At 44.9% G+C, this 144179-nt stretch overlaps 3 protein-coding genes and 1 long non-coding RNA gene across 4 annotated transcripts; 2 read left to right on the top strand and 2 right to left on the bottom strand.

Annotated features, from left to right (window-relative positions):
* Positions 1 to 46385: 46385 nt before the first annotated feature.
* Positions 46386 to 82335, bottom strand: SDHAF3 (succinate dehydrogenase complex assembly factor 3). The gene is made up of 2 exons (XM_075082889.1): positions 82105 to 82335; positions 46386 to 46864 (listed from the first exon to the last, which is right to left on the bottom strand). The coding sequence occupies exons 1-2, from the start codon at positions 82264 to 82266 to the stop codon at positions 46661 to 46663; spliced, it is 366 nt and encodes a 121-aa protein (XP_074938990.1). The 5' UTR covers positions 82267 to 82335; the 3' UTR covers positions 46386 to 46660.
* LOC142052584 (uncharacterized) lies at positions 81564 to 91333 on the top strand. The gene is made up of 3 exons (XR_012658900.1): positions 81564 to 81695; positions 86480 to 86721; positions 91094 to 91333. It is a non-coding gene; the product is annotated as an uncharacterized LOC142052584 (long non-coding RNA).
* A 20600-nt stretch (positions 91334 to 111933) lies between these two features.
* Positions 111934 to 114681, top strand: DLX5 (distal-less homeobox 5). Its single transcript, XM_075086114.1, has 3 exons — positions 111934 to 112406; positions 113580 to 113764; positions 113994 to 114681. The coding sequence occupies exons 1-3, from the start codon at positions 112052 to 112054 to the stop codon at positions 114324 to 114326; spliced, it is 873 nt and encodes a 290-aa protein (XP_074942215.1). The 5' UTR covers positions 111934 to 112051; the 3' UTR covers positions 114327 to 114681.
* Positions 114682 to 122552: 7871 nt separating this feature from the next.
* On the bottom strand, positions 122553 to 127346 carry DLX6 (distal-less homeobox 6). Its single transcript, XM_075086113.1, has 3 exons — positions 126480 to 127346; positions 125327 to 125520; positions 122553 to 123549 (listed from the first exon to the last, which is right to left on the bottom strand). Exons 1-3 carry the CDS (start codon positions 126838 to 126840, stop codon positions 123298 to 123300), a joined length of 807 nt encoding a protein of 268 aa, XP_074942214.1. The 5' UTR covers positions 126841 to 127346; the 3' UTR covers positions 122553 to 123297.
* Positions 127347 to 144179: the final 16833 nt, after the last annotated feature.

Genomic DNA, 144179 nt, shown 5'->3' with positions numbered 1-144179 from the left:
ATTTTTTACTGTCTTGTGAAGAAGATATTTTTCCAAAACACTGCTCTCACTTGTGACATTACTGTATGTCCCCTTGTGAGTACCAGCATACCTGATATAAATGACCTGGCAAAACCAATATTTTATCATATGGTACAACTGAAATTTGTTCCAAAGTTGTGGAAGACTTTGTGCCCCACCACAGAAAGCTCCCTGCAAAAGTCTTCCACGGCCCACATGAAAACATTACCCAGTACAATAAAAGGAAATGCATTTTTGACCTGATATATGTAATTTGGATCCATTTTTATTATTAACTATAGGGGAACATTATACAGTACATGGCAAAATATTTACCAGCATAGAGATGGTGTCTTCCTTAATGAAAGATGTATTTCTGTGTTCATCAAAGAGATAGGTCTACAACAACAGCAGGGCTGCAGAGAGAGAACACCACTTGCAAGAATCCCAGCTGGGACACCAGCCAGAAAAGCTTTTTCTTTCCCAGTGACTGCTTCTTTAAGCAAAAAGTAAACAACTTCATTTTTATAAAATGTAATATAAAACGTTTTGTCTTTTTCTTCCTTTTCCTACTTTTCTTTTGGTTCTTTCTTTCTGGATGAAACAGCTTGAGAAATACCAGCTGAATTTGCAATTCAACCTACCTGAATTTCCATCTTTGGTCAATAGGTTGTTCAAGCAAAAGAAACCAAAAAAGCATGCTGCACCATAGGAAAGGATTGTCTGTGATCTCTTTCCTATATACATTTTCTTTTTTTAAAAAAACCCAAACATGCATGGCTATTTAGCCATATCTTCTTCCTAAGTCTCATGTAGGAGGAGCTGATATGGCTGCCTCTTCAAGGTACTTTGGGCCAGGCTTTCTGCTCTGCTTTCTGAAACATCCCTAGGAGGGGCTTTGGATCAAGTATTAAAGTCAATTCCATAAAATCTACCCCAACAGATCTATACCACTCCAGTTGTAAGCAAAGCACACTGAAATTAGAGAATGCCAGCTAAGGATGCCAGTTGCCAATGTTACTTAAAGCCAGACTCATTTGGACACATCATGATAGAACTTTTAGTTACCTGAGCACAATACTTTTTCTGCAAACTCTGCTGCCTTCAGCTCTGCTGCGTACTGCTCATGGAGGCGTAGACTGCGCTTCGTGGAAAAGCCAGCCGTGCTTCCCAGCTTGCAGCCCACATCCTTCCTGACGCAGTGCTCCGCTGGTCATGGGACCTGCCTTGCTGCTGCTCTGCCCTGGAGAGGACGTTTGGGCAAGCACTCGAGCCACTGATGCACAATGGAGCAAAACTGTCAATGTGTCCGTCTGCCCAGGTCTTTTCGCAGCACTGTCTCCATAATGTCTGAGTGTCTCGTGGGCAAAATTCTGGAAATTGTTATAGTGAGGATCCTAGAGGGGGAAAGATGTTAATTTTCAAAGCTCTATTAATATATATATGTATATGTGTTGAAAGCATTTATGCAGAGCGTGGGTTTCCAAGAGTACTAAGTGCTTCCAAAAACTGACACTTCTCTGTCAGTTTTTGCTTCACAAAAGCCCTTTAAAGCTCTTTCAAAAGTAATTAAAATATATTTTAATAATTATTAAATGTTTTAGAGGAGGAGTTTGCTTTTGATCAAGCTGACACAAAATGCAGCTCTCCCCCATGGCAGGCATTTCCCCCTCTCACTTTATTAGTATCTTGCCCCGCCTCTACTGTAGGTTTGAGCAGATGGAGTTCAAGATTTCAGTTCACAAAATCAACAGAGCTGCCTGCATAAGAGAGAGACAAAGAAGGAGGAATCAGGACTGTGGGACTGAAACACACCTGCTGTGGCTGAAATAATATTAAGGAAAGCAGAACGTATTCTTTACATCTTTCCTGTTGTGAATATTGCAGCCATCCTTTTGCATTGGCTTATCTTTCTTTTGTTTCTCATGGCAGAAACCCAGCGATGCCAAGAGATGCCAGCAGGATCTGGCACTTTGCTGCAAAGAAAAGACAAAATGGTGGGAGATGAAAAATACCTGTGCAAATGCACTCGTCCCCTGACAGGTGCAGTTTTATTTATGGGGGAAATAATTTCTATTCATCTAGGTCCCTGAGCTTTGCTCAATTATGCAACTTTGATATGCAAGGGCTGCAATTGCCTTAACAGAGCAAAGGAAGGAGGTATTTTAATGTCTTATATCTACATGCTTCTTATTCTGTACAGATGTGGCTTTGCCAACCCACCAAATGGAGTCCTTCAAAGTGCCTGTCTTCTAGACAGAAGGAACTGCTAGAATACCATGACTGTTAAAATTGCTTGACATTAGATTCAGATAACGTTGCCAGTGCTTAGAGATCATATTCAAACAGAGGAAAACAGCAGACAGGTGTTAATGCCCTTCCTTTCTCAAGAACATCAAACTTTTACTGTAAGGATGTCATCTCATTTGTTTGTTTACCTGTGAAGGTCTAATCAATTTTAGATTTTAAAAGCAGCATGAATGTGAAGAGCAGGCAGGGAGCAGAATACCATCCACTCAACACTCTCTGCTGTGGGAAGGCCTCATTTAGCCTTCCTAAACCTGTCAGAGGTGCCCCTGCTTACAGCCAGGCTCATCAGCTGAAGCCAAAGCGATGTGACATGGGCTATAGCTGGGGTGCCCCACAGCATCCCAGCCCCTCTTCTAGTCTGCCCTGGCTTGCATTGCCACCACCCAAGTAGCTGTGCGGGCTCATGCAGCATCAGAGAGCTGTCTAATGCCTGAAGAAAGTCCTAAGAAGACCCCTAAAAGAAGAACCCCAAGAGCAAGCCAAGTTCCAGCCCCTCATATCCTGGCCAAGCACACTGGAAAGGAGATGCACCACTGAGCAGCAGGAGAAACAAATGCCCTTCAAACTCATGGACTGGGGACATCTTCCCTGCCTCTCACAAGGAGGGAAAAGAGCTGTTATTTCTCCTGATTTTGCCCTCAAAATAAACTGGGGGAGTACTTCAGCTATCTCTCCTGACACACCTTTTGACCAAAATTGACTGCTGTTGAAATGGTACCATTTCATTTTAATGTACATAAGCTAGGAACATAGCTAAAGCTAGTAATGGAAACTAGCTGAGCCTTCATCTCCCTTTCTGAGGTCTTCAGTGGATAACAAAGGCAATGCCTGCCCATCTAGGTCTTTCAGAAATGGTTGGCTTCACCCACCAGCACCATCTTTTACTTTGTTGAATTTAGATACATAAAGGGTATCTAGATTCAGAGCTTCTAACGTTTCAGAAGCACAATCTCAATTCCAGCAAAAGAATGGCAGCCTGTAGCTAGCGGTTGGAAGAGTTTTAGAAATCCAACACTTTCTTCTGAATTCATCATTTTTGTAAATGTGTGTTGGAATGGGGAGGAGATGGAAAAAAGAGAAAATTTTTTTAAATAACTATTCAGTTTGGTGCTCCCCAGTAAAAGGCATTGACATACTGAAGAGTCCTACAGATGGTCACCAAAAAATTAGGGGCCTAGGGCACATGATGGATAAGGAGACACCGAGACATTTGGGTTTGCTCTGCCTTAAAAGGGAAGGCTATATAGATTTTACTGCTCTCTTCGGCCGCCTAATGGGAAATCATAGAGAAGATGAAGTCACACTGCTCCAGAGCTGCACAGTGAAAGCAAAAGTGTAAGAGTCAGAAGCTGAAGAAAGGGAAAGGCCAACTGCATACAAGAAAAAAGATTTCACCATGAGGGTGGTCAAGAACAGGAACAGGTGTACAGAAGTTATGGAGTCTCCATCCTTGGAGACATCCAAAGACAGAGTGGACATAGCCTGCACAACCCTGACCTTGCTTAAAGCAGGGGCTTGGCGAGGATGGCCTCCCTTCCAGCCTACATACTTCCATGATTCTAAAAAACAATAAACAAAGGGTTTGATTTTTGCCTAATGCATTCTGATACCCAGCAAAGCGCCTTTAAAGAAAAAAAAATACATTAGGTAAATCAACCTTCCCCAGCTTCTCTGCTGCTTATTCAACAACAATAAATCTGTTAAATGCTATTTTTCATTAATGTCCTTGAAAATAACCTGTCCATTTTGTCAACAAACCTTAGTCTATCTGGTTTTTGCTAGGTACACTGATTTTATTAAATGAAACCTTGGATATGCTACTTATCCAGCAACAAAGAAAAGCGTTAAGACAGTTGGTCTAGCCTGATCTCTCTGTGCTGTGTAAGTGAAGAGGAACTTCACTGAAGTCAAATTAATTTATGCTGGCATAATAGTGGTTCCTGGGGGAGCAGAATGAATCTTGGCTGCCCAAGGCTGTTTGACAATAGAGGAGAGCAGCTCAGCAGAAGCTAATGCTTTTATAGTGTTTACTTCTAAAATACCCGGGAAGGCAGAATACCCCTGTAATTCAAGATTTCATGCATAGCTACATTGGGTCAACAGCATAAAATCACTTCTGGCAGAAGAAAGACCTGTTCACCAGGTGGTGATGAGAATTGCTATCATAAATGGGCAAAGCATTCAGGGTGTTTGGTGTAGGGCTACAGTAATAAACAAAGGCTCAGGAAACAACCTCACATTTATCAATTTTTATTTTATTTTCATTTTTATGTCTGTTCTATAGTGAATTAGCTCTGCTACCACCTGAGCCAATAGAAATATCTAAATGCAACACACACCTGCGACCACCACAGCAATCTTTGAGGAGGACAGAAAGGAAGATGACTTTGGGTGCTTGTTCCATTTTGTGGCTGAAGTTTAATAAAGAATCTGCTTGCAGCCTGTTGATGCCTTGTTTTGCTTAATACGAAGGGAAGGATTACTTGTGTTTTATTTTTAGGAGGCCAGCAACAGAAGAGAAGTAGGAAACGAACAGGTGATATATTTATGGATTTGTTTGAGTTTTCTGCAAATGTTAAGTCTGGTCTTAGTCTATGCACTCGTTACAGTAATTATAAATCTAATCAACACACTAGAATCAATGGGAGGAAAGACTTTTAAGGAGATAAAAACATTTCCTGTTAAATGAGAGCTGATGCAGAATGAAAGTTCTTCTCCAAGTTGATATAGACAAAAAATTTTACTAGAGCATTGGTAGTATGTATACAGCCTCAAGAAAGCAGCAGAAAATGCTTTTATTGTAGAAATTAAAAGAACTTTATCATTTCTTAAGATTTCACCTGAAATGTAAAGCCTTCTATCAATCTAATTTCAAGAAATGCACTGCTTTGAAACTTCTGTAAGTCTTCATAAGGAAAAGAAGGTGTGTAATGACTTCAGAAAACATGGCTGAATATAGCCATTTTGAAGATTTGTAAAAGCTTATTTTGAGGAGGGAAGAGGGCTGTAGAAGGTTGTCTCCATGAAAATTAGCCTTAGAAAAAAATCTGCATTTCTTAAACTAAATCAGCTGAAGTTTTGTATGGTTCTAAGAAAAGAAGCCAAGACCAGCCTTTTTAAAATATATGCTTTTTCAAGCATATTCAGACTAATTTAAATTACAAAAGGTCCTTTCTGGTTGAACAACAGCATTCAGCCTTGAATATCACCTTTGGTACAATAGACTTTTATATAATTCAAGGTGAGTTTTTTGGGGTCCAGACTAGCTTAAGTTATTACTGGATCTTGCAGAATGAATGATGACAGTATATAGAAAATATACATAAATACATACATATATATTCTTTCTGCTTCTGGTGGAAGTTCTGGAACTTTCGTTTTTTGTTTAAATTATGTTTTCTGTTACTACCTCACATCATGTTTGATATTTTTCTGCATCTGTCCTCCTTCAACATTCAGTGTCTAAGAAGAGATGAATCACCACCGTAAGTGAGAGGGTGGCAGATGGAGGGGGTCGGGCCTGTGTGATGCTGCCTGGGTTTTGCCCCATATCCCATGAGGGGCTGGTTTCAGGGCAAGAGCAGAGGAAGGAAGGGCTCCAAAGCCATTTTCCCATGCCAGCTGTTAACAGGCTGAGTGGGTACAGAGAGAGGGACATCACTTGTATTCGTCTGCTGATGGCATATTCCTTCATCACAACACAGTTACAATCCAGCTGGAGCTGGCAGGGGTGCATGGCAGGGACACCACCCTTGCAGCTGGGGGTCTGTTTGTTGCAATGATCTATAGCTGACAGCAACCCCTGCCCCCTTAAACTTTGGATTTATCTACACGGGAACAGTAGTTCAGTTAGCAAAGTACTGGTTAACCTTGTTCAAAACAATCCAGTTAAAAGCAAAAGCTGAACCTCAGCATTTGCATAGAACACCTCAGCTCTCTTTTTAACAATAAGATATGTTTTAGAAAAACATTAGCACCATTGAAGTAATTCTTGAGTGCTAGAACAATGCACAAGAAAGTGCAAGAGCAATTAAGGTAGGGATCCGTTTGAGATTGAGTAACGAAACAGTGTGCTGCTGACGGTGTCAGGGGGCCTTGGTGAGGCCAGAAATCATCATGGTTTCTGCCTCCATAAAGGAGAGCCAAGATTTCAAAAAATAAAAAGCAGCTTATTGACATCCAGAGCTAATATGGGATTACATATGCACAATTACTGACTAATGTACCCTTCCATCCCTATTGATGTAGCATGTGGAAAATCACCTTTGAGGTCCTCCAATGCCCTCCATTATAACAGTCTAGTTTCAGCCATCAACATCTTAGCTTAACCCAGACTATTTAATCTAAAACATTGCAAGGCTTTTACAAGCAGGAGGAGGTGAAAAATTGTAGTGAAAACGATACAGCTATTCCTGAGAGCTGATTTGTCCTTTCTGAGAACTCAGGCAACTTTTCCCATGGGATATGGCTGGATATAGTAGCAGGCAATTGTACCAGGGCAGGGTCTCCTCCCATCCCCTAAAAGATCTGCTCAGGTTCACCCAGAGTTGAGAAGCTTCAGTTGACAGAAGTTATCCCATATGAAGCGTGTCCTTGTAATTTAAAATCAGACATAATGTGTAGCCAAAAGGGAGCCGATTGCAGCTGCACAGGCATTTCCTAACTCAGTGGCTGATGCTCTGCACCTCGCTGAGGGAACGTGTTAGGAGGCTGAGCAGCAGTAGCAGCTAATGCAGTAGTTTTGCTTTGCAGCATCTTATCCTGTTGTCCCCGACTCCCAGCACCTGCTTGGTTAGAGAGTTCGGGGGAAGCTGATCTCCATCCTGGAGCAGGGAAAGGCACAGCCAGCAACAGTGTGAACGGCCTGCAGCTGGGTCAGTAGGGTGCTGTGGTGTCTCAAGCACCCCCTGACTCCCAGCACAGCCCAGGCACTTGAGCACACAGTCACTGGTTTCTGGGTTGGAGCTCAGGCTTAGGGGTCAAAAATTTCCTTGATCAACTATCTTCTAGCTATCTAAAAAGCAAAGATGGTCTCTGAGCTTACATCAGTTGGGAAAAAGTTTCCATCTCAAAGTAGGTTTTATTATTCCCAGGTTACGCAGTCCTGGGATTTGAGAGGAGCTGATGTTTTGTATGCAATCTTAGCCTGCTCTGCGAATGCCATTACAGCTAGAAACAATCCTACACAACCGATAAAATAAGAGACTAATTGTTGTATTTATTCCCCTGTGAAGGTACACTCTGGCACTATTAATTGTACTTAGTCACAATCTGTTCATCATCTAATCGTTCTCCACAGAGCTGAAGAGAACCAAATATTTACCCACATGAATTTATTAATATCTAGTCATGAATCATAACCACTCTACAATGTTGGTTTGGTTTTTTTTTTAAAAAGGCAAGAAAAACTGTAGAAAAGGAGACGTGCAAGGTTGAGCAGGGTTTGGGTGCTGGAGTGCCATAGAGCCTGGGGGGGTCCCTGGGGACCAGGAGCCATGGGGCCTCTCTGGAGGTCCAGGGGTCATCCCACCCCTGGTCAGGAGCAGGGCAGCCAGGGCAGCCCCATCCCTGGGCATCACTGTGGGTGCTGTAGCCAGGGAGGGTGAGTGGAGGGGGCATGGGTACCATGGGGGCTGCAGGGGCCTCTCCAACCTGTCGGAGTGGTGGGTCCACGACCTTCTGTGAGAATGTAAGCCTGGCCTTGGCTGGCATATCTTCCAGACCTTGTTTCGGCCTGTCTGTGCTCTCAGGATGATATTTCTACTGCATTTAACTTTAATGCAGATTAAGCCTTTCAGTGGCACTGCTGGAGAGACACCTTCTTTAAGACCATCCTGAATTAAACACATGAGCTGGCATTCCACTAATCAACCAGTGGGACTAATTGACTTTCCCAGCATGTCCTACAACAAAAGTACCAAAAATACTTTCCTGATAACATACTGATATTTTCAAACTCTAAAGGCAGAGTCCTCAAGTCCCCCAGAGAATTACTTTTGCTGCAAAGGTCAAGGGTGTGAGGTGGGCTAGAGGCTCACATTAATCCTTGTTTCTTCCAGATAGACATGCCTCTTTACAGCACAAATTATTGTGAGCATAGATATGACAGGTTATTTGATCATCTTGTAGGGAGAAAAATGTCTGACTTTTCTTGGTAAGTGGAAAGGGACATTTACCTTTTAATACACTGTAAGATATGTAAAAACAATGTGCTTTTGGTCACTCTGTATTTTTCAAAGGATTATAAGTTGATTTCATGTTAAGAATTACAGGGGGATTGTAACTTTTTGGTTGAAAATAATGCAAACTTTCTCTCCCTACCTGAACAGAAGTCAAATTCAAAGTCAGAAAATTGGTGCAGTGGACATCTGTCTGTACTACAGATTGAGTCTTATCAAGGCACACGTATACCACTGTCATGAGATGGGATCCTCACCGTAGTTCTACCACCCGTTTCATAAGAGACCTGAGCATACAAAATGATGCTTGTAATTTGGAGTGTGACTTGGGGAACCAGGATCTGTGGTGATGTCCCTGAGATCCCTGTGGACCTAGACTCCCTCACTCCAAATCAGCAGTACAGGTATCCAGGGAGGGCTGCAGTGCTCAACCTGTCTGTATGAAAGATACACTTTTTTCCACCTTTGAACTGGAATGACTGAGGCTCTGAACATTTTTAACATCTTTTTTTTATTGTTGCTACAATTTCTAAATGCAAAATGTGTTTGTCAATTGAGTATTTAACCACTAGCGAACTTCAAAAAGATGGTAGAAGTAAAATATTTGGTATGAAACCAAAGAATTCTGCTCTTCAGTAGCATCTAATGACTAGTCTAAGATTCGTGCTCCAGTCAGATGGGTTTGACACTGAATGTCTCCTTTTGAAAGTAAACCATATTTAATGAATATTCAACTAATACAATTTACCATTATTTCTGCGACTTAGTAAAAATTTTCACTATGTTTCAAGAGAATATTTTCACTGTAGAAGGTGACTTTTAAAGCAAAGCTCTTACAGCCTTTTATTAAAGGATTATTCTTCATTTACTAAACCTATGGCATGTTTCGCAAAATAAAAACTCATTCCTATACACAGTATGGAATATAATTCCCCTGTGTGAGTTTAAATTTGGTATTTCAAGCTCTCTCTTATACCCTTGGAAGCTGTTCAGCTGTGAGGGCTCTAGAATACATAGTATGGAAAGAAATGTCAAAATTCTTCTGTGGAAAATATCTTCCCCTTTCTCCTGGTGTTTGATAACCCAAAATTACAGATCTATACATGTCTAGGAATATTTTTTCTATAAAGCAAAGTTAAATTTATCTTGTTAAATTACTTAAAACACAAAAGACTAGAAAGTTGAATGTGGACATGTGAGAAGTCCAGCAGATCAAGTACCTTGCTTGGGAAGCTTGCAAATATGAAGAATGGTAGTTTTATATTCTGATGATACTCCAGGGACACTGCCTCCCCAGAAGCAGACGAACTCCAGAAAACACATTTATATTTGTACAGGCTGTGGGATCACCTCATTAACAATGTACTTCCCAAAAGACTATCTCAAAACATCACTAAATGTATTGAAATACAGTTTTCTTTCACCACTGGCTGTGGCCAGTTGTGTAGTATCTCTGGATAGAACTGCTACCACACTACACGTGATGACAAGAATGTATCACCAAAATAAAATCTCCTGGCAGTAACAACTCACCGCAGCAATAAAAATCATCATTTCAATGAGTGATTTCCTCATAAAAAGGGAGAAATAGTACTCTGACAGCTTTGAGGATACTCTAGAATATACTATAAAAGCAGAGTGTGGCATATCCAAGTGATTATACACCTAGTTCGTGTATTTTTGTTGCCTATTCCTTACTACATTACTAGAACACTGGTTGACTGAATTGTCCAGCAAAAAGAACCAGCATGAGTATTATTTACAGAGCCAATGGACATCACCCCCTCTGAGGAGTCCGTGCTCTCAGCTGTTGCTTGGTCTGGATCCTGCTGAATGCTGTGGTATAATTATCACTCATTTCAGTGGATACAGAATTGCAATTATATTTTCACATCCACATCCAAAGAGACCAGCCATGAACCACAGCCTCATTCTGTGACAAGTACAAAAGAATAGAATTTGGCTGTGAAAGTGTAAAGCTTGCAAGGATTTATACTGCATGATACAAACAAGCACACCACAAAAACAATTTAAGAATTTATTTGAAATAAAGACAAAGGTTTTACACTCCTGGGCAAAATGAAATAACAGGAAAAGCAGTTGTTCAAGATCACACTCCATTTCTCAGTTGAGGGCTGCCTAGCTTTTCTGACACACAGATAAAGGGCTCGCAAATCCTTCCACACGCCCTCAGCTCCCGTCGCTCGACGTGGTAACAGCGGAAGTCATTTGTGAAGCAGACCTTCTGCTGTGAGAGTGACCTTTCTGACATGATGTACCGTCCCTCTCACTTGACCTAAAAAGCACTTTGTCACAGTGCTTGCTAGACCAAGTTCTGGTGAACAAAGACCAATTCTCTCTCTAAACCTCTGTGGGAGTTTTTGTCGTGAACAATATTGAGCTAGACTGAGAGCAAAAACACAAAATGTGCCCCCCTGGAAGATTCAGGTTAGATTTGAGACGAGCTCTCCAGATCAGACCAGTGCAACCTGATTATGCCATCTTGTTTCTCCTTTTTTTTTCTTTTTTTTTTTTTTTTTTGATAACACCAAATGGTTTATTCAAGGATTTATTTAAAGATATTATTGTCTCTGGATAAATCCTGTTACTGCCACGAGGAACTCAGCCAACTGCTGTTCTCTAATTCAACACTGACATCCATTTACTGAGCTCTGTATGAGATGAGGAAGTTGGGAGGTAGCGAGATTTTTTGCTAACTTATGTTACTAAGTAGGTTCCATTAGGCCTTGCATCTTTTCCTTCAGGGACATCGATTAGATTCTTCTGAAATGCAAATAATCGTACTTCAAGACAGGAGCCATCTCAATGTGAAAAATGTTTGCTGTTGAGAGAAACCAGAGGCAATGAAGAAGACAAATCATCACAGCACATGACACAGACAAATTCTTTGGAAAATTCCTCCATGTTGCCTTTACCTGGATCAAAACCACATACTGGGTATATAAGTTATTGAGACATCTCTGCTTTTTAATAAAATAATACATCATCTGGTAAAGAAAATTATATACCTTAAAGGCTCCCAATAATGAGTAGGCAGCTGAAATGCACAGGTAAGGCATGCTGGCAAAGTGAACAAAACCACATACATATTCAGGTGCTAGGGAGGTAACAGTGAAAGAGGGCACAATGTGGAATAATGCCTTTTAAGATTAATATGTACACTCCAGTGTTGTTCTTCAGGAAAAGAACTCAGCATCTGGTCCAGACTTGTTGGACCTGCTCTCTGGGGTAGTTTTGCTTCCTAGTGCTGTTCAGGAACCACCGTGACAAGCTGTGCAATCAGAGTATCTGTGCAACAAAAGCATACTCAGGGTGGCATTCTGAATGGTGACCAGGAGTGGAAACCCAGACTGTCCAGCCCAAACCTGAGAGGTTAATGAAACTAATCTAGTCCTTTTCCTCCTAGTATGCATTTACATGGATACAATTTGAATTTAATTTTTAAAAAGAATAAAAAAAAAAACCCAAGGGCTAGAATTTTTCCATTATCTGCTTTTTTCACTATATTATATATTACAATACTTTCTGTGGTTCACAGTTTATTCAGGGTACGCCTGGTATCCTCGAACTGAGGCAGGCTGCTTCATTAGTAAGCAGCATTGCTAATGAGATTAGCTTTTTTCTCAACTCTTGTCATTGTTCCTATTGTAAAAGCCAAATTTTAGTTTCTAGAGCCAAAAATAATTAAGTTGTATTTAACAATGTTCTTTTCTTTCCTGTCCCATTTGCAAAATGCTTTGTCCCCTGGACTTTGTTGGGTACTTCCCTTTCACTGGGGACTGGGGATGACAAATGAACTGCAGTGTCCAGTAGGTCCCATGGTTTCAGTATCTTGCAATCCTGTGTAGAGAACTCAGCAAAGTTTCAAAGATGGAAGAAGAGAACAAAGAACTTTTCCAGATGTCAGGTAAAGCTGATTTTTTCCTGAATACCCTTTAAAAAGAAATATTCCAGAAAATCATTTCCTTTCTATATTTATTTGAAAAACTGACATATATTAGTAACGGCTGGGTTCATGATTCTATACCCAAGCTTGGCAGGAGGCCACAGAGCAGAAGTTGCATGCGTAACCACACCTTCTTCTCTGAGAAGGAGACCAAGAGGGGACTTGTAGGGAACCACTTTGCTAATATTATTGTCCTGCATCAGACACTTCAGTGTTCTGACCCGTTTGGGTAATTCTTACACCTGATCAGTGGAACAAAAGATAATTAAAACCTCCATGCAGTGCCCAGCTAACACCTAAACATTCTGATCCTGTCTGCCTTGTCTGTAGCATTGCTTCTTCCCAAGCACCTGACAGCCACAAAACTTCTTAAAATCAATGTGCTAATGTGGAAGATAAAGTCCATCAACTCCCAAAAGGCATCTGACTAATCACACTGATGCATGTAATAAGTCACAGTAACTTTGACACAGGCACAGCCTGCTGCCTAAGCATCCTCACGGATCAGGCCAGTCATGATCCACTGCCCCCTTCCAGAGCACTAGGAATAAGGCTGTGCTGTTCCCATTGCTCTGGGAGCGAATAGCAGCAAACCAGCATTCAGGGCAGGTTTCATTGTGCCTGGCATTTTCCAGGCTGAGCTTTGTTACCGGCTATTAGAAGATGGCACTGAACTGCAAAGATGAGATTTCACTATGCTGTGAAACTCCCACAAAAGGGTGGTAATTGAAATTACAGGTTTGCATGGAGGCCTGTTTGTTAAGACGCTTGGCTCCATTTAGAGGTGTGCCTTTCAAGAGAGGACTGTTGACAAAAAAATGACCCTCCCTCCTTTCAGCTGTACCAATTTAGGGTACCAATTTAGCTGGAAAGTTCTGAAGATTTGGGCTTCTTCAGGCATGTGGCAGATGGTGGATCCTTGAGTGGGTGCTGCTCAGGTGGAAAGTTTGATGGATCTTTGCAAGGAAGAAAGGCAGGAGCTAGAAATCAAGCAATTGTAACTCTAAGGAAGCTCATTGTTTGCGGCTGACTGGGGAAACATTTGTGGAAAGTGAAAAACCAGGGTGGTCCCACAGGCAGGCTGTGGGCATCACCCAGCTCATAGAAATTGTCCATCCATGATGACCCCTTTGCTCTGAGATGAGAACCATTTGTCAGGGCAGCAGCTAAAACCCAAAAAGGTCTTCACAAATGTCTGTAGCCCAGTGTTTAAGCCTATAAATCACAGTCTCCACAACTGGCACCCCTCCTCTAGCCCTGGGTGAGGTTAGACCACCCTGAGTCAGGAATGAAATAAATACATCATGGCCAGAATCCAGCTTCCTTTCTCTGGGCCCCACTCACCCAGCCACAGGAGATGAGTACAGAAACCAAGGTTACAGCAAAACTCCTTCTCCTCTTGTTTCTCCGACCTGGGATTTTTACACCTCCTGTTACAACTTGCTTACATGGAGGTACTATAACCTGGTGACCCCACTTTGGCACTTAAGTAACAATCCTAGTCAGAAAATAAAGGAACAAAAATAAATTATCTAAATGTTTCTATGTTTTTATTCCTTAAAAAAAGGAAGCACTCTACCACAATGACAACATTCCTTCTTAAAATCCTTGCGCAACTGGATTATAAAGGGAGACACAAATTTGCCCTGAAGCTCAGCGGGTTGTTCCCATTAGGCAAGCCCCATATATTTCCATATATCCGTATTTCAGTAATTGTGCTAAGCCACAGGCAATGGTAGAAAAGCCATGAGCATCTCCACTGTCTTCAGCAGCTTTCCTGTTCTCTGCAGCTTCAGTTCCCTTGGACCTTCATTAACCAATTCATTTACTTCCCCAGATAAATAAAGTTCCTGGAACCCACGTAATGGGGGAATTTCCACTTCTGAAGGAATTTTGTCGAAGTTCAGTGTAGTCTTATGCTTTTTTGTTAAAGAGAAACCTCAGAGCTTTCTCAATGGAAATGAGGTGCTTCAGTAGAATGCTTATAAACAGTTTTATAAAAGAAGAGAAAACGTTAAGAGTGTAAAATTAAGGAAAAAAAAAACTGGAGAAAACTGAACTAAACCCTGACCCACTAAAGTCCAACTGACCCATTTCAGCCAAGTCATGCTCGTCAGAACATCACATGAGAAATGTCAAACCTGACTGATTATGAATACCTTAAACAGTTTTGTTTTATCATATAAAACAGCATGTGAATCTGTTAATGACTCCTTTAGTTCTTTTCCTTTCCTTTCTCCCTCATTGTCAAGCCCTACTTAATAAACTTTGATGCTGGGAATATATGAACTTATGTCCAAAAGGCTACAAATGTCTCCAGTTCGTAACCTGCACAATTCTCTGCTGCAAAAGAGCAGCCTATAGCCTGTCTTTTGCTTCTGCCCTTGTGCTTTTCAGATCATTTCCATCTCAGTGTGGGTGTCTCATCACCTTATAAATGGAAAAGATGTTCTAGCATTTCAAAATTTAAAGTCTCATACCTCTACCTACTGTCATGAGATGGGGTTTGGGTGCACAGGGAGTCCTGCAACCATTTGAAAAATAAAATTATAAAAGACTTTGAAAAGCAGCATTTTCAGTAGGACATTTGAAGAGATAGGGGTGCAGGGCTGTCTTGGGCCAACAGCTGAACAAATACAGGAGTAAACAAGCATTGTTGCTGGAATGAAAACTTGTTTGCTCAGGGAGTGCTAGCAGCCTGCTGGAGGATTTAAAGACTACTGTGCAGTATGGTTTGCAAAAGTAGCATGTTTACTACTTTCCATGCTAACACAGAATTGACACGTTGACTAAAACCTTGAGTGGCAGCATACTAGGGTGACTTAGACATCTTCATTAGCTCATGCTGAAGATTAGCTGCTCGCTTTGTTCCTGCACTGCATGGCTAAGCGTAGTAGGCTCGTTTGTGCCACATGGGAACAGTGGGCTCAGCTGCCCTGCATCCCCTCCAAGAGACATCCCTTCAGCATAGAGTCTCCCAGGGCTCACAGTGGGACCATGCAAAGGGCATGGACAGTCTCAGGTCTCCCATTCCCTTTGGGAGAGCCACGTCATGGCAGTGAAGCATGCCTCTAATTGAGGGCTATAGGCAATTTATTATGCACTTTGACTCTAACTGCTTGTACTTTTCCCTCTGTTCCCAGATGCTGTTCAGTCTTCAGCAGAGGACAATCCAGCAAAGGTGTGAGCATGATGACTGTCTCCAGCTGGAACACAGCAATGTGTTTATTAGTTACAGGAACCTAGCTAATGTGTCCCAAATATTTCCTGCTTTCAAAATATTATCCAGAAAGAAAAATTTTACAGATCAGTGACAATTGTTGGGTTTCTCTCTGGTTTTTTCCCCTGCTTTCCTTCCCTTTTCCTCCCAGGAAAATAGATTATGATATATGATTACAGTTTTAGTGTTCATCAAGGCAAGTAAGAAAATGAGACATGAGTTGACAAGCATTGTACAGAGGGTAAGCGACTAGTATTTTGCAGCTAAATATATTTTATGGAAGACATTAATTTATATTGTAGGAGATGCAAAACTCTCTAGCTTTTAAAGGAAATTAAATGAAAAACATTCCCAAGTCACTACAGTGCGTTTTATTCTTTGTTTAAATTGTGAAGAGAGACCATCAAAAAAGATTTATGTTAAATATAGAGAACAATCTACATTACTTGATTAAACCTGACCTTTGACTAAAAGGGGGAGAAAAACAGTAGATTGGAAACACATTTCAAAGGAGACATCTCCACTCAGGTTTTCTTTTTCTTTTAACAGCTTCTTCTCAAACCTTTGAGGGCACAGAAGTCTTAATTTATCGCCATTAAGGAGCACAAGAAACTTCAGAAGGACCTGGACATAAATAATGAGTCATTGTGCGACTGCGGAGTGACTTTTTAACTTAATACAGGATGTAAGTGTTTATATGTGTTATCTTCAATGAAAACATGGCATAGCACCAATCAATTTGTATTATATTCCCAAATGGTGGCATTTTTTTCTCCTGACATAGAATTTATTGTAGTTCTCCCAAACTTCCATTGGGGAAAAAAGAGTTTCATGAAGTTTTTTGGTTTGTTCTTTTAATCTTGAGTGACTTCTGTGAGGTTTAAAAGACATGACTTTGTCATGTTGTATATCAGTTGTGCTATTGCACAGAGCCCATTTCAGGACACAGGGGAACAAAAACCCAGCCTGCCCTGAGAAAATTATTGTGACTTCTAGCTCTGGTGCACACAGCTGGGAAGAGGGCTTAATTCTGCCTTGCCACAGAGTGCTCATGATTTGGCACTTCCAGGTCTACTCGTTCTTTACACATACTGCTATAGTCTCTTACAGCACATAACTTACTATCTTTTTCATGGTCATCTTGTAGGCGTTGTTCAGCAGAAAGGGGATAGTTAAGACCCTGTCTCTTCATTATTCCTTTGGAGCCCCATCACCTGAGGTAGTTGCCTTCCCTTTCTCTTGGGCTTCCAACTGCACACGCAGTTGCTACAACTCTGCGTGGGTTGGGAGCTACCCTGTAAAAGCTGGAGAGTTACAATCCTACTTTTCAGCAGTTCAGATATGGAAAGAGCTTTACAAAAACCTAACTTCAAACTCATCCTGAGCTGGGTCTGAGGTGTGAAAGGGCTGGGATCTTTTTACTCTTACAAAATATTTCCATCTCTGAATTTCTGAGTTTGAATTAAGCCAGAAATAATGCAAGCTTCAAGGCAAGCTACTTTTTCCAGATTTCTAGGGTATTGTGAAGGACTAAAAATCTTGAGACAGTCTGGACAAGGATTTGCTGCAGAAAATCATGATTTTGTGAGTGTCTTCGCTTATAGTCACTCTAAATGATTCTTGCCAGGAGCAGGAATCATCTCATAGAGCTGAAATGTGAAATATTTCCTCAGTGAGAAAAGCTCTTGTCCTATTGAGTGGAGACATCTCTGTCATGTGAAAAATATTATCAGAGGCTGCCTTAACCCACCAGGACTCTGTGTGTTTGACAAGGATAGTTACACTCTTAGGTTCAAGTCAATAAGCTGTAACAAAGAAACGTCATGGAAACCAGTGGCAGCACTGGAGAAAATAAGCAGTATTCTCCAGGTGGAAGAGTATCTTTCTCAGACTGTTAGGTAGGCAGAAATGCTCAAGTAAACCTCATTACTTCACCTGGTGATGTAATAACATCACCTGGTAATGTAATCCATGTCCCTCACAATTAAAATGCTTCAGTGGTGATTTAGAGGTAATCGAACTAATTAATTGGGAGTTTACTTGTTATGTGATATCTTTACATAATTTTAGTGTACAGCAGTAAGAAGACAGAAATTAATTTGCCCGCACACAATGTAATGATGCTTATCAGCTGTAATCACAACTACTTAGGAATACAAACTATAGCACATTAATAAATACTAAGGGAAAATACCAAAAGCCAAAAAAATTTGCCATTACGGAAACATCCTGTTTTACGGTGAGGCCATAAAAGTTCATACAGCACTTCTCCATGCTGCATAGTAGAAGGCAGCAGTGTTATTCAATTGACATGTAATCACAAATGACCTATGGGGTTTTTTGTCTGTCTGTGTTAGGTGCCTTCCTGTTGTCTACTGCCCCAGCACCAATATATTTCCCAACTTTTTATGAGCCCATCTCCCAGAGAAAACTTATTTCTGGAGAGACTGACATCTGCAGATCTTGGCCTCTCATCTTTAGGGAGGAGCCCTCTGAAGGTGCCTGTCTTTCCTCAAAGACCACAGTGAGAGTGGAGTTAACTGATGTATGCTAGATGCCCTACTTACATGATGAGGTCAGGCAACAGGAATTCCACTCTGCATTCCCTCAGCCACCTCATACCTACATCTTCCCTTCTCCACTCTCTAGATAATCATAACAAGGAATGCAGTGAATGAGGTACAGCTGTTTAACCTGCAAAAGATGTTGTGGTACTTCCTGGAAACAACTTTTTTCCCCTGTTTCTTTGAAATGCAATCAAAAGCTAAGGCAAAAACTCCTGTCTTTCTCTAGGAATGAAAATTACAACCTTTTGAAAAGTCTCATAAAAGATGTGTTAAACAATTTCACTTATAGTTTATACTCTAGGGATCCCACGTTGTATGCATCTACATATAGGGAAAGCCATTTACCCCATGGCTGCACCAGAAAAAAACACAAAGTGTTTGGAAAAGAGAGAGATTGTAATTTGCAAAGGATACCGTGATCAGGGTGTGGATTGTATTGGACCTTCTTTTCTATTGCTGTTTTCTCACTCCTTGTCACTTTGTTGGGGCTGTTGTCTGAAAAAAGAAACTTGGCTGTGAATTTTGCTGAAAGCTGATCTGCTTAAGCAAATAATTTATCCCACATCATATTCTTAAACTTTTGTGAAAAAACCAATGTGAGTGAATTGCAAAATCTGTGCACTCTTAAGGTTTCCTAGCACTAGTTTATAGGGAGCACAGGACAGGCTGTACTGAGATGTCATCTGTTTGTAAAGCATAATAAATTCCTCCTCCACCTTCTTGTCGTTTTGGTTTTCACCAAACAGTTCATTAAAGATCAAGCTCCTGAATAGTTCCAGCTCTGCATTTTGCTATGTGAGCTAGATTCCTAATGTTGCTGAAGAAAATCCATCTCTCGCATTTGGCAGAGTACTCCTATTCAGTACCTTCCTCTGCCTACAGAGATGTAGATGTGCATCTTCCCTCAGGGTGCTCCTGGGTGGTCACAAGAGAAATGAGGAGCACTGAGGTCCCCCTCCTAATATTTCACTTTGGATAAATATCTGAATAGTGAATGAGACAATACATGGAATAACATTTCCAAACATGATGCCCAGCCTGGAGAACTTTTCCCTCGTCCTGACTCAGAATGACACTGTCTCAGGCCATCCTTTGGCCTTTCAGTGAGGGCACTCACTTCAGCATTGGGAGATCAGGTGTACTCTGCTTAACCCAGGCAAGGATCCAGGAGCAAACTGCTTTTCCGCCACTGTTTTATGTGGAGGAGGGCTTCCCCAACAAGCCTTTCTCTTGAGCATGGGCTACCTTACATAAAGTAAGGTTGAACTTCTCATCTGCTGTTATGTGTTATTGTTTGACTTTTTCTCTCTGCTGTTTTATTACATTGCAGGGTAATAATTACAGATATTTCTCCTTCTGTGAGTCCCCATCTACAATGGGTTTCTTACTGAAGACAGTCCTCTTTTCATGGAGCTTCTTGTGCATCACCATAATAAAAGCTTCCTGCCCCAGTAAGTGCATGAAAGTAAAGTGCATGAAGATCTGCTTCAGAGTTTGTTCAGATCTCTAAGTTTGCAATGCAAGTCCCACAGACTGTGAATTAGGCTTTTCAATACAAGTAGTTTTTTTATTAAAGGCAGTTGAATTTGCTGCTTTGAAAAATCTTTAAAAATAAATCTTCTGAAAGATTCAAACTGATGCTTGGTCAGCGTCTAATGATCTGGAAAATTGGTGGTTCAGAATCATTTGCTGGTTCAGAACTGGTGAAACAGATGCTTGCTGGTGAAAGAGAGGCAATACGCTAGTTCGTAGCCGTGAGAAAGGCTCTCCAAGTGCACCTTTGACTTCTTAAGTGTGAAATACATTTTGTTGTCACACTTCCCATGACATGTACAAATGGGGTTGCAGATCTCCCAAGTTAGTCCATTGTTCAATCTATATAATACATTGAATTGAAGGGATCGCTTTTCACTCCTGATTCTTAAAAACTGCACAAAGGTGGGGCTTTTTTCCCTCACTTAAGTGTTTTTCCCTAGTTTTACTTTCACTGGATTTGCTCACATAGAGCTGATATCTCAGGAAAGGGTGGGTGGGTGGGGAAGACGATCTGAATCTGTGGCAATGATATTAGCAAAATCTGCACCTGATTTGAAGTAAGTAAGGGGGAAACGGGCAAGGCAAAAGGAGGTTCATACAGATGACTGAGATTCAGGTTATGCTGGTTTTATTCTCAGCTTAACCACAAAATTTGTATCTGACTTGATATACTTTTCCTCATCATCTCTTTCCCCACGTATGCAAGCGGGTAGTTCTGTTAATTGTTCCATACAAGAAGAAACAACAAAAAGATTGTTTCAGAAACTGGACTAATGAATACCAAGGAATCACACACTATGGAAATAAATGTAAATAAGGACATCAGCTTTGGGAGAACTGCCACCAGCAAGAATTGAAATTACACATCAGTACCACAGTCATACTCAAGGGACCTACCTAAGGATGGGCTGCAAGCCATCCCTAAATGCATGTTTTATGCTAAACAGAGATTTTAATCCCACTTAATTCAGTGGGTCTTTATCTGAGTGAGAACTCACAGTTAGAAATTGGTAGTTTCCAGTGATTAATATTTAGTCCTTATTGGTATCATCTCAAGCACGTGCAATTAAGGATCCTGACATATAGCAGCCTCCTGTCCATGTCTATAAATCTTGCCTGGAGCCTTCTAAGATAGCTGTCTATTAAACACTAAGATAATGTCTCTCATGATGGCATAAACCACCATTTTCCATGGAAAACTTGAGTGGAAGTGGCTGGTTACAGGAACAACAACAACAAAATACCAGAAAGATTTTGTAACTAAGATCCACAATATTTCAAAGAATTTTTTTAAAAAGCCTTTTTTCACGCTGTTTTTAAGTCCATTATATAGCACTGTCCGGTAGTAGAAAACATAACACTCTTCTGTTTGTAAAGTATCAAAATGCATTATGTTAAAAGGATGTGTTCCATTTTCAGTATCTACCATTTGTTTAGAGATTGGATAAAGAAATCATTTTAATATCTGTTCTTTACTCAAGATTAACTTCTCATAAAAGGCCTATTATTTATTCTTTCAGACTTTATTAAATATACAGCATTGCTTGCATCCTGCAGGTTACTTACTTCAGCTCATGATTAGCAAGAAATGCAATTATCTTTTAAAAAATTGATATATATATACATTTTTGGAGGACATAACCATTGTCATTGTGCTGGAAAACGCAATTAATCTCAGATTCTTCAAAACAGAACTGCCCAGAGATAATCACCTTAAAAACTGATGGCAGTTTGACTTTGTTTACTAACTTTAAGCAAGTAAAAAAGAAGTACAACTTCAGGCAGTGGGCATGAATGGTCACATTGCAAGGGCTTTGGTATTTTTGGCCTCTTCTTCTTGTCTTCTTAAGAAAATAAAAAACAAGACTGAAAAATCTGGGTCAAACTGTGAATCAGTGGGTGTCTTTCTTCAGCAAAAACTGAGCAAGGATTTGTAGATATTGCTTAAATGATCGATATTTTAGACTGTAGGTAACTGACTCACCTCTCTAGATCAGCGCAAGGCTGTTCCTGAGCAGCTGCATTCTGGTATCGGATGCCTGGCTCTGCACACCAATTTTCCAAGGATCATTTCCTGCCTGCAACTGTTACAAGCAGTTTCCTCACTGGGGTAAGTTTTTCACTCTTATGCCAGTGATAAATTTCCTGAAATACCTTTTCCTGTAAAAGTCTAATTTAGTGAAGTCATTTATCAATGGCAGGCAAGGTCCCTCTATACCAGACTTGCTACAAGCAAGGTCCACTGTGTACATTTATCTTGCAGCTTTATTTCATGTTATTGATTTTAGAGTAACCATAACCATTTCATCCAGACCAAGGTATGCCACAGTGCCTCGCACCTCATTGTCTCCGTATCAGTCTGAACGCTCAGTAGACTTCTCCCTTTCTCTCATTTATATACTCAGCTATAAAAACCAGTGAGGCAAGCCCAGAGCCTTGGCATGTTAGGTCTAGGAGAGGAAAGGAGGCACACCAGAGGTGACACGAGGACTCTGCAGGCAACATGTGTGAGTCAGTCTGATCCTGGTTTCCTCCTGACCACCAGAAGGGAGAGCTGCACTTGGAGCCTGGATTGCACATTCCTCTCAGGACATCTCTGGTCACTAGGGATGACAATGCCACCTTCGCTCAAGTTGCTTGAATCTGTCCATAGCATGCAACAACCCCAAACTGGAGAGGTGAAATCAACCCCTTCCCCACCCACCAGCATCCCAACAGCTGGAATTTTGCCTGGAATATGTTTTTATCCCAGGTTTCTGTACAGCCCTGCACTATCATACCTTCACCAGCAGCAGATCCAATGGTACATTGTACTCCTCCATTCTGGTCAGCCAAAGCTGGCCTGGGCTGTGAGTATTTTAAGCTCCTCAGGACAGAACTCATCTTCACACAGTTGCCTCACAGGACAGAAGGTGGATCTTGTATCTGGGCACAAAGTATTCTGCAAAACAGACAGCAAATAGTCTTTACAGGGTGGTGCAGTCCCTCACAGGCATGAAGGATCAGTGTGCACGGAGGAGAAGTCCTGCCCTTGAACACTACAGCTGCAACCAGGTCTACATTCCTTGGCCTTTTCATCTCTTGGCCTTCATGCCTCCAGAGCCACAAGAAATATTATTTTTCTTGAGATTACTTTTCAACTTCTCAATCTTTTTTTCTCTCTTTCAAACAAATCTCTAGCCCGAGGGCCCTGCAAGCACTACAGGTCCCGTTTCTCACTGCTGCCCACACTCCCCCTTACCTTCCACTTATTTTCTCACCTTCTGGCTCTCAGAGAGGCTGGGATTTGATTGAGAAATGCAGTGAGACAAACACAATGGGTGTTTACTGCTCCCAGTCATCTGGGATCAGAATTCCCCTGTATTCAAGCTTTTACCTGCTCCCTATTTTGTGTACACAGTCTTGCCCCTTCTCCTCCTTGCTTGTGCCAAGCAAGGTAGCTTTCATTGCCTCTGCTGTCACATGCTTCTCATGCTTCTGCCGCCCCCTGAGAATGCTTTCATCCATGAAGCTTCACAGCATGTCACACCCAAAAAGCACCCATTCCTTCCAATTTTAGGCTTCAGATCTCTCAGCCACCTAACTCTTCTGCAACATGGCCAAATGAAACACAACTGAAAGCACTGGAAAGGGATAATAATGCTGTTTACATGATGTACTTATATATAACACATGTAGCACAAATGTTTGCTATCCTAAGGTAACCTCATAGCAACCCGAGCATCAGAGAGTAGCAGCTATAGTAAAGCTATCCAGAAGGTGTGTGCATTAAGAAAATCTTGATAATACTTCTTCTGTCCCCCCTAGTTTGGTGGCATCTCACTGTTCTCCAGGTGGAGTCCCTCTCTCACCCACATAGTTAGAATAAGGAAGAACCGGCCCTACCTCTCTCCTTTTATCTTTCTTCGTGTCTTCCTTCTCTAGGTTACAGGTTTGCAACAAGTGGTTTTGCCTGTCCTCTGTTAATCTCTCCCATCCTTGAAAGTGCATCAAGTGAAGCTGACACCAAGACATTTTTGATTTGGAGAAAAAAATGTCCACATGAGAAGGTATCCAGCAATAGCCAGGTGTCACTATACATTCAGAAGACTTCATCATAACCCCCAGGTGAAAAACTGGGAAGAAGCTATCAGGCAGACTTTATTTTAATTCTGTCTGGCATGAAACACCATCTAAGGCATAAAAAGTGCAAAATTCCCACATATTGGGAAGAAGCCAGAAAAGAGAAACAGCTTTGCAGACTTTTTAAAGTCTTGTTCGTAAATGGTTTCTAGACTTCCACACCAAGATGAAACTAATCAATAAGTATTTATTTTATATATGAGAGAAAGACTAAGCATTTGAATGCCATATTTTCTGTTGTTTGATGGGTTGATCTGCGTGCAGATAAGGGTTGCCTATAATTAAGGCATCTGGCCAAAAGTGATTAGTTTAGTTTAATTAATCATCTCATGTAATCTATTAGTTAGCATGTGTAGATTTCTTTCTAATTGTACTTAAGTCAACATTTATTTATATCTGCCATGCTAATGTCCCTGTGTGGTGTTAAATCACCCATGAAATATTATTTTACAGATTCTGATAAAAAAGGTATGATTGGTTAATTTGAAATGAAGTAAGTTGCATGTTTTTATGCACCGATAGCACAACCCACTAAAAATCCTGCCTCATTTGAAATGCTGTTCTAAGCACTGAGGACACACTACTTGCTGCATGAGCACAGCTACTAGAGTTAGTCAGACAAATTTGTATAAGGTTCCCCACTGCTATTGCCTTGTGTCCCTTGGATAAGTTAGAACAGACTTGCCATAAAATATGATACTTAGACTTTAGAGATGTAGCTTGCAAGCATTTACGCCTTCTGTCATTAGCAGAAAGAGAGAGGCTTGGTAAAGGTTGTTAAACATCTCCATTATGGTGTGTATGGGTTTTTAGTTCACTGGCTGAAATGCAAAAAGAACAAAACCAAACAATTTTGGGTAATCTGATATGCAGATATTTTGTTTGACCAAAAAATGAAATGGCCTGTTTAATTTTCAGGAAGGATTACCTTAAAAAATATAAGTTAAGTAAATTATGAACATTTTATTTACCTGAGAAGCCACCAAAACTGATTAGATAAACCAAACTTCAAACAGTTGTTCCTTCAAAGGAGCTGCTGTGCAAGCAAACCATCAGAAAAGTAGATGGAGTCCTTTTCCTATGAGAAAGTCAAATAGCACTGGGCATTATTTTGCCTCTTCCACACTCCTTTGTTTTCTCATGTCTATGTTCAAAACATAGATATCAGTTCAAAATGAAAATCAGTTTGCAGACCAAAGCTAACTGTAGGACATGAATAGCTGTGGTGCACCAAGGAAAGCCTACGCACCAGTGAGAAAATAAATCACTTTGAGTAGTGAAAGCTCCAGTGGCCAAGGGCTCCCCCATTCCCCTCCCCAGCACTACGCAGAGGAGCAGGCTGAGCCACAGCAGTGGTGATGGGGTGAGGTTGGAGATGGGGCTTCTTCCTTCTTCCCCCAAAGGCTCACCCCAGCTCTGGCGCCTATGCCGGCGCTCCCGGCAGCTTATCTGGCACGCCTTCGGTCCAGGGATGTGGCTGCCGCTCACCACTTCTCCCTGCTAGCTAAATTTCAGAGCTGACTTTACAAGGGGCAAGCAAATGCTGAAAGGCTAGAGGACAGGGGGACAGGATGGGTATTTTGGAATTTTTTTCTAAATCCTTTCTGGAGTTTACAGCAGGTTAAGCTGTAAAAGGCCGTGCAGGGAGCCAGGATGTTTCCTAGCTCTTGTTTACAGAGCTTCTCTTCCGCGGTCTCAAAAGATTAGTAAAATTATGGATAAAAAGCACCGCAAGGCCTATAGGGGCATATGCTGATGGATTTCGAAAGGCTATAGAAAGCACAAATATGACACCCACTTAACTAGCAGATTTCCACAATTTCTGAGGCATAGGTTGCAAATGGAAGTGTTATGAGAGCTGGCATCAGCAAAACACAGTGCTTTCAGCCATGAAAAACTAACACACTTGTAAGAAAGTGATTTACAAGACAGGCCATATGCATTCATCTGTCTGGACAAACTCATCTGAATTTTGGGGAAGAAAGTAATGGGTAATTCCACGTTTTTATACATCTCAGTATCCTACCAATGCCAGGTTCCCTGTGGAGCAAGCCAGCCCACTCCACTTGACAAATACTGGTACATAGAGGTCTAGAGCAGCAGTGAGAGTACTTCCCAAAAGAAATGAAGTTGCGATGAATCACTATGATGAATAGCCTGGGGCAACAGCTCATCCTGCGAAGGACAGTTTTTAAAATGTTTTTCTTTTCTGTCAATGAAATATTGTCCCATCAGAAAGCACTGATGAATGAGCTACCTGGGATATGACCCATCTCCGCAGCAAGATGAGTCTGCCTTTTCCCAGGGAACACAACGTGAGGCTTCAGGGCATTTCTGAAGCACTTTGATTCAGACAAGTACGCAGAGCAGCCTCCGGTTGGCACAGCTTCAGAAGAGCCGAGCCACTGGCTCCCTGTGCAGGGTGCTGCAAGAGTCATCAGAATCATCAGGTGCAACAAAAAAAACTCATCAGGAGTTGGGGCTGCAAAACAAAGCAAAGGGCTGTAAACCTGTTTCTAAATGAGCTAATCAAGACAAAATCAGGATCATGTTTTCCAAGGGCACGACAAGGTTTCACAACGGAAATCAGGTCAGATCTGTGTTCCTCATCTTAAGCAGAGCTGATATCTGGTTACCAGGGACCTATTCAGAACATATATGCCATTGTCATACATTTCATGAGTAAAGTAGATTTTGAAAAGTAGATCAAAATGGGGGGAAAAAAATGAAGCTTCTGAAGAATGGAGCATGTTTCATACTGGTCAGGTGCCATCAAACTCACAGCAAGAAAAACAGGATGAAACATAGTCTGCTCAGGTTGCAAAGACAGCTGCACTTCTGGAGAACTTTCTCCATCTAATTTGAGCCAGACTGGCCCCTGTAAAAACTACAGTAGGGTCGAGCAATTATTCTCATGTCTCTGAGAAGGTGAAGTTCAGAAAGACATCACTAGAGATTGCTAGGAAATGGCAAAGGGTGGGCCTGTATTTGTCTCAGACCAGCAATATTGGAGAAGTCCTTGACTACAATGCCTGCACCCTCTGGGACTGTGATTAACAGTCAGTCACCACTGACTTTAGGTGCAATTTCACAGCACAAGTTCCTTTTCTATTTCTTTCATAACTTAACAAAATGTTAATGTTTCATTAATGTTAATGTTGAATTTTACGACATTTTTAGTATTCATGCACTTCTTATCGCAGTCCGTGCTCTCATGTTTCTGGGTGTCCTGGCCGGGACCCTTGAGCTAAAAGGTAATTAGTGTTTCCCATGTCTGGAAAGATGGAGGTTTGGGGAACCTGGCAAGGATTCACCCCACAGTTTTGGCAGAGGAGAATGAGCTAAGACCACCTGCCCACCATCCTTGCACCTACCCCATCCCCATCCACATGGCTTCCATCCAGCACATCTTAACAGCATGGTGGCATCCACAGTCACACCCCTAAAATTTACTGGATGAGGCAGAAAATATACAGCCTGATGTTTCTAGTGAAACAACAGATTTTTTTAGATGCATTTCAAAATCAGCATTTTCTCCTTTTTCAGAGACTTATTCCAGAAAGAATCAGGTTTACGGTGGTAGCTGATTGCATCTCATAATAACCATGTAAAAAAATCATTTTAAGGTTTGGTTACTAGCAAAGATGTAAGAGATTTGCATGTGAATTTGGATTCTCAAACGGTTAGGATTACTAGGGATATTTAAAAGGTACTATGTGGGTATGCTGCTTTTGTAGCAATACCGACAAGAAGCTAATATCAACAAATATCTTCAAATTTTGCTGCTAAAAAGAGCTTTCCTCAGATGTTTTTACCAGCAGATGATTACATTTATCCCCTATGAAGACAGGTTTGGGACCCCAAGCACCCTGCACTGAAGGACCTCACCTGGCCGTGTGAGCAAGGCTGAGCGCTCCAGCCCGGCTGCCTCACTGCTGCCGGGGAAGCCGTGCTGACTCCGAGGGGAGCTGGGAATACGGGCAATGGCAAGGGCAGAGATGCTCGTGACTTCCGTGCGATTAATGCAAGCCATGCTTGCAAAAGCACATGGCAAACCCTGACCTGCATTAATCACATCAGGAAAGGGGATTATTTTGCCTGTCACCGTGATTAGGCTGTGTCAGACAGAAACTTTTTCCATGTTTGCAATTATTAGTATTTGCTGAAACGCTTTAAAGCATTATTTAATTAAACTTCTTTTGACTACAAATAAGGCCCTGTCTCTTGCTCTTTTCACCCAATTGTCTGTGTCATGCTGATAAGGGTACTTTTGTCACACCAGTCTTTGTGGGGCTTGGGGTTTTTTTTGCTAGTTATGGAATTTTTAGTGGTTTTTCATGAAACTGAATTCTGAGCCCTTCTAGTCTCTGAATTGTTTCACCCTGCTGTATGAAGAGTAGGTAACAATGGCATGCAAGGGATCTTTCACAGCACCTGTGTTCCCTCTGCCTTCTCAGGGGGTAGCTCACAGCTGGCCAGAAAACATGAATTCTCTTTCACACACAAAAAAAATCACACGTGATCTGGTTCCATGCAGAAATGACAAAGAGATCTTTTCTAGAAAGGCCAGACAAGACAGTGAAGGCTGAGATATGCAGCATCAGCAGGAGCAGGAGTTTGAATCTGGGTCTGCTGCATTTCAGTTCTCAGCTCCTTCCCTCCTCCCTCTGACCCCACCAAAATTAAAGCAAAAGACTTTATCTAAAGAGATGTCCTTCTGTAGGGATCTTCATCTTCAGCAAATCTATATTTTGCAATGGAAAAAAGTTTCATACCCTAAGCCACCAGTTAATTGTAATATTGCTAGGAAACAGAAGTTTTTAAATGCAAAACTATTCTGAATCAAGCTGGAGACCTTGCTTCCGAAGATTTTCTTTAGTTAATTTTTTTAATTTCAGCACTGATCCATTAACTTATCAGAGATAATAGAGAGCATGTTGCTTCTTGTGTTACAGTGCTAATGTATAGCATTTGTCAGATTTGGTAATTCTCTGTTTACAGGAAGCCAACATTTACCAGTCATTAGTCTTTATCCTTTTCATCTTTTTGCAGCAAGGAGTGATCTGTATTTTCTCCACTGGAGTCATTGAGATTTGTAAGCCATATAGCCTTCGATCTGATATTATTCATGATGGGAACACTCTCTCAAATTAACTTATTGGAGAAAAATGTAAATCAATTATGTTTACAGCTCTCAACAAACAGAATTAAAATCTTCCACCAGTCTGCTTCCAGTTCCTAATCATTTGTGTGATTAACCCAGTGTCTGGGATTTGCAAGGCAGCATGAGATGAATTGCTTTCTCTTCATTATCTGACATTGTTCAGTTGTTCCTGAGGTGTCCTGAAAAACCAGGCAAGAAAACAAATCCCTGTTAAAATCATTATCCACTGAGAAATGGGTAACACCCACCGCCATTCCTCAGGACCATTGTGCAGCATATATGCAAGTCAGAAGGTCATGCTCTTGAGACGGCAACTGAAGCAAAATCAATCACAGACCAAGAATAAATGGACGACCAGCCTGGCTCTGGTCAACCTGCTCATGAAGGAATGTGAGTGAAGGAAAGAGCATTTGGTATTTGATATATCAAAATGCAATTCTTGAAAATAATGACCAACAGCTGAAGAGGTGAAGCTCTAAGTGCCACTTACCTGTCCACTACAACATTTTAATACCATCCTCTGTAATACCCATTTCCCACCGATTCCAATTCATTTGGACTGGTACAATAAGGAGGCTTTGACGATCCCCAGGGTCTGCCTGCTTCTGCAATCATGTTAATAGACAATCCCTAACCCATATGTGTGATTTGGTTCCTCGCTCTGAAGAGCCCTTTGGGGCAGGAGGGGTCTGCCCTGTGCCACCCCACAGGACCTGGTCCCAGGCTGACAGCCCTGGGACATGCATCCAGGCTCCCCACCCCTCTCCTGTGGAGAGGAGGGATGTCTTTGGGCACATCTGAAAGAGTGCCTGGGGATTTGCAAGGATACCAGGCCTGGAGCTCGTTACCTTTCTGTACAGTAATGTATCACCATTTTTAACACTATTACCACTCATGTGGCAACACTATCAGCACTCATGTGAAGCAGAAGACTCTAGCTGCTTGTCTTATTTTAGCCCCAGTCAGCAACTAAGCCCAACACAGCCACTCACTCGCTCCCCCACAGTGGGATGGGGGAGAGAATCAGAAGAGTAAAGGTGAGAAAACTCATGGGTTGAGATAAAGACAGTTTAATAAGTAAAGCAAAAGCCGCACACGCAAGCAAAGCAAAACAAGGAATTCATTCATTCACTGCTTCCCATTGGCAGGCAGCTGTTCAGCCACCTCCAGGAAAGCAGGGCTCCTTCACGCGTAGCGGTTACTTGGGAAGACAAATGCCATCACTCCGAACATCTCTCCCCTTCCTTCTTCTCCACCCAGCTTTATATGCTAAGCATGGTGTCATATGGTGTGGGATATCCCTGGGGTCAGTTTGGGTCAGCTGTCCCCCCTCCCAGCTTCTTGTGCACCCGGCAGAGCACAGGGAGCTGAAAAGGTCCTTGAACAGCGTAAGCACTCGTCAGCCACAACTAAAACATCTCCACATTATCAACACTGTTTTTAGCACAAATCCAAAACGTAACCCCATACTAGCTACTATGAAGAAAATAAACTCTATCCCAGCTGAAACCAGGACACTGCCCCATCATACAGATGGGAGATTGAGGCAGAGCCCAAAGCCAAAGCATGAAGACTCCCTATATAACTAGTTTCCACAGAAGTGCATTACTTTCAGAGAATCCAGTGTGCTGGTAGTGTCCAAGAGGCCAGACAGCTTTTCTGAGATGCAATAGATGGACTAACCCTGCATGAGAAGTCATCCCGAGCTGTCAGGCAGGCTGTGCTCGCTCCACTGCAGGGAAAATTCAACCAGCCAGGAGCCAAGGGAGCAGCCCTTCACCCAGAGAAGAGACGAGCCTCCACCCAGCAGGGAACGAAGGGATGAGCCTCCACCTCTGCAAGAGCCTTGGTGCATCCTGCTCTCCGTATGCACAGTGCCACGGGGCACATGCTGCAAGCCTCTGCACCAAAATGCAGGTGCGTGGAGCAGGAGCACACTGTTCTTAGAAAGAGCCTGCTGTTCTCATCAGCCTTCATCCACCCCTGAATTTCAATAGCCCAGATCCTTCACATCCTTATGTAAATCTCTGCTCATTTTAGAGTTTGACAAAATACATACCTTACACATAGCCTGTACCAATATCTATAAATCCAGCATTTACTGGCTTGACACACTGATAAAATATCACATTATTTATTCCAACCTTATAATCAGAAAATCAGAATTACAGCAAATGGAATCTTCTCTATCCTCTGTTTTAAAAGGTCTAATTATTTTATTACTCAATGTATGTACATGTGGATAAGTAATAATTATTCTGAGTATTATCCTGCATAATAAAGCCAGTTAATGCTCAGAGATAATAGTGCAGAGACAGCTTATTATCCTGATTTGTACAAAAATAACAGAATTTTTTTTTTCTTCTGAGCAAACTTGGTCTGGTTTGATAATAGCAAGTTTCAATCACTTCTTTATTTGCTGAAAGATTAAACTATGTGCAGCCAGTATAGTGATTATTATTTCAACGATGAATCACCATGTGCTTTTGTACTGGATTCAAAGAGGAATTAGCCATCCAAAGGATCTGAAGACAAATTTGTCTAAGGGGACACCAAGAGAAGGATGATCCTGAAATTACTGCAAATCTGTTTATAAACAGCCTTCTTACAGGAAATGTCACTTATGAATTTGTGCTGCTAACAGCTGAGACAACTCAGATGAGCATGGAGAGGAGGAAAGAGTGATGTTTTCCAGTATCTCAGAACCACGCAAGTTCAAAGTGTAGAAAACCCAGTTCGGCCATGGAGCATGTTTGGTTTCGTCAAGGCTGAACTTGAAACAGGACAACTGCAACACAGGAGGTGGCTTTTCTGCAAAACGAAGACAGCATTATTCCTTGATAACCCAGCTGCCCAGCATATGCCCTGCTCTCTGGTGGATCTAGCAGTGTGCTGCTCTCGATGCATGTAAGGAAGGGAAGTCCTGTGAAAAAGCACGTTTTGTTTTTCCACCCCTTTTTTCTTTCATTTCCCCAGATACAAGCTCTTCTCATTCAGCTCCTCCTTACCTAATCCCTTACTCCACTGTTGCCCTGAAATAAAAAACTCCGGGGGAAAAAAAAGGCAGAAAATATAAAACAATCCCTTGTTGCTCTTGGCTCCTTTCTGTCATACTCCTATTTGGGTTTTCCTGCTTGGAGGCCATAGGCATGACATGGCCCAAGGCCACAGGCAGGGCCACTGTGAGACCAGACGACCAAGCCCAGGGGGACCTGAAGCATCAGCCAGCTCCATGATATGCAAGCCACAGCGCTGCTGGTAAGGCACAATGAGGATTTGGTTTTTCCCAGCACCAGAAAATCCTCTTACCCCAAAAAAAAGGATGGGGCAGGGTGACTTAGGGTGGGGGTAAGGGGTGAGGCTGCCCACCAGTGCCTGGGTGGGGCCAGGACGGAGGGGGACAGCTCATCCGTCTCCACTAAGGAGAGGGGTTGTGTTTCCCAGCAGTAACCTCCGGGTCGCCAGCAGACAAGTGCGATGGAATTGCTGAGGGCAGGTTTTGGAGGAAAGGATCAGTCACCTTCACTGGCACCGTCAGGGAAACCAAACCAGAGGAGTGGCTACAGATCCTGACCAGAGACTCTGCGCCAGCAGCAGACGTGTTTCTGATGAATACCCGCGTCTGCCCCATTACTCAAAGGCATGATGCCTCTGTCTCACGTTTAGCCACCACCTTCTCCGCATTAACTGTGTTCAGGAGGGGCTCTGAATCTTTGTCATACCCATTGCTGCCTTCCTCGAGCGAGTCATTTACGGCTGTAAAAGTTTATAATCATTGTTAATTTTGACTAATTACTAAGGCAGTTGTTTCTTCTTTAATACCAGCTTGATTCAGAGAGGGAGTTTGGAATGGGATTCCAGTTGGAAGAAAAGCTGCTATTAATGCTAAGACAGCCAATGCCGGCTGCTGCGAGTTACCACCAAACTGGAAGGCATACAGGAGGCTCCCGACCGGGGGAAGTGCTCATTCGGCCCCTGCTGTGTTACCAGTGACGCCCCCCCCGGGCCGCGCAGGCAGGCGTGGGAGCAGGCAGGGCACCACACCAGAGCTCCTGGGCAGAGACACGCCACTGCCTGCCCTTGCTGCAGCTGTCACCTCCCTGGGTTGGCAGGGGCCTCGCGACACCAAAGCCATGCTCCGTTGAGGAGCAGGGTCCTGGGAGGCCTCAGGAGCTGTAGCCACTTCAGTGACACCCACAGGTCACAGTTCATGGCCTACAACAGAAGAAGATCCCAGTCAACATTACCAACAGACAATCACCTCCATCCCACACCATGTGCTGCATTACCAGTACACAGAGCTTCCTACTGAACTCCCAAAACCCAATCTCACCTGCCAGCCCCTTGCTTAAAATCCCTACTGAGAGATGCTCACAGACAGAGCTGGGCTCACCCATGCCCTCCAGATGATGGTTGGTTACTAACCTGGATGATTAGATCAGAGACCAGCTAAACTTGGTTATTTCAGACCTTGTACAAGTACCCAATTTATTTTCAGTTTGCATAAAAATATTTTGAAAAACCTCCAAACACAGCAAATCTACCTGTGGGAAGAACTTGGTTTGCTTCTGAATGAGCACTGAGGAGCACAAACATTCTTGGCCCTCAGCAGTTTTGACCAGAGGATCACTAACCGCAGCACCCCCACAAGGTCCCCCGGGATGCCTCGTTGAAAGGGAGGCAGCTCACCCCACACCTCACAGACAGACATGGGGAGGGGCTGGGGTTGCAGCCAGCGTCTCCCCCAAAGCCAGCTCTGCCCCAGAGTTGTGCTCTGGGAGCAGGGCACGGCCGGGCTGAGCAGCAAGGAGGAGACTGACCCACTGCCACCTCCTTTTCTTGTGGGAGGGAGGCCACCAGGGCAGTGCCAGAGACTTCTGGCACAACCACATACTTTCCAGGAAGGAAAATAATGCAGAGAGGAAGAACTAAAAAAAAAAATCTCCATGGAAAAGGAAGACTTTCATTTCAAGCCTTTCTGTCTTGCACCCCTTGGAGTCCTGCAGTGAAAAGAGAAAATCATCCTTATACTGAACACAGTTTTATAGCTCACTTCTGCTTTTAATGAAAACTGATTCATGGCAGGGGTTTCTGCACCAACATTTATGCATGTGCCCAAGGAACAGGAAGGTTCCCTTTAAAAAAATGAAATACTGTTCCTGCCTCTAGACACACATTATGGATCCTTGCAATTTCTCTCTTCCAGCAGAGGAGGCCAAGACTGTGAATATATTTGTCTGTGGCTTTTGGGGTTTTTGTACACCAGCCACGTGGGGGTGAGCAATGCTACTCCTTGGCTGCGATCTGCTGCTGCTTTGACTGGAAGTTCAAGTGCATTCTTGGGCCAAGGCAGTGACCCATCTCCATCACTGGCACAACCAGTAGGAGCCTGGCTCTGCGGGTGCAGGTGAAGTTTGCCACCTTCTCCCCTGTATCTGGGCTTTATTGGAGGAACAGTTCTTGCCCATGTCCAGGATTCTGGCTAATCGATGACGCTGCCAGTTGCAAATCTTTCTACAGCACCAATCAGTTCCTTTTCCGTAGATTACAAAGGGCATTTTTATCACTCAAATTGCATGAGCCAGCAGTGCAATTCACTGGAATTTAGTACCTCTATAAATATTCCACAGGAAGATGCCAAGGACTATAAATTGTTTCATACAGCCATTCCCAAACGCCAATGAAGCGATGGTGTGCACCAGAGGCATTGCAAGGCCTGTGGTCCGCAGCCCAGAAGGAGGAGCTGTCTGTCCCACCTGTTGGCAAGGGGAAGAAAATACACTTAAAACCTTGCTCGGACAAGGTATTCACCATCACACCGCCCCAAGGCTCTGTGACAGCTCTGCATTTTCAGGGCGTGCAATCTGGGCGGAATGGCACTGAGAGTAGAAAAAAACCCTTCATATTTACAGCAGAGACTATGAGTCTAGCAAGGAGCCCCATTCCTGGGGCTCAGGAAACCTTCTCCTCTGTGCCGAAGGAAGCCAGCCAGGGATGGCACAGGGCGTGGGAGTGGTGCGTGCTGCAGGATGCCCAGAAGGCAGCTGTACCAAGTGCCTCTTAACACCCTCCGCAGCCCCTTACATCTGTTTATCTCCACCCCTTACCATGTTCTCCAGGGGTGACCTTGGTGCCTGCTCCCCCCCTCGCTGAGCAGATGTGCTTTTTACACAGCAGAAGTTGGTACTTGCTCTAAGTAATAGATCTTTCAGTTGGCACAAGAAGTGAGAATCATTTTTAAAAAGAAAACAATAATCAGCCTGTTTTGGGGCTTATTGCCAATGCTCATTAAAAAGTTCATTTTTTATTTAAAGATGTGGCATTTTAAGGTCATTTTCTTTTAAAAGTTGTTGTTACAGGCCGTATGCAGTGCCCTGAGGCTGAAAAAAGCAACCTGGAAATTATTTGATGCCCGATCTGTAAATTCCATAGAGGCAGCAATAGCACATTGGGTCCTGAGTTGATGGACAAACAGTTCACAGGAAACCAACACCTGAGCAGCCTGTCCACAGTGAAGAGTTTGAGCAATTTCCAGAAAGGCTCACTTGCAGACAGATGGACAAAGTTTCCTTTCTAATCCCCTCTGTAGCATGTTAAAAAATAAGTCAGAAAAGCCACAGAGATCCCTTGGAGCAACATCAGAGGCCCCTGCTCGTTTGGACAGAGAAGACCTTTCATGTGGAGCCCAGCGCAGTGAGTCCCAAGTTTCCCAAAGTTTCAGACATTGCAGTAAAATACCATCAATTTTAATAATCTTAACCAGGTTTGCAAACCTTAAGCAGGTTTGCTTACCTGCAAAGGTAAGTCAAGAGTAGGAGTTAAAGCCCATCTTTTTTCCCAAGCCAGTCTTTCCATTTTTTCAGCTAAAAGCAAACAGTGCTGGTAAAGAAGTGCCACCTTGGGACTGAAAAACCCATAGTCAGAACAAACACAGTTGGGACTGGATTTGGTTTGATGCAATTTGTAGTTTATTCCAGTTTTTTGCCCCCAAGGAAAAGGTAAAGGTTAGCTGCTGGCACACCACCGCAGTCAGGAGATATTTTGCTGGTGTTACACGGGGAAGAAGTGAACTCATTGCAGTCCAAACCTCAGCCCCCTGCGGGCAATGGGTAAATTCCTGCAAGATAACATTAGGATTTCCCTCAGTGGCTTTGCGTGCCATGCCAGAAGTGCCCTTCCTTGCCATGCAGAGGGCAGAAGGGTCTGCCCTGAAGCTGGTCACACTGCCTGGGGAGGTGCTGGGAGCGGGGACCACAGGGAATGGCCCTGGGGATGGGTCTCCCTTTCCCGTATGGGGACACTCCCTGGCTCCCACCAGCACTCCTTTGCGCCCCAGAGAATGCTGCAAGGGTGCAACATTGTGCTGGGTTTGGCTGGGACAGAGTTCATTTTCTTCATAGTAGCTAGTATGGGGTTACGTTTTGGATTTGTGCTGAAAAGTGCTGACAACACAGGGGTGTTCTAGTTACTGCTGAGCAGTGGTTACACTGGTCAAGGCCTTTTCTGCTCCTCATACTGCCTGACCAGCGAGCAGGCTGGGGGGGCACAACAACCTGGGAGGGGACACAGCCGGGACAGCTGAGCCCAACTGACCCCAGGGATATCCCACACCATATGGCGTCATGCTCAGCATAGAAAGCTGGGGGAAGAAGAAGGAAGGAGGGATGTTTGGAGTGATGGCCTTTGTCTTCCCAAGTAACCGTTACACGTGAAGGAGCCCTGCTGTCCTGGCAGTGGCTGAACACCTGCCTGCCGATGGGAAGCAGTGAATGAATGAATTCCTTGTTTTGCTTTGCTTGTGTTCGTGGCTTTTGCTTTACTTATTAAACTGTCTTTATCTCAACCCATGAGTTTTCTCACCTTTACTCTTCTGATTCTCTCCCCCATCCCATGCGGGGGAGTGAGCGAGCGGCTGTGTGGGGCTTAGTTGCCAGGTGGGTTAAATCACAAGAGACATCCAGCGATACCTGATTTAGAAAGAACCCAAACAAAAGCCAGAGTGTGATCTAGCTTTCAATCACAGCTACACATCATGCCTCATGTTCCCAAAACATCCGTGCTACAGCAATACGTTGTTAAGCATTACAGCTATTGGAAAATAGCAGTTGAATCCCACAGGTAGCACTGATATTTTATGTTTATAGCTCTCCCTAGCTCCCTTCAGGCAGAGAACAAAGTTTTGCTCTTACAAATGACTACACCATAACTTATTATTTAGTGATCAGTTTGTTTTAACAGAAGGGGTTATGTGGCAATGATAAGACCCAGAAGTGATTATAAATGTGATTATAAATGACATACAAGGTTCATGTGATGCATGCAAAGAGCTGCACAGGTATCTCTCTACATATATTATGTTCAGGAGTAAGCAATAACATTCATTTTCTCCGCCTTCTTCTTTTCTTCTGGAGCATAGCCCACACTTTTTCAGGTTATAGTTCCTTATAAGAACTTTTTTATAGTGGTCTTAAGAACCCTTGTCTTCAGTTTTTGTAATTATTCCTGAACTTAAAAAGAAATAGCTACAATTTTTAATTCATCAAGTAGTTCTTACAGTAATAAAGAGCTGAATTAAGCAGAGTGAAACACAAAGAACAGCAAGGCTGATCATCCGGGATTCCCATTCCAGAGGGTAACTTCAGCTTCACAGAATTAAACAAAACCACCACCACCACCCCAGCTTGGTAGGAATAACCAAGAAAACAAGCTGGGTCAGGATGAAGTTACTTAGCTGGAAAGTCATGACACAGCTTAATTATCACAGTTCACGGAAAGCTAGCAAAGCAGGTGTCGTACTGCAAAGTTTGGGATTTGCTCCCGGAAGCCCTTGGACTCCCTGGTTACCTGTGAGCTACAAAGACTTGTCGCAGGTAAGAGCAGAAGAGACAGCCGCTCCAGCCCACGTGCGACCTGCTCTGCCTGTATCGCACCACAGAGAAAAAGCACAGTACTTCACAGCAAGAGGCAAGAACTACTGACTTCATGGTAGTATCAATTTCTTAACTGGCACTTGGCATTTGAACACACTCTGGGGTTTGAAGGACCTCCTGCACATCTCCCAGAACCCCGTTCCAGTTCTCTAGATGCTTTCTCAGGAGCTGCTTTAGTCTCCCTTCCTTTGAGATTGATTTTTACATGGACTTCTAGAGTTCATCCAGTTTTTGAGATGGGGGAGTTATATTTTGGCCTATTAAACTTGCTGAATATTGGTTTCAGAATAACTATCCACATTGTAGGATGTCAATAACATCTAAATAGCTTTTACAGGACTCTAACTAGTGCTTCTAACTCCAAGTACCCCCTTGGCATTCCCGGTTGATATTCCTTGCTTGCTTTGTCTCACTGTATAGCTTTTAGTGAGCTTTGTGATATCTAGTAAAATCCCTACCACAGTTCAGGATTAGGGATCAGACCAGTAAATTCCTATAACATGTCCCCTGGCATCTCACTTCTGTTTGGTTTTTTTTTTATTATTATTATGAAAGCCGTTAGCCAGTCTTTAAATCACTGCCAGTCAGCCCAGAAGTCCATACACCTCAGCCTGGCTGCTCTTAATGTATAGAAGCTACAGAAGATGTTTACAACAAGCCAAGAGGGCACTTCTTGCTTTGGGAGGCAGCTGCAGCTTTGCAGAGCCAGTGTGACCAGAGAAGAGAAAATGGAGAGATGCAAATTCCCTCTGGTTTACTTGTTCCGGAGCATCTCCACTTGGTGGGCTGCTGTTTCTGGACTAACACACACATCACTGTGGGAAAGCAAAGAGATTCAGGCATGTCCTGAGTCAAGACAACCAGAAGAGGCTGCTGATGGATCTGAACAGTTAGGGACGGTGCTGTGCAGCTGCCTTCTTTGCTCCTTCAGACCAGGACTTCAATGCTGATAAACACTTTTTTCTCCATGATGCTGTGAAACCTGTTTGACCACTGTGTCAGGGATGCCTTGTGCCTCCTCTCCAGGCCTTAAATCCTGTGACATCAAAAGAGCTTTAGTCTGGCAGCCTCACTTTTTGCTGTGGATAAGGGGTTCTTTTGAAAGGGCCATCTATTATGCTTAAGATGTGTCATTTTTTGAAGTTTTAGAGTTGCTTTCAAAACTATGTCTAAGCAAATACTGCAATAACCTACTTATTGTAGCAACGTGACCACACTTCATGGTTTGATCTGCAATAGAGCTGGGTACAGACTTCATGCAGTGGCATCATACCCATACTGATCTTGTGCCCACAAGGACAGGTACATGTTTGTGCCTCACTATGCTGCCATGCAGTTCCTGCAGCAGATTTTGCTTCAGATAGCTGACTAGCAAGGGAAGACCTCCCCCACAGCCATTTAGGAGAAGGTAAAAGTGCCAGAATTCGTATCCCTCTTGTCCAAAGGCATGGATTATAGAGAAAATCTGGGTAGGTTTCTAACAATAAAAGTGTCACGGTGTTCTCTGAGCATCTGATCGTGACCAGAACGCATGAGCTGAGGGGCTGGAGCAGTGGCTCTTGTTGAAGAACATTGGATCCTCCAAAGGACCTGCAACAGGTGGTTGCCCTTGTGTCTACTATGCTCCTAGTTCTTTCTCTAGCCTCCTCCTAGTTCCTGTTGTGCAAAGAGAGACTGTCTTACCACAAAGACTTTTTTTTCTCCTTTTCTTGTCATCTTTGTTTTCCTTTGCAATACTGCTGAGGGGTCACTCAAATTGTAAGCTCATGTACCAGAGGTTTTGTCAGTGATTTTTTGTGGGTTTGGTGTTTTTTTTTTTTTGGCATAAGATCAAGGAGATAAGAACCAGAACAAGATCAACAACAGAACAACTACATAAACTCCAGTCCCCATAGCAACAATGAAAAGTGTTTTCCTTCCTCAGTTTTACAATTCCAAGCCGAGGCCTGGTGAGAGGTTAAAATGTTTCCTAACTTACTTGCTCATTGCAGAGTTTTAAAAGCAGGCTACTGGGGTGAGTAGCACAGGCCAAGCAAGACCTGAGCAGCTTTCCTGAGCTCCGGGACGCAAGACAGTGGTGTGGGGAGGGCAGGTGGGAAACAGCATTTTCATGGCTGTAGGACTTGTATGTAGTAAAGCACACTCCTGTGGCACAAATCGCTTTGGGAGAAAGTGATGGAGAAAACATAACATTGCACAGTGCCACTCACTCAGACTGACCATCCCACCATGGTGGGATCAGGAAAGCAAAACTGTACTAAATCCCCCGAGAATACGGGGCCGCATCGCTGTATTTGCGCCAAAATCAAAGCAATCGCCTTGTCCCAAGTTACTGCTGTGAACCTGCCGCAGCTACGCAGAATGCATGCTGCTCGCAGGCAGTGCTGCACTCCCAAGCTCAGGGAAGCTGAGAGCCATCGCTGACCACCATCTCCTGCAGCTACGTGGTTTTCAAACTTCGTGTGTATGTTCAGGAAATGTTAAAATTGCTGAATGCTCAGGAGAAAAAATCAAGGAGCCTGTGACCGATAAATTGAATTCCCCAGGACAGACTGGGGAATTTTGAGCCTGACGATGACTGGACCCCACAGTCCCAGTCAACCTCTGGCACCAAGACCTCTGTCACAGCTTTGGTGTTCTGCATGATGGATTAGTGCTTGGCAGAGGCCTCTCTGGAGGAAAACACCTTAAAAGTACCAAGAGATGCTTGGAAGACTTCTATTTGTAAAGCCAGTTCTTCCTAAATCATCTCTCCTTCCCTGCCTGCCAGCCTCCTTGGGTGGGGGCTGCCAGCGAGCAGCATGCAGGGGCTGCAGGTGTGCAGTTGTATTGCCGTGCTCCTGCCCACACACCTGCCGCAACACATGTCAATCACGCATCATTAAGACATCCAGGTAATTTGTATAAAAGGTGTTGATTCCTTCTTTCTCACAATCTGAGCAAAGTCCCACCATACGAGATCAGCAATTAAGAGCGTGACAAGAACAACAAAATCAGGCTGAAATACAGACCCATACGAACAAACCTTATTGTATCTCAGTGCACATAAAAAATACACTTAAATTTCTTTTCCAAGCTGATCTTCCAATTGACAATATTAATTGGACAGGAATGGCATACTCACTCAAAAGAAAAGAAAAAAAAAACAAAAACCAGAAGAGTTGAGTTTCACTGTTTGTAAAGAAACTCCCCAAATGAGTTGTCCTCTTCACTGTACCTGAGGGACAGATCCAGCAGCATTCTGGGAGCACTGTACAATACCATCTGAAGTTGAGGAAGTTTTCCGGGATTGCAAGATTTTGCCCCAAGAGGGTAAGAAAGTGTCATTTTAAGATATTTAGGTCAGGTCCATTTTCCTGCCACCCAGTAGCATGTGCTCACATTATAAAATTAAATAGAAAGAAAATAGAAATTCTTAAATCAGTTATAACTAGGTCTTTGATTAACAGGATACTTTCTACATCTCTGAAAAGTTTTTAGCTTATTAGATCATAATCAAAGGTGACTTCACTGATGACAGCATGATATTGTTAACCTGTACTCGAGTAGCAGAGGGGATGTACAAGGAGGGAATCCCTCTGTGAGTAAGAAACGTGGACTGTGATCAGCTGAATTGGTCCACAGCTCCTTACTACCACTACAGTGCCCAGAAACGGGACAATTCAGACTCTCTTGGCAGCCCGCTTCAACGCCAGCTGGGCCACATGCCCAGGACTGGGTGCTGGCAGACAGCGTGCCTTGGGTTTGGCCACACACAGTTTAAGCCCCAGTCTGGCTGGCAGAGCCTGTGGGAAGGATCTACCATGGCCCGTCACCCACTTGGGTTACTCACTGATTCCTGACCACACCATCCTGGTTTTGATGTGGGTCTCCTGCGCAAGGGAAGAGCACAGCCAGTTTCTGCTGCTCTGGTGGACCTTCTATAGATTCTGTATATTATTCCACCAGAGTAAAGCTAAGTGATATCCTGGCTTTGGTATAACCCCACAGAGTACTGCCGGCTTACTTTCTGCTACATATTTTACGGGGTTTGCTGTTACTCTCTCAGGATAAACATATACCACTATTTTAGATTCTGTACTACTTGTTTTTCCAGTCAAAACCAGAAATAGTAACCTTTTAGGAAAAAATGGTAAATATGTTAGCTCACTTAAGAGATTTAGACTTCATCCCTCTAGGAGTGCAATTGGCATAAAACAGAAGGCTCATCTGTGCTGCAAATAGTGTTGCAAATGGTGATATTTCAGCAAACTACTTATTGAGGGCTTTACAGTAGTAATACGCACTTGTCTCGATGTTCCTCAGCATTTGTAACAAGTTGACAAATATTCAGTAACTAAAGGTCATTTAATTAAATAAGGATTCTTGTTTTACAGTCTCAAGTAGATGCTTTGAAATTGTTAGAGAGCAGATTAAACGCTGAATCCCCTCGACACATGTATCCATTGTGTAGGATCATGTATCACGTAAATGAGCTTGCTGGACCACCTGACATTGACTCGTAACACACACTGCTCCAAATGGCAAAACCATTCAGTTCTTAAGTCTTTTAACTGAATTTATACATTGACTTCTAGATCTCAATTTTGATGAACAAAGAATACTTTGTGTTATATAACGGTTACATCCAAGTAAGATTAAATTCTGTGATCTTCATGTGTCTTAATCGGTAGACACAAACCATTGGAAAACCTGGAAGGCCTCAGCACTATCAAGTCTGTTCCCAGGGCAGACCTGCAGCCACTGAAACTGCTGAAAATGTTCCTACCAAAGCCAGTGGTTTTGCAGCAGGTATGTAACCTCCAGAAACAAACGCAGTTCATTTACAAATGCAATTATTGTCACTTCTAACACCAGCCATTTGATTTGCGTCAGCCTTTACAGTGAACCTCCCGATGCCATTCAAAGGGGAAGACTTCCCAGTACCACCATTCCTCACTGTGAGGCTCTTGGGTACCAAACGGTGGCAGGCACGCCAAGCCCGGTCCAGCACCAGCACACGGATGGGTAGGAGGTAGGTCAGGCAGTTCTGTTATCAAACAAGTCCTACAAAACCTGTGTTGCTGCATCTATACCCTCCAACAGGAAGGATTTACCTTGAAACCCTTTCCAAGAGGTCTGAAAATCAACAGTTAAGCAGGATGGCATGTAGAGACATCTTTTGCCCTTGAATGGGAGACACCTTTTACAGTAATTCAGCTTTCACCCTTCCTCAAAGGTACATGGACCCTCTGTGTTCACGCTTCGAGTAAATCAGTCTGCTGAGGGATTCAGCCCTCCCTCTGCTACTGGTCTGGCAATACAGAGTAAAAATTAAAACAGATGATAACAGGCAAGGAAAGGCATGGTATTGCACCTTCACTAATTATTCAATAAATTAACCTAGAAGCCAATGAAAACTTGGCCACTGACTCATCGGTGAATAACCAGCCTCTCATAAATATACATCCAAGATGAAGAGATTAAGTCCACTAATAATTCAAACAGATGGAAGTGAGTCCAAATAGCTGAGAAATGAAACTCCTTCATAAATCCTACCTTTGACTTGTTAAATTATTAATTCATTTTTGAGCAAGAAACATCCCTTTCTAATAGCTCTTGCTGGACATCCAGTTAAAAAAGCATAAGCCCACATCATAGAAATAATAAAACACTGAAAGAATGACATTCTTAGATTTTCTTTTTAAGACATATAACTTGTATTTTGCATATCAAAACTGGTAATTTTTAATGAGACAGATTTCTGAAAATTGTTTGCTGGTAAGACTTCAGCTTGTGCCTTTTCCAGATATCTAAAACTTCAGCTTCCTCCAAGCCCTGCCAGCTGCCAGGCACACACAGAAAGTGTTACCACAGAAAAGGTTTAGCCAAATTAACCAGTGAATTTTTTCACCCCCTTTTAGTTCTAAAGAGCCAAATGGATTTAGGATCAACAAAACACAAAGGACCTTTCTTAATGGATAAGCTGAATGGAGAGAGGTCTTCTAAGGGTGATAGGAGCTTTTCAGTGTTTAGTTGTGTAACAGCAATCCATGCCAACACACACAGAGCACAGCTTAAAACTTTGTGCTCATTTCTAATGCCATCATAGCTATTTTTCATTATACGGTGATTAGTATCTTTTTTCTAAGCAACTCTTTTGCCATTTGAAATAGCACGCTGCTTGTAGTTTTGAAGTAATTTTGATGGATGCTTTCCTCTGTTCACTATCCATCAAACCCTGTGTAAAATTCCCCACAAAAAGTATCCTATACCTCAAAAAAAAAAAATTAAAGAAAAAGCATCTTTTGTCACTCTACCTTTCTGTGGACAGGATGAAAAGCTCATTGTCTTCCTCAACTTAACTGTCGTTAACCGCACTTGTAAATCAAAGAATTTCACTAATGCATGGTGGTATCGGCATTGCAAAGCTTCTGTGGGGCCACCCGCGACTGCCGCTTGCATAAGCGCTGCACAGATCAGAGCATGCCTTACTATCAGCACTGGCTGTCTTAAAGCCAGCAGTCTTTAAAGATGTTTCATTCCTATCGTGAATTTTGGCTTTTGTAAGAGCTGTTTTAAACAAAAATGCAAATATTGTACAAAATACGAGCTACCATTGGGAATCAAAGAAAAAAGTTGTCAGATTTACTAGAAAAGGGACTGTGGATATAAAGGTGTTTACCCTCACCTCCAGCTCACTTCAGGTCTCATTATAAGCTTAAGTTTTACATACCAAATAGCAATTTTTCATTATAAATTCATTTAGGCTCTAGAAATGTTCATTATCTAGGTACCTACATGAGTAGACAGATGCAAAGCAAGTATTCTAACTAGTTTCATTGAACTAAGTTTCATTAAATGTGTTGATAAAAATACAGCAATTCAGAGCAGTTATTTGAAATAAATGTGAAGCAACTTGGATATTGACTGGAAAGTAGGCACACATGTACTAGCAATCAAGGAGCGGAAACAAACTCTGCTGTCAAACACTGGTTTTGATATTAAAACTGAGTAGATCTACTGACGAAAGTTAGTGGTTACCGTACATCTGATAGAAGCGCAACAGAATACATCCTTATGCCCTAACACTTAGGAGTTGGATTATATTTTTATAGCTTTTGAAGTTTAAACAGAAGAAACCTTTGTGTATGTGTAAATGGCAGTATCTGACACATTTTTCACGCACATCCCCTCTGCTTCCCACTTTGATGCCAGAGCAAGACCTGGGTGAGTCGCAGGCCAGAAGGGAGCCGCCGTTCTCTCCAACCGTGCCCTTGAAGCACCAAGAACCAGGACTTGTAAACCTCAGCCCTGCAGTCTGGATGTCATCTCCACCCTTCTATCCCTGTTTGGATTAGGCCCTTGAGGGTAAAGGACGTTTCTACTGCGGAAGCGGCAGAGGAAGATGTAGCAAAGCAACCACAAGTTGCACAGGAGTCTTGCAATTGACGTTTTAATAGAAACAAACAACCGGCAGCCTAAAATCCTAGCAAAGAATTGGGAAGAGAGGTAAGTGAGAGAGAAGCAGGCTGCTCCCCAAATTGCCCCCAGTTACAAGCCAGGAGCAGAGGTTTCGCAAACAGCATGTTGTTATAAATTGAGACAGATGGAAATGTGCTTCCTTGTCAAAGCTGTTATCCCCTGACAGGAAAGAAATCATGTTGTCTTGAACACGGTGTGGGTAACAGACCAGGGAAAGGTCCAGAAATCGAACACAACTAATAATATAAAACTAGGTTCGGAATATGAAATGAAAGCTGTCTTTTACACAGAAAGGGAGTGTTTTTTCTCAGCAGATAAAAGAGTAGGACTTTTTTAGTCACAATAGTAGGAGTATTACAATAGGCACACATTGTCCTGATGAAGACTTAACCTATCACCTGTAAGTTACAGGTGTTTGTTATACAGTATTATCAACAGGATAATTTCTGTGATTGAGAAGTTTACATATTCTGGTCTATATAAAATATTTAATAATATGAGATACTAAGCTTTTAAAGAGCCTTTGAATTCTAAATACAGCACATCCAATTCATTAATGTTTTTTTAAAATTGTAGATACTAACAATAATCTGAGTCTGGCTTTGAAAAAAGTGCAGAATTTTCTTCATAAGCCAGTGGTTCCTTCAACGTCAATTTAATAATGAATTACATCTTTTATTTTAAAGCACATTTCACACCAAAGCTCAAGAAGAAAACCAACTTTCAATTTCAACAGCAGTATATTTCTAATACTGCTCATTTCTTCCCATAGGAAAAAGCCCACTCTAGTTCCATACTTCTTTCTCTACTGAATCCACATCAGAAAACAAATGCTAATTATGTCTTTTCCATTAAGGCATAAGATGATACACAAACAGAAAGATGTTTTGCCCTATGGGTGCTAAGATTAAAAAAAACAACCACACTTTCTATTATAAAAGTGTGAATTTACTTTTACCGAGTTCTTTAAGTCTCCACCTTCCATTAGGAGAAAAAAATATTGCAATGAACATAAAATTTTCGTGATTATTCCATTATAACATTTATTCTTGCATAGAAAGCCAAATAGCCAGAGACATCCATTTCAGACAAGTTACAGCAGCAGCAGCGCCCATTATTCCACAGAAACCACATTTAAGTCCAGCTGGAAAAGGAAGTTTCAAAATACTTCTGTATGCATTAAAACAAATTTTAAACCCTTTTAGTTTTTGTGTTCCGAGTCTTTAAAAATGGTGATTTTTTTATTAGGTTTGGTAGCCTCATCCATCAGTTCCTTCAGCTGCCCAATTTGTTCATCACGGAAGTCATTAAGTTTTTCTTCTGTGAGCTGGATTCCATATAAAGCCTTTTCTCTCAAATTTTGTTTGTCCTCATTTATTTGTTGCTGTATCACTGCTGCATAGTTCTAATGAAGAAGGAATATAAAGGTCACAAAAATGACAAATGCAGGATTCAGGTCAACTTTTTTTAATACCATTTTACCATAAAACACACTGTTTCTTAACCTTGTACAACAGCCTATTAATCAACACCAAATTACAAAAAAATACACTTTTTATAAGAAAAAAAGTTATTAAGACTTTTCTAGCATCTATGGTTAATTTTAAGTAGCTAATTTAAAATGCATACTGTATATGTACAGATTAATTTAATTCTGTCATATCACGTACTACTACTGAAAATAAAACAAAATTTAATTAAAGATCAAATATATTTATGCAGTTATAAGTATTAAAATACATGCTTTCTATCTAGCAGGATATCAATAGGATTCAATTTGTAAACTTGTACATCTGGAAAAGTATTATTCTTGAAGATATGTACTAGAAAAAGCAATCTACAATTTGGCAATATCCTAAAGCCTTTCCACCTAACCACTTTCTGCATTTCTGGGAACTAATAAGGTCATTTGCACCCAGCCCTGGACTGCTCCAAATGTGGTAGGAATTCAGTGACTTCTGTCTGCTCCTTCAGCAAACTTCTGTTGCTCTGTTACCTTTGGAAGAAATTAGTTACCAAAATTAAAAGTTAGGGGAGAAGAAGAAGGACCTTCAAGGACAGATACCTCTACACTGGCACTCATTCCCTAAAGGGAAAAAAGGATAACCACTTTTCTGTACTGTTTTGAACATAAGTAAGTTTGTTCACACTTACTTTCAATCCCATTATAAAAGAAAGCATTTGGACCATATTTACTTAAATAACAGCATTTATGTCAGTGGATAGGCAAAGCACTCTGTATGTATTACATCTGTACCAGGCTGAGGGCCATTATAAAAGCAAAACTTCCTCAAGGGCAGAAATGGAAGTGGCCAACAGGTCAACCAGTAATGTGGGCATAGTTGGGAAATCGCTTTATTATCGCTTTGGAGCAATCTTTGACCATTACGACTTTTCTAAGTCAATGAAAATCTGGCTCAATGTCCAGATGGGGACCAGTGACAAGCAGTGTCCCTCAGGGGTTCGTACTGGGACCAGTAATATTTAATATCTTCATCACTGACATAGACAGTGGGATTGAGTGCACCCTCAGCAGGTTTGCAGATGACACCAAGCTGAGCAGTGCAGTTGACACACCAGAAGGACGCTATGTCATCCAGAGAGACCTGGACAAGCTGGAGAAGTGGGCCTGTGAGGACCTCATGAGGTTCAACAAGGCCAACGGCAAGGTCCTGCACCTGGGTCAGGGCAACCCCTGGCATCAATACAGGCTGGGGGATGAAGAGATTGAGAGTGACCCTGCGGAGAAGGACTCGGGGGTACTGGTGAACAAAAAGCTGGGCGTGACCCAGCAATTTGTGCTCGCAGCCCAGAAGGCCAACCGTATGCTGGGCTACATCAAAAGAAGCGTAGCCAGCAGGTCAAGGGAGGTGATTCTGCCCCTCTACTCAGCTCTGGTGAGACCCCACCTAGAGTGCTACATCCAGCTCTGGAGCCCTCAGCACAGGAGGATATGGAACTGTTGGAGAGGGTCCAGAGGAGGGCCACAAAAACGATCCGAGGGCTGGAGCACCTCTCCTATGACGACAGGCTGAGAGAGTTGGGGTTGTTCAGCCTGGAGAAGAGAAGGCCCTGGGGAGACCTTATTGCGGCCTTGCAGTACTTAAAGGGGGACGATAGGAAAGATGGGGGCAATCTCTCTAGCAAGGCCCCTTGTGACAAGACAAGGGGTAATGGTTTTAAACTAAAGGAGGGGAGATATAGACTGGCTATAAGGAAAAAAGTTTTTACTATGAGGGTGATGAAACACTGCAACAGGTTGCCCAGAGAGGTGGTAGATGCCTCATCCCTAGAAACATTCAAGGTCAGATTGGACAGGGCTCTGAATAACCCGATCTAGTTGAAGACATCCCTGCTCACTGCTGCGGGGTTGGAGCAAACGACCACTAAAGGTCCCTTCCAACCCAAACCATTCTGTGATTCTAAATTATAACACTCGAGGTTTTGTAAGGACAGTGGTTCTGCAAATTTAATTCAGCTAGCGGTGCTACCACTGACACCACTGTGTTCAAAGCCCGACAGCAGGGATGCTGTACGCTCCCTGGCTCCCTCTACCCAGCACCAGCCTCACTGCAGCAGTTCTCAAAGAAGCTGTAGAGAGTGAATTAATCAAAAGCCTCATGGCATGTGTACTTACTGAAGTCAGTGAAGTTATTTGGATGTTTAAAAATTAAGCACGCATTTAAACACTGGGTTGGAAGGGAGGCCAAAGTTCCATTTTTCTTAAGAGGAACTTAAAAACAAACTCCACAATTAAGAAATTAATTTCAAAAGTTAATTTTTATTGGAAAAAATATAGGCTCTCTCCTCCTTTAGTAAGGTATCCTCTAAAGCACCCTTAGTTTCCAGCACAACTCTGAATATAAGACACTGAAAAACCCTATCTTCTGAATAAATAAGAATGATGACTGCATTTCACTGTAATGCTTCTTTTTTAAAGGTATAAATATTGGGAGTATTCAAAAGCACAGTATTATTGCAATGAGATATAAGCATTATTTTAATTTCCAATTTTCAGCTAAAAGAAGCCCAAATTTGCACAATGAATTGTTAATCCAATTACTAGCAAAGTTACTAAAGCCACTACTTCAGCTGTATGTCTAATAATTCCAGAGAAGTGGGTGAGAAGGAAAAATGTTATTCGTAAGCATGTGATAAATTTCAAAATGACATTTACTAACATAAATACACTACATTGTTCATGGACCATGTCAAGCCTCACTAAAGTCAGCAGGATCTTACCAGTCCTGCTGCAAAGCTTAATTCATGGCTATTTAAAGAAAAGAGATAGATATAACAAACCGGGGCAGACAAAAGTAAGTATTTATTAATGCAGGCTCTGAACTAAACGGATTCCTCATTTCTAATAGAGAGATCTGTACTGGTAGAATATTGTGTTAAAGTTACCTAATAAGAAACACAACAAGTTTCATAATAGTGAGATTTTTCCCCACATCACCTCTCCTCTTTTTACATTAAACATGCATCCAGGAACAGTGACACTACAGTTAACCCCTGCAGTAACCCTACCCCTCAGTGGTATTACCTTATGGTAGAGTTGGTCCAGGGCTTAGAAGGAACTACAGTATTTTCCTGATGACTGAACAATCTAACAGTAACAACAAGGTAAAAAAATATAATGGCTTAAAAAGTCTTCAGCTTCGTGATTTACGGAACTTCTTATCAAGGTAGATGGACAAAGGTGATCTCTGAAGCTGTCACCAGACCAGTAACACACAGATATGTTACACATCAACTATTCCACCTCATCTATCTTCAAATTTCTGCACAGAACAATCCAGTCAGTATTGATTCTGGACTCCAAACACCAACATTCATAGCATGTAATTCAGAAACAATACTGGAAGCAAGCAATGTGAAACTCTCCACGTCTTATCAACAGACCTGAATAAATGTACAGACCCTGAGAACCTCTCCATGCAGGTCTCCAGTGCAGGTTCCACATTGGGAGAAAGGTCCTCCTCACCGCTAATGATTAACCACCTGGAGCAGCCTAGGGTTACTGGTGCAGGCATGGGCTACGGTACCTAGAAATAACTGAAGCCCATTTAAAGACTGGTTACAATTTTACAAACTTTTTGGACTACAAAATCATCTTTCCAAAAATATCACATTAATTACTGGTAAAGATTCTGAAACAAACCCTTGCTTAGCTTTCCCAAACAAGGAAAATCACTTTGCTTCTGCCTTTCGTTTTATTTTACGCGTAACTACATCTTCCAAATATAACAAAACTCCTTTGTCAATCACAACACAAATCCCTGGCAGATTTTTCAAGGGCATCTTATTCCAATTACGGTTCGCGGTCTGCTCACAGAACCAGAGACAGGAGACACAAAACAGAAGACAAGGAAACCTGCACATTCGCAGAGCCAGGCTCAGTGTACACAAGGATGGCAGAGGCACACAGGTGCTCTCCTCCCTGGCATGGATGGTCAAGGGTGGCAGGTCAGTCAGGGACAACCTCTGCACCTTAGCTTTTTTTGCGTTGGTTGGTTGTTTCTTTGTCAGTAGCTTTTACTGGATGATCCTCTGCCTGCACCGGCTGTACACTTTCTGGACACTTACATGAAAAAAACAAACAAAAATCAAACCACCAGCTGAATGGTAAAAGCCTTTTCCCCTTATATATGACTTCCACCAAAAACAAGAGAATCAACTCTAAGTCAGGACAAGCTCTCCTGATCATTTACCATCCAAAGACAGCTGATCTATCCAGTATTCAATCCCAGCATGCTGGCCCTCCATATCACAGGCATCCTTAGGGTCCTGCTCCTCCCAGTATCCATCCCAGTCTTAAAGGAGGGTAACAGCCTGAGGTGCAGACTGGCCAGGTCTCTGCATTGCCAACAGTACGCGCAACCACAGAGACACCACGAAACTCTCCGTATTGCCAATGCAGAGAGGCAGATGACCTGAATGCTCTGATGCACTCCTTAGGGATGCTGGTTCTGCCCATGGATCACACTGGCATCTACAGCATGCAAGCTGAATCCAGCCATTAGGCTCTCACAAAATCCTATGACATGATTAAATACTTGAACCTCCAAGTGATTTCTACAAAAAACACAGAAGGTAAGTATTTGCTGTAATCAATAAGCACAGAGTTTTTTATTTAAATTAACTAACTGAAGCGAATACACAGTTTGCTGCTGCTCTCTGATTCATAAGCATTCACAGAATGCACAAATTCATCAAAAGGGCAAGGGGATGGGTGACTTTGCGCTTTTAAAATACCACATATTACAGAGAGGATGTCAGCCTTGTTTTCAAATTTGAGAAAGGCTTAAATACAAAAATAAAAGCAAAAACCACACAACCAAAAACCCTACTCCCTGACTGCCAGAGGTGTAGACTCCTACCTGGTCCAGTGCATGCTGATAGCCATTTATCTCATATGCAAATATGAAATGCTGATAGACATTCATGATTTAATAAGATTAAATGGGTTAAGAAACCATTTGCCCATTTTCACTGGGAAAAGCAGTAATTATTTTCTTTGGTGTCCTCCTCAACAGGTAAAATGCTACATTTTAGACAACCGCTCCAAAAATCTCTGTACGATTCATTTAGATAGAGTCAGATAGATATGTCTGTTCACAGTAACTACCTGTACGATTCACTTTCTCACCAGATTTTCTCTTTAAAGAGGTCTAAAATGGTGATCTCCCCTAGCAGTTAAAAGTATAAAGCCGATGTATTCATCCATTCCATAAGACTATCTCCACTTGCAGTCAAATTAATGATAACACTGATAAACACATTTTTGGGGCCAGATCAGAAACCTGGCTACTCTGAGACATGTTAAACGAACAGGGCACAGTCAGGCACTGAAAAACACTACCAAATTATTTTAAATTTATTTTTCTCAGGGTGACATCAAAAACACAAGCATGGCCTGACAGGCCATCCTCATTGCTCCCTGGAAGTTAACTTAGAATTGTAGCATTTCAAATATTTCTGCTGCTACTAGAAGCAAAATCCAACAGATGATGCTACAACCATAGTATGAAAAGACAAAATCTTTATAGAAGTGATTTTTAAATGGGCGATACACCTCATGAAATTCTATATTTTACCTGAAGCTGGAAGTATCGTTAGAATGTAATAACAAACCCGGGAAAATTCCACCACACTTAGGCTCTGCCTAATACACAATTTCAGTGGATGTTTTCATACACTCACATACACGTTGAGCCATAACAACCTACATTTCACCCTCTAAGACCACTTAATATAGTCCATAAACATTTTAAAATCTGAATAAACAGCTATGTGAAGTCACACATCCTCTAAGAGGAATTACGTATTATCAGACCATTTCAAACCACCTTTGTGTTTGTAAAGGACACACCATGATCACTTAAAAAAAAGTCAATATGCTCTAAAGGGTGGTGAGTAAGCCTTCCTCCTGCTTTTGAAAATACTCATCAAATCGTATTTGAATGACACCAGGTAATGACATATGGCTGGCACTATCAGAATTTCTTACATGGAAAATTAAAATAGTAATTGCTGGGAAAAGGGCAACAGAATGAAGATGGGAATTTTGCTTTGAGATACCCAGAACAGCAGAGGACCTCTGGAGAATAGAGACATCCAACTCCTACTGCAAGTCTTGACAGAAGGTGAAAAAACAACTTTCTCTTCTGGCATTTAAACCACCTGAGCATCCATCACATGTGTAACAGCAAACCAGAGGCAACTTTAGTAAGAGAAACTCTCACGAACATTCAGCACTGGCTTAACACTGTTCCTGCCAAAAGCCTGAAGGATGTAGGTGAGTGGTTACTGCTGAGTGGTTTTGCAAAAGAAATTTTTATTGACTGTAGTGTGAGCACAAGCAGGAAATCTCAAAGATTATTCTCTTTCTGAAAATGCTATAGGACTTTACATGTAACCTTGGAAAACACCAACATCCGAAAGGTATGAGGCCAAATGTTTCATACACAGACGCTCCAGCACAACAGACGACACTCACATTCTGAGGCAACACTAAGGCCTCTAAAACAGCATTGTGCTCCAGGTAAATAAAGCATTACAAACAAGTTGATAATCATAAAAATACAGTTACACTATAAATTTAACAGGCATATACAAGAAAAAACCAACATTTTTCCTCACGTGTTTTGGTTCTAGCATCTCCTTCATTACCAATGTCACACCACAGAATCTGTCAACAATACATTTAACATCTACTACAAGAGGCAGAGTTGTGCAAAGTAACACTAAGTCTTGTGGTTTCAAAACCAGAAGATCTTCCCAGCACGGATACATTAAAGAAAGCCATACCACAGCCCATCAACAGGGTGCTCTGGGCTAAGGTAGCCAAAGCTGCAAAGTCAGACCTGAGACAGTGCTGCAGCCAGCAAAGGCTGCAACGACGAGAGTAAGCAAGCAAATGCTCTTCAAGTCTTGTGTTCACCACTGCTTGTCTTGAGGTACAGATTAACTAATATTCTAATCCTCTCTGCATTCACACACAAACTTCTGTCACTCAAACTAAACATACTGTAACCTCAAGCTCTTTGGCTTGAGTGAAGCACCAGGGTTGCTAATGGAGGGGATACCAGCGGCTATGCTATAGGCTATTGATTTAATTAGCTCTTCTGTTGAATGATTTATCTATATTTCATGAGAACAATTTGGTTATTAATGCTGCTGTTCTGAGATCTGTTTGCCACCTTCTGACAGCTCTTAGACATAAAGAATAAGATGCTTTAAACAAGCTAAAAGATCTGCCATTTCTGTTACATTTCAAATTTCAGTCGTCCTTGATCTTTTCCATTAATAATCAAAGTATTCAGTTACGCAGAAGTTAGGATGTAACATTATTAAATAGGTACGTTTTATTCAGAGGTTTGCTATGTATAGAAACACGAAAAATTAAAAAAAGAAAAAGGACTGAGTGGCTTATATGACCAGTCATAAGAACACTAAGTTGAAACTTTAAGCATATAAAGTAAGAATCAAAAAGGGAATCAGAGAGAGTGCTGTGTTTTTATTAAAGCTGAAACATTATTAAAAAAAAAAAGGTCTCTTCTCAGAAATTAAAGGAATGCCATTTTCACACAGATTTTTGAAAACTTCTTACGTGAAAGAACAAAAACTAATTTTAAAAACTTTTAACTTCTAATCCAGCAACAATGCAAACTGCATTCCTCCCAGGACAAGATCTCTGTTCTTCCCCTGTGCATCACCACCTCTTGAGAAGGGCAGTTGCAGAATCCCCAAAGGGAAAAAAATTTCAGAGCAGGGCTGAACCAGAGTTGGTAACTCACAGCCACTGTCCCTGCCCCTCTGCTGAGGCAGCCACTACAGTGGCACTCCAGAAAGAGAAGGAAAACCAGGGGCAGAACTGCAGCTCACAAACAGAGTTCATTTAATCACAAATTCTTCACTCTGAGGTTGGGGAGGCACTGGAACAGTTCACCCAGAGAAGCTGTGGATGCCCCATCCCTGGAAATGTTCAAGGCCAGGTTGGATGGGGCTTTGAGTAACCCGGTCTAGTGGAAGGTGTCCCTGACCATGGCGGGGGGGTTGGAATGAGATGATCTTTAAGGTCCCTTCAAATCCAAATCATTCCATGACTCTGTGATTCTATGAAATGCAAAACACAAAAGGTACAGAAGCAACAGGGTCTGCCAAAGGCCAAAGTGTTCCTTAAGTACCCTTCAAGACCACAAGTGTGGAGAATCCATCTCACTACAGGATACATCTCCTACCACCAAAGAAGAGCAATGCAGGTGAAATAATATCCTCCCTTCTCTAACAAATATACCCAATTGTAATTAATGAGGAGCTCTAAAGGAAAGCTGTGTGAAGAGCAGTTTGGATAAGCTATTTTGTATTTCAGTCCATTATTAGATGGAAAGATTTGTAGAGCGCATTTCAAACCAAGGGGATAGCCTAGCACTTGCAATGGGATTGTCTACATCTAAATGTTACGTGTCTAAGTGAAGCTAGAGATGTAGGTTGTCTTTGTGCTGAGCGTTTGAGAGAGAAACCTCTGTCTTAAACATGATGCGATGACCGGATACACTGTCCTCCAGAGGTGTGGATCTCATCACCACAAAAGCAACTACATGTCTCTCCCTCACTGGCTGTAGATGACTGGCTTCAATCAACTTCCTTCCTCTCCTTTCTTTGGGTAAAAGGAAAGTGTTCATTAGTTGTTTTGTTTTGTGGGGTTTTAATTACAAAAGGCATCAAAAATACCATATCTCCTTGAATGAATCTATAATCTCTCCTCTGGAGTTTGTTTTATCTTTGAGTAATGCTGCTGAAGTCAGACTCAGCAACATCCTGAAGTGAAACACATGATGGAAAAAAAAAGGTAGTTCCTTTTTATCCTTAGAAAACTTTCAATTATGTATATTTTAATTTCTGAGGATGAAAGGCCATGACATCATTTCTGGTTACAACGCACAGTGGTAAAACAGATCTCTCCAGGACAAAGTCACTGGATCGTAAAGAATGGGAACAACCAGAAAACTTGGAAGTTTTCTAAAAGTTCATCTGAAAGAAAAAGCCATGAGAACTTTAACAATATCATGTTTTCCCAGGAGATTCAGGAAGGATGCTAGAATATGTAATTATCAATTTCAGGCGTAGTGATCACAGAAACACAATGATGCACATACTGTAACTATACAGAACTGTTACTGTATAAGGGTAGGGTTTGTTGGGTTTTTTTTTTTTGGTTGCTTGCTTATTTGTAGTTTGGGAGGGGAGAATGAAAAATTGTTCAGCTAAAATGGAGCCAGGGAATATAATTATGTAATACTCAGTAATCAGCATGGAGAATTATTATTTGATCAGGAAGGTATAAAATGGACTACTTTTTTTGAGCACAGTTTACTAATATTGTTAAACTGGAAGAAATGACATTAATTTAGAGGAATGTGAAAAAAGCTGAAGGACTAACTCAGCTTTGTTTATAGCTTAAATAACATGTCTTTTTTTAATGTCTTTTTTTCATGTAAGACTTATGAGATCATAATTTGAGGTGAAAGTGGGAAGTTTGTGGCCTGACCATCAAGGTAAACATATATAAATGCTATTAAGTCCAAAATAGAGCACAACAACATTACAGCACATCAGAGTGACTTTACTGTCATTTGTGGAAAAACAAGCTCTGATTAATTATTTCTTTCTGGATGCACAATACTTACATCAGTATTGTACATCAGGGACAAAATCTAGGTCACTAAAAGCTTTTTGAATCATCAGATAACAACCACAATCTTCAAGATCCTCTCAACATTAATAAGCTTCATCTCAGCCTTAGATAGAGAGCTTGAGATCATTCTAGGGAAGAAGAAAGGAAAAAAATTGGAACATACTTGAAGGGAAAACATTTAACAAAAAATAAAATGACCAATTAAGTTCTGAAAAGAAAGATCAACCTGAAATGTAGATGCAGCACAAGAAATGCAGCAGGAGGAAGAGGTGGGAGGTAGAACGAAAGAGATGGTCACACAAATGGGTTCCAATGGCTCAACAAGATCCTGTCATGGTTGTCTTCCCTTGGACAGATTGTATCATTCAAAGTGTGACCTCCACCAAAAAACAGGCTTCTTTTATGGAAGAATAATTTAAAAATTTTCCCCTCTGAAGTACATATGAGTATTTGAGGGTCTTTTAAATCAGTACTGGAGACAAAAATACTTGGAAGAGAAATATATTAAAAATCCCATAAGAATTTAATATAGGTAACAATTTATGAACAAAACATGGAAAATTATTCAGTCTGGACCTTCGTATGTAAAAATTATGATGAAATTACACTGCTACTAATACCAAACTCTACGACTGCTGTGTCTGGACAAATAAGCTACAGACCAGAAAAGTTAAACTTCTTTCAAGAACACTGTGCCATATTTTCATAGAAATCCTAATAAATCCTCAGCAATTTGAAAGATGGTTATTTCTTGACTCAGTTTCTATTTTGTTTTGACATTTTATGCTGTGTATGGCAGTTCTTTGGCTACTAAAAACGCTGTCCTGTGCACTTTTGTCTACCGCTGACATTTTGTCTGGCAAATATTATGCTAAAATCTTACAGAATATTCAAGGTTTTATCCCATGCTGTTAATTTAAAGCAGGGCAAGGGAAAAGACTGGAAGTTATAGTATCAGTTCAATTTCAGGAACTTCCTCAAGGCATCGGTTATTCTGGAATATTTCAATTTAAATATTAAGCTAAGAAATCTTGGCAAAGTGCTTCACTGCAGATAATTCCTAGACAAATATCAACACTAAGTACAGGCATTTTACCTAAAAAAACCTAAAGACTGTTTTAGCAACATAATCACACAACTGTAATTAAAGCACGCAATGCAAACATCACTTACAGACTCCCATATCAATTCTTTAAATAGAGGACAAGCGTCTTAAATTTGCAGTTATTTCTTTCAGAAGTATTACTTCCAGATTTTCAAGGAAGACAAAGATTTCACATCTAGATGTTCGCAAAAGGAAAATAAAGCCTGTTTCCAAGACAACCACATTAGTTTCTGGACTGCTAGATACTAACTAAGAACATACAAAAGATTACATATCCCAGATGATGACACACGAAAGACTTTCCGTGCATGTTCTTCTACTCAATTTATACCCAATGAAGCATGTCAACCGTACATATATATCCCAAAGAGATTCGGTATTCTTATTTTTCCATTACTTACATTCCTATATGCTCATTAGAGACAAAACCTTAAACTAATACAGAAACAAAGAAAACCTCAAGTATAAACAAAAATTTAATCCACTAATAGGCATCTTGCATTGATTTTCCTGACACCACAAATAACCCTTCTGCAGAGGGTGCGCTGAATTTTTCACTTCAATGGGCCTGTAGAAGAATAATGTGCCTGAATGAATTAAGTAAAAAGTCATGGGCAATATTTAATAAACAGACCAGAAGGTCATTAGTGTAAAAGTCAGATCCACCCCTTAGGACAAACAGACAGAAAGTTCCCCAGTTTTAAATTAACATATTCTACATTCCTATGTACAATACATGGAATACAAATTTAGGAAAGCAAATTTGGCAACAGAAAATACTGAGTCAAAGGCTGATTTTCTTGGCCAGTCTTACCACAGTCCCCCTAGTAACAGGGGAGAGAGAGAAGCCCTACCTGGGTGCTTGCAGAGGCATTTAAAACAGATAAGTAAGGAGTCATTAGAATGTATCTACCTGCTTCTTCTACATGCGCAAACATTTTGAGGTGTACTTTTGACAGAGCACTGCCTAGGAGACTGGTTATCAATTAAAGAAAGCCTACACATAGGTAGACTCATAGAGAGCCCCTCTGCTCTGCTCTGGTGAGACCCCACCTAGAGTGCTACATCCAGCTCTGGAGCCCTCAGCACAGGAGGATATGGAACTGTTGGTGCGGTCCAGAGGAGGGCCACAAAAATGATCTGAGGGCTGGAGCACCTCTCCTATGACGACAGGCTGAGAGAGTTGGGGTTGTTCAGCCTGGAGAAGAGAAGGCCCTGGGGAGACCTTATTGCGGCCTTGCAGTACTTAAAGGGGGATGATAGGAAAGATGGGGGCAAACTCTTTAGCAAGGCCCCTTGTGACAAGACAAGGGGTAATGGTTTTAAACTAAAGGAGGGGAGATACAGACTGGCTATAAGGAAAAAAGTTTTTACTATGAGGGTGATGAAACACTGCAACAGGTTGCCCAGAGAGGTGGTAGATGCCTCATCCCTAGAAACATTCAAGGTCAGGTTGGACAGGGCTCTGAATAACCTGATCTAGTTGAAGACATCCCTGCTCACTGCTGCGGGGTTGGAGCAAATGACCACTAAAGGTCCTTTCCAACCCAAACCATTCTATTATTTTATGATTCTCTGATTTCAAAAATAAAAAAATACCATCACTGGGAAACATAGGGGGATTCTTATAAGGGTGTTACTTTGGTAAGTATGATGTTCAGTCTGGTACTTTTCAAAGTTCTACTCTGTAGAAATAAATCAGTGTATTTGACCACAACCATCCTGTTACAATTCAGTCCTCCTTGTTTTAGCATAGCAGCAGTATGGCATCTCTATGAAAATCAATGCATACTGATGTAACTGACATTTTCCTTAAGACAATACTGGTTTATATTTGTAAACTCACCCTATGGAAAGAAGGCTTATTGCTGCAATGAACATGTACTTCATAGTACTTAATAAAAGAGAAAAAAGATTAACTCATTAGTCTCTGTGCTAGACCCAGTGCAAATTTTTAAAGTTCTTGTTACTGCAGCAAAAGATGCTAAATGATGTTCAAGTTTTAGACCAGATATACACTTTGTCTACACATAAATCTAACTCTGTCAAATGAAGTTGTTAATATAGATTGTTTAAAAAGTCTTCCATATCCTCCAGCAACAGAACAATTCACAGCATTTCCTACTTCTTCAGTTTTATTGCTCTCAAAATTAAAACAAAGTTCCTTACTCTGTTTTATTTTTCTAAAATATGGTGATATATGTATCAGAGGACTTTCTGGCTGCATAACAGTGCAGACAAAAAAGGTCACAGAAATTAAGAATTCCCATTCTAGACATAATTCTATAATTGTGCTGTCTTTTTTTTAGCACTTTCTTAAGGTCAAAAAAACTCTAAATCCTACAAATCTATGTATCTTACCAAGGGTTTTTAACTTACATATTTTTATACAATCTCTGAACTACTTCAGAAGTAGCCACAGAACCGAAAACAAACATGTCATCAGTATGTTCAAGAGCTGCTATAAAGGAGCATGCATCTCTGCTGACTACATCAGAGCCCCTAAATCTGAAAAACCCAAGAACTTCTGTAATCATCTGCAAGTCACTATCTATTTATCCCTTTATCCAATGGCTCTGACATTTAAGAGGATTTTTATAGCATCTGTCACAATACAGCAAGTATGGGCTGGGCTTTCACAGAAGACTGGAGGGATTAAGTACAAAAGGAAAAAGGAAAATTCACTGATCTGCTGAACAAGTTTCAAAATTCAATGAAGTACTGCAGACACAGCTAATTTGAAAGCACTTCTGAAAAACTCCATAGAATATTCTGTATTGTTCTTGGGGAGATCAAATACATATCAAACTCAAGTCTGAACACATTCTCCTGTAATCTTTATACAAGAAATACTTCAAAATTAACTCACCTAAATCTTGTTCTATTTCTTCTTTTTTGTTTCTGCTATGGAGGAGGTTTTCCAACAATTAAAGGGGGCTTGATTTGAATTAGCAAATGACAGAGAAAACAAGGTAGGGGGGTAATAAAGGTATAGCAATCATGTAAGTCAAATAGCTTAGATTTATATGTACTTCATTTTGAAATGAACACTCTTAACAAAAACCTAAGCTTTCACAACAAAAATCCATACTGCCTACTTATTCCTAAAAATTCTCACCCACCTAGAACCTCTCCTTCTTCTCTGTGCAACCACAGGCTCTCCAGTCCCAATCAAAAATGCATGTTGAACTGGAATAGAAGTTAATTTACCTCAATAATTTACAGGAAAGCATCTTTAAAAGAATGCAAAAACACCAGAGCCAGGAAAAATACCAAGGCAACCACATTAAGATTGGTCAAGCCGGCCTAGCTCTGTGCTCTGGCTGCCAGCCTCCCAAGTGCTTTCACAGCAGAGTACCAAGGTCTTCAGCTATGGGTAAAGTATTAACATTTGGAGCAGAAGCAGCCTGCCCGTCAAGAAGATATCAAGAATGGAAAGTATAGCATATTAGTTCTACTTCTATGTCAAAAACCCCCAAGATAAACTACCTGTGCTCTGAGTTAAGCAGTACCATTTAATCATTTTGGTATGGTACATCCGCATCCACTCAGATGCTCTCTCCACACTAATACAATGATACTTCTATCATTTGCATCAGTGTCAAACTGCTGCACTGTTTGTTTACTGTATTAAGAAACAAGTCCTTTTTCTACTGCATATGATCAGGAAGAGAAGAGTTTTCAAACTGACTATATAAGAAGTTCTAGAAAAATCTCTTCTTGCTATCCATTGATGACACGATTAAACAGGTTGCCTCAAGGTTTCTACCAGTCAGAGAATACTAAATCTATTCAAGAGGTTTCATTTGCGTTTCAAGAGTTTTCAACATTAAGGAATTACCTCTACTTATATTTGCATGGCTTTAAAATTATTCTGGACTTGTTTAAAGCAGTTAAATGCTATACGAAAAATAGAAATTTGAATTATTTTTGAGTTATGTGTCTTAACGAATTTTGATTGATAGCCAAGAAAAACATGAAAAAGAAAGTCTTGTGTACATCTGTGCACAAGTAGGCAGTTACAGGAGAATCAGGATGAGTTCTTGTCTCACTTGCCACTCAGCAGGGTGGCTTTCAGAGCTATCAATTTAAGGCAAACTCCCAATTAAGCTACTCTGCTTTTTAATTTAGTCGCAGGATTCACTATAGAGTTAGGCCAAGACAGTAAACAGGAGAAAGCTCTCAAACAAGTTGCCTGAAGCAACTTATATTGAATAACATTTACACCACCTACCACCCAGTGATGCTTCCCCTTGAACCACACTGATGGTAAATTATGTGGTCTTCATGAGCAGGGGTTCATTTCAGTCTTAAGCAGGGGATGAATATTAGCATGCTTTGCTGTCCTGCAGAATGTTTCATGTGCCTCTGAAAAAAAAAATTAAGCTTGCTACATGAGGAAAAAAAAAGTAACAGTCCTCCAAGTAACATCAAGCCCATAGCATTTGTGAAGCTGCCAGTTCAGGGGAGAGCTTAGGCTAGTCAAACTAAATCTGTTTAGTGATATAGTGGAAACTCCTCCTGCTCACCAGTACCATGAAGATGCAGCAGGTGAGCACAGCATGTGGATGCAGCAGGTCACAGCTCCAAGCACTGGCCCTTGGACAGGAAGGCATCAGATTACAAGGATTCCTCTATCACCTCATCATGTGTCCCATTTCTATCACAGAAATGATGGGCAGATGAGAATAAACAGTTGTTTACACTAAAACCAAAACCCACCTGTGGGCTGCTTGCTGAACTGTCCCCATAGACTAGACGTTGAAGGAATCTGCATGGGCTGGTCCCAGGGCTACAGCCAGGCATCACTTTGGTGTCCTGACCATACTGCACTTCCTAGCTCACCCCAGCTCCCTGTGGATCTCTGACCCACAGGCACATCCACTACAGTAAATTCAACAACAAAGTCTACCTGCTGTTATAGCACAAGACTAGCCTCTACTATTGACTGCTGCCCTAGAAAACCAGAACAAAACTTACCTTCTCTATGTCAAAACATAACATTTTAACATGAATTTTTAATTTCTTGAAAGAGGAAGACACTGAAAACAAGACCATACACCAATTGGGGGGCGGGCAATGGGAACATCTGTATTTTACTGTACTTATTTATAAGAAAAATACAACAGATCTCGTCTTCACTGAACTGCTTGCTGTATCTACTCCAGCAGTGATTTTACAAATAACAGCTTCACAAAACATTTTCCTTTGCAGAACCCAGCTTAGTAATGCTTTACTTCATCAGATGGGTAGACAATTTCCTTGGGAAAGTTCTGCCACAATTGCTGTCAAAATTATTGTACCTATTTGAAATATCTTTAGGATCCTATCTTCTCTCTAAAACACTGCCTACAAGCAAGCTAATCACAAATGAAAACAAACAAAAAGTCCCATTACTTGGGAAAAAAGGAAACCTTTGTCAAGTAACTCCGTAACTTGCCAATGATAAATGCATCACTGTACCAAAAGCTTTAATCAACAAATAGGATATGCTAAATAGCACAAGGGGTCATGAGAACTACATCTCACACAGCAGAACAGAACATCTGAAGGTGAAAAAAGACAAAGCCAAATAAAACAAATCCGAAGTGCTCATTCACACTGCAATTAAATCCATTACACACTGTTGCATACTTTCTGCTAGACTACTAAATAAATTCAAGTGAAGCACTGTTAGATATTAATCTCACTAATGCATCCTAAAATTGTAATGCCATGAAAGACTGGAACTAAGTCTTTCGGATACCATGGAATTGATTTTCAAAAGAAAAATCTGCACAAACTCATATGCTTAAATTATTCCTACCTATACTTGTTACTGTGCATTAAAAGTGTATATTTGTGCAAGTAAGTGCATAAACAAACCATTAAAAACAATGCAACAAAAATTAATAATGATATAGACAGCATTCACAGCACTATAATACTGGTTCCAAAGCCCTTGCTAATTGCCATAAAAGTCTTTCCATCACAGTTACACTTCATACTGTCTAGCATGTTAACTCTCATTTCAGCCACATATATAATTTACACGGGTAACCTGAGTCTCAATATAAAATCAGATAAACTAAAGCATACTAAACATATTGTTGAAATGTAAACACACAGCCAACATCACACCTACATAGTTTCATTTCTATATTAACTAAGCAAATTATTAGGCGAACCCAACACAGTATGATTTTCAATTCTTTGGGACATATTACTCTTAGATTGAAAACAAGTGATTAGATGCACCATAAAGGATACCAATGTGTGTCAGTGATCACATACTTTCAGAGTACTCAGTTAGCACTTGTACTTCAGTACCACTTCATTGTGACTGCTGATTTAAATGATGACTTTCTGACTTCTGTCATTGTAATTAGTTTTGCTTGAACACCAGAAACTGGGAATTTTCTCAGCTAACAGTTGAAAATGATACTGTAACTCAAATATTTTCTCCACATCCTCTACACCAAACAGCAAAAATCAGCAGGATTTGTGACCAGACAAGGCCCCGAGCAACGTGACCTAAGATAGCTCTGCTCTGTGTAGGGACTCCAGAGGTCTCTTCCAGCCCAGGTCTTCCAGGCTACCTCTGCTTGATTACTGTACTCAAAAAGCCAAGATTAGTCCAAGTTATATTTTGATGAATACCTCTAAGTAAAAAATATTTAAAATACAACTCTCAGGTTACTGATAAGATCTGACACTATGCTTTGAGGGTTACCAGATTTAAGACTTTTTAAAAATGTTCCAATATTGAATGTATCGTACTACAACAAACAGTTCTTCTCTGCCCGCAAGGCGAATGCATAAAAACAACTAAGCCAACTACAAATTTCACTAAGACAGACAAGTTCACATACTTAAGCAATTAGCAGTAGAATATTATCATGATTCAATCAGCTGATTTGTTTAAACTGTATCAGAACACAAGCTTTTACTGAATGCATACATAAGCTAGTTTCCATCCTATTCTTTCATACCAAACACAAAACTTCATTGGCAGCTATTTCTCAGAAAAGAAACAGACTACGTTTATTATTTTCCTCACTTAATCAGTCATTGAAGCTTTATTTGTACAATATGCATGTGAAAAGAAGAACAAAACCTCCTTTCCACTTGAAACACAATACACATTATGCAACAGCACCTAAAGAATATCTGATCAAAATTCACAAGCAAATACATTTTAAAGATCACCAGATCAGGCTCAACAACAAAGCATAATATAGAAATGCCCTAATCTACAAACTGGCATTACCCAAAGAGAAACAAAGTGTATTTTGTGTCTGCTTGTCCTTGGGGTATTGTGAGAGAGCTGCTCCAGTTTTTCCAGGGAACTTGGGAGCTCCTCTACACACATCATTACACAAGCAAGTTTAACCAGGCTTCTTCAGGCTACTCTTCACCCACACAACACCCTCTTACAGGCACTGAACACAATGAACTTCACACTGTCATAGCCTCATCTGCTTGCGCCCCATGAGAGGTTAAACTTGGCCCATGACATTTCAGAAGTGGGTCAGTAAAAGGGAATGATGAGAAAGCGTGCTTACTTGCCTTATCAATGCAAAGAGCAAGTATGAACAACAGCTGAAGTACGTTCTCAAGAGGTCGCTGAATGGGTTAATACCAGCAAATGCTCTCATTAAATTGAAGCAGAAGTGAAATTTTAAAGACACAGTAGTATTCAAATAACATTTTTCAGATCTAGGATGCAGAGTAACAAGACATGTCTGGCAATCCTTCCTGGCTAGAAAGACAGCAAGGGGGTTTTTTGCTTTCTCTTCCTTCCAGGACCTATTCAGAGCAGAATGTTCACAACTGCTGCTGTACAGACATAGCACCCAGCTTTGACATGCAATTTCATAGGAGCCTAGAGAGTCTTCCCTTACTTTACCAGACCAGCAGCAGAATAGTACTAGAGAGTTCAGAACTTGTTTCTTAGAACAGCTCAGATCTACGTACAGGTTCCAGAGATGACGACTCTGGATTTGGAGAAAGTTAGATAAATCTAAACATTTATGAGAACCTTATAATGCAAGAGAGATAGAACCCAGAAAAAAAAAGCAGCTCTGACAGCAGAACAGTCAGAGCTCTGTTTGCAGTTAACAACTTAAAACAGTGCCAAGGAATGCTCTGAGAAGGTACCAGACCCCAACCACCCACCCTTGGAGCTTGGTGCCACAGTCCCTGGCACAGGTTTTGATTAAGGATAACCAGCTTTCTCCCAGACAACTCCTAGGCCCAGCCAGTGAGCTGGCACAGATCAGGGACTGCTCCCAGCAGGCAGTTTGGATGTGGCCACCCTGCTTTGGAGGGTGAGAGTTTAACAGCACAGACATGGGCTGCTCCACTGCCAGCTGCAGAGCAGCCCCAGGCACATCTGACTCAGCAGTACAGACACAGCTTAAGCCCGGCAGTGCTGGGGCCAGTCAAACTAATAGATCCCACCAGGCTCTGCAAGAGGTGCATTCCCAAGTCAAATGCTTATTTCACACACTGCTTGATTCTGGCTTAGAACCTCCTCTGTGATGTGCAGGTTTTGTATTGGGATAGTTCTTCCAAAAACTTATCACTCAGTCTGTGTAGACTCCATGTGGCAGAGTACACCGTCTGAAAGGGACGGGATTTTGCAATATGTTATCAAGCAGAAGTAATACAAAGGTTTGCTTCAATGCAAACAGGTAAATGCTTAAGTTCTTCAGTAGCAAAATTCAGAATCCTGTTCCTTAACCCAATACTCTGATACATGAATGACTACCTTCATACTTCAGTGAAAGAGCTGAAAGGAACTTCACCTTCACCTACAGCAAGTTCCCCACGCTTCCTAGGGAAGTGTGCAATAGCAAGGGACTGGTGGGCTCATTAGTCCGTACTATTTTCCTCTTTACTATTGTACAACAATGCCTCAACTTACTTCCAGTTTAAAAAATCCACTATTTTATTTTTTCTATTTTTCCTGCCTTTCCTTGTGTATCTAGTTGTCTGTCTCGTTCATAAGCAATACTTATGAGCAGCTTAGATACAAGTTACTGTCTAAAACTGTGCTGTATTGAATACAATAAAAAAAAGTATTTTACTTCCTTAACCAAGATACAAATGTCTTCTATTTGCAAATTTTCAATTCTACTTGGTAAAAAAAAAAAAAGCACTACACCAAGTATTCCTCATATTATTTTATTAACAGAAGAAATAGCTTTCAAGTATCAATGACAATACAGCAACAAAATTCCTCAAGTTTGTTCTCCATAGAGTATGTTGCATAAAGTACCCAGTCTTCTTCAGTAAGGCTAGTCACTGCAAAATCACGCATACTTTCAATAACAGAGTTTGAAAGTTTGATGTATGTCAATTTAGCAAAGTCAAAATGAAACAGCAAGAAAACTATAAAGCATTTAACAGACCCCCTCCAGACTTCTGCTGTTTCAGCCAAGAGTGTTACAAGCCGCAGCATGTTGGAATGCTGATTATTTTGTCCAACATACCTTGTACTAAAAGTACAGCAATTTCAATATTGTTTTCCTTTTTACTAACCTAAAAGCTCTTCAGACAGATCTCAGTTTCCTTAGTAAACTATTCCATAATCTGGGCAGCCAGCATCTTGTTACACTTCATTTTGCTCCTTCAAATTTCACTCACTGCCCGTCTACTGGCAGCACCACTGTACCGGCCACCTTCCAACCTAAAGGACTTATCAACGTTATCAATGATAGACAATTCTGCCACCGTGAATTCAGCGGGGAAAAAACCGGAAACTTTTCAAATTTTTTGTGACTGATCCTACCAATTAGGTGGCCATGACTCAACCACATGCCTACAGGCAGCAGCACAGCATTGCTGTCCGGCACATCTGCAATGTAAGAACCCACTGAAATCATCTTATGATTTCAACATGCTCTGCTGCAGGTCAAGACCATTAAATACTCCATGAAGTAGATGGCCCCAAACCCTATATGTATAGCTCAAATACTTCCAACCCTTTAGGGTTCACATCTAGAAAATTCCATTTGTGAAACACCTGTTAACACTGGCTAGTTGATACTAGTCAATGCTGCAGTAAATGTCCTTAAGAGAAGCAAGTTTGTTGTAATTTCAAATGAAGTCAGAAAAAGTTTTTCCTGATAATGATGCAAATAAAACAAAATACAGAATTTAACATTTCCTAGGAAGAGCTGATGAATAAAATAGCAAGGTCCAGAACCCTGAACAATTCCATATTATCCTTTACAAAAGCAGGTTATTGGTAATTATTAAACAAATGCTGATAAAAAATTCTCAAATATATTTCCAAGCTAGACACATACAATGCATCACTCTGACCATGAGTTTGTTCAACTTCAAAAAGTTAACAGTGACATTACTCTTTTCACCAATTCGTTAGTTAAATCCTATTTTAGGATGAGAGTTTCAATACACAGCAAACCTCCACTGCATGATGAACACAACACTTAAGAGTTCAGAAATCCTATTTCCAAGTTTCCCCGTTTCTTACAAAACAGCTTAATATCTATTTATCTGGAATCAGACAATATACACTAAGGAGAAAAACCTGTAGTTGTCAGTGCTGACCTTCCACCTTAATCTTTCTATTTTAATTGTTTTGCTATTCTCCACTGAACTAAAACATTTTTAAGCATCCCTTTATATTCTTCTATTCACAATAAGTTGAATATAAATGGCCACAGAAATTAATCTTTACACTGGAAACACATACACTTACAGTAATGGAAACATCCTAGTTAAAAAACAAAACATTTTCTCTTACAATTACAGCCTTGCCAGAAAATTAGGAGCTATCAATGTTGTAAAACTAGCAGCAAGGACCAGACAGCAGCAAACGGGCATGGGCTGTATCTAAACTGACACATGGTCAGCTTCGATCCTGCCAGTTCTTGGGCTGCCCTTCTAGCAAACCCAAACTATAGCACCCAAATTACAATTTAAAGGAGCCCTTTCCCAGGACACATGAAGGAATGCAATGATACTGGCACAGATGGATTTTTTCACAGTTAATTCTCCAGGGTTCAAATGGCAGATCATCACAGGTTTCCTACCAGCAACAAGAAAGTGGTCCGTGTTATTTTTATATTGGGGAAAATTAATATTATTAACAGATCTTCTCTCACGAGGAACATAGAACTAAACCCTTTAGAACAATACACACAGGTGGATGGATGTGAAAAATCAACAACTCAGTCATACTGGGAGGCTTTCCATTACTGGTAAACTGGATCCACCCAGATGGAAGGTGTCAGGACTGGAAAGGCGGCATGCATCACCTCAGTTCAGGGTCTGCTGGTCCAACTGTATTTACCAATTATCAACAGTCTCCTACTGCAGATATCTACAGTGGCCAAGACAGGCCTCAGTCACATCCAGAACATCAGCTGTTAAAAAGACTGTTGCTTAAAGTCTGGAGATAGCAATATGCCGTTATTCAAGTCCCAGGACATCTAATCACAGGATGATGTCTTTCCAAAATTTATAAAACACAAACAACAGAATATTCCTGCCCAGGATTCCCTTGTCTATTTTCACAGCATGGCTTCTTAGTTCATTCTTGCAGACGCACTTACAACTTGGCTAGCTGTTTTTCAATATGCTTAAAGGTTTTATAAGGACATGTCCTACTGCAAGTCATCAAGACCTGGGCTTCTAAGACATCCTCCTCATTACACCTTCTCAGCAATCCTGACAGACACCTTTCCACCACCCAAAATCCTTCCATAATGAAGCTTCCTGAGTCCTAGAAGATTTCTGGGTCATCCCCTATCCAGCTAAAATACTGCTCTACACAAAACTTTGAGGAACAAAGGCATCTTACTCTATGTACTGCCATTTTTCCAGCCTTGGGGTTTAATGCGTCAGCTGGAAGAAACACTTTAAACAACTCCCTTGTAAAATATAAATATTTGTTTATAGCATAGGTTGCTCTTATCAAGGAAAACAAAGACAATCCCAAGCAAACTGCCATCAATGTTTCTAAAAACAAACGTCTACCACAAGTATTTTCCTCTATCTGGCCAAGTTTGGGAAACTAGTCTGCTGTTGAGGAGTGGCATCTGCTGGTAGACAGGCACTCTGCAAAAAACGGATTCACCAATAAAATAGAAAAAAAGAAAGGACAAAAAAAGGAAAATCAGAGTTCACAGTATTCACACAGCAACTTTCACTTGCTTCTTGACCAATAGGATGGTGGTAACTCTTTTCCACTACAGTGATGGTACAGAACTGGCAATGAACCAGAATGACATTGGTAGCACTGCCTATGAAATTGCTTTTCACTAGTCAGTCTGCAGCACAACTAGTGAAAAAAACCCACAGCTATACAAGATCTCATTTTCGTAAACCACTAAGGACATTATATATGTTTGTTATTTAATTAAAACTCTTCACATCATGGATCTCATAAACAAATTCTTACAATGACTCACTATAATGGATGTTAAAAAGCTCGCTAACGTGTTTCACTGCCAACAATCAACTGAATTTAAAAATTCAAGAGGCCCAGAAAACAACTGAGTATCATGATATGCTGTACACCTTAAAATTAATTCTAAGCATGAAATCAAATTTAACTACTGTAAATGAAGTACATACACAGAACAAGTAATTTCAACATTGTAGCTGTACACTTCTACGGGAGAACTTATCTTGGGCCGCATATCTCCGGGACACAGGGCTCTACCCACCCTGGGGACAGTGATGCACAGACATCAATATGATGGATACAAAATGTCCGTTTATTTAGCTGCGTCACACGCTTATATAGCTCTTGCGCTTCCTGTTCCTGCCACTCCTATGGGGAGGAGTCTATCTTTCCGTCACATCCCGTGATCTTCTGGTCGCCGATCCCTGTCTATTCCCCTACACAACATGAATCAGAATATCCTTAATTTTAGAGCAACCTGCCTGTGCCACAGCCTAAAGCTGACCATGATGTGCTATTCTTATACGCCATAGTTCCTGCAACTGTGCCAGACTATAGCTTTTTGGCATAAAGTATCATGGTGAATGACTGACATATGCCATGTTCATTTTGGAAGGGACAGAAAAAAGAGAAAGAGATTAAGCTTAAATGTTTCACCCATGTCCAGGAATTAAAGAAGGAATAAATATGTTTTATACTGTATTTTCATTTAAAAAAAAAAAAAACTTCCTACTCTTAAGAGCACCATGCAATGCCAACAGACTTTGCAATAGCATTTAAAATGTGGCATTATTAACAGTAAAAATTTTCTTTTGGTGAAAAAAACATGCATATCAGACTACTACTACACGCTTCCAAAAATACAAACACTTTAAAACTCAATAGATCCCTTATGGAAAAAACAAAATAACTAAAATAAAATACAATTTTTAAAAAGTTTTGTGTCTACACACTGAGGCTCATTCTCCTCTGGGCATACTCTACTGGGGGCTACTGTGGCTGATCAGAATTTTGTAATGACTCTTCGCAGCTGCCAGGTTAGTTGGATGAAACCAGAGCAGAAAGCTACTGTGATAATTATCTCCCTTCCTGACACCGTAGTAGCAAAGGTGTGCTTTTTATGTCACGTATGTCATAATTTATGACATCTGACATCAGACGTGCAGCTAAAGAACCAGCTGGTTATCCAACCACCATTATCTAACATTGATTTGAAACATCAACAATCACCCAATTGTTAGACTTTTAGAAATTAAGGGAAGCTGCTGTTTGTAAACATAAGCCATGCTCAGAAAAAGACTCGGCCCTGGCATCCTCATCTCTCCACTGGAGACCTGGTCACAGCACTTCGCAACTCCCTTCCAGCCCCACATTAGACATCTAGCAGTGGGAAGCAGGGAGCTGCTGTGCATGTCTCAGTGCAGAGTCCAAGACGTAGCCTAGGCACAATCACTGATAGAGGTACGACAGGTATTCCATTGTGCCAAGAACACTTGTTGGAAAATTTACAGTACTGATCTAGATTACAAGGTGAGAATTTGGAAAGAAAGACTGCGAAGGGGAAAAGCAAAGAACAAAATACTATACCGTACGTCAAAAACATATCTATTAAGGAGTACAGGAAGAAGAAAGTATTTAAGCTGATAAATGTGCCAGAAAAAGCCTGAAGGGGAAGGACTGAAGCAAACCTATAATGTTGGACAGTTTAATCACAAGACTATGAGAAAAAGACTTTGAAGAACTCCAAGAACTTTCCATCTTCAGGAAAAATGGGACTTGTACCATGACAATATCTGCTGAAAAATGTAAAGTCATACGCTGGCAGTCTATAAAGCTCCCAGAATGTGATTAGGATATTTTTTTTAATTTTTCAAATATCACGGAGCCTAGTGCAGGGTGTTTATCTTAGGCTGGTTCTCCATCTACAAATCCAATTGTGAAAAGCAATTTGAGTAAAAAACATCACAAAATGAGAGATCAGCACTCTTAAAAAGGAAGTGTGAAAGAGCAATATACGAGATCTCTTTGCAGAGAGATCAGATATATTTCTCCAACAGAGAAAAACAATAATGGGCTTCAGAAAAGCAAAATTCAGCACCGTTGGGGAACCAGAAGTGCCAGGGTACACTTTGAGGGATAAAAGCGTGCTGTAGGTGCCCTTTTCCCTGCTACAGTATCAAAGGGTAGCCATGTGAAACAATGCAAACTACTTGGGTAGCAAACTACCCCAATGCAAATCAAAACCAGAAAGCACATTATGAGAACATTATGGCTAAACCAGGTGGAAACTACAGTAAAGTTTTTTAATTAAAAAGCCTTCTCAAAATCTAAAGCAGTACGTTAACAAATCTAAATATGGATTTTAATAAATAATTGAACAAGAACTGAACCTGTGAAAATTCTAGTTTATATTAGAAAATTCAATATGCTACTTGTTTCTAGTACAGACACAAGCCTTCTCAATTTAAGTGTTTGCTGCCATCATGTGTACACTTCAAAAACTGCAATCTTATAAAGGACACTTTATCAAGTCAAAAACCAGCTATCAGACTACACGAGGCATTACAGAATTCAGTTAGAAGGTGATGAAGCTTCAGAGATTGCCAATATAATATGAATTATTCCCTCAATAAAGACTGCATATACATGAAACAGCATACACACTCAATGCAATTACAAAGACCACATGCTTCTGGTGTGCAATCATAAAAAGCAAAAAACTGATTATGAGCTAAATGGTATTTGGTGGTCCACAGAAAATGAACCAATTGCTCCAGTTCATTCCATGCATATATCAGTCCTACCTACACAATTCAATACCTTCAGTCGTGACAGCTCCCAAGAAGCAATGGTGATGGGGACTTGAGTTCAAACCCTTCTACCAGGCTTCCTCTGGTTCACATTCAGAAAAAGAAAAAAAAAGAAAAGAAAAACAAAAAAGAATGTTGCAGTGACCTGATGATCTGTTAATTTGCTCTAAATTATGGAACAGAATAGTTCAGGAAGAAGAAAAATATAGTATAAAATAGCATAAAACTAGTGTATCAATTCTATGTCACTCAGGAATTCCCACAGAGCAAGGGAATATCCATCTACATTTTAAGGATCAGTTGCTAGCCAGTCTTGAAAGATGGGTACAGGATCAATTTAGAAGGAATTGTACAGATTTAGCTAGTTACTGCGAGGTGGGGAAAGTGCAACGTGCTCTCTTTCGCCTCAGTCTGCTCTGTCTCTCACTAATATCCCTGAAACAACAAAAAAGGAACATATTAACAGGACTCAAACTCCCCACATATCACTAAGCCTAAAATCCTAGACTCAGTAACTCTACTTCCAGTATCACTTCTAACTTACTTTTAGTATAATGAACATTGCATTAGAAATATGTCATTAACATTACTTTCAGAAATTACCTTTAAAAACCTACACATTCAAACATTTCAACAGACTCTATGATTAAATGTTTTCCATATCATATCCTACAAAAAATGCAGTTTGAAATTAGCAGCTTTGAGACAGAAATATTTCAGCAGAAATTTTCTGCTCAGTGTATTCCCAGGAGTGAGCTGCATAAACAGCAGGATATCAATTAGAAGATGTACGGTTGTAGATACAGTCAGCTTCAGCATTAAAACAGCCAAAGCCCTGAGCATTATGAAAGATGGCTAAAACAACATGAAGATTGATAAAGATGCTATAAAATACAAGATTATGAAGTCAAAACCTGAGGTTCAGCTTCTTGCAAAAAAACATATTTCATTAACTGACTTTAATATTAGTGAACTGTATAAAAAAAGCCTTCAGCCTTAATGGGTCCGAACAGATCAGTGTGTCCCAAAGTACAGCTCTATATTCAGACGTGATACACACATCTGGGGCTTTAAAAATCCTTGAATTTGTACAACGCTACTTGTGCAGATACCTCACGTTATGCTGAAAGAAGAAAAAAAAAAACAATTCCAAAACAATTATTCTGATGTGCTCCAGATTCCATTTTAACTCACAGAAAGTATCAATTTTGTGTCTACACAGGACAGAAAAGCACATCTATACAGTATGTGCAATTACAGCACTCATAATATTATTGCAGTGATTACAAAATACGGTACTTGACAGCACTTGTGGGAAGTTGGCAGTGTTTATAGCCTTGATAGTAGAAATGCACTGAAAACACAGTAAAACCTACCATGCTTACAAAACACTACAAGCTGGCAATACTCACACAAGTACCAAACAAATGCTAGAAGGAAGGTGTCAATAAAATACAAAAAAGCAGAAATCCTTATAAATTTCCAATTCCAATTCATACTCCGTTTGTCTGTTTAATTCACTAGTTTGTCTTAAAATACAACCAAGGTCAAAAGATTTTATGGATTAGTTACCTCGATATTATCTTCATCTGAAAACCTCACCTGCTAAGGTTCTCTAAATTCTACTGTAAAATACTTTAATTAATAAAAATAGACAGTGCTGAAATATCAAGATGGGGCAAAACAATCAGAATACCCATCTCTTCCTCCTCCTCCTCCTCTTTTTTCCAAGTCTAAAAGGAAACAAGAACTCTAACAGGGCTCATACTTGCACACATACAACTTAATGACAACTTCCTAAGACGTTAATTTTCTTTCTGTAACCTGTACTGAGTTAAACTTTTTTGAAACGGCTGTCAAGGAACACTAAAAAAGAAGAATCAGGTCAATTTGCAACAAGTAAGATAAACTGTTACATTCAAAAAGTACTCAGGGATCTAAATGCACACTGCCAAAATAACGGATTTCTTATCATTTCAGCTCTAACTTAAAAAATTCTGGAGGCCCTGAGAATTGTGTGCTATCATGTAGATAATTTAAACATAATAAAGGCTTTTGATTTCCTAAGTTTCAAACACATACACAAGTACTATGGTATGTTAGCATGGTATGGTAGCTAGCATGGTTATGGATATGCTGTCTCTCATACAGCTTCGACAGAATTTTATACCACCACTAGATGGAAACCTGAATTACCTTTCAAACTGACAATTTTGTAAATGCTCCATTGCTGATTTTGCTTCTACTGTGCCTGACAATTGCTATTTTCTCATTTAGAGATCTAATCACACGCTGGCTGTCACAAACACGTACTCATTAGGAAAGTATCCATGAGCAGGCATACACAAAAATTCTACAGTGTCTTCGAATCTGAGAGCATTAACATAAATATGCCCTCCTTATTTCCTACTCAATGCAAGGAATAAACTGTTATGCGTATTACAGATTCACCCCACTTCTACAGCAATTTAAACTTCTCAATCTAAGTTATAACCAATAAAAACTGCTGTACCCTGCCAAGAAATTTCAGTTGGGATTTAATTAATGCCACACTTTAAACATCAAAGGCATGTTACATCCTTTACAAATACATGCAATGATCAAAATAACCTGAAATTTATGAACCTATTTGCACACCACATATTTATACAAAGTTCCATCACTTCAGTGGAATTTATCCTGCAATGTCTTATAACCGGAGGTGACTGGCACACACGAGTGACTGACAATGCTGTCTGATGTGACCCCAATGACTCAGACATTATTTTCTGATGTCTCAAAACAGTTGTAAATAAAAACTGCAACTAACAGACAGGCACAGTTATCAGGACAGCCATCTGACTAGCTACCTGCAATCATAGACAGGATAAGAGAGAGTTAATCGGCACAGTAAAATGAAGCATTGAGACTACTGATGCCACAGCTTATGAAATCTTGAATTTGGAAAATACAGTAAAGGTCTAAAACAAAATCTCACGTTTGCCTTTAAGTCTTATTTTCCATCAACCCCAGACCACAACATTTTTGAAACAGGAAAAAAAAATGCAGTGTATTTTACACGTAACAAAGTTAAACAAAAGAAGTTAACCAAATGCTATCCCACACCAGTATGTACACAGGAAAAAAAAATCACTGGCCTTAGCAGTGTTCAGATGAATCTGAAAGAGGATGATGCTGCTCTCCAGATGAGAAGTAACGAATACCCCTTCCCAGGACAGGCATGCACCACACACAAGCCAGCAGGTTTCCACCAGGTTACCCCTAATCTCTCCACATGAGAAAGCTCCTAGACCCTCTGGATTCTCCATAGAAGACAAGCAGACATCAGCTTCTGCTTCTAAACCCAAATTCGAAGGAGCACTGAAAAGATGGAAGTGATGCCGTAGTATGCAAACGATGTTATTACCATGAAACTTTGCTATAGGGATCCACATAGTCAACCTTTGCCTTTATTTTTTTGGTCTAAAGGGACAATTGCACACGAACACTTGTTCAGGAAACTCACCAAATCATGGATGCACCAAGGCAGAATTGCCATCTTACACAGGTAGACTTCAAATCTTACAGCAAAGAGCAAAAAGGAACAGAGCAGCAGGCTCATTTCCTGCGGCTGGTCACACCCGAATTCCACACACTCTTCAATTTATCAGCCACAACTCTGCAGCTCTCAGAAAAGTGAAAAATTCCTTCCTGCCTTTTGAGAAATATCAGAGAAAATAGAGGAAATTGTCTCCAATTTAGTTCTTACAAATTAATACCCAGCGAACACTTTAAGTGGGGGCTAAATACATAACTCTCAGTAGGAATTTACTGTTAATAAGGTTTTCATCCAGATAGCCATAAAAATCACTAAAAGCAAATTCCAATGTATCCGGTAATGTTACAATGAAATACTACTCTTAAATCCTATTTCACAACTTTTATTAAAGTCATAAAATGGCAAAAACCTTAGTCATATTTCAGTTCAAAAAAAATTTATTTCTTTGTCAGGCAAAGAAAAGATCTCTTATATAATGTACTTCACTGAAACTGAGAACAGAATACAGAATGTCCGCAGCGGTTTTAGACTTATGCAACCTATATATTTGCTGGAGGACAGTACAAAGGGCAATCCATACATCCCATTCCCATCCCAATCTGACTCCAGTACTGGACACAGCTTCCTCTTCCACCCGTCCAACTTTCTTTGGCTATTTGCTCTTCAAATTCTCCTTTCAATATCTCAACATATTTTTGAGTGCCAGAAGCTTAAAGATAAATTGAGGGGGGGGGGGGGGAAGATCATACTAGCCCAAAGAACTAAGAAGCAAAAGACTCTCTAAGAATATCAACTCATAAGCAGAAAAAGATGGATCAGACAACTGTGACCTGGGAAGTACCATGAGACCATCCCACAATCATCCCAGCAAACTAAACACTGCAAAGGCAATTGACATGGGTATCTGAAAACAAATTTGATGAATTACAATTATTTATATGATATCAAATATCATACTGATTCAAAAGATTAGCCTATATGACCAGATTCCCCAGACAGAGAGATACAGTTCCGCCTTAATTTTACCAATATAATGCCTAGATTTGTTATCAGGAGTGAAGACAATGTCACCTTTCTTCCAAGTATACAACAGCAGATGCCAGCTCCCAAATCATTCTCAGTTCATTCGGAAGTTTATAAAATGGCTTTCAGAATCAAAAGTGGCCAAAGCATTTCAAAGGCAATTTATTCAATCTATTAGATGTGAGAAAATATCACATAATTCTGCAGAATGATTCCGCTCATCTCAAGATAGTCCAGACCTTCCCATCTACATGGTCAGGCTTTTTAAATAAGCTAAGTACAAAAGGGTTCAAAATTAAAAGAAGAATTAACTTAAATGATGTAAAACAAATGATTACTGAAATTACTTAGCTGAATATTCTCCATTATATCATTTGTAACCTGGAATAAAGTAATCAATATCATCTTAACATAACCTATTCTTAAGCAAGCATTCTCATCAGCTACCATATGATTTAGAAGACTGTTGAACTAATTCTGTCAACATTAATTCAATAGCATTCCAAGGTAATAATCACTATCAATCTAATTATATCAGCCGTCTCCTGCAAATGAGTACCAATTATTTTAATTAAAATATTAAATATTTAGAAAATAGAAAGGAACATATATTAATAATTTACATACTTAATTTGAATCTACCTGAACAACCATAATTCCTGAACAACAACGCTTGCTTTCTTTGTATCCCCCTTTAATGCTTTCTAGCAGGTTTCAAGATGCAAACCATGGATCCAATACCAATTATAGGAAAAATGCAAAATTTACATTGTTCTACTTTTTTATAAATGTATATATACTTGCAGACTATTTCTATCAGTCTTATTCACTCCAAGCACTCTTCCAAGAATATTCAAAGCAGTTTCCCTATTTTGTAAATGCAAACAGGCCACTTTAGGTTTCCCATAAAATGACATTAGTTACCTACACTATTGGGTTGTAACACTAAACCCCTCAACTCCTGTGCATGCAAACAGGATGATCCCTCACCTCCCTCATGCGAAAACAATATAAATCATTTGCATAACAAGACAATATCATTTGGGAGCCTCTTTACCTCTTTTTCCCCCCATTTCTTTTTAAAGTTAGTCTTAGAACCATTTCCTTTTGTAGTTAATCCACCTGTGCTTTTGTGGACTGTAAGGATATTCAAAATGCCTGTAGCCCTGTTTGAGAATCAGGCTGAGTATTCAGGCCCTGCACTGAGATTTGGGTTCTTCCCAAAAGCCACGGAACAGAACCTAATATTAAAGAACTACGGCAATATTAGAAGCTGCGGTTTCTTGAATGTCCTGTAAAATTAAAATTCGTTTACTGGTTCTTTTTAAAGCTTTTAACAGTAAAATCCTACAGGTTTTTCACTATGTTTCACATGAAATAATTTGCTCAGCTTGTTTTCTCTGATAAACAATTGGTGTGCCCAGTTCCCTCGAATCAGGATGATTTAAATACCAAGGGGAAAAAAAAATTGTTTGGTGCAGCCATAATGCAATTAAAATGCCAGGCTTGTCAACTAAACAATTAGTAAATACAAATCAAATTGGAGGGCAAGAAAGCATACCACAAACACAGGCTATGAACTAGCATATTTAAGCACACACAGAAGGTCTGCCTATCCAAGAAACATCTGAAGAGCTTCAACAAAAGCCAAGTAGTTTCACGTTAAAATAAGTCATCCTTGGAAATTTTCATTCAAAAAGCATATGGGGTGGCTTACTTCATATTGAAGTCCTTATTCAAAGTCAAGAAACATCAGTGCAGTCATCATATCCATAACCTTTACCTAGTGGTGAATACACATTAAGGTATACTATTTTAATATAGAATTATGGATACTATTTTGCTGTAATATGAGACATCATGCCACTCTGTACCAGACACCTTGCGTGCAACAGAAGACACAAGGAAACAACTCTTCTCGATGGAAGGTGAACTTTGACAACACTAAAGTGCATACAGTAAGGTATGCACATACCTTAATGAAAAAGCAAATGGGGAAGAAAAGGGCTTGACACAATGCCAAAATACTGTTAACAGAGCTATAACTTTGCATTTTCCCCAAAAAAATGGCTAAAACTTAACAGGGAATATAAACATCATTTTGTATCAATGTTGTAGTGACTTGTTTGGGGCGGGGTTGTTTGGTTTTGTTTTAATAAAAATAGATACAAAGGCAAGAAGTACAGCTATGGTTCACATACATGAAGTAGCATACCACAGCTTTGCACGTTGCTAACTGCAATTCTTATGCCCTTCAAGAACTGGGTGCTTCGCTGGTACGCTGCTGTGTTCTGCAAGAACCATTCTAGAGCCTCCAGCCTATTCCTGCTTAGATGAGTGTCATGCTGCCAGAACCGGTGCAAAGAGGACTCCAGCATGAATTAGAGCATCTGTCTCTGTTACCTAATCCAAGTCGTCTACGATCCACCTTCCTCGGCTATCTAGTTCAAGTCTTCATGGGGCTAGGAACCGCAGCATAGCGTAAGATGCAGACAGAGGCCAAAATTGTGAGAGTCTGATTTAAATTCCACCCTTGAAACAGATTATTATTTGGGGGAGAAAAAAAATCCCAGAATAAAACAAAAATTAAAAATGAGAAGAGCCACATTAACTTGTGCTAAGATCCCCCAGCATCTTGTTAGAAGACAGACATATTTGCAAAGTTCTTTATATGCACACTCTCAAACCAGTTATTAAATTAGTTTCCTTTCCATGAACATATCATAGCTAATAGCACTAAATGTCAGGTTTCAAAATTCAACTTCTGTTCCTTTTAGTCTAATTTTTTCCTAGTTTTCCCTATAATCTACTTTTAAAACATCTTAAAACTGAGAAACAGTTTCACTATTTGTTTACTTCATAGAAATGGCTAAAGATATTTCAATGTAAACATTTTCTTCCTTTTCTAAAACTATTTTAAGGATAATTTTAGTACTGAAAATAGTCACCTGTAACATGTCTTTCTAGCTCATGTTAAAATTGGAAGCAGCGATGCGGAAACATTTTGGCAGTACCAAGTAAATGACAGCTGAGAATTAGAATAGCATCAGGCATTTGAGAGGTAGATACAAATTTTCCTGATTCCAGGATCTATCAGTTGGTAAGAGGCAATTAAAATTTCTCTCCTCTGAAGAGAATACCAGGCAGTATTCTCCCTGCTAGTTCCCAATGCCCTGGCACAAGGGTAATGGAGCTGCTTTACCCCCAAGAGTTCAGCTAGAGTGGATGGAAGGGATGGGTTAGGTCTTCCCCCACTACTCTTCTCGTGGTAAACCAGGAGGCACTGGACGCTACCTGTGCTAACCAGCTTCCAGGGCAGAGCAGAATATAATTTTCTTCCACAGAAAGGAGAATAGTTTTGAGATTCAAAAATACTACCAGACCAGTGGCTCAATGAACATGAAAATTAATGGAAAGCTTGTCTATAGATTTGCCTCTTGTAGCTGTTTGCATGCTTTGTTTGTCCTCTCTGAAGTGTCTAGAACATTTGCCTGTCATGTGGGGATTTTCTGGGGCCTATTAATACACTGGCATCTGCTGGAGTTCAGGTACACGGGGAAAGCACCACACGAGTCTCCCTCCTCTGCTGCTCATGAAACTTGTTACAGCCTGATCACTTGCAGGCGATCTGCTTTTCTGTCGTCAGTGAAACCAGCTGCTAAGTTGGCAAGCAGAGTAGCAATGTTCACAGAAGACTTGTTTCCTTAGGAAACACTCTGAAAAAAAGGTCACTCAGAAATAAAATAGAAGTTCACAGGGAAGCTATTTACACCTATGCATTTAGTTAATTATAATTATACAATTAGCTATAAATGCAGTTATAAATATATATACGCATTTATATAATGTATTATAAATTCAGATAATTTGTGCATATATTTTTATATATGCATATATAGCTAATTATAGCATTGTTGTCATTCTGTCACCTATACTTGTCTGTGTGTAGTTACAATCACACATACATGAGGCAAGGAAATAAGCACTATAAAAGATAACCTGCCCAGAGATGTAGGATTACAAGGAATGATTCTATGATTCTATGAATTTTGTAACTCTGTCACGAGTTCACCCTTCGGTGGAGCAAACCCGAGGAAGCCACTGGCAGCACAGGAACAGCAGTCGACACCCCGGTGGTAAGTGGCAGGGAAGGAGCTAACAGGCGTTTTCGGTCTCCCTTTTCATGACAGATATTCGTAAACAACACGATGTCCAGCGAGCTGCTGCTGCCGCGACAGGGAACAGCAGGGCTGGCAGGGACGGCGAGCGCGGGTCCGGCTGAGGGGCGGCCTGCAGAGGCCGGCCCCCCTCACCGGGGCAGCCGCCTGGGCCTCGCCCGGGCCTGCCACGGGCGCCGGCGCGCCCCGCCGCTCCGCTCCGCTCCGGGCCGGGCCAGGCCGGGCCGGGCCGGACTAGGGGAGGCCAGCGGCGGCTGCGCGGCGCCCGCCGGCAACGACAGCCGGGCTCGGAGGCGCCCGAGGGGCCTGCGGCTCGGGAGGCGGGCGGCGCCCCCCGTCAGACCCCCGCGGGGCGGCGGGCACTTGCCTCCCATTCCCGCAGGAAGCGCTTGGCCTCGGCGGGCCCGGCGGCCTTGTGCTTCCTGAACTCCTCCTTCACGTAGCGGTCGCCCAGCGCCCGCAGGGCGGCAGGCAGCGCCCGGTGCAGCAGCAGGATCCGCCGGTACAGAGCCCGCGCACCGCCCGGCATGGCGATGGCGGAGCAGTGCCCCCCCGGGCCCTGAGGCGGCCGCACCGGGGGCGGGGCGAGGGGACCGAGCGAGGGGCTGGGCCGGGCCGGGCCGGGCCTCCTCTGGCAGCGGGAGGAGCCCAGCGCGGGCCCACCGCGGGGAATGGCCGCGCCTGGGCGCGGAGGTTGTGGTTTACCTGTCAGAAAATAATGCCGAGTAAGCTCAGAGCTTGCTTTTTGCAGAAAATTCATCTGCACGCTGTTCGTCTGCACAGTGTTTAAAACGTTACCAGAAAAGTCAGTTGCAAATATTACTTTTAAAATAGATGGAGGGTGAATAAGCAATTCACGGTGGAAAAAGACAAAAGCAGTTTGTCTCGAAGAGATGTGTGCAGATGGCAGGGATCACAATAAAAATCAAAAATCAGTGGCTTCTCTGTTCTGTTTTCACCACCAGAAGAAAGCTGTGCACTTGAAACCTGGGTGGGATTTGGTACAAATGAGCTAGTCCATTAAACCCAAGCTTCATAAGCATGAACTTGATTTATCTGCATTTATAAGTATGGGTGAGAGACGAGAGGAGCCATAGTAAGAAGTCTTACTGCCTCCTGCTCACTCAGGCCTTTGTGCTGCCACGCTGTGATCATGGAGCTCCTGCTTCCTGTTATCTTCCACCTACAACCTGAGCTGCAACTCTTCAGCCCTCCATAAAGTTTTTTCTCAGCTGTTTAACATCGCATCCAATTCACCCACACTGAAAAATCTTCAAATATCAATAGTCATGGATGTTTTGAAAAAAGCAGAGTCTGAAAATCAGGCGGTGGCAGCAGTGGTGAGAAAGTCCTGCCTCATCACGTGCCTGTTAAGCTGCTTCCAGCCAGTTAAATCACTGACTCTTCAAAACAAAAAGGAAATATTTCCATAGGCCCAGGGAGTGTTGAGCTTTCCCAGGATACTCAGAAATGTCATAAAAATGTACTGCCTTGTCAAAAGCCCAAGTCATTATATGTCAGCAACAGAGGAAAGAGCAAACAATACGCTATTTCTCTCACTACCATTTCTTTATGTTTATATATTCTCCCAAGCACTAACACAGAAGTTACCAAAATAAAAGAAAACGGTCATACTTTCACTTTTTCTCACTGGCAGTTTCCAGTTCTCTTTGTGCTTGTGATGCTCTTGGGGTGGGTGGACAGGCCCCGGCAGGGGAGGCCTGATCCTCAAATGGATTGGTCTTGCTATATTTTCAAACTCTATTTTCTGCAGACGTTTCTTTGAGGAAGGATTTCTGGACTTAATGCGTTCTGACTGCCCCTGGGTCTTTAATATGTTCAACTTTTTGAAAGATTGAGGTTAAAAACCTGATTTGCTTTGTCAGTTTTATTTGCAGTGGTGCAATTCCACTGAATCATCTCAGGGTGCATTCATTTACAGAATTTACTTAAATCTTTTTTTATAAAACAACCACCATACTTATGTTGCACATTGACAGCTTTCTTCTTGCTACATCCACCCCTCATGGTTTTTAGGACTCCTTCCCTTTTAGTGGCCTGCTTAAGCCCTCTACTGGGCGCTTGCTTTGTGGCTCAAATACTAGCTATGATGCATCAGCCAGATCCGTGACCTTTATTTTTTACACTTTGTCTTTCTGTCCACAGAGACCAAAAGCCATTTTGCCCATCCTCTGGGGCAGGTGGTCCCTGCCCAGCAGAAGAGGATTCCCACAGATTCTGTGCACCTCCAGGCCGCTTCCATTGTGGCTCTTGAGCCTCCTCCATGTGCCTTCCCTAGGTGCTGCCTAAGGAGCGAGGAATTTGCCAGTAAATTCCCCATGGAGCAGAAGATAGACCTGTAAGCTCAGCAAGCTGTTTGATAACAGGCTAAGCTGTCAGCCTTTGCCCATTAACAATTTTATACTCTAAAGTCCTCTAAGGGCTCTGCACTATCAGGGTATGTGGAGAGGCTGCTGCAGAGGCACTTGAATGCCATATCCCTTGTGTATGGGCACAAAAGGACTAGTCAGCAGAACTCGTTAAGATATAATAGATATTAGAGGTATTATTTCTGTATAATGACCCCTCAATCATCAATACTCAAAATATCTATGCCATAGCACGAGTGCACTCCTCCGCTTGCCTCTTACAGACACCTACCCATGCTTACAGGCAGCACTGCCTCTGCATGGGGCACCAGGGCTTCTGTGCTGCAGCCCCCCAGTGCTCCATGTCCTGGGAGAGCTTTTTAGCTTGCACAAAAAAAAGAGGCACCTCAGGAAAGAGATTCATCCCACCCCTTTTGGGCAAGTGGAGGCAATTTATCCGTACTTCTTTTCAGCTGCTAGAGGGATGTCCTGAGATATATGTGGTTTAGATACCCCATAAAGGGGTATCCAACCTGTGTCCAGCCAGGGTTATGAGCACTGGCTCAGTGCTAGTTATGCTGAAACTGGAGTAGATACTACAATGATATCAGAGTATCTCTGTGCCATACCCCATAGTTCCTTTGGGTTTTAGGAGACAGTATCAGCTTTGTCACAGGGCAGCACAAACACAGGCAGAGTGGCTTAGCCAATACATTAAGTTTTTATTTAAGTGGCTAGGACTCTCCGAGCAGCACCTCAGTCTTTTCCCAAGTATACACAAGAAAGTTGTTGTAAAGCATAGACGCAAAGTGCTCTAGTTGCTTAGCCAGCCTTCTGAGCTGAGCTTCAATACAAAGTAGAAGACAGGTTTTGACCCTGTGAATCTGCCAGAGCAGCCGTGTTCTTTGCTGCAGTCCTAACTCCAACTGTAGGAAGACCAGAGGAGCATTTCCATGTTTATTTTTTTTTCTTTTATTGGTAATGTGTTGACTAAGGAAGATGAAGCTGAAGCATTTATTGAGCTGTTGTAATTGCTTAATTTCTAAAATTACCAAGAGCATCCTGAGAGGAGTTCTTTTTGAGAATCAAAATAAACAATGAAATGTAGAATGCAGTGACGTGATATTCCTTTCCAGAACCCTTCATAGCCCTGACAAAGCTAAATTGTATTGTCATCCGTTAAAAAAACAGGATAATCTGCAATCTTCTTCTCTAAATTGTAGGTAAACATTAAAGTACAGTCTAATTTTCTGCTATAAAAAAAAAAGAAGATCATATAGGCCTGGCCCATGTTTTCTACTTTTGCATTGTGCAGATCACAACAAAACTGCATGTCTTAATTCAGAACAATTAAGTTTTTAATAAACTCTCTAAATATTCAAATATATTCAAGGCAGTTTTGCATACTATTCCAGACCAAGGCAGACTTTTCTGATTCAGAAGCCAAGCCAAAGATCTGTTATGACGGCACAAATTGCCTGCTAAATATTCTGCGGCATCTTCCAATGTGCCTCATAAAGTAAAAAGACGTGGAATTATCCCTTCTTTGTGGGAAACAACTGCAAAATGCATAGTTTCATAAATGACTTAGAAAAAGCTATGGGTAATTGGAGATTCACAGGATGCTTCTGCCTCTGTTGAAGTGGAATACAGCTTTGACCATGATGCAACAGGAGCAACATCAGTCCTAGCATGGGACGATCTGCTTCAAGACCCACTGAAAAGTTGGACATGCAAACTATTACACATAGATGCTGTCAAAAAATGGACCAGCTCTTTCCCCAGGGCTTGGAGAAATACAGGCTGATGAAGATACCGGCCATGTTTGCTGTTGGCTGCAGAGACAAATGCTTGCCCATGTCTGGCCCAGGTGCAACCAGCGTTCTTCATGCAGGCTGTGCTTGGTGTGCCCCAGGCTGGTCAGTAGGGCAGACCACCCCAGGCAGGTCAGGCAGTGAGAGTAGGACAGATGGTTTTCATTCAAAAGCTCCATTTCAGTGAGGAAAAAAGATGCCATAATAAATGCTTTGTGGTATAACACATCAGGATGGCTTCAGGTACTCATGTATACATCTCTTATAGGGTGAAATGAAATAATAGAAAGTGTTTCTTATGAAATAAATAAAGTACATGACAATTTTGGAAGGGAGAGACAGCCAGCTGTTTCTGGACTTCAGTTGCATGCTTGGTGTGTTGATAGCTTTTGGATGTTAAAAGGAAGTTCTGCTTTGGTTCAGCTTATGCTTGAGCTGCTCATCCATTGCAGGATTTCGTGTTCTTTCATCTGAAGCATATGATCTGTATCATCCAAAACACATTTTTTTGACAGTCAAAAGAAGCAATTCCTGAGGAAGCTCTGCTTGCCTCCTGCAGACTTTAAAGATGCCAAGAGTACTGGAAATCTTCAGGGAATTTAGCTGCCAATCTCTATCAAGTTTCTACTTGAACATGTGTGAGCAGAGCTTTGCAGCAAGCCAAATGTAGGCAGCTTCATGCCGGAGGATTGCCAGGCTCGTGCATGGACCCTCCTGCTCACCACCTCCCCACCTTCCTCTCTGCAACTCTCCCTAGTGCAGCGCCAGATTTTGAAGCACAGAGGCACCAGCACTTCTCAGGTAAGTGGCTGTGAAAGAAAGAAAGAACTGCAAAGAGCCTGTGAGCGTTTTCTCTAATCTCATTTTCAGAAACATCTACTATTCAGATGAAATTTTCTAAAATAATTCAATTCAGTGAACTGATCCAAAATTAAAATTTTGGGTAGAACGATTAAAGGGCATCAAAGCTCAGTGTAACGACAGGCAAGGTATTTTTAGGGAAAAAATCCTACACCTTCATTTATAGGCTGTGGTGCCAAATCAGACTGAGCTGGAAATCTTTTTTGTCCTTAAGCTATTTATTGTTTTCAACATTCAAAGCAAATACTCAAAAGGTTGCCTAGATTACAAAACAATTTTTCTACTTTTGAAAACTCAAACAGAAATTGAAAATATTCATATTTAGAATCACCGTGTGTCTTCTCCTTTCATGAACAATCTTTTTGGTAAATATACTACTGATCTACTTGGTTACTCTGCCACATGTGCCGTTCTGTTCAACCACATTAAAATTCTATAAAGGATGCAGTATTCTCCTGTTAATTCACATAAGTACAGTTTGAAAGAGCTTGTTTTGTTAGTTCAAATATAATATGAAAGTGTGCACTGCTCATGGGTAAAGCTTTGTTTTCCTGGCCTACTTAGTAAGTCATTGTAAAACTCAAAGCTGTGCAAAGATGCTTCCACAAATCCACTAAAATTCCTTCTCGAAGAACACAAAAAGAGACCAGGAACTGTTATGTTGACAGTTGTAACAGAGGGAGGAAACAGAACAAGGGAGAAGATGGCCAAACTAAATAAATTAATCTTTTGAAAAGCTGCAGAAAAGACCATATGTATGTGTGAACGCAAAACACTGGCTCAGCCTCAGAGTGTCAGGCGGGAAGCATAAGAGAGCCCCTTCTGAACAACGGCATCCATGGATCCTGGGAGCTCCAGATGACATGCCATCGGGCCCCAAAGTCTAAACTCTGGAAATAAAACCACCTAGACTCCATCACTTTTAAGCTTTTAGCCCAGCTTCACATTAACCCAAGGGGAATTTAAAACACAACATAAACATGTGTTTAAACAAAGTTAGAAGAAAGCTTGTTGTCCTGTCTCCTGTTTTAATTAAATACGTTTTATATGAAAAGCATAGCTTACAAATGCAAGCTATGTGGTTTCTCTGGCAGCATTGCAGCTCTGAGTAAACACACTATAGTATTATTTTGTTTGCTTTCTTCCCTAATTAAGTTTTAAAAGTTTCCTCAGCTCTCTGTGTGGCTGCTTCAGTTTTGGCAGCAGTACTGTGGCAAAGGGGACTGGGAAGAAGAATACGCTTTCTCTTTCTCCCTCCCTCCACCAAGTAAACAATCTCAGATCGATTGGAAACCCCTTCTCTTTTTTTTTTATGTTATATAGATGACAGACCACATGCCATGAGTGAAGCGTGAGCCCTATGGGCCATAGCAGTGTGCGAGCCCACACCCTCCCACTGGGAGAGGAACAAAGCAGTTGACTGCACTGATGACCGGAGGTGCAGCTGCGAGCACCCAGACTGTTCTGCGAGCACTTCAGAGCAGAATTTGGAGCTGAGACACAAAATTTGAAACCAAATATGAATTTTGTCATCCTTTGAGGGTGTATGGATTTATCCTTCCTCAGAGGCTATGGGTTTTCAGGTTCAATGCTTTGCTATAAAACTGCTAGTGTTTAATGAATCCAGATCATTGTCTGCTATTTAAAATGTAGCACGTGTAATCCAACGTCATTCATCATTTTGGCATAAACAATATGCTATCAGCAAGCACATTTGCCATCTCAGGCTCTTCCTAGCCTTTTGATAGCCCTTTGAAAGCATCCAGTCTGCCCAGGACATTTTAATATACTGGCCAAGTACTGGAATACTTAACTGGCCTTGCATTAAAACACTTGGCATCACCTTTGATGCGAAGGCATGTCTTGTCTCTATCCAGTTTCTGATGTTGTAGTCAAGCAGGAAAACAAATCCAACATGAAACTCTGTAACTGTTCGTGTGTGTTTGTTGTGTTCCCTACCCTGAAATTCAGCACCACACTCCAGGCTTGGGGGGTATCTGGGCGGTTACTCATCCTGGTTTTATTATTCACTAGATCTGGTAATATTTGGGGTTACATTTCTTGGTAGGCAGGATTTTCCTTTGTGGTTTCTTGGTACAACATCATGTCTTAATGGTTGAGATTCAGGATGGAACTATAGCATACCACATGAAAAACAGGTAGCTTTAACATAAATACCCAAGGTTCCTTGAACCCATTTCATCCAACAGCGCTATCACTGTTCATCAATTCCTCCCTCCGCCCCCTTCCCAAACCACCTGAAGGCAGGATCAGTAGTGATCAAAAGACATCCTGCATTTCTTGGTATTGAGATGATCACATCTGTGAAACATGGGTCTTAATAATGATATTTGCTTTGTGAATTATGGCTTTGCACTTCTAAACCAAAACAAAAGTTATTTACAAGGTGCCACAGGAATAATTTTTAGACTGAAAAACAAGTAAGTTAGCAAACACAAACTCCTCGCTGATGAAAGTGACATTTGGTTTCTTACTTATTTGGGATTTGACTTTACACTGAAATGTTCGATGATAATTTGTTCTTGTATGCTATGGGGCAGTAGCAGCTCCAGGTGCTATAGAAAGCACAAAGCCCTTCAATTGCAAAAGCAAGCTGCAGGGAAAAAAATAGCAACTCTTTCAGTCTAACATGTTAGATGGTAGGATGGTCACAATCTCTTCAAAAGAAAAAAGTTGGAGACTCTCTATTGATGGGAGGTAGCAACTACAAAGTGCCATAGCATCGTTTATTTTCCTATTTTGGTCTTTTCCACAGTATATAAATCTTAACATTTTTATATTAATTAATAAAGTAGAAAAAATGTACATTTTAAAATCCTTGACAATAAGTCTTGAAAGCAAAGTGGTGCAATGACGTACTTCTGGAGGTTATAGTGAAAGCAGCATTCTGTAGGGCAGCTAATTTTTCTGTGAGTATTAAAACTGAAACACGTGCTGTGTCATGTCGAGAAATCCTGTCCACGTCTAGGGTACAGTCTGTATTTCAAATGTCAGGTTGTTTAAGAAATGGATACCTAAAATGAATCCCACCTTTAAAAAATATCCCAGCATTAATATCTGGCAAGTCTTACTGCATTTGAGGGATTTTTTTTTTTTTTTTAATGTATGGAGGAGCACAAGCATACCATGAGCTGTACTGGAGGGGGTCAATACTTCAGAAATTCTTCAAAAGGACAAGAATTGTATCCCTTGTGTTGTTCAGCTTCATATATCAAAATCATGCTCTTCACAGCTTCCAGAGGGCTCTGCTGTGACTCATTTACTGTCTTCCTGCACTGTGTTTTGAAAGTTATGCCCTGGGAGCAAAACTTCTCATTTAGACCTGGATTTCAAAGTGATCTAAAACCCACAGGCATCTCCAACATGTTTTGAGAGTTGTTATACCTCATCAGAGCCAGGAGCAACATTATCCGTGCAGGTCTGAAGTCAGTTGGTCTAGCAGGTCTTCAGATAATATCCCTTCTTTTCAGCCTTCCCAGGAGGGCTGCATTTAATGTGCTCTGAAATCCACTGGGATATGATGATTGTCTTGAAAACTCAGTCATGACAATAATTGCAGGACAGCTCACAGTGCAGATCTGGGGTCATTCCTCCCTCCCTATGGAACTGCTTATTTTTGATCCTTGTTTTTTCATGAATAGCTCAGAGAAATCTGAATGTATGAATCCAATGAAGTATGTATATATTACAGTTTGATCCTGAGCTCAACTCTTCAGCCCACCAAACTGACATTACTAAAATTTGATAAACATCCAGTTTAGAAATATTTAAGACTACTGATTGATTAGAAAAAGAGTAAAACAAAGTAAAAAAAATTATTTTCTAGTTCTAGAACACAAATATTTTTTCTTGCTGTCAGTAAATGCTTTCAATACCTGCTCAGCTATTGTCTGTATCATACATGTGCTGTTGTACAAGCAAAAGAATACATATGCCACAGACATATGTATGTGTATATATGTGTATTCCTATTTTTATATAAATGTATGTACATAAACACACACCCACACGTGCCTCCAAGCACACATATGTATGCCCATACACACACACACACAGAGGCAGGAGTGCACACAAAACTGTTCAGTTAGCGTAGAGGTCTGAAGTAAAGTACTAAAACCATATTTCTCTGGTTTACTTTGTACTCAGATTTTTTAAGGTTTGTAATACAGTGACTTTTTTCTTTTTCTGATAACTCATCCTAATACCTCCCACAATATAAACTGTACTCTGTGCGTGTGTACTTGACTCTCACTATTGCTTTGCATGCTCGCATTTCAAAATGTGCCTTCAGCTACGTCAGGATTGCCTGCGAGTACTACGTACCCATTCAACAGGTGGGAAGCTTGAGAAACTGAGACATTCTGCAAAGCCAGCGTTCCGTAAGACAGTGGCAGAGATGGTACTATAACTTAAGACTTTTCTTGGTCTCAAGTCAGTGCTTTAGCTCCTATTGTCTTTGAAGTTTGCAAAACTTTGTATTAATCCACACTGTGTCAATGTGATGGTTTTTATTAAAAACTTTTTGGACAATTCCTCATCATCGTGTGATAAGTTACCCGTACAAAACCAATGTGAAGCCTATGGGAAGTTTAGTAAAATCTTTCTATATACACTGTAGAGGCTCTCTCGACAAACAGAACATGCCGTTATTGGGATTTGAAGTCTTAACCCTAAAATGAACTGAAAGATGTTCCCACAGCAGAGTTGCAAATGCCTCTAGCAGCAAAAGAGCTGAAAGATACCGATTGTCTCTGATTGAAGTTGAGTAACAGAAATACGTCTTAAGGCAAGATTAAAACATTCATTAAAGAGGGAAAATAAAACAGCATTACAAAAAAATGAGGTTTTCCCCTTACACTTTAGTAGTAACAAAATATTCTTCTGGTGCTTTAATTGCAGCTTGCAAAGGCTCTATACTGAGTCATTTAGTTTCTGTAAGTAACAACCCCGTCCTAGCCTTCTTATTGGCATTTAGTCCTATGCCACCCACATTGAACTCCAAATCTGGATCCAAGTATTGCTGAGCTGTGAAGACTGTATTTGTACAATTCTGCCAGTAACCACCCATATAACCTCAGAAGAATCAAAGAGAACTAAAGATATGCTGAAACATTCAAAAGTCATTTGAACACCCAGGAGATGCTCACAGGTTTAGGGATATTTTATATGCATCCTATTCCATTCTCTGGTTGGTCTTCTCAGGGTGAAGAGGGATGAGAAAGGGCCAGAGACAGCTGTTTGTGTTTGCCCATTTAGCATAATACAAGTTTTGTATTCCATCCATCTCACCTCCGGATGGTGGTAAATCTAATCTCAGCACTGCGCCACACTGCAGGACCAGAGAAAGACAGCTGACTGTTTCCACAGGGCGAAAAAGCATGTTTAAAAGGAGATGAGGACTAAAAGCTGCTAAGAATAATTAGCATGGCTATGCTGTTTACCCATTCCACAGTTTGCTCATTCACTACCTAGTAATCATCTCTTCCTCAGTGGGTAAGTGTCTCCTTTTTGCCTGCTTGCTAAAGAAAATTAAGAGATTTACCCAGGGCCAACAAGAGGTCAAAGTAAGAGCAGAGAAGCCTCAGCATCCTCACCTCCCTCTCTTGGCTTCACCCCTCAGCCAGGTAGTTCCCGTGTCCAGTTTTACATGTGCCAGAGGAGTTCTGTCTTTGGGCTTGACAGAAGCTGCATTAAGGCTGGAAACAAAGTGTTCATCCCTTCTGGTGTCTGAATTAAGTGACCTAAAGACGGCACAGGCTGCGTGCTCTGGAAAAGCAGATTCTTCCAGGATGTCTCAAGTGAGCACCCAAAGCTGTGAATAACAGCAGCTTGCTCCTGAAATGTGCCTGGATGGAGACTGCATCTGTCTGTGTGCAAAGCTCTCTGGTTCATCTCTACGTACGTATGTGAAGAAGACACATCTTCATGCATCCACATATGCAAGCAGGCCAGTGTATTGAAAACAAGGAAACAAAAATTGATGTAAAAGGGCCTTCCCCACTCTGTTTAACTGGCAGGAGCACAGATTTGGCACCAGCTGAGGACAAATGTTCTTCCACCTGTGTTTTTAACTAGGGTGCTTAACCCTCCCACCTATATTTTCTAAGACTTTATAAATATTTATAAATATTTTTCAAGCATTTAACTGCTTCTCTGTGTTTCCTCTTTCTCCCAACTTGGACAAACAAATGGGTTAATTTGTTTCATGTTTAAGTAATGAATTTCTGATCATTTTCTCTCCCTGAGTCCCATCCCAAGGCTGCATTGTCTGGGATGCATAGGCTGAGTGGAAAATGTTTATTTGTAATAGAGATTTACCAAAATCCCCTGTATCCACTGGAAATTATAAACACAGAAGTATCTCCACAAGATGTCTGTTGGTTTAAAAAAAACTGTGTTTACAACTACTATCTTTAGGTCGCAGTTTGACTTCACAGTGTCCCTTTAAATAAATAACCCAGGCAAATGCAATGCTTTTCGGAGGGGGAGTGAAGGTTACCACTGACTGTCTTCTTGATGGTCAAGAGATTCAGCAGATTTCTGGGATTTGGATAAAAAAAAAGAAAACCCACCCTTTATTATCGGAACAAATATTTTTTCTTAACAGTTCCTATGTAACCAAGTTCATGGGAAGTGTAAGTAAAAGTCAAACGAGGGAAGACAATAACTGGGTGGACTCCGGAGAGTGATTAATACCCAGAATTACTGTGGAACGCATCTATGGACACATACATGTGCACCCACCTGCCAGCATAAAAGGCAGAAGGTTTATATTCGCGCTAAACGGGGACCTGAGTGTCACGCTTGTAGTTGTCAGGCCACATCTCGGTTGGTTACTGCAGTAAGAAAGCCACTGATGTACAGGACTGCTTACAGAAGTCATGGATGGCGTGGTAATGTAGGAGAGCAGCCCAGAAATCTGCATCTGATTTATTTTTTATTCATTATTAGGTGTCACTGTGTTTAACACGAAGGTTCACGTCCCATAATAGCTCTGTTTAAAGAAGTTACACATACCAGAAGATATGAAAGGCATTCTCTTGCTCTTGATTCTTTTTTTCTCACTACAATATAGCCATTCAGAACCAAAACCCAGGATGTCATATCCAAACAAGCAGCTTCGCAGATACACACATTCCCTTTTTGTCCCGCATCCTGAATGCTGCCAGTCAGGAATCAAATGCCAATTCTGACGCTCTGGAATTATTTGAGGAGGGAAATCCAGCCCACAGTTGTCTCATTGCTAGCATCCCTGCATCCCCTGCAGGGGACGTCTAAATCAAATGTACAAGAGGATATATCTGCTGTATATGGCCTGGTAAGATCTTTCTGTAGTATTTTGACTGTCAGAACATTTTTAGCACAGATTTCTGTTTTATTGCTATGAGGAAGACCATTTTTAGATGTTTATAATCACAGACTGAACTAGTAACACCTTATCATTTTTTTCTTTTCTGTGTTTTGCCTTTTCTCCTGTCTCCTCCCTCTCCCACTCGCCCCTCTCTTCCTTGCAAACAGCACTGTGAAAAGCCCATTGTTGAGCAGTGGGCTTGTGACATTAGGGTCAATTCCCTGCCCCTTTGCTCACATGCCCTCTTCTGCTCTCAAAGGGATGAAATCTAAGTGAAAGAGTAACACATGAAATTGTACAGAGCTTTGGACCGCTCACTTATCTTATGAACAGAGCCTACAAAATGGTGCTTCGCTTTGAGCACATTCTTGACTCCCGCTAAAATTAACATGCAGCAGTACTCAAGCCTCCATGGATTAGGGTGACTGCCTTTAATGCAGAGCTTTTTATCAATGTATTGCTCATATTTGCTGCTTTTGCTTCCGTGCACAATATTGGCCCTCTCTGGACAGCCTAGATTTTCTTCTTGACACCTAGAAGCCTGTACAACCCTAGACTGGATCTAGTCCACGCTCTATCCCTCAGCTCTGGATTGATTTGCTTCCATGAACTGGAGCCAAAGCTAAAGCCACAGAATATTCCTCTTCTGGATGCTACGCTGATACCGTAGCTGTGTAACATTTCCAACCCAGTGCTGCTCACTGAGTAAATTGGCACAGCCTACCTGTTTTAGAAAGCAAGCATGATGATTTTTGGAGGTGCTGGTTCTGCTGAACTGCATCATCTTGTTGAGGCAACAGAACCAAAAATTATAGGAGCAGAGCTGATGGGAGACAAGGGATTTCAAAATTATACACTGTGAACATAAGAAGTGTGAGCTGGTAGGAAATTTATTCTCTTTGCTATCATTAGCATTCACATTTTCAGAAACAGACATGTTTTGATTGCCTCTTTTATTTATTTTTAATAACACTATTTGCAAGAAAAATACCTTACTGCTGGAGCACCATGTGTTTGGGGTTGATTAGGTATAATTTTCTGCACAAGACTTATAGAGATTGCATCACGTTAAGAGAAAAATGTACTAAAAGCAGCGCAGTGCAGAAATCAGGACTGTCTCATTTTAGGATATCAGAAGCCCCTGCTTACGTGTATCTCTTAAGAGCAGAGGGGGCACATTTGTGCATTTTGGATCTTGTTTATGGATTTCAGCTGGTTACACCCACTGTAAGTTGCTTTAACTCCTTTTTTCATCTGACAGCCTCTACTGAGGACAACAGGGAAGCTTTGCACCATCAGAGGATTTGGCCAGTGTTTTGCTTGTTTATTTGTTTTTCAACTAACAATAAACAATTGGTACATAAATAAAATACCTTATATTTTCTGTTTTGCGGTTTCCATTGTATTACTTGAGATATCTGTGGATGTTCTTCTGATTTGTCATCCTGCCTCTCAGAGGGATGACATCCCCTTTCCTCACAGAGTCAAACCTGCGCTCTTCTCTGCATATAATTCTCCTGCAAACACTCCTACAGCCATCTGCATTGGCCAGTAGATGTCATTGTGTTTCCACCACAAAAGCACATCAAACATATTCATCTGGCTGCAAATGCATGTCCAGCCCTGCAAACAATGCTGTTGACTATTTAGGACTTTTTCTACCCTGCAGCAAAATATTTGTTAAAGATGCTTAGCCAGAAAAGAGTGAAAACTAAGTTCCAAGTATTTGATAGATGTGACTAACTAGCCAGAATGCCCTTGGTCTCAGCTAATATAGTGCCAATGGTGTTATACAAACACAGCTTACTCAACAGGACACAAATCATTGTTAATAAACTATTACAAAAGATGCCAACAGAAGAAGACAGAAATAAAGTCTCATGGATTACCCAGCTTCTTTAAGTAACCAGCTTGCTCTGCTGTGAGGTAATCTGTTCTTCAATACTCAGAGAGACAGGACTGAGGATTTATACTTCAGAACTATTTAGACCTTCCGAGTGTAATGAAAAGTGGCTGTAGCCTGTTATTTTTCAGCTATTTTATCCTGGACTATGTTAACAGCTTCCTAATCTGCATTATATAATAATATTTGTGATGTAATTAGAAAGTTCCATTTGAGGTCAAAACATGGTAGCAATAGAGAAGCAAACACTTGGCAGTAATCCCAGAGGTAGGGCTTTCCAGAAAGTCTGACATATTTTTTATCAGCACAAAGTCAAGAGACATCATTTTAGGTTTTATTTTTAACCATCGTTTCATAAACTTAATGAATGTAAATGGCTTTGATATCTGAAATGCTACATTCTCAATTACAGCTAAGTTCCCAGGCTAAAGGAGAAGCACAAGATGAACGGAGGGTGAAGTCAGCTTGCGACATCCGTGCTGTAAATGGCACGTAGGGCCAAATTCCCCGCTGGCAGCAACCAGCGAGGCTCTGTTGGCTCTAACAACATAGGAGACCCTTGACAGACTCAGCAAAGAACTGGCCTTTTGCAATGTGTTTTGAGTCCCAGGGGCCAGCCACAGAACTGAGTGAAGTCAATGGAAATCTTTTGCTTGCTGGCAAGGGGCTGTGGATGAAGCCATGAATCAGGTTTTCTAGAGGCTGGGCGCAGCACATCTGTCTTGGGGTGAGGCAGCTGAAAGGCATGGGCTTGGATTTGAAAGCACGAGCTCCATCTCGAGTGTCTCCCTGCTCAAGCTTTACTAGCTCAGGAATAACCTGAGATGATGCTGTGATAAATGATGTTCTTCCCTTGCAATGCCTACGGGAGCTATGAGGAGAGTGGCTTGTCCTCTTTCTTGCTCACAGAAACATCGAAACTCCTTTCTGACCTGGGAGACTTTTGCACAGGGAGGAATCACGGACTGGTTTGGGTTGGAAGGGACTTTTAAAAATCATCACATCCAAGCCCTTGCCATGGGCAAGGACATCTTTCACTAGATCTGGTTGCACAAAGCCCCATGCACCTGACCCTGAACACTTCCAACGATGGGGCATCCACAGCTATGGATGGGAACTATGACTGTTTCCAAGTTTGGATGAGGCATGTGCTGTACGTACAGAGACTCTGTAACTGAGGACCCCTTTGACTGTCTAGACCACCAAACCCTTCCACTTGGACGAGCAGAAGGATGCCCAGTGGTGGCCCATAGGTACTACAGCAGTCTCCTCTGGGCTGTAAGATACCCAGGACATGGTTCAGGATCACAGCAGCATCACCTGCTGTTTTACAGATAAACTAACTTGCAAATACAGGAGCCATCCACAGTGCAGAACTTGTCTTTAATGATATTCCAATGTAATCCCATATAAATAAATAATTGCATGACCAAACATAAGCCTAACACTATTCATGGGTCTGGCTGCAAGTGACATACCCATTTCCCACACATCACACTCATGTCATAAATCCTATGGCTGCTCACTCTCCAAACTCTGCACTACTCAGCTGAGACTGGGCTGAGGCTGCTGAGCTCTCCCGTGCGATGCCTCCAGACTTTCACATTTACCTGGGATTTCTCATTGGAATAAGATAATTTAGAATTGACCCCAGGTAACTTACTTGATCCACATCAGCTGAGCCATAAATCTAAAATAAGAAACATGCAGCACTGTCTTGAAAAACTGTATTCCCAGCTCGCTGCTTCCCCTCACTCCTGCTCCCTGTCCCACGCAGCCAGGACATAAATTGCTGGCACATTTAACTCAGGATTTAGCTGGCTAAAAGCACATCAGGAACTTTTCTACTTTCAGGTGCACATTATGTCCAGGCAACCTACTACGTCATTACAGTGTGACGCTGTCAAACATGCACAAAAATGTAAAGGAGAAGAAAACAGAGCCCTGCTTTTCTGTCTGCCTGAGGACATCCACACAAAGGTGGAGACAGTGGCGCGTACGCTGGTGGGATGGATGTGGGAGCCCAAAGAGCTGACTTTAATCTGGACTCCAGCAAGTCTCTTCTGTCTCATTTTTCCATCTCATTTTTCCATCTCAAACAGGGGAGGTGATGCTATTCGCATTTCACCTGAGGAAAAATGTTATCAAGGTTAGTAAGGCACTTATATGCTACAGAGACTGGAAGATTCCCAGTCCTGCAAAAGATCATGAAGAAATGACCGACTCTACCTGTTGTACCAAATGCAGTAGCTAAGGGAGAGGATCACTAATTTAGAAATTACAGGAGAAATACTGACCTATCTCACTTCGTAAGCATGACTTGGATATCCTGCCAACATAAATGTTCCAATTTAAAAAAAAAAAAAAAAGTGGTTGATGATATAATTAGAGCCTGTGTTAAAACACACTTCCAGAAGCGAGATGAAGGAACACTTTGTGAATATTGTATGTTTTGATAAATCCAAGGTTTGCTGTATTTGGAGCTGCCACTACATTAATATTCTTTAATTTTTAATGTAATTTTGCATGACCTTGCGTATCTTTTCTTGCGTAGAGCAAATCCAAGCATGGGAACAGTCAGATTCAGGTGGAGGTTTTGCAGCAGGGTTCAGGGAACCAGAGCCACCCTCCGCCACAGCCAGGGAGATGGGTTTGATCCTGGGGTGGCCGCACTGCTGGCCTGCATGGGTGTCACTGTAAGAGCATCTCCAGTGGGACCAATTCCCCCTCATCGCGGAGGCCTCAGAGAGGCACCTGGCTTAGACTTGTCACCTGGGATTCCTCTGCACACCGTGGCTTGTGCAGCCATGAATCTGTAAGATATAGTACTCAGAGGCATAAAAAGAGATGTGTTGGGGGGTTGGTTTTGGTTTTTTCTTGGGTTTTTTTCTTCATTTTTCTACCATGGTATTTTTCTCCAGTTGCCTTTTTTTAACCCGTTGGGTGGAACTAGACTTTCCTAACTGTAACTGTTTAAAAGTTAGGCAGTGAGGCTAATTCACTTCTCCAGGCTCCCTCTGCAGTTGAGCCTGCCATGTCACAGCCAAATCTCATCACTCTCAAGAGGCGGGTCTAACACTGATGGGTCAAACACCCTTTGGTTCCTTCTGCTGCCTGTGATGGGAGTTGAGGCACCTGGACACCTCGCTGCCCAGCTCAGCCGCTTGACTTCTGAGGGGCCAAAGATTATGGACTGACTCCTGGTGAGTGCTGTGCCCACCTTTGCTAGCCATAACGGCAGACTGTGCACCCACCAGGCTCTGCATCCTCCAGCCTTGGGACAGATTTACCTGTACCTTGAATCTCTTGGCCTTTTTCTAAAAAAAAGAAAATATCAAACTTTGCAACAGCTGAAAATTTAAGCAAGAAAACCTGATCATGTTCATGCATAATAATTACTCTTCAGCAGGGTTATTTTGCATTCTAACCATTCTTAGTATAGAGTCATCGCAAAATTCTCTTGGTGTGCTCAGTGTGGAAAGTCAGTTGAGATGCTATAATGATGTCGAAATGAAATGCTGTCAGTGCAAATCCGTAAAATGACATAACGGTGTCAGAAATGAAAGGGAATCATATCAGAGTGTGTTCCCGCACCACTCAAAAATTTGTGAGAGGAAAGGGTGCCACAATTTGGGGACAATGTTTGTTATGACAGAAATGCTTAAAAGGGAAACCGCGTTTGCCAGCTGCATCACTTTTTAATGCAACAGATTTATCAAGAAGTTGTGCTAATTTCCTCTATAAATATCTATGTGAGCAGAACGCTGCTTTGCATTGCAGAAAGTGGTTTTTAAGTAGTGGCAACTCCAGGTTTCTTCTGAAACGGAATGGGAAGGTTCATTGCATTGTTAGCTTAAATAAACAGTCATTTCTTTTTTGAGAGAAGGAAAAAGGAAACACCTCTTATCCAGTTATCCTCCTTGAAGAAACCCACATCCCCATGTCTGTCACACAATGCTAAAGGAAGGCCTCTCTAAGCATCACAGGTAGGACAAATCTACCTATGCATCTATTTTTTATACTTTGTTATAAGTGGTTATAAGTGCCCAGAAATTCCCACCCTCTTTGAGGATGGATTTGTATTTTGCAGATGTTCACCTCCCTGCCATGTAATGTTGTGCTTAGCAACAAAAACTGAGGCAGAAGAAGGAGGGAGGGTGGGGAGCTGGCTTCCAAGGTGTTCAGTGACTCGCCAGGCATGATCTGCCTGTGGGAAGTGGTGAGTGGTTGCCTTTGCTTTGCTTTGCTGGCTGTTTTTTTTTCTCTTTCCTTCATCTATTAAACTGCCTTTATCTTGACACATGAGTTTTCTTGCTTTTGCTCTTCCTATTTCTCCCACTGTCCCACGGGGTGGGGGGAGTGCGAGAGTGGCAGCGTGGGTGTTTAGCTACTGGCCAGGGCCAACCCACCAGAGAGATGAACTGGCTAGCACTGATGAGTAAGACACAGACCTCCCAAGCTTGGGTAATACTTTGCATTTACCTCAGTAAGTCTGCATCATAGGCTTTGCTAAGCTATCTCATAACCAAAACTATCCCTCTTAAAGCCAAGTGCTGTGGAAGACATAGCAATGGGTGAAATAGCATGCAAGAGCAAGGAGCCAGTCTCATCTGCAGCAACACAGACACAAAACTTCAGCTGGTGGCTCCTACCTGGGCCCCGTCCAACAACTAAGCTAGAGCACATCACGACAAGCTGAGAATTTGCAAAGGCTCAGCACTAACCTGAGTTTGCTCCTGGGGAAGCCCATGGTAAACCTCCTCTGGCACCAATGGGGGCAGCCTGACTCCAAAATATTTTTGACCTCGTTTGCTGATGGCAATTAATTTGTCATGACTTTTACTAGGGCATCTGAGGCTTAATTACCTTCATTATTAGAAAGGAGCAGTATCATTTCTGTTTGGAGCACTCTGACCTCAGCTTCTCCTGGCTAAAATCTGGGACCACGCTATGAACACCCAGCCATAGTGCTTGGAGTGGCAGGCGTGCCAGGGGATGCTCTGGTTACCTAGCAGTTTGAAGAGTCAAACATTACACTCATGGCGTATGCGCACACAGAGCATAACCACCTTTATCTGCTGGTTCTCAGTGGACCTCCTGGATTATATGCAGTTACAGTGCTAAATACTCAGACTGTGTTATAGTTAGTCTGGAAAGTACTCCTGACAGGTCAAATTAATACAGCTTGCAGTGCTTATATTAGCATCCACAAGTATCCAAAATACTTGAGTTTGACAGTATGCTTAGTAGAAGCAATAGATCAGGTATGTAGCGACACGGCTATCTCGTGATGTCTCTCCTGGGAGAGCATGACCCCTCCTTGAGATACATCCATCATTCTCCACCTCAGCAATGGAAGCTGAGGGCGCTGGCCTAGATCTGAGACCTGGATTTTAGATGGCTAAAACAAGGCATACTGCAAAGACTGTGTTAACGAAGCTTACCTACCAGATTGTGTCCGATGTTCATGGGTAGAACCTTCAAACAAAACAAAAGAGGTTGCCTAAAATTCCAGCTGATGAGAAGAGTTTTTCTAAGTGCCTATCTGTTGTAGGGGCTTACGCTGCATTTGCCAGTGTTTGATTTCAACAGCAAAACAGGTTCTGATTACTTTGTTCAAGCCAAAATTGTCTTTTAACAAAACCTGTAAATTTGATAACCCAAAAACATTCCATTACTTGATTTGAGAGGTTTCTATCTTCAACTGTCCATACTGGAAAAAAAAAAAAGACAAAATAGTATGGAAATCTAAAAAGTCCACGCTGATGTTTTACAACATATTTTCATTCTGTGATTACACAGTTTCTTTTATTTCCTTTATATAGAACCAAAGATCTTAAAGGAACACCTGAAGCTGAGATAAAATATTTAATTTCAGGTCAAGAAAAATGTATGTTTTACATGATCTGAAAAATTTGTCAGAATATCTGATTTCTACAACATTCAGAATAATTATTGCATTGTCATTTTAAATGATTTTTTAAAAGATCCTTCAGACTTTCCAGTGAAATAAAATTCTACCTAAAATGCCTGGACTTTTTGAAAAGTGGTTAACTCATATCAGCAATGGCTTAAAATTGGAAAGCAATATTACTCATTTCAATGGAAAGAAATTTTTCTGCAATGATTTTGCAACTTTTTTCTGCTATAGAAATGGTGGTAAGAAAAATGTTAATTTAATTTCTAAATAGATATTCAAGCAGATTAAAACTCCTCAGGAAATCTCTGGAGGTGCTGCTGATTTCGACTAAATAACATTCTTTGGATATTTGCAATTTTGACAAAATATTTCCCTTTGACTAGGAATAGCTCATTAGGCTTTCATTTGTGTAAAATATGCTCCCAAAGTACTAAAGAAGGTGGAAGATTATTTTTCACATTGTGGTAGAATGGCGATATGTTTTAGAAGCTTTTGATTAAAATTTTGATTTCTTCATGGAAGGTTGAATATTCTTTTTTTCCCTGTATATACAAGATTTTCACTCAAAGGAACTCTCCAAGTTCTTCGTACATTCATATATGTAAAAAGTAAGTCTATTACTATGTCAAATGTGTCTCACTGGAAAAAGCTATTGACTTTTCCATTCTATTGCTTTAATTTTCCACTACTCTTGTACATTGGAATACTCCAGGTGGGTGCTGCGTGTGCTTCTGATTATGCTGTGTTACACAGCGGGGAAACCTCTTATCTCAGACTGGTTGCCTAGCTGAGAAAAAAACACATTTAAGGTAGTAAACACAGCTGCGGAAGAAGTATTTTCTATTTCCTTGCTGTTTGTTTTAATGTACTAAAATGACATAATTATGAAAGTTTGCAAAAATACCAAAATGTAAAACACAATAATGATTTGGTCTATGTGTTTCTATTACAGTCTCTATGTCTTCAGATACAGCTTTAAACCATCCAAGAAAATCTTTAGAAATGTCTTTTCTGCTTTATGCTCTGTTTTGGCTTGATAAATAAAATATAGAATTTCAGAGAAAATGAATTTTTAAGTAATCTCATGGTTACACTGGTGTTAAGAAGTGCTCAAATCTTTTTTCTTGACATTTTTCATGCCAGCTTGGAACTTTTGACTTGAAGATTTGTGTTTCTATTGTTTTCTTTTTGACTCTGTGCAAACACTTTAAAGATAGGAAGTTTGCAGATCTGTGAAGAAAAAAAAAAAAAGAATAGAGGTTTTGTAAATCTAACCACCACAACTTCATTTGAAGAAAATGAAATCTGAACTCTGAAAGAGGACAATGATTTTTTTTTTTTTAGCTTGCAAAGAAATAGAGTAATGCAATCCTTTTTATTTCCTATTTAAATGAGGCTGAAGCGTTTTCATCTGTGACATGTAGAGTCTGCTTTGCAAATAATAATTTCGGAGCACACACATTGTAAGTATTTGCCGAGAACACCGGGCTTATATTGGTTGAGTAAACAGCACTATAATATTACAATTTTAAGAACAAAATATGCAGAAATATGTGATTGTCACTTTTATATTAACAGTCTATTACCTTCTGAAGTCCTAGTGGGAAAAGATTAAATGTGTAGCCCTCAATAAGGAGCTCTGCTCCATTCGAGCTGCAGCCGTTCTCTATCACCTATTATATTACTAAAAGAAGAACCAGGTTTTGATAGGGATTCTCGGTCCAAACTCTGCCCACAAACACCCAAAGCCATCTTTCCTGAAATCCTACGTAAGATAACACTAACGACATCCTGACCACTTTGGTCTAGGGAAGATTTCGTCTTTTAAATCATGATGTGCAAGCACACAAAGGGCTGCATAAGGTTCTTTTGACTGTGGCTGGAAAGACTTGCACTGGCACCAGCATGCCTTTGGATCACACTGTACCATCCTTTCACTCCATCCACAACTATTATTTCGCTGCCCAGAATTGTTGTAATATGACTGCCTCCCTTCATAATCTCTGCATTTTATCTAGCTTCGTTTCCAAAGCCAGAGAGGGTAATTGTCATCTCTTGTATAACACAGCAAAAAGGCTGAGGACAGGCTTTGGGGCGATGGCTTTCTCCGCTTTCCGGTTCACCCGTACCTTCTCCAAACTGTAAGTACATTGAGGTGAAGAGCAAGAGCAAGCATGATGAGGATTTCTGATCTGCCTAAAATCCACAACAAGTGCCAGAGGAAGAAAAGATTTCATGTCCAACTCATCACAGCAGAATCCTACAGCAAAGCAGGATGGAGAAGAAAGAGGGCAGGTGAGAACCTCTAAAGCATGGGTACAGAAATGGGTAGGCTAAGGCAGAAGCTACAGCTCCGTGGTTCCAGGTATTGAGCCAGGAGAGGGAGTGTGGGCACACAAAACATCCATCTACCCCCACTGAAGCCAACGGGGACCCTTTCTATTGATTTTAGCAGGACCTCGATCATGTTGGTGGTATGCATCAGGTGGCGTTCCTATGGAGATCAGGGAAAAGGAAGAGGCAGCCATGCACACCTTGTTGCAAAGAGCTGTAGGGTTAACTGCTGGTCCTTTGAGTGATGAAAAGTGGCAAGGCGAAATCCAGGCATCATCATGCTCCCACCATTTCTAACATAGAGGGATTCTGAAATCAGGGTGTTGGCACATTAACCATGAGGACTTTATATGACAGTATGTGAGAAAAAAAAAAAGTGGAATTTTTTATGAAACTGACAAAAAGATTACCAAAAATATACAGATCTGAAGGCCAGAAGGGACCACAGCAATCATTCGCTCTGGTTTCCTGCACAGCATGAGCCATACAACATAATTTGGTCATGTCTGCATCGTTCGTTCATCCTCTGCTTGATCCAGAGATCTCACTTGGAAAGGGAGGCATCATCATGAAAAAGTACAAGTCATGCAGAAGCCACCAATATGCTTTGGTTTTTTTTTCCAATGGTTAATTTACCCTTTTTGAAAGAGGAAAGAAAAAAAAATTTCTTATTTCTAATCCAAATGTATTTTCACTAAATATCTTTAATGAAAAGTCTTTACCTTCTGTAGGTATTCACTCAGGTGGTACTTTACCTCAAAATACATGCCTGCCTCAAAGTCTCTTAAGAAAAACACCTTCTTTCTCATTCCCAGTCCAAAGCATTTTCCCAATAATAAAAGAACTAGCAGGCTCGCAGAAGCACAAATGATACAGCCCCAAGAGCTATTTTTCATTCACTGACTAGAGAACATAGTGATGAAGAAATCTGAGCCGAAGAAGAAAATAACTTCCATTTTCCCAATAAATAAAGATCTTCACAGGAATGCAAAATGAATCTTAAAGCAGAGTATCTTGATGCTTCTTGCAGCAGGACCTCTTTAAAGGACAAAGATGTAATTCTAACATGGAGACCAGAAAAAGAAGAAAAGTCTTTTCCTCTATGCTTATGAGTATGACGGTGACCTTACAGAGCCCCTTTGAAGAGACAGCACTGAAAACGCAGCCAGTGACATCCAGCTTCCCTGCAGGGCTGCTCGCAGCTGCAGGCTGGATTGCGAAATATGAAGGAGAAGGTTCCCCTGTGCTGCATAGGAAAGTTTTAGGAGACCAAGTTTGGATTATGGAAGCGTGAAGGATGTAAAAGCTAAGGCAGAAGGTTAAACTAAATAGTATAGCCCTGGAACTGCAGACCCAGGGAAAGTCTAGCATATATTTATTTTTAAAATAATAAGACTAAGCTATAACTGAGGAACTGAGCATGAAGTGGGTTTTATGACAGATGCAAGTTACTAAGTCATTTTATAGATGTTATCTACTGCCAGCTAGCATATATACTGTCAGTGAGTACACATTGATAAATTTAATAGGCTAGGCCAGACAGACCACATAACACAAGTAATAAGGACAGAACCGTATGACAAGAGACATGTTTTTGCTATCTTGATTTTTAACCTGCAAGGTGTCCTGGCCCCTTCTTGAATATCGCTTCTCCTATTCACTGCTCAAGCAGCCTAATTGCTGTGTTGCGTTTTTCCATCGATTTGTATGGTTTAACGTTGTCTGATTCGAGCTGTTTGCACAGGCATGCTAACTTCATGCTAAACTTAGCTAAACAGGAGTTTTGGAGAGATTGTTCTATCACTGCCATCATCCACAAAACCTTCAAGGTCTAAATTATCAAAGTTTGGCTGACCCCTGTGGGATAACAACATATTAGATCATTAATAAAAAAGCAAAAGAAAAATCGCAAGCTTAATTCCCAACGTTTGTAAAGGAAAATCCGCACTGTACAAGGGCTTCAGTGGGCAGGCCCTCCACAAGCAGCCTGGCCCTGCCCTGCCCTGCCCTGCCCTGCTCTGCTGAAAGCACACCAAAGGGCCTGAAGAGCTACACCTCAAATTCTTTGACCGGTCATCTTTTAACAGGGATGTCAGAGATCTGGGAAAGCATTCCTGCGGCATTGGGATGCAGAGGGATTTATCTCCCATCTGAAGTCCCGAAGAGAGGCAATGACCCTGCTCCTATCTGAGAGGCCAAGAAGTGAGTTACGGCTGAAGGAGATGTGACAGGCGGGAGAGAACAAGCACTGAACGGCTGTACTGGAGATGAATCAGCCCTCTTCCTTGAGGAGCAACTGCCTTTGGCTACTCAGACCTAAAAGCTACAGTAATAAATTTTAAGGCCTGAAAAGATCATTACAGTCATCCAGCCCAGCTGCCCACTCGTCCAGGACGCTGGATTTCCTGAAGTCGTTCCCTCCTGCCCCTCCTGCCACCACAGCCAAGGTCCTTTCCTCCTCTGCTCTTGATCGGCAGCCCTTCCCCACCTGCCAGCACCACCACCGGCACTGCTGCGCCAGACCCCTGCAGCACACCTCCCCGCCTCCCCAGCACCGCAGCCGGGCAGCAAGGGCAGCTAGTGCAAATATTTTCTCTGAGTGTTTCTGGCACAGAGAGCTTTTACACCCGGCTCTCCAGAGGTGCTGGCCCACAATCTGCGTCAAAGCAGCACCTCCAGCAGCAGTTTCGACCATGGAGCTCCAAGTCAGTGCTCAAACCTCTGTTGTGGTAACCTCAGGCAACTGCGTGGGGAGCCATGATCCTGCAGCTCTCGCTGCTGACCCAAACTGCCGATCTGAGGATGGCTCCATCTGGTTTGTGTCTTGTCTTTCTTGGAAACCACCAGGCCTCACATCAGTTGACGTACCAACAGCTCCTGGAATAACAACATGCAGCTACCCAGGGAGCAGGAAGGTAGAAGAACAACTCAGTTAGGAGAAGTTGAGTTTTCTGATGACGTTTCTCTGCTGGCCTCAGTGACCTCAGAAAGAGGGTGGTGTTACACCGTGATGGAAGCACGTAGGCCGGAAACAGGAAAAACCTCTGGGACGCGCTTTTCCTTGAACTGGCCCAGAGCAGGTCTCAAGATGAGTCACATCTATGCCGAGCCCTTGAATCGAAGAACAACAGGAGCTCCCCATCTGCCTCATGTGGACAGAACTCCAAAAGGGAAGGAAATGGGTGAGTTTGTTAAGTATTTCTCATTCTGGAGGGGCAGGCCATGGCTGGACTGTGACTGCCAGGCAATGCCCTGCCTTGGGAAGCTTGCGATGCGTCAGCAAACACCTAAGCAACCCCTCAGTGACCCTGGCAGGCATGGCCCAAGAGAGGAGGGAAGGGGCTCCAGGCAGGAGTCTTGCATCCCCAGGCATCTCTTAACATCATCTCATCCCACACATTTGGCTCAGTCTGTTACAGCTAAGACTAACAGGGAGCCCTGGCTCCTCCCTTCAGCCATGTTGGTGCAATTTGGGGGAAATAGGTGCAAGTGTAAGATCCTCATGTCAGCTCTTTGGCAAGTAAAAGAGACAGCCACAATTTGCCCTAAAAGACAAATTCTAATTCTTAACATCGTACGTCATGGGTTTTATGCACAGTGCAATTTACAGGCCAGACGAGCGAGGCCAGCGGAGCCCAGGCTGCGGCCAACCCGGCAGTGAGTCCATCAGCCGTGGAAATGCCGAAGTGACAGGTTCGCTTCATTAACTAGAGGCCCAGCGTTTCCTGGGCACACGCAAGCAACTGGAAGAGAAAAGGCTGTTCCAGGAGTGGGAGACGACTGCAGCCGAGTGAACGCTTTGGGATGGAGGGCAAAAACAACGCCTACCCCAGGGCTTGAGAGACCAGGCGGGCTTCGATCCCAAGGTCACATGTGCGTCCTTTCCATCAACACAAATGGTGACCTTCACAAGAACACAAAACCTCCTTTTCTTTTGGAGGGACGTAAGTTCTCCAAAGCAGAGCATGTCATGCCTAGGTGGAGAAATGCCTGTTTTCCTCTCCCTGAACCAGCTGTACCCAGAGCCAGAGGCTCTGCAGAAGGCTACTGAAATGTGAGCAAAGAGCCCTAGACTTTCTGTCAGGTTTATTACTCCTCCCCTGCTCCCAGCTGTTTTTACCCAAAATCCTTTCCTGCATTTTTCCCTTTTATCACTGCCCTGTGAACATACTTCTGGGTAGTTCATGAGCCCTCTCCACTGGATTCCCGCTAGCTTTTGCCCATAGTGAACATGACAAGATTTTTGCTTTGTAGCAGATATAATTGTTTTTTGCCCAGCCTTAGGTGGGAACACAAGGACTTTCAGACCCTTTGCCTCTTCATTCTGAAAATACTCCCTGAGGTAAACAAGCCCTAAGACTAAGACGATGCACTGGAGCTCCAGGAAAGCCCTCGGTTGTGAAAGTTGTTTGGAAATAACCATTTTCTGATGCTGTAAAACAAGAGTTAATCCATGTTTCCACTGTGAAGGGCTGTTTGGATTTTTTTTTTTTTTAAGAAGGGGGAAAAAATTCGTTTCATTCTTTGCCAGCAATTTCCATGGAAATAAAGAGTTTCCAGCAAAAAATCGGTTCTGGATATTTCATCCAGAAAGTGAAAGATTTTCTCTGAACAATTGCAAGATTTCATCCAAAAGTCTGAGAGGCTTCATCCGAAATATTTCGCTTGTTGGCTGCAAACAAAGCACTGCCGAGCGAGAGAGGACGGAGAGCCCTGCGCAGCCCCCGCGCCCCCGCCCCGGTCCGCGGGCAGGCTCGGGCCCGCGGGGGATCCTACGGAGCCAGGAGCGGGGCGGGCACCGGCCGGCACGCAGCGCCCCGTCCCGCCGCGGGGCTCGGTCGGGGGCCTCCCCGGCACCTCCCGGGGCCTGCGAGCGGGAACAATCGCCGCGTTGTCCGGTCGCGGCCGCCGGCCCGGCGGCTCCCCCGCGCCCCGGTCCCCGTGCCCCGCGGGGGGACGCAGCGCTGGCGGGGCCAGCCGGGCTCCACCGCCGCCGCCGCCGCTCAGTCTGGCCCCGGCGGGGGCGGGGGTGGCGGCGGCGGCGGGGCGGGGGGGGCACACGGGCGGGCGGCGCGCAGGTAGCCCGGCGGCGCTGCGCCACGCGCGGCCACGACGTGGCGCTCTTGTCACGGGCACGGGCGCCGCGCGCCTGCGACGCGTCCGCGGCGCCCCCCGCGCCGCCACCGGCTGCTCCCACAGGGGGGCGGGGAGGGGGGGGCCGTGTCCCCCCGTGTCCGTGTCCTCCCTCCCCCACGGCGGATTAGCGGGGTTTGGGCCCGAAAGGGCGGCGGCGGGGCGCGGGGGCCCTGGGCAGCCGCTGAGGCGGCGCGGCGGGCATGTGCCGGTAAACAATGACCATATTGTGAAATAGAAAACAGACTCCGGCTCCCTCTGAAACGCTCGCTCCCCACCGGATGTGTTAAATAAAAACCGCTGGGGGAAAAAGAAGGGGAAAAAAAAAAAACCAGCAGAAAGTCAAGAAAATCGGGTTCGGGCTGGGAAGGACGGGGGGCAGGAAACCCGCAAACAGGCGGATTTGTATGGCCTCAGCTCGGTAAGCCTCGCACGGACTGCAACGGCTGCGGGTGCCTTCAAAAAAAAACCAGTCTGGGGGTTTTGCGGTTGTATCTGGTGGACTTCTGTCTTTTTTTTTCTTTTAATATCGAAACTTTTTTTTTTTTTCTTTTTTTCTTTTCTCCTTTTCCTGCCTTGCCTCCGAATAAAACAAGAGCAAACTTTTCCTGCTGCAGGAAACCGATCCAGATTTCCCCGGTGAGCTGCAAAAACAGCTTGGCCGGACGGCTTGGCCGGTCCCGCGGCGGCTGCGGCCGCGGCCGGGGCTGGGCGCGATACCGGCGCCCGCGTCCTCTCCTGTTTTCTCCCTTCAAACGGCACCTTCCTGCCCGGACGTGTCCAAGTGCAGTGCCCTGGAATTTATGACACAAACGGGCTTCCCCCCGACTCTCTCCCCCTCTTCATCTGTTTAAAATCTCTACCGTCCCTTCCAACTGGAGGCAAATTGGGTGGGAGCTTTAATAAATTTACTTCCCCCCTCCCCAGTCGTAAACAGATATCCCTCTCCGGTTCCTCTCTTTAGAAAAAAAATAAAGGGGGCGAGAGATAGTTCCAATGGATTTAAGTAAGTGATTCATATAATGAAATGTTTAGGGATTTGTTTAATGTGATTTTATATGAGCTGCGGACAGTTCCAAAGCAAACAATAAGTTCAAGTACAACATGCACGGTTGTGTTACAAGTGTTACCCAGCTGGCTGGGAGATCTTCGGTGAGCAAACAGGCTAAATCTGGAGAGTAAACAACTGCAGAAAAATCTACAACTCCAGGTCACTGAAAACAACCTTTTATTTGTTTTCTTTAGTGTCTAGTAAAATCTGATTTTTTTTTTTTTTCTGTAAAATTACCAGGGACGGGCATCTCCCGCCCGCGGCTTGCCCGGCCCGGCCGCGGAGCCCATCGCCCGGCACCCGGCTGCGCAGGCGGCCGCGGAAAACCGGGTGCTGGCGAAGGAGGGTGCTGCTGGTCGGGGTGCTGCAGGGGGTGGGGGAACACCGCTGCACAGCGCCAGCCGCTTCTGGGGGGCTGTCACCCGGGAAGCGGGCTTTTGAGGCAGCCTCCAAGTGGAGAAGCCCCGCGGCGGCCTCCCAGTGGTCCTGCCCACGCGTGAGGGTGATTTGAGCTCCCCTCGTGCTGGGCATCTGACCCTAGGCGGGAGCCGGACCAGATGGTGAGCATCGCCACAGGGCGGTACGGAGCGGCCACGCGTGGGGCCGAGAGGCCACGGGCGCACCTGGAGGGGCGCCGGGGGGAGGGGGGGACGGGGGGGTCTCCGCCCACGGGCACCGTGCCACAGCCAGGTCGCCTCTGGCGAAACCCGCGGGGTGGGTGCCCCTAGGCCGTGCGGTGACACCGGTGCCCCCCGGCAGCTTCCCCGCAGCCCCACGTCCCGCCGGGAGACTCCCGCCTGGCTCTGGGCCGCGCGAGGGTCTTCGACTCAGGAAATGATGTAACTAAAACTCATTATTTCTTTTAAATTTTTATTTATTTGGGGGGGTGTGTGTGTGTAATGGGATTTACTTTATTTAACACGGAGGTCGCGGGTGGCGCCCCCCCCCTCGGAGATGGAGGACAGCCGGGGTGAAACAACCCCACCTCGACGCTGAGGGTTATCGCCACCAGATCGGGAATCGCGTTGGGAAGCCAGAGCGCCCGGTGCCTCCTTCCCAAACCATCGACGTAGTCGGGAGGGAGCGGACAGCAGCTCCGAGCGGCGCGGCGGCGGCCCTTCCCGCGGGGCGGTGCGGGCTGGCGGTGCGGGGCGCCGGGCTGCGGGGTGGGGGGAGCCGGAAACCTCCCCATCGCGACGCCCCGGCTCAGAGATTGCTGTTGGTATTCACTTCAAAAGGGCTTGAATGGGACTTTTTTTTTCTTTTTTTTTTCCTTTTTTTTCCCCCTTTTTTTTTTTTTTTTTAAGCCAAAGCTTTGTTGTGCTAAACTAGTTGGACGAGTTAGGGTGTCGCTGCTCCCGATTGCTCTGGCCAATGGAACCCGATCCACCCTGCTGTGCGTAAGAGCGCAATTAAGGATTTAACCAAGCCTATGCTGCGCCCCAGCCAGCAGTCTGCCGGAGACAGACAGAGCGCCGCAGCCTCCTCCCCCAGCCATGTCTGCCTAGACCCGAGCAGCCCCAGCAGCCAGCCCCAGCCCGCCGCCGGCTCCGAGCTATGACAGGAGTATTTGACAGAAGGGTCCCCAACATCAGATCCGGCGACTTCCAGGCTCCTTTCCAGACGGCCGCAGCCATGCACCACCCGTCCCAGGAATCTCCCACTTTACCCGAGTCCTCGGCTACGGATTCCGACTACTACAGCCCGGCGGGGGGAGCCCCGCACGGCTACTGCTCGCCTACCTCGGCTTCCTACGGCAAAGCGCTCAACCCCTACCAGTATCAGTACCACGGCATGAACGGATCTGCTGGGAACTATCCTGCCAAAGCCTATGCAGACTACAGCTACGCCAGTCCCTACCACCAGTACAGCGGGGCTTACAACCGCGTACAGAGCTCCGCCAGCCAGCCAGGTGAGAGCCGGGGGCGTGCGGGGAGCGCCCGCGCCCGTGGGGAGCCCGGGGGCGCGCTCCCCGAAGGAGCCCTGCCCCGTGGACCGCGGGGTTGCAGCTTTCCCCGAGCCACGGGGAGAAATCAGTTCAAAAATTAAAAAAGAAGGGGAAAGGGAAAATTAAAGAAAGTTTTGTTTGGGTTTTTTTTTAAAAAAAAAAAAAAAAGAAGGAGGAAAGCTGGGTCTTGTTTTCCAGAGCAGCCCGCACGATCTAAACCACAAATCCCAGGGCTAGTGCTTTAGAGAAGCAAACGTCGCTCAGCTGCACCCGGGCCCCCACGGCTGCCTCCCTCCTCCTTCCCCCCGCAGGAAGAGGGGGGAAAAATAGCCGAGTCTTGTTGCGTGTCTCAAACTCAGGTTCGCGGTGGCGAAGAAAGTTTCCTTCCCCCCGTGCTGGAGGGGCGGGGGAGGAGACTGGGAGGGGGAGCCCAGCCGTGGCGGGGCTGCGGAGCCGGGAGCGTTTTTTACCAGAAAGCGCCGCGTTTTTAGCGCTTACCATTTACTTCTTTGTAAGTGGGTGGTTGGGGGGGGGGGGGGGGGGAGGGGGCAGGGGGAGGGGGGGAAGAAGGGGACAGGGAAAAATCCCAAATGGAGCCGGTAGCCAAGCCGAGCGCTGGGGCTGGGCCGGGACGAGAGCGGCCGCGGCGGCGCTTGGGGACCCGCCGGTGGCAGCGGGGGAAAGGCGCGGGCGTGCGGGGGAAGCGGTCGGTGCCCTGGGCAGGTCTGCGCTCCGGGCCAGCCTCTTCCCAGCAGGGCACTAAGTAATCCTCCCAATTCCCGCGGCGGGCAAGCGGGCGGGGCGTGCGCGCCCGCCCGCGCAGCGCTGCGCTGCCCTCCGCGGAGGATGCCCGGGGCGGTGGCGGGGAGCGGAGGAGGGCCGGGGTGGCCAAGGCCCGGTCCGGAGGGAGCGGGACACACACTCACCCCCGCCTCACCGCCGGGAACCGGCGGAGGGTGCCCGGGGCCGCCGGCGGGAGCCCCGGGGAGAGCCGCGGGGGCCCGTCGGGCCGGCGCCGCTGCCCTGCCCGGCCCGGCCCGCGGGCGGGAAGGCGCCGGGGGTAGGTGCGGAGCGGAGTCATGTCCCGCGCCTTAACGTCTGCGTCTGTGTCTCTCTCCTGCCCTTGCGCCCGTGCAGAGAAGGAGGTGGCGGAGCCCGAGGTCAGGATGGTGAACGGCAAACCAAAGAAAGTGCGCAAACCCCGGACTATTTATTCCAGCTTTCAGCTGGCGGCGTTGCAGAGGAGGTTTCAGAAGACCCAGTACCTCGCCCTGCCCGAGCGGGCCGAGCTGGCCGCTTCCCTGGGGCTCACGCAGACACAGGTACCGCGATCGGCTCGGCTCGGCTCGGCCCTGCTAGGCCTGTCCCGGCGGGGTGCAGAGCTCCGGGTCCCCCCCGCCCCGGGCGCGGCGGAAGGGCGGGATCGGGCGCCACGGAGGGTGGCGGGGAGCGGGTCTCCCGCAGCCGCAGAGCGCTGGCTTGCCAGGCAGGCATTAATGGTGTCGGTTTCCCTCCCCCTTCCCTCTTTCCTCCGCTCTCCTCTCCTCCCAGGTGAAAATTTGGTTTCAGAATAAAAGATCCAAGATCAAGAAGATCATGAAGAACGGGGAGATGCCGCCGGAGCACAGCCCCAGCTCCAGCGACCCCATGGCCTGCAACTCTCCACAGTCGCCTGCGGTTTGGGAACCTCAGGGCTCATCCCGCTCCCTCAGCCACCATGCCCACGCACACGCTCACCCTCCAAACTCCAACCCATCCCCTGCATCCAGCTACCTGGAGAGCTCCGCTTCCTGGTACCCCGCTGCCAACTCCATCAACTCCCACCTCCAACCCCATGGCTCTCTACAGCACCCGTTAGCGCTGGCCTCTGGGACAATTTATTAGAGTCTGACCCCTTTTTTTTTTTTTTTTTTTTTTGTTCCTTGGACTCCTGTGTTTTACTGTTAAGGAATAATAACGAAAGGAATGCATACGGGGAATTTTTAAAAGGGAAAAGAAACAAAAAGATTAAAATGTGTAAAGCTTGTGCATGTAAGTTATTGCATTTCAAAGGAAACCCTTTTTTATACAATACGGACATTTTTTGGCTCAGCTGTGGACACTATCAATGGTGCCTTGAAATCTATGACCTCAACTTTTCCAGAGACTTTTTTTTCAATGTTATTTTAACCCTGTAAATAATTGTAGATAGAGGAATTAAACTGTATATTCTGAATAAAATAAAATTATTTCGACCACGAGAAACGTTTCCAAATTACCTTCTTCTATTAATAAGAGGGAGAAAACAAAAAATAATAATGCCGATTTGCTTGCAGAGAACGGAGCGAGGAAAGAGGCATTTTTGCGGGGCCCGATCCTGGGAGTTCCCATTGGGTGGCCGTGCCGTGCCACCACAGCCCAGGCGCGGTGGCAGGATCTGACCCTCGTAGGTCCCCATGGGCGAGCCAAGGGGCGGCGATGCTCCATCCCCGCTGGAAAAGGGGCTCTTGCAAGACCGCACACACCTCACCGCACAGTGATGTAAAGCTGAAGAGAGAGCTGCCCATCCTAATGCCAGAAAGCAAATCTCTCGCCTTAAGCCGCCCTGAATCCTTTCCTGAGAGCAATTAGCGTCGAGAGCTGCACACTCCACAGCCCATCAGTCGCCCGTGTGCGCTCGGCTAATTATACAAATTACGTTTCCGTCAAAGGGAGCCACTAAATATGAGAAAAGGATAAAATGAGGGCCCCGCTCCCCTCGCTCCTGGTCACAGCCTGCGGCGGCTCCGGCTGAAGGAGGGACTTTGCGGAGGTACTTTTGGGTTTTGGGGTTTTTTTTTTAACCTCTATGGACATGGTTTAGGGCAAAAGGCGGGCGGCGGAGCCGTCACTTGCGCGTCCCGGCGCGCTGGGGAGGGGACGGGGCCACAAGCGAGGTGGCCACAGCGCTGCCCACGGGCGCGCAGCACCGGCGTGGCGGCGCGCCCGAGCGTGGCACCCTCTCCCGGCAGAACCCCCGGGTTTTCCCCGGCACTAACCGGCCCGCGGGGGTCCCCACGGCGGCACACGCTCCCGCGGGCCCCCCCTCTCCCCGGCCGGGGTTCAGCGGGGAGCCGCGCTGGGAATTCACGGCCGCGCGGGGGAAGGCGGCAGCGGTGAATGTGACAAAGGCGTCGCTTGAAGGATCCCCGAGATAAAATATGACCCCCTGTCACCCGAGGATGGCGGGCAGAGCGCTGGCAGGGCCGGGAGAGGAGGCCTGAAAAGGCACGCTCCTGCCCTGGGGCGCACTTACCTGTCTCTAGTCTTCCTCCCTGCTGCCCTCCCCCTCCTTTCTTCTCCCTCCGCTCCTGCCTGCCATGTTTTGCGCGTGTGCGTGAGTATGAGTGCGTGTGCGTGTTTTCTCCCCGAAGAAAGAAGCCCGGGGTTGCTGTTTTGTAACAGGTTTGGGGGTTGGTAAATGGCTTGCTGTACAATAGACCAGTTTGTTCGGTGAAGCTGCTCTCTGCACGCCGGGGAAGGGTGCGTGGGTGCCGGAGACAGGGCGGCGGGGGCCGCCGCGGCCTCCCACCCCTGCCCGCTGCCGGCTCCCGGGCCGCCGAAGCCCCGCCGCCCCCTGCCTCCTCTCCTCGGCTCCAGTCACAGGCTCCCGCTCATTTCGCTTGCAAGGTTTCAGGGACTTTCCCCGAACCTGGGGCTGCTGAAAAGCTCGGCTTTGTCTCTTCTGCTAACTCGCACCCTGTGGGAAAAAAAAAAACAAAACAAACCAACAACCCGGCCTTTTAATTTTCTTCCGTTCTTTTCCTCGTTTCCCTCCAGACAAGCATTATTTTTTTCCCCCCAACCTGCAGTAAGAGATTTTCCCCTCCCCGAGGTCCCTTCCCTTTGCAGAAAGGCTTGGACACAAGAGGTGGAAGTCTATTTCCCAGGTGGGTCCACCCATCCTTTTCTCGGAGGAGCTGCTGTGGGGCTGTTTGGTTTCAGTACCGCGCAGGGGCCGGGAGCGGGCGGACAGCGCAGGCCCAGCCCCGGGGATCCCAGCGGGATGCCGGCAGGCAGGATGCCGGGCAGGGATCACTCTGCCGGCGCTGGCTGGGCAGCCCGGGCTCTGGCACCGCTCCCCTCTCCCAGCCAGCCGAGTCAGCTCGGCTCCGTTTCCATGCCGGTCCCTTTCCCTGCTTAATTTCTCCTCCTGCCGGCTCGGGGTGGTGTTGGGCAGGCCGGGGAGAGCCTGGCACCCTTTCCCGGGAGAGGGTAGCCAGGCCCGGTTAGGAAATACCCCTCGCCGGGGCTCCCCGTCGCCGTGGCCCCGGCCCCAATGCACACCCAGGGTCTCCAGCCGCTACGCGAGAGCCCCCGGTCGAGGGGGGTGCTCCGGTCCCTCCTGCACCCCTCTCTCTCCCAGCAGGCACAGCCCTCCCCGCCCGGGCGCACCCCCGGGGCTCCGGCGGCGGCCGGAGGGAGCCTGGCTTGCCCGGGCCTCCCCCCTTGCTTCCCCGGGAAGGGATGAACTGTCCTTTGTCTGACGCTGGGTTTGGGCTCGGCGGATTGCTGGCCCGGGGCTTTTTTTTTTTTTTTCACCCCCTCTCTCTTCCCCTCCCTTCTCTTTTCCTGGCGGCCACTTCCATGTGGAGCCGGGACAGCTCGGGGAGCCGAGAGGAGCCACATTCCTGTGGGTGCCGAGCGGCTCCAGGGCTGAGCCACAGGGCCTGACACACAGACACACAGACACACAGAGCAGCCTGCACCCCAGCTGCCCCATATCGAGAGCTCCTGACACTGCCTGCACCCCTGGGGCTCTCCCACCCACAGCAGATCCACACACACCGCGCACTGCGCTCGCCCCCGCGTGGGGTGCACACCCACGACACGCACAACACCCACACCCAGATACACACAGCTGACTCCCCACCTACTGACAGCGGGGGAACACCTTTCCCCGTCCCGCCCCGAGCCCCCCGCCGATCCCTGCCCGGGCATCTCCGCATCGCCCAGCGGGGAAGAGCCTCCGGGGGCGGGGGGAAGCGCTGCCTCCTCGCCAAGCAACCCGGTTTCCCTCCCCCTCTTCCATGGGGGAAAAAAACCCACCACCTCCAACCTGTCGCCGCGTCAAGGCAGCCCGCTCCTCAGGCCTTTCTATCGCCCTCTCGCTCCCCTCGGTCTCCCCCACCGACCGGTGCCCCCGCGGGGCGCGCTGCCTGCGTGGGCCCGCGGGCGCTGCCCGCTCCGCCGCCGGCCGCGCTCCGTCCCGAGCGTGCAGTGCACATGTGGCATCGATTAAAGATTTCTACCACGCAATTTTGCGACTGACAGGCTTTAGGTGGTTCGGTTGTGGATTACAGAAAGGAGATCTATTGCTTCAGGAAAGTCAGGGCGGACTGGGGGGGAGAAACCCCTCTTCTTGCTTTCAGTCATTGGAGCGGTTGCCTGCAGAAACGCAATAACCTGTTTTATAGGTCAGACAAGAGCCGTGAAAATAGCGACCGCGGAGTTTACATTAAGCCTCAAGCCTCCCTTTCCCTCTCTCTTCTCTTTCTTTTTTTTTTTTTTTTTTAGGGAGAATCTGTGTTACATCAATTTAATGTTTCTGCTCTTTGTTCGGCGGTGCGTCTATTTACATACGATTTGGGAGGATAAGCAATGGTCTATCTGCCAGGAACATAGACCCGATAAATCCCGAAACGCACCCACGCCCCGGGTGTCTGTGTGAACACCTTCCACGGCCACCACCTTCAAGGCCGCGGGAAAAACTCCCAGGCCCCCTGGCCTCCTTATTTCCCTTAGGTGAGGGCCCAGGGAGCCGGGACCGGCCAGAAGCTGCAACTGATTGAGCACTTGTCAAGGAAGAGCCTGGGGATGGCTCCTCGCTCTCCTCCCGCTGCTGCCTGCCCCTCCGCGCTCCCGGAAAGGTTGCCTAAACCTCAGCCTGGGCTTTGCAGCCGGACCAGCGAGCCTCGCCGGGCCGGATCCTGACTTGGCTCCGAGCTCTGCAGCGGCATCGTCTGCCTGACTGCGGAGCTGGCCCTCCATCCCAGGAAATCTTTAGAGTCTCCTCGATATCCACCACATAACGCGTTTATAGGGCTTTTTTTTGCTCGCGGTATCCACTGAGCTTTCGTTTCCCTTTCTTTGCATTATTTTTATTAGTAGCGGGGGAGGAAAGCGCGCAGGGGAAGGCTGCGGGCTGCCGGGCGCGGCTGCAGCCGGGGGAGGCCGGCAAGGGCCGGGGCCGGCACCCCTCTGTCCGCGGGGCCGGCCCCCGGCGATCCCCCCCCCGCAGCCGGGCCCTGCCTGTACCTGCCGGAGGGGCTGCAATCGCTCTTTGATGATTTGGCCCATTAAAAATGAAGCGGGTTTGTGTATTTCGTGTCCAGGGTTCATAAAAGCTAATCAGGAGCGGAAAGCGAACTAGCCCAATGAGTTAACCTCGCTAGCTGCAGGTAGTCCTGTTAGCCAGGCTCTTTCGGTTAATTAATTACAATTGCGTCGGTTCTGGGATAATTTCCTTAAAGGACCCCTGACGACTGGTCCAGCGGGTGGGCGGGAGCGCAAAAGGGCCGCGGGCTCCGCAGCCTCCCGCGGAGGGTGCCCCGCACCCCGCGCCCTCCCCCGCCCGGTTACGAGGCTCCCGAGGCTCCGTGCCCGAAAGTGACGTTCAGTCACCTGAGAGGCACACGACAAGGGCGAGCCCGCTTTTGGGGATGGGTGGGGAGCCCGGGGATCCTTCGGGCACCGGGGAGAGGCTGCCGGGAAGAGCTGAGCCGAGAGGCGGACGGATGCGGGCGGGAGCGCGGAGCATCAGCCCCTGCCCGCACACCAGGCTCGCACGCGTTGAGATTTGGACACGTAACGCTGCAGACCACTGATTTGCTATTTTCTTAATTCCCGCTCTTCTCATTCCCTATGAATCAGTCTTTTGTCCTTCAGAGTTTGATTTGATCGCTACTGTTCACATTTCACTTTTGTATTTTTCTCTCCCTATACCATTACTCATTGAGTGCCCCGTGAAATTACAATCGTACATTTTCAACTCAGCAACCCATTTGCAGTGCAAAAATAGGGTCTAAATAATGGCTGAATTAGCCCTACTGGACAGTTTCAGATGTAACACTCTGTAATAATTATATTGCAGGCTGGATTAGGATGCTATTATCATAATCTGGACGTTTACAATTATCTGTAATTTGCAAAGATGCGCCAGGTCTTGATTACAGCAGTTTTTTTTTATCAAGCTAACCATCACTAAACAGTGACAGTAATAACAGCTAATTTTGCTGGCAATATAAGAGGTGCTGGGGTGTGCAAACAATTTCACACCTGGATGTGCTCACTCAACCAAGAATATAGAGAAAGAGCTTCTGCCCTGAGACTCAGAAAAATATTCTCCACTGCTTCAGTTCAGTATAGATTTCTAGACCCCGATCCTTGCTTAGCAGATTTTCAGAGGGGGTAAGTTTTGGGGCTCGCTTGGGTTCGGGGTCGGTTTGTGGCTGCTTCGCGCCTTCCCCTTCGAGGCACGCTCTGTCCTTGCTCGTTCCCCCACTTTCGCGGTCACTCTTGCGCCGGTGGTTTCCCCCCACCGGGCCGAACCCCAGCGGCTCCGTGCCCCCTTTTTCCTCCCGGTGCTGCCGGTGGCGGCGGGCGGCGCGGGGCCGGGGGGGGCGCGGGGAGGGCGCGGCGGGGGCGCCGCCGAGCTACTGGAGGGGCGGCGGGGGGTGGGAGGGGGCTCCGGCGGCCGGTAGAGGAAACGGTACGAGCCCCGTGGCCAACCCCGGCCGCCCGTCCCCGCAGCGGGGCGGCGAGAGCGCGCCTTTCCGCGGCTCCCCGCGGCGCCCATCCCCGCGGCCCCGGGGCGGCGGAGCCCGGCGGCGGGCGGGCGGGCGGTAGCGGAGCCGGCGCTGGCAGCCCGGCGGCGGCAGGTTTGGCGGCTGGCGTGGGGAGCTGCCGCCGCTCCATCCATAGATGACGCTGTTTCACGAGAGTCTCCCGGGGCGGCAGCAGCGCGAGTGGGAGCCGCCGCTGCCGCTGCTGCCATTCGCTCCCCCCCTGCTCCCGGGAAGGCCTGCCTTTCTCCCCTTCTCCCGCTCTGTTAAGCTACCGTTTTTTTTTTTTTTTTCTTTATTATTACCATTATTTGCTTAGTTGCTTGCTGCCTGGACTTTATTTAAACCTATCTGAGAAATCACTCGTGGGGGAGGAGGGCACGACGCACCGCGAGGCTTTCCGCACCGGCACCCACGCTGGCACCAGCGAGGCGTGCAGGCGAGGACGAGCCCCCCGAAAGCCCACGGGAAGCAGCGAGCCCCCATCTCCCGCCCGCGCCCGCCCCCGGGCCCGCCAGCACGGGGAGGGACGGGACACACCGCCCGCCGCCCTCCCCACTCGGGGGCTGCAGCGAAAGGGTTAAGGCGGCTGCGGGGGCCGTGGGGGCCGGGAGCCGCCAGGGTGGGCTCGGATCGGCTGGGCCGGGCTCCCCGGGCTGCGGGACCCGCTCACCTGGGCATCCGCCGCCCTTGTGCGGGGGCGAGGGTGAGCCCGCACAGGGGCCAGCCGTGGCGCGGGGGGGCGGGGTGTGAAGCAGGGTTTTCTGAGATACACACACACACACAAATGCTGTTGGTTTAAATGTATGGTAGCTTTCTCTCCAGTGTCATTTGAATAATTCAGTGAGCCCCACTACCAGCTGTACTTCTGAAGCCTCTTCCATTCTTTTCATCATTATAATTTTGGTTAATTTTCAATTTTAGGCCCTACGTCTCTGCAATTTGTGTATGAATAACAGAATAATTTTCCTCTTTTGTTTCGCCTTTCCTGTTCCTGAATCTAAATAAAGATGGCTTTTTAGTATTAAAAGTGGAAGAAAATTACAGGTAATTATCTTTGACGGTAAAAACGCTGTAATCAGCGGGCTACATGAAAAATTACTCTAATTATGGCTGCATTTAAGAGAATGGAAAAAAACCTTCTTGTGGATAAAAACCTTAAATTGTCCCCAATGTCTGCTTCAAATTGGATGGCACTGCAGCTGGAGGCTTTGTTCAGAATTGATCCTGGGGAGCTCTGAACCCAAAGTTTCACAGTGGGAAGGGGAAAAAAAGAAAAGAAAACATTTTTCCTAATGTAACAATACGAATGGTAGAAAATGACAAGACTGATCGGTTTTAAACCACTCTGAAGACTGACTGAGCGTGGAAGTTGCTCAAAAAAAAAAAACAAAAAACACCCCCCAAAAAACTGGTATATTGGTAAGTAGTCTTTGCTTTGTGTCTAATTATAGTGACTGTCCTTTTGCACGACTGTATGTAGCTGTCATTATATGGAGCACTCTGAGGATCTCTATTGACTTCTGATAAATGGCTCAGTGGTTTCAAGGTTCATAATTTGAAGGATGCCCAGGTCTCTAGCCATTAATTCTCGCAGTATGGGGCACCCAGCTTGGATGAGGAAAGGGCTTTTCATTGTCAGTAGTTGCTGTGCTTTCCACAAGCTGGTGAGGCTGGAGCTGGCTGGACAGCGTGTTGTGTGCCTGGGCACCTCTCAGGGCTTTGCAAAACATTCCTCAGCTTGCATTGTATGCTCTTTAAAAACAAAGGAGGGCGCCTCCTTTCTTAATAATTTGGAGTCTCCAACCTTTGGGAAGAAAGGCAGGGCTCTGAGCTTTGCCTCGGCGAGAAAGCTTAGCTGAGCAGTGAAATCGCAGCAGAAATGGCCGGGTGATTAGAAACTTCTTCCAGGCTTATCTTTGCGGTCTCGATCTCTCTTGTCTTCGTCGTAGCCTTAAAACTAACCCAAACACCAGCTTCTCCCCCCCTCCCCCCCATCTTTTCTGTCTTTGCTGGCAGATATATGTTCAGTGGCGGTGTCTGTGCGTGCAGGCAGGCGGGGGGACCGCGTCCAGCCACCTGGGCTGGACTCGGGGGGCAGCTCGGGGGAGGCGGGCATCCGCTAAGGCGGAGAGAAATAGGAGCCAGGCGGGCGTTTTGTGGCTTTTACTCTATATATGAAAGAAGACAAAAACATACAAAGTATATATACAACTAAAATTCAACAATATATACAGAAAGGTTGCTCGGGGAAAAGGTCCCCCTCGCTCAGTGGGTGAGACTGCCGTCAGGCAGCGCTGAACCTTCCTTCCCCAGAGCGCGGCGGCGGGTCCCGCCGCGGATCCCTCGCTCTGTCGTTCCTGCTCGTCTCCTGGAGTCTGTCCGGCTGTGTGTGCGGGTGTGTGCGGGTGTGTGCGGGTGAGGGGTCTCTTCGCGGGAGAGACGGTGGTTTCTTCTGAGCCGCAGCCCATTGCATTTTGAGAAAGCATGCAGGTTTTGCTTCGTGGTAATGTTCTAATCTTACAGTATATTTTAATTCTTCAACCAGTTCTCCTCCCCCCCCCCCCCCCTTCTTCTTCTTCTTTTTTTTTTAATCCCTTGTGTCTTCATTTTTTTCCCCCCAGTCCGGATTTAGTGAATAAAAATGAAGGAGCTTTGACTAGTCTCTCTTTCATCACATAATGTCTTTAGCTCATTAAACAAGTAAAAACGGCTGCCATGGTAGATTCAGGTTCTTCTTGTGGGCAAAGTCTGTAAAAAGTTTGTTTTGACGTATACTCCACAGAGAAAGAGGCTGGTGCCTTGGAGTCCAAAGGAAAATATCCTAAAGAGAAGTGTCTTCTGTGCGCCAGAATGAAAATTGTGTCTTTCTGTTCAAGATCAATCGCTGAGGTTACTTGAGAAAAAAAAAGAAAAAAAAAAAGCCACTCTGTCTCTTTGCCGCATCTACAAGTTCACACAGAGCCTGTTAGCTGGCACGGCTTGGCAAAGCAGGGGAACTTCTTGCCATGTCGAGACGAGGCGTTCTTGGGAGATTATTTCTTTTGGACAATTCACATCATTTGTGGTCTCTGCATTGTGTCTTGATGTGGAGAAGAATACCAGTGAGAATAGCCAGGCATGTAGCTGTTGGGAGGCATATTGACTCCCTTGGCAGAAGCTGAAACGTCCCAGACTGGAGGCAGAGCCGGAGAGCGCGGGGAGAGGGCGGCGGAGCCGGGCAGAGGGTCGCTCTCGTGGGGGTTGCTGCCCTGCTTCAGCAGCTTCTTGAATTTGGAGCGCTTGTTCTGAAACCAGATCTTCACCTGTAAACCAAAACGAAGCAGATATCAGGCCGCCGTCAGCACCCAGGGCGCTGCAGGGGAGACCCCGGGGGCTGCGGGTTTGCTCTAGGGAAGGTCTTGAGAGCCCACGCCAGTCGTGCGTGGGGATGGAGAGGGGGGAAGGAGGGGTGGCTACTGCTGCTCTCGGGCTCTGGATGCAGCTGGAGAGAACAGGAGGGGCAGAGCAGAGCTGGAAAATGAGAGGGATGCGGGTTTTAACCTGGAACGTTATTTGTCCTGGGCCAGACAGATTGATCGAGCTGAAACAGAGTACATGCTCTGAGCTTTCCTGCCTTAACACCTCATTCAGAATTTTGGAGGTCATTTGATCATTTTGGCAAACTGTTGTCAAACGCGGGCAATCATATGATTTTGTGCCAGGAGACAGGAGCCAATAGACAAAGGGCATCTTACAAAGAAATCGTGCATCCGAAACCATGCGCGATCGAGCGGTCCTTGCTGATGCCACGGGGGAGAAGGCACAACGGCACTGGGATTGTGGCTTTATTTTAAAAGTTGTTTTTAACGTAAAGAGAAAAAAAAAATCTCTTTTCTCAGTGATTAATTGGCTGTCATGATTGCTCTGGGTCTCATCCTGCTACTAATCCAGCAGAACTCCCGAGGAGGGAGCCTGTACTCCATGAGGTGTACAAGGATCGGGCCCGCTCTGGCAGATCGGAATTATTATAGAAATTATATATATGTAACATATATACAAACATATTCCTTCAAATCAAGCAAACAAAGAAAACAAGTCCCACGCGTGTTTTTGACCTTGCAAACTTTGGAGGCGTAATGTTAGGGCTTAAGCAGGGTTGCTTGTCTAGCTGCATGCTCAGGATCGGGCCCCCGACCCTATGCGTGCGAGAGAGAAGGCGAGACAGCAAAGGAGAGGCAGAGCGTGCATGCTCTGGGTACTGAAATCCCATTTGTAAAACCATCAGGTCTATTCCCATGATTAATATTTGCTGAGTATTTAAAAATCGCTGGCTGGAAGCGACTGATATCGATGACAATGATAGAACCTGAAGTTATTTGTTAAGCTCATAAATTCACATGGTTACATTTTACCGGATTGATCCCATCTATCCCTGCACTCCGCAAAGCCCAGCCTGGGAAGCCTGTAATGCCTCATGTGTCTTTCAAGCTTAAATTAGCAGAATGGCACAGCTACTCCAACCACACTTAACTACGGCTTAACCTGCTATAATTTTGTACACGGCTGTCTTTGATCTTCAGATCTATTATCACCTTTCGTACATTTTGCCCAGGGGCAACCACTGCATTTGTGTTAGTCATCCAGGGTGAATTAACTATTGATTTTACAGGTATTTCCTAACGTGTTCCTGCTTCCTCCCTACCTATAGGTTGCTACGAGGCAGCTTTTCTTTGCTTTTAGCTCTACCTCAGGCCCAGCGATTCCTTGCCTTTGTTTTGTTCTCCTTTTCACAGCTGGGCAACCGCATCTCGGGGCCGGAATTATCCCGAAATAGAGGCAGCTTTAAAATGTCATGTGTGGCATCAAAAGGGAGCCTTTGCTCGCCAGGCAGCTGAGGGAAGGGCGCGTTCAGGTCCTTCTGCGGCCGGCGGGTCTCTCTGTGATGCGTTAGACAAGTGCTATGGCATGGAGATGGGGGACCATGTGCGTTACCTTTCCTACCGTGCCCATACGGAGGCCAAAACGTCTAGGGAGCATCGTATCTGCTTGGCCTTTATTGCTCGCGCAGGATTTCAGTGGTTTGGGATTCCCAGTAATTACCTGAGTCTGGGTAAGTCCTAATGAAGCTGCCAGTTCAGCTCTCTCTGGAAGTGCCAGGTACTGAGTCTGCTGAAAGCGATGATTTAAAGCCTGGAGCTGTAGACTAGAGTAAATGGTTCGAGGCTTCCGAATCTTTTTCCCTTTTCCATTGAATCTGATTTCACCGTTTTCAATCACTGTGGTTTTTTGCTGATCTGCAAGCAAAACACCACAGCTGAAACATCACCCTCCTTCGCTATTTAACGCAGGCATTTGGGCTGCCGCGGCTCCTAAAATCCCAGCAGCCTGCCCCGGGTGCCGGTTCACCACCATCGCGTACACCCAGGCGCCGGTTCCTTACAGGCACCCCGCCACGCACGCTGCTGCTGGGGACAGACCCCAGGTGCTCTCTACCGGGAGACAAAACCACCACCCGGGCATAGCGGGCCCGCTGCCTTCCCCTCGGGGCTGGGTGGTGGGTAATAATAATAATAATAATAATAATATTAAAGTGCCACACTGGCTTCGTGGAGGGATGTCTGGTTCACGGGCCATCCAGGTTTTACCCAGCTAAGTGACTTCGCGTCGCCGGTTTGGTGGTCAGTGAATCACCGGTCCGAGACTTTTAACAATGCTTTTCTCCCCCCCCCGCCCCCCCCACCCCCACCGCCGTGCCCCTCCGGATGAATACGGACAAACGAGAGGTTCCCTGCAAAAAAAATACATAAATCAGACGGCCCCCGAGCGGAATGCGACCCGCTCGCCTGGAAACTTTCACTCCTCAGGTGTTAGCAGGAATTTTGCCTAAAGCCGGTCCCGCAGTAACAAAGGAGCGCCGAGCGCTGCCCGCCGGCCGCGAGGCGAGCGCGAGGCGCCGGTGCCCAGCGCCGCGGTACCGCCGGCGGGGGGGTGGGGGGGGGGTGGGGGGAGCGGCGGCCCCGCCGCCGATGTACCGGATCGGTAGGCCCGCGGAGGGGGCGCAGGAACAAGCAAAAAAACCCCCCCCTTCTCTCCCCGCGCACCCCCGGGGCCGGCATCTCCCCGGGCTCGGCGGGAGCGGGGGGCACGCTGGAGGTGGTTATGGCCGCGGAGAGGCCCGGGGACGGAGGGAGGTGGGGGTGTGTGGTGGCGGTGGGGGAGCTGGCGGCTGTTTGGGGAAGCGGTGCCGGCTCACCTGCATCGTCCGCCCGCGTCTGGCTGGCTGCGCTGCTGTTGTGGTAGGACTGGAGGTAAGGGCTGTGCTGCGAGTGGCTCACGTAGGGGTAGGCGGCCAGCGAGCGGTGGTTGTAGGAGCTGGCGCTGCCGGAGTAGGGCGAGCTGTGGTGGTGATGCTGGTGGTGCGGGTGCGAGCCGGCGGCGGAGTGCAGGCAGTGCAGCGGGTAGTGGGCGCCGGCCATGGCCGGCGAGCTCTGCTGGGAGTGGGGCGGCGGCGGCGGCTGCGGCGGCGGCGGCTGCTGCTGCCCGAACTCCATGAAGGCGGATTTGGAGGAGTCTTGCGCGTCCAGCCCGTCAGCCATCGTAGTCATGGTCATCATCAAAGTTTGGGAGGGAGAGCGCGGCGCTCCCCGGCTCGCCCCCCGCGCTCTGCCTCCTCTCTGCCCAGCCACCGCCGCTCCCCTTACCCGCCGCGGCACCGCTGGAGAGAGGCGGCGGTGATTTAATTTAATTTCTTTTCTCTTTTTTTTTTTTTCTTTTCCGCCTTTTTTTTTTCTCCCCCCCCCCTCCTCTCCAAGGAGCCGTTGTGCGAGGGGCCTCGTTCACTGAGGGAGGGGAGGAAGGGGAGGGCGGTGTGCGGGGTGTGTGGAGGGGGAGGGCGGGCTACTCCCGGCGCTTTTTTGCGCCGCTCTTTTCCTTCATCCCCCCGGCGCGTGGGGTGGGTGGTTGTTTTTTTTTTTTTTTTGGGGGGGGGGGAAGAAGAGGCCGGGCGTGGGGGGGGGAGGGGGGTTTAAGGTGGGAGCCGGGAAAGTTGGGGCTCCGGCGCTTCGACTTGAAGGGCAGGGACGCGCACAAGTCGAATGGTTCGTCTCCGGAGGGCAGCGCCTCCCTCATTGGTCACTCAACCCCCTGACGTCACCGCCCCGCCGCGCCGGCAGCGCGCGCGCTGCCCGCCCCCATTCCCCCCCTCCCCGTTTTCCCCACCCGCGCGCGGGGCGCGGAGCGCGCGAGGCGCGCTCCGCGCCCCGCGCGCGGGTGGGGAAAAGGGGAGCGCCTGCCCCCATCCCCCCCTCACCCTCCCGTCCCAAAATCACGCATCCCCCACCATACGACCCCCTCCATCCCCCGCCAAAACCCCTTGCGCGGTATTTTCGCTGCGGCGAAGAGACGCGCAACGCATTTTTCCCCGCTGAAAGCGGCGGCAGCGGCAGCTCCCGTAATCGCTTTCAAATATATGCAAATGGCTAGGTGCGGTTGGCGGTTTTGGCAAAAGCTTGATTAGGATATAAACGACCCAAGGAAAAAAAAAGTGCCTGCGCCCTAAATTTGTCTTTAGATTACAATTCCAGTTGATTTTATTTTATTGTCAACATTGTTAATGATAAAAATAGAGTCGTTTTACAGTTATTTTTACTTTCTGGAAGGAGGCAATTAGACTTCTAATCAGGAATACACAAAAATCTCCCATGATTAACTGCAGTACTTTGTTCAAATTGCTGCTATAAAATTCAGAACAATTTGCCTGTAATGATTATGGACTGGGTTTATTTTGGGAGGTGGAATAAAAGTGGATATAGCATAAATTATCCTCTAATTATACACCAGTGTCGCCTCAATTATCCTCTTATCAAAATGGTTGTCTAACTGCCGCATTTAGTTTCAATTCTCTCCTTTTTTCTATAAAAAGAACTTCATACCTTGTTATTATTAATCCATTTATTATTTGCAAGGGGATTTATATCCGAACATCCAGGTGGAATTACCACTTCTCTTTCAAAGATGGACTGGGGAAAGACATTAAGTTTGATCCAGCACGGCGGAGGATCTCTCTCTCCTCTCTCTCTCTCTCCCCTCTCTCTCTCTCTCGCTCCCTCTCTCCTTTTTCCCCCCTTTCCCTCGCTTAAACCTCCTCGCGTCCAGCTAAGCATGAACTCCAGAGACAGACCCCACCGGAGAGGACTGAGGTAGGAAGGACCCGGCGGAACTCGCTAAGCCTAGAGAAATCCGAAAGTTGCTCTAGATGGGGAAACGGGCTGGAGGCTTCGGGCTTTGAAAACCAACACCGGCACCAGCAGCCGCCGCTTGCAAAACCCCGCACAGCCCAGAGACATCCCCAGACCCAGCACAGGTCCTGACACTGCCTCTCACAGCGACATTGCCTGAGGATTGGTTTCTAGATTTTGCAGATATTTTTTTTTCCCTCTTAACGCGTCGCTTTTGGAAATATTTAGAGCGGGTTTCACTCTGGGATTTTCCCCCCCTCCCCCCCGCCTCTCCTTTTCTTCATTTATGTTTGGGTTTCGCTTCTCCACAGCCCGGTCATTAGCTATGGGGAGCCGAGGGTGCGAGCCCCCTCTTTGCATACCGCACCGTCCGGGGGGTGGGGGGAAGGGGGCTGCGACGCGGTGCTCGATCGGCGGCAGGGCATAGCCCACAGGCTCTCGGCGCTTATAGCGCAGCTGGCTCCTTCCAGGGGCGGCCGGGAGGTCTTTTTTCCTGGGCGGCTGTGATGTTTTATGCCCCCTTACCCACCCTCTCATCGCTGTTTCACTTCTTGAGCCCTTGGAGCCGGTTCAGTAACTCTGAATGCAGTTGTAAGTGTCTTGCCTTGTTCTCCTGCTTTAACAAGAGTTCCACTTTAACACGCGAAAGGGTAACCCGATCCAGGCGTTTACAAATCTACAATGAATAAAAATATAGAGAAAGGGGAAGAGAAGGGAAAGAATTCCTACTGGGAGCCTTTATTCATAAGTGTAGGTAATGTACTCAATAGGAACAGGTACATTTGGCAGTTTTATTGCTTTATACCCTCCAGCTTGCTGCTAACATCGTGAAGGCGTTTTTTCGCAGGTGCACATACTAGCAATTTCTCCAGCAGCAAGAGCATGCATAACAAAAGGTGTCAGAAAATGGGCTGGGGGGTGTTTGCAACACGCTGCTTTCTTACTTCGAAATAATTCCTGCCGCAGAATGGATGCTAACCCGGGAACGGGAGAAAGTTGGGCAGGAGAGGAGACCGGCTTGAAACAATTCCTAGATGCCACCTTAGGGAAGGGAATAAGGCTCCCGAGTCAGGCAACGTGAAACAAAAAGGAGAGGAAGAAAAGGCAGGGAGAGCCTGCAGGAGCTGCTCCTTTCGACAGGCAGCAAAGGGAGCTGCATGTGCACCACTGGCTCAGCCTAGCTGAGAGACGAGGCGCCGTGGGGCGAGCCGATGTCGCACCCCCGGGACAGGCGGCGGCTCCGGGTGCGGGCCGGGGGTTGCGGGAGACCCCGCCGGGCACCGGCGCTGCTCTCCCCGCGGTGCTCAGACATCCTCCTCTGTCGTCAGGACAGTTGACTCCATCCAGCCTCACACCGATAATTTTCCCCAATTTAATTAGGGAAATCTCTCGGTATGGAGCTGCCGGTGATTGGTCGATGTTAATGACTCGGCTGCAGAGAGTCACGCTGCTTGTCAATATTTATTGTTTTCTTTTCTTTTTCTTCCCCTCCATCCCCCTTTTCCCCGTGGCTTCTGGCACGAAGGATCCGTGCCTGCGGGGAGGGGGAGCGCGGCGGGGACGGGCACGGTTCGGTTCGGCCAGGCACGGCTAGGTATGGCCCGGCCCGGCTCTGCTGCCCGCCCGGCGGAGCTGCCCCGTGGCCCCGCCGCCCTGCCTCCCCCCACTCCCTTTACCCGCACCTGGGGGCGGAGGGGAAAGAGGTGCGCGGGGGGCAATAGGAGCCCGAGCCGTGCCCTGGCAGAGGCAGCAGCTGTAGGGGTATTTCTTCTTCGAGGGGCAGGCAGGCCCCGGGCCCGCGCCGGGGCGGCCGGGGATCCCTGCCCGCCCGGAGCCCGCATTGCCGGGCACCAGCCCTCCTCGGCTCCGGCTTCCCTGCAACAGAGCTCCATTACCAGCCTCCTTCTGAGAAAATTAGACCCGAATCAATAGCTCTGGACGTACCGGAGCAGCGGGGTGCTCATTTCCGGGGGGGGTGACTCATGAAAGGGGGGAAGGGGGACACCCCCCACCTCGTAGTCCCCTCGCACTGAATTGCCTCTGAAAGCGAGCAGGCAGCAGTCACGAGTGGGGCGCGGAGCTGCGGAGGCGGGAGCCCACAGGGGGAGCTGCCTGGCCTGGACCGAGGACCCCGGGAGGTGTGCGGGGCCGTGCGGACCGGCAGCCGGGCCGGCGAGGGCAAGGTGCGAGCCGGGGAGTGGCTGGGGACTGCCCTGGGGCGAGAGCCCCCGCACCGCCGCCTCCACGGAGGCACTGTCCCTCGCCGGGGAAAGGAAGCAGGAGCTCATCGCCTGCGACCCCCCTGCCTCGTTTCTCCCCTCCTTCCGCCGCCAAACCCGAGCTCCCGGAGACGGAGGCTGCAGCCCTGGCCGAGGGTGACAGGGATGCGTCCTGCCCGCGCATCCCCGGCCGGGCTTCTCCTTCCCCCCTCCGCTCCCCGTTTAATCCCCCCCTAGGGATGCGCTCCGCAAGTCACCCTCGCTCGCCTGGAGGGCAGGGAGGGAGGCCTTTGCACCCCAAGCAGGGCCAGGGCCGGTGCCTCTCCTCCCCCGGGCTGGCGGAGAGCCGCGGGGGCAGCGCGGCCTTCTCCCCCCGCCGCCCGTTTCTCCCCCGCTGCGCTGCCGCGGTGACGGGCGGAGCGCAGAGCGTGGCTCCTCGTGTCCCAGGGCTGGGTGACTTCGTGCTGCCGGTCCCCCGTGTCACCTTAAACCGCGCCGCTTAAATTATGTTTGCGGGTAGTACTTTCAACAGACCAAAGCGTGCGTGCGCGGTTTAGAGTCACATTTGTGAGTCGAAAGATGTCACACAACAGACACAACAGTTAGAAGGAGCTGACGAACAACAGGAAACGGGGTTCTATTTTTAGGGTATAATAGGAAGTTAATATAAGCGGCCAGAGGCTTCCTATATGCCTCCGAGCACCTTCTGTTCCATTCATTCATTCATTCATTCGTTCATTCATTCATGCGTTCAACAATAACAACGGGGGAAAACAAACATTCCCGTTCCGTTTCTCATCCTCTCCTTCCCGGGAAGTCCTGCTCTGGTGTTTGCACGGGTGGGCTCTGCGAGCCGGGTCCCACTGTCGGGTTGCTCAGTTTGTTGGTTTGTTGCGGGGTGGGGGTGTGTGCGACAGCTGATGGCGTTCATCTGGCGAGGGTCGCCCAAGGTGCCCTCCTTGGGGGGTTCCTACCCCCAGAAGGAGTTCGCAAGGGCTGAGGGATGCTCTCTGGGGGTATATAGCCCCCCTCCCCAACTCACACCAGTGGCCGGGAGAAGTGTTTTCTGTCCCACCCCGACCAGGTTGGCTGGGAAAGTCCGAGAGAAGCTTATTTCCGAAATGATGTTAGCGCGCGTGTATTTCGGCGGGAAGCTATGTACACGCATGAAGGGGATCTTGCAACATGATTTTTTAAAGGGGCAGAGAAATGGGGGGGGGGGGGGGGAGGGGACAGGGAGAGGAAAAGGTTAGTGCCTGAGCCCGTTTTTTTAGCGACAGAACGGAGCGCACAAAGCAATCGAAAGGCGCTCGGGAGGGGGGTGGGGGGTGTCTCCTGCAGAGTGGCGGGGGGAAAATCTCGAGAGAAGTGGAAAGCCGGTGAATATTCCCGCTGGCGGCGGTCCGCTCCAGACGCATTTTTGCGGAGAGGCTCCCTCCGCAGAGCCGCGGGACTCTCCCCGGCCGGACCTTGAGCCCCCCGCCCCTCGTGGCCGTAGCGCTCCCCGGGTGTCCGCGGCCACACGGGGCGGCTGTACACGGCGGCTGCGCGGCACGGCACGGGTGGGCAGCCGCCGTCCTGCCCCGGCAGCGCGGCTCTGCCGCGTTATTTGCAGCTCCCAGAGAGGCTACAACAAAATATCTTGCCTTGCATCTGCCGACGGCAATTTTGCCCCCGGTCTCTCAAGCCTGTTTACCCCGAAACACATGGCCTCCTTTCTTTCTGCCAGCATGTCATATTGCCATCGTCTTAATAGCAGCTGAGTGGTGAGCAAAGGCTCCCGCAAAAGGAGGTCACCTCCTCAAGCTGGAAGCCAGCTATTTTAAGGAGAGACTGGGGAATTTGAGCGTTGCCAGTGCGAGAGCAAGAGCGGAGCGGAGGCTCCTCTGGATTTCAACCCACTAACATTATAACAGACAGGCAGGCGTCAAGGGCTTTCCATACCGCGAGTGTGAAGGAAGTGGCAGGGAGGCGGAGGGGGGGTAAACCCCAGCCCAGCCTCGCAGATGGATCACACACGCCGCTCTCTATGTTGTAGCGTGGGTCAAAATAATAGGAGTCAGAAGGGGAAAGATCCAGAGGGAACCAGCCACTGTCTCTTGTACAGATTTGTAGCGAAGCCTTCGATGTAATTAAAACCTTACAGCCATATTCATTCAATGTGTGGCTCTGCAGAGGGTCGGGGGTTGGGGCTTTTTGTTTGGTTAATGTGTCGTCGTGTTGTTGTTGTTTTTTTCCCTGGTGGGAAGGGGGGTGTATGTGTGTGTGTGTGCCGGGGGAGGCTGTATATCTGCTTTAAAATGGAATTAGGCTCCAGGCGAGCGGCTGCCCGGCGGGGGACGGGACCCCCGCGGAGGGCCTGGCCGCCCGCCTCTCTCCGCACCTGGCCAGGTGTGCTCCCACACCGCCTCCGCCGAAACCCCGGGACGGGTCACGGGGCGAGCCTGGCCCCGCCGTGCGTGATCCCCGTACAGAGTCCGGGCGGGTGGGTTCGCCTCCTTCGCCCCTCCGCTGGGAGCCTTCCGCGGGAGCGGCGTGGGGGGAACCTTCCCTTCTGTGGGTCAGGGGAAGCCCCCCCCAGTGCAACCGCCCGTGGGTTTGCAGACCTCCGCCTGTGAGGCTTTGACTTGGCAGGCGTCCCCGCCTGCTCGGGTGCTGCTGAAATAGAGATGTTGGTTTTAGCGGGGACTTTTGTTGTTTTGTTTTCTTTGCAAATGAAAGAAAAAACAACAACAATTTAAAAACCCCTTCTTCTGGCAGAAGAAGAAGACGCCATCCAATTAAAAAAAGAAAAATCAGAAAAAACACCGCTTCTAAGTGCCCGTCTTGGAAGGGCTCAGAGGCGAGTGGAAACTCGAGGCTCTTTTAAGTCAGCAGAGAAGCTGCAATTTCTCCTGCGGTAGCGGCCGGTTTCTCCTCCGAGCCAAGCGCAGCGCCGAGTCCTCCCGAGCCCAGCTGCCACGGGTGGAGCCGCGGCTCCCCGCCTCCCCACGGCCACTCGGGTCCTGTCCCGGAGACACCCGCGGGGGACGCGTCACCCCGGCTGCGCTCGGGAAGCCTCGGATGCCGGCGAGCGAAAGCAGAGGTTTTAATCGCGGCGAAGGGGCTCGATGTCCTCTCTCTTCAGCCTCTTTCGCCGCCGTTTATTTTTAGTACACTTCAAATGCCTACACATTTCCCATGTTGAGATCAGTGCAATTATTTACTCTACCTTTAGGGATGCATTTACCCAAGCACTGAATGGAAATGTAGTAAACACTGCTCAAAGCCAATACAGTTATTGAGGTTTATTTAATGGGAAAAGAAGTAAATATCTCGGCTTTACTTGTTTCTTCGGGCAGCCTCGTTATCTAGAGGAGAGTCCTCCGCTCATTCCCGTGTAATGAGATTGCTTTATGTGTTTATCTCGTATCTGTATCTAGCTACAGCCTCTTTGTCTGGGTCTCAACGGACTATAACAACAAAATCAATCTAAAAGTTAATTTAGAAGGGTAATCCGGAGGGATCCATTATCTGATCTCTCCATAGAAACTCAGCTAGGCGAGGTCCCGTATCTGAGGGCGTAAAAAGAAACAGGCAAACAGAGCATCGCCTCCAGCAACGCGAATTCCGCCTGCATCCACCCGCCGGAGCGGGAAGGCTCTTGACACCGAGCGCGATTTCACTGGCGGAGTGAAACTGTTTTGCCCGATTAACTGGTCCCAGCCTCACCACGACGCCATCCTCCACCTCCACTCTGCCAAGAACTGTTTTTATTTTTTCGCGAGTGGAGATCGTCACCTTTCCCCACCTGTTTGCTCTGACCCCTCTCCCCCCCCCCGCCCCCTCCCCGAGCATCCTTCCCACGGAATAAATGCAGGAGGAAGGGACGGGGAGGGGGAGGCGGTGAGAGCACATGAGATATCTGCAGCGTGAGACGCGGGAGGTATCCCGAGGTTCTGACAGCTGGATCTGGAACAAATCTGATCTGGATTAACTTGCCTGTTTTGTGAATTGTCTGAATTTGAGCAAGCAGCCCTCACCCACTCCGCTTCTGGCAGGTTTTGTTACACGTGCCTCTATAAATATATTATCCCAACCCTCCTTCCCCGTTGGAGCATTCTGTTCAACAAAACAGAAACCAGAACGAGGAGAAGCGATTTTCTTTTTTAAATGAAGACATTTATAAGTAACCTAATTTCGTATCGTGGAAGTAAATTTCATGCTAGGATATATTTTGCACAACATGTAATCTTTTAGAGCCGGAAGACATTTAATTAAAGCCATATTCGGAGAAGTAGAGCTTAAAAGCAGTCATACGACCACATACCTCATTCATATTCAGGATCCGTCCGCGAATTCATATTGTTTTAATGTGGGACATCGCCTTTACGGCACAACTCTGCGAGGCCTGGGCAGCGTGAGATAACACAAAGGGGAGCAGAGAAGGAGCAGCGCGGGGTGCTTTGCCCGGCGGGGAGGTGTCCCTTTAACCCAAGGACCAGGGCTTTCTGCTTCCCAGCTCCGGACTTTCGGTCGGAGGAACTCCCGGCGATGCACACGCCGGAGCTGCGGGCTGGGGGAGAAGCCCACCGAGGGTGGGCCGGGGTGGGGATCCCCGAGCTGGGTGATCCCGCTCCGCTTCCGCACGCTGCTGCCCACTTCACGTTGCCTTGGGGAACACGTGTGGGGGGGGCAAGGTTTGATCACGTCCTTCGCACACACCCCCGCCCCCACCCGGCGAAGGTCTGGGTCCGCTGGCAGCCCCATTTGCTGGCGCTTCGGGCTGGTCTGGAAGCGGGCATGCAGACCCGCACAGCCTGCGGCCGAAAGGGCATCTCTGGAGAAAGAGGGGATGGCGCCCCGCCGGCCCCCTTCACGGGTGTCTGTGGACTTCTGATGGCACCCGTGCCGCCGGAACGGAAAACACACTTTCTGTTCAAGTTTTTACCCCATCTCCCGCTCGACCGTTCGTTCGCTTATTCAAAGGAGGATCAGGGACCCCCGAGGTAACGGGAGTGCGGGAAGGGAACGGCCCGGCCCCGAGGTGAGAGCGGAGCTCCCGCCCAGCGCTCGGACCCCGTCCCGCCGCCCCAGGGGCTCGGTGCCGCCGCCCCCGCTCCGGCCCGTCTCCCCTGGCCGGGCACTCGCTCTGCCCTTGAAATAACTCGTAAAAACTGCCCCGAATTCAGTGCGGGTCCCCCCGCCCCGCACTGGTTCTCCCTATGGTAACTTTTGCCTCAGGGGCTGCTCGCTCACTCCCTACGGCCTTTCCCCCCGCCATCCCCGGTGCGGGAGGCCGGCTGTCGGGGAGCCGGGGAACTCGTGTGCTCCGGGGTCCAGAGCCAGGGCTGTTCTTTTCTTCTTCTCGAAAGGGACGGCAAAATGTTTCCAAAGGCGGGGGGAAAAGCGAAGCGAAATAAACTGAAAACAAAGGCCTCCCCCCCCCCCCAGTAATACCCCCGTCCCGCCCGAGGGAAAGCAAACCCGCAGCACGACCGCCCCCCCCCCCGGCCCCGCGTTTGGGTCTAAAATTCAGCTGCCAAATCAAATCAGAAAGGTTCTGGTTAGTTTCCTTGTAGTGGTAATTAAAAGTATTAATTGGTGGTGTCGACAGCTTAAAAAGACAGGTGTTGCTAAAAAAGCCTCATTAATCTTCCAGTCATTCCTAAACGGCGGTGGGAACCGGGCTGGGAGAAGGAGCCGATTGTTTACAAGGGTCTTTCAAGGTTTAAGAATGGAGATTATAATAATACCACCACTAATCGGACGACTTTCTCCATTCCTTTGAAAAATGGAAATAAATCAAATGGTCTGCCTGCAGCCCGCAGCTAGAATAAGGCAAGAAGTCTTTCACGGACTTCGCTGCCGCATTTAAAACAAACTTGAAAGGGTCCGCTAAATTTTATATGCGCATATATGGATGAAAAAAATGAGGAAAATGATTCACGTTTTGTCTCTTCGGATTTTTTTTTTATTATTATTTTTTCGTCAGGTGGCCTGTGGCCCGTGGGTAAAATAAGTTTACACAAGTTTTCAGGAGGCTGGTTTAAACGTCGCAGGTTCTTGCTAGACGGGGCTGGGAGCCTCCCGCACCATGCGAGGCAGGAGACAGTGCTGTGGCAGCCCAGGTGCGTGAGGACAAGGGAAGGAGGAAAACCGGGCCCCCGGCGGGAGGCCCGACCCCGGCTTTCTTAAACCGGTGTGTTGGGGCCTTTGTTTGTTTGCTTGTTCCTGGGGGGGCTGATAGGCCGTGCACCGCGGGCGGACCTGCAGCCTCTCCTCACGGCCCTCACCGCCGTCCGCACGTGACCGCGGCGCGGGGCATGCGCGCGGCGGCGGGCCTCAACGGCCCTAACGGCCGTAACAGCCGGGCGCGAGGGGCGGCGCGGGCGAAGCCCCTCGGGGATCCCCACGTTACGCTCCTGCCCGCCCCGGGTGCCGGGGTGCGGGCGGCCGCCCTCGCTCCTTCCCTCCTGCCCCAGCCCTCATGTGCGCGGAAGGGGCCCCGCCGCCCCCCGGCACCCCGCGGCGTGTCCCGCTCGGGCTGCTTCGCCGTCCTGCTCCTCGCCCAGGGCGGTGGGGCGCTCCCGCCACCGCGCCCTGCGGTGTTAATCCCCCCCACACCCTTCACCAAAATAATGTCTGAACACCGCAGAGCCGCTCGGACGGACGTTCCTGCAGCATTATTTACTGTGGAGGGTCCTTTCACAGCCAGGGAGCACCAGCCCCCCGGCGCCAGCCGCCAGCCCGGAGGCACCGGCGCCGCGGAGCGCCTTTGCGGGAGTGTCGCGGAGGTCAGCGGCGGTTCCGGCACAGGGTGCAGCGGGAGAGCCCAGCCAAACATCCCGTTCCCAAGCAGCCCCCCCGACAGGCGGCGTGAGAGTCCCGGGGCTTAACCCCCTGCGGAACCGCAAAGAGGCACACGCACAGCCTCTTCCTCCTGCCTATCAGTAATGACTCCCCCCCCCCCCCCACCCCCCCGCTCTAAAACAACAAAACACAGACTTACCTGAAGTGGTTTTTATTTTCACAACAAGGGATATTCCCTGCGTTACACAGAACGCATGCACAGGCACACGCACACAAACACACATATTAACCAATAGAAAAGCAAGATACGAGGGTTTGATGCTGTGCTGTGACATGAATAATTGTTGCATCGTGTAACTTCCTACATCTTCGTTTTAATTTGCAGTGAACCAAACAAAGATATTTGCAATTTTTAAATAAGCACTCTATGTAATAAATGGGAACATTGTGCATGAATGCTGTTTCTTCCCCTTTTCTTTAGAAGACATTATTAGCTCTGACAGCATGCAGCTCAGGTTTGGAGGAGAGGATTTTGTAAAGGGATGACAGACAGGAAGGGCAGCAATCATGGGCTTCTTGGGCTAAAGCTTTTTTTTTCTTTTTTATCAGAATGTTCTGTTCGATGCCATTTATCCTTGATGATAGAAAATTGCTCTGTTGCCAGGACGCTGCTGCTGAAATAGAGGGCAGGAGCCACATTTCCATTTTGCAGCTTGAAAGCTATTCAAATGAATTTGCAGAAAGGGGGGAAAAAATCTAGAGATAAACAAATGAGAATAAATCGAGTTCCCCTCTCCTCTCCTTTCTTTCTCTCTATCTTCGTCTTCCTTTTCTCTTTTTTGGGGGTGTGTGTATGCGAGGGAACTATTCATTTTCTACATAAGGATTTTGGTTCATCAGTGTTTGGAGCGCCTGGGAAGTGCTCTAAATCAGGGAACACTTATTTTGCTGCTGTTCCAGCCACCGAACATATAAACATATTAGAGAATTTTACGTGTGTGTGTGTGCAGATATGCAGCCACCTACGATTTCCTTACGTCTGCGTGTGTGTGTATACAGAGAGACCCAGGCAGGCAGCGCTGCCTGCCAGGCGGGAGGAGGAGACCACAGACGGGCACCATCACCTTCCGGCAAGCGGGATTCCTCCCAACATTTACGTGTTGATTCTGGTGAAATGCCTCCTCCTTTCGGAACAATTAAAACCCGAAATGCTTAAGCCATAGCGCTGTCCTTCCATCATACCTAATTGAGTGGGAAATCTTCATTTTCCCTCCCAGTCCATTTAGAAATTTCCGGAGTCCCAAGGAGAAGTAATAACGCATCTGGCTATAATCCAGCACGTAGCCTAAGGGCTAATTTTTAATCATTATTTTTAAATTAAGCATTGAATAAAATAAAGCCAGAAACATTATTTATAAATCGGAATGAATATAATGACAAGTAATTATGCTCTTCCTTCGCTGGTGATTCAAGGCTCGGCTCAGCTCCTCAGTTCAAATCCAAATAAATGAAACGTGTGAAGCCTGTTAAACACTTCCATTTCACTTACTTGTTCCCTCCGTAGGCTGCTGCTGTGTCAGGCTGGAAATATTGGGCATACCTCAACTGGGGCTGTAAAAACTCTCAGAGGTCTGAGAGCCCGGTTACCGCAAAATAACTTTAAATGAATTCTAACTTGACTTCTCTGAGCGAAGGCTGGTGCCAGTGAGTCATGGGGTTTAGAAGATTACGCAGCGTCCTCTCAAACATAGGATTTTAAGCGACCATAATATATTTGATGACATTCTAAATTTGATCAGCTTGGATTTGTTCACTATGTCATTTCGACCGCGTTTTGCCTCTTATTAGGCTATAATTAGCACGTCGGCTTCAAGGGCAACGTATTTCAAAGCGGCTCCTTGTTAGATGTGGTTCCCTTCTGCAGGGAAGAAGATTCTGGAGATGGGAAAGGAACAAACAGGACAGAGAAAGAAAAAGGAGGATCGATTTATTGGCCTTGGCCAACAGCTTTTCCATAAGCGCCAAAGCAGTCAGGCATGCGGCTTGACTATTGATTTTTAAATCTCCCTTCAGCCGAAAAGATCAGCGCGCAAATAACAACGAAGCCTAATCACAGCTGCTGTTAGATTAGGTGCGAGGCCGGCCGTGCCCGGCTCTTCCACCCACCCGGGGGAGCGGTCCCGGGCCGCGGGCACCCACCCGCGGCGGGAGCCCCGGGGGGCCGCATCCCCTGCTCGGGGCGGGCCCCGGGCGGCGGAGCGGAGCCGGCCCGCTCGGCCCGCCGCCGCCGGGCTGCCGGGGAGCGGCGGCGGGGCCCCGGGAGCGGCGCACCTGGGGGCGCTTCCCGGGCCCTGCGGGCCTGGCGCCTGGCGGGCGGCGCACACCCGCCGCGCCGGGGAAAGTGCCGCCTCCCCCGCCCGCGGCGGCGGCCGGGCTCCGCCGCCCCGCCTCAGCGCGGCCCCAGCGGCCGCCATCGGCCTCCTGCCGCCGGCCCGGGCCCTGACCTGGGGCGCCGTACGGGGCCCGGCCCGCAGGGGCGGGCCGCCTTTGACTACACCCTCCTCAGGTCTCTGCGGGCCGCCCATTCGCCGCCGGGTCCCCGAGCGTTGTGGCTGGTGCAAGCGGTGGGGAGTGACACGGGTCCCGCTCTGATGCCTGGTGGGCAATGCCTGCAGCGCAATGCCTGCAGCAATTGGGGTGCCCTGGCCGGGTAGGCCCCGCCGGGGAAGAGAGCGCTGTGCAGGGGAGCTTCCTCGGGGAAGTCCGGGCTTCCCTCGCCGGGTGCCTCACTGGCAATAGAAAGGGATAAATTATGACTCGAGAGGTGAGATTAAAGCCGCTCCGGCCCAGTACCCAGATATTATCTGGGAGATGAGAGCCTCTGTCTGGGCTTCCCGCCCCCCGCCATCTGTAATGTGGTGACTTGACTTGGGTTCAAGGAAGCCAACACCCACACATTGAAGTGATTGTAGAAGTCAAACCAAATATCTGTAATCCCCACTGCAGTTGAGAGGGTGCTAGCCTATTTTCAGGCAGCACATGATGAGAGTCGTAGCAATTATTTGGGGGTCTTTTGTTTAAGAAAACTTCAGGCCTAGATGAGTCCATGCTTGCTTACCAGATAGTGACTACTTTGTTTGAAGGGCTAGAAAAGCAAAGATAACTAGACCTGGGTATTAAGTTTCAAAGGCACAAGGCTGAACAAAGGAAAATTTAGAGAAGAGGTGACAAAAGTTGTGGAACTGCCAGCAAATGGCAGAAAACCCAAGAAAACCAACTTTGTCAGTACTGTACTGGTAATGTGAACCAGATTGCCACGGAAAACAAAATGGGTCACAGGGTAGGGAGAAACCTTGGCTGCAGTCTGCCCTTTTTTGTTAGTGATTCCCTTGATGGTGTGTAGCATGCCATGCTGCTGCAGTCCTAGCCTGCAACCTCCCTTTCTCTTCACATGTCTGTGCAGGAGGTTCCTGGCACGGCGGAGGAAAGGAACCTGTTGACATGGCAGCAGGGCATTTCACAGCCTCCCACCTTCACCATCCAGGGCAGAGCTGGGTCGTTCGACCCATTTCTTGCCATGCAGACCTGGTAATTCTGTCTTCCGTCAGGACTGTCCAGCAGAGGACATGATATTACTCTTTGCTTCTCTAATAAGGCAAGCTCACACTGTCTTTGTCCTGTGGACAAAGGGTATGTGGCCATGTAATTAAAACATGTCTAATCATGAGCTCACATACGGAACTGAATTTGAGTTGCATATGTAACCTCACGTCTGGCACTTTCTACCTTCTGAGTGACTAACTTCACAGTCTTATTGTTCTTTTAGCTTCGAGGTATATATGTGTGAGAAAGATCTTTATGTAAATAAAAGCAAAATAAGCAAGCATGACATCTTTATAAAGCTTTTTTGAAACTAAGGTTGTCCATAGTTTGGATGTGTGCCAGGAGAGCAAAAGTATGTCTGCTGTTTGAATTCTGGCAGACGCAGTGCCTAAAAAATCTCTTCTCTCCAATTTGGGTTCAAGCACAGCCAAAGTCTCATGAGAATGGCTTGAGACACAGCTTGGTTATCACTTGATCTCTGGCGCCTTCTCTTCCCCACAAGAGAATTAGAATGCCTCTTTTCTGATTGCGCTCATTTAAGAGATTAGGCGTTGGAAAATTAAAGAGATAAACATTTGAATATGCACCTGTCTCCTTATTAACACTTTAAAATGGCTAGGTTTTAATGGTACATTCCATCAGGAAACCATGGACTCCAGTTTAAAACCCTAAGGTTTTTGCTCTATAACAATCTTTTTAACAGACTTACATTGTTCCTGCAAGGGGTAAGAAACCCATGGAATCTTCACTTTACAGGTCCCACAGACTATGTGAGGCTTCTGTCTCTGGGAAAACTACAGACCTGTTTTGTTCACCAAAGTAATGCTGGCTTGAACAAGCTATATTTTAATATCTCAACAGGTTCTTTTGCCTTTTCAAGTCCCAAGCAATTCTGGTTTCAGGCTGGTCAGATCTAATACTAGTACCCTACTTTATTGCAGGTCCTTCTGAGCATGTTTGCAGCTCCCTTTGGGCATCTTCTTTCCCAAGTGGCAGGAATACTTGGGGCAGCAACTCTCAGCCTGGTATGGCATCAGGGTACGGGCAGGGCATGTGCATTCAGCCTTATGAGCTTGAATGACATTGCAGATCCATCAAATGTACAGTTTTTACTTCTCTCTGAACCAGATTCATATGGTCACCTTTGCAAGAGGCCTGTTGTATGAATTTGCTATTGTTGCACAAATGGTGAAGCTTCTGGTCTGTAAATGTATCTGCTTTATACTGAGTGATTCCAGAGAACTTTCTAAGGTATTTTTATAGCCATGGGTCACCTAACCTTCCAAACACAGCTCTATGGTAATCAGCTGCATGTGAAGACTAATTTTTTACAATCAAGTAACGTGTGGCTCAGATGGATCTTATGCAAGGTCAGACAACAGAGAAAGTTGCATAATAGTCTTATTTGAAAGCATTCCTGGCAGAAAGTAGTCAGATTGGCTGTCTCCAGACAATCCAAGATCGTGCCCATGTTTCCTAAGTATTTAAAAACTGTAAAGTTAAAGAAAATTAACCTAGAGGTTGTAATTAAAACTTCTTTTCTCTGTGAGCTACTCAGTAACTCAGTAAATTAAATAATTTTTCCTAGCCTGTTAATGAAGAACTCCCTGCAACCACCACATGAAAATGACTTGTCCAATTTTAATCATATTTTATAGAAAGAAGCATATGGGTACATATTGCAAAGGTCAATTGCAGCATGGAACAGGGTTACTGTACCAGCTACACAAAAGTGAGAGCTCCTCATACCTGAGGTTAAAAACTTGAAGATTTTTATCACTTGACTTAAAGGCAAGATTCCTCTGCTGAAGACAGTAGGAAAACCTTACAGGTATCTTTGTGAAAATGCTTCCAGCTGACTGAGCGTTTCCTACCCCGCAGCTGGATGTTCCCACCCCTTGGCAAAGGCACATTTGCTCACCATCCACAGTGTCATTTTCTGGTGTAAATGTGAAGGAAAGTGTAAGGTGGCTTTGCTTAAGCCAAATGCTGTTGACTACTAGAAGATAAATTGCATCTGTTCATTCTACAGATATTATAAATTAGATACAAATTGTAATAATTATGCTTAATTGCTACTTAATTACTGATTAAAAGAAACCTTTTTATTTTTCTTTATTACAATCCCATGCATGTTTTTTTTTTCAAGGATGTTTAATCAGGCAGACGTTCTGAAGAACAGCCACAAATCATATTTTAGTGGAAGGATTAGAAAGATAATATTCCATACACCATTTTGAATAAAAGCATTTGCATGTGACCTAAACTTCGATACAGTTGGATCATTTTCATCCAAGTATTGCCAAAAAAGTATGCAGCTTTTCAGAACAAAGATGTTCTAGATGTCCAGAGCATGCTAGTACACTAAATTAGTGGCAGATGTTTTTCCTCTGTGTCATAGCACTTTGTTAAGCATACAGACTTGCAGGCAGTGATGAGGGAAAAGAAAATAACTTTTTAAATATACCTGGGATTTTTACTCTTCACAGTAGAGTCCTTACATCAGTGAATCAAGAGGAAGAGGTGCAGGAATGTTTTTGTACTCTGTTATAGAGTAGGGAAGATAGATGGAGTTGTTGTAGAGACACAGAATGATAGTCTGCTTGAATTCAAAGAAGAGGCAGGTGAGTCATTAATCAAGATCATGCCTAGATAATTGGCTGAAGGGCAACAGCAGGGTTGACCCTACATTTATGGCTTTGAGAGAACTGCTTATGGATATCAAAATAATTTTGACTGTGCAGCAAGTGCTGGTTTGGGCCAGTTCTTCTGTATGCATGAATTGGCTATCCTTTTTGAAGTCAGTGCAGATATGCTGGTAACAACTGCCAAGATTTGACCCTAGGTATTTACAATCTAAAAAAATCCAATTTTGTAGATATGAAGTCTATTTAAAATAATTTCCCAAGCATTAGAGAGACCAACTGCTGCTAGCTGTTTAGACATTTGGAGTAATTATGCCCATGCGCTGCACATTATAAAGCACTTACGACTACTGTATGGATTGTTTTACTTGGGGGGGCTCGTCATTTGGAAAGGAAAAATAATCACCTATTCTCTTCTCTCTTTGCTTGTTACAAAGCCCATTGAAGTCAATGGGAG

The sequence above is a fragment of the Phalacrocorax aristotelis genome, chromosome 2 (genome assembly GCF_949628215.1).
Source record: "Phalacrocorax aristotelis chromosome 2, bGulAri2.1, whole genome shotgun sequence".
In the NCBI taxonomy this organism is placed as follows: Eukaryota; Metazoa; Chordata; class Aves; order Suliformes; family Phalacrocoracidae; genus Phalacrocorax; species Phalacrocorax aristotelis.
Note: the sequence above shows the minus strand (reverse complement) of the source record. Positions and strands in the feature narration are given on the sequence as shown.

Coding starts and splice junctions, on each gene's coding strand:
- SDHAF3 (XM_075082889.1), bottom strand. CDS start 82,266: ATGCCGGGCGGTGCGCGGGCTCTGTACCGGCGGATCCTGCTGCTGCAC. Junction 46,865..82,104: donor GCTTCCTGCGGGAATGGGAG/GCAAGTGCCCGC, acceptor CTTCTTCATTAG/AACTATGCAGCAGTGATACA.
- DLX5 (XM_075086114.1), top strand. CDS start 112,052: ATGACAGGAGTATTTGACAGAAGGGTCCCCAACATCAGATCCGGCGAC. Junction 112,407..113,579: donor GAGCTCCGCCAGCCAGCCAG/GTGAGAGCCGGG, acceptor GCGCCCGTGCAG/AGAAGGAGGTGGCGGAGCCC. Junction 113,765..113,993: donor TGGGGCTCACGCAGACACAG/GTACCGCGATCG, acceptor CTCTCCTCCCAG/GTGAAAATTTGGTTTCAGAA.
- DLX6 (XM_075086113.1), bottom strand. CDS start 126,840: ATGATGACCATGACTACGATGGCTGACGGGCTGGACGCGCAAGACTCC. Junction 125,521..126,479: donor GACGCGGGCGGACGATGCAG/GTGAGCCGGCAC, acceptor TTTTGCTTGCAG/ATCAGCAAAAAACCACAGTG. Junction 123,550..125,326: donor TAGGACTTACCCAGACTCAG/GTAATTACTGGG, acceptor TTTGGTTTACAG/GTGAAGATCTGGTTTCAGAA.